Raw genomic sequence first — 130,075 nt, forward strand, 5'->3', positions numbered from 1 at the left:
CTTTCAACTTTCACTTTTTATTTTGTAACTTGTTGTAGTATAAATTTTATAATCTCAGAGAGATGTTTCTTTTAATATTACAAGCTGTTCAACGTGGGATATCAGGGCTGGGAAAATGTGAAATACTTTTTTGTTTGCGTTTTTGTACATTTCTCAAAAATAAGAACAAATATCATATTATTTTAAAAATATTATTATGAGCCAATAAAATGGATAGTGAAGATGATGTAGATCTATATTCCCTTACATCAAAAACTATTCAGGACATATTTTTTAATTAAAAAAAATAAATCAGCTGCAATACACTGTAAAATTTACATATAAATGTGTGTTTACACATGTGGCTATTGACCAGAGATGTTACAAAGATACGTATTATCAACGTACAACGTGGTTACACATTCTGCTTTACAACTATTCTGAACTGCTTTTTCTCAAATGGAAATATATCATCTTTGGACATATGGGATAAAACAAAATTTTTATAGAGCTTGACATCTACTTGATATCTGTCATGGATTGAATTGTGTCCCCCAAAAATGTGTCTCAGTTTCGCTAAGCCGTGATTCCCAGTATTGTGTGATTGTCCACCATTTTGTCATCTGATGTGATTTTTCTATGTGTTATAAATCCCACCGCTATGATGTTAATGAGATGGGATTACTGGCAGTTATGTTAATGAGACAGGACTCAATCTACAAGATTAGACTGTGGTTTTTTGGGTTTTTTTTAATGATTTTTATTGTGCTTTAAGTGAAAGTTTACAAATCAAGTCAGTCTCTCACACAAAAACATATATACACCTTGCTACATACCACCTAATGAGACAGCCCGCTCTCTCCCTCTACTCTCTCTTTTTGTGTCCATTTCGCCAGCTTCTAACCCCCTCTACCCTCTCATCTCCCCTCCAGGCAAGAGATGCCAATATAGTCTCAAGGGTCCACCTGCTCCAAGAAGCTCACCCCTCCCCAGCATCCTTCTCCAACCCACTGTCTAGTCCAATCCATGTCTGAAGAATTGGCTTTGGGAATGGTTCCTGTCTGGGTGCCATGACCACCTGGACCTTCCAGTCTCAGTCAGACAATTAACTCTGGTCTTCTTATGAGAATTTGGGGTCTGCGTCCCACTGCTCTCCTGCTCCCTCAGGGGTTCTCTGTTGTGTTCCCTGTCAGGGCAGTCATCAGTTGTGGTTGAGCACCATCTAGTTCTTCTGGTCTCAGGATGATGTAGTCTTTCGTTCATGCGGTCCTTTCTGTCTCTTGGGCTCTTAATTACCTGGCGTCCTTGGTGTTCTTTATTCTTCTTTGATCCAGGTGGGTTGAGACCAACTGATGCATCTTAGACGGCTGCTTGCTAGTGGCCAGACACCCCTCTTCAAAGTGGGATGCAGAATGTTTTCTTAATAGATTTTATTATGCCAACTGACTTTGACATCCCCTGAAACCATGGTCCCCAAACCCGCCGCCCCTGCTACACTGGCCTTCGAAGCATTCATTTTATTCAGGAAACTTCTTTGCTTTTGGTTTATTTAGTTCAGTTGTGCTGACCTACCCTGTATTGTGTGTTGTCTTTCCCTTCACCTAAAGTAGTTCTCATCTACTATCTAATTAGTGAAAACCCCTCTCCCACCCTCCCTCCCTCCCACCTCTCCTAACCACAAAAGAATGTTTTCCTCTCAGTTTAAACTATTTCTCAAGTTCTTATAATAGTGGCCTTATACAATTTTTGTCCTTTTGCAACTGACTAATTTCACTCAGCATAATGCCTTCCAGGTTCCTCCATGTTATGAAATGTTTCACAGACTCCTCACTGTTCTTTATCGATGTGTAGTATTCCATTGTGTGAATATACCATAATTTATTTATCCATTTATCCGTTGATGGGCACCTTGGTTGCTTCCAGCTTTTTGCTATTGTAAACAGTGCTGCAATAAACATGGGTGTGCATATATCTGTTCGTGTAAAGGCTCTTATTTCTCTAGGATATATTCCGAGGAGTGGGATTTCTGGGTTGTATGGTAGTTCTATTTCTAACTTTTTAAGAAAACACCAGGTAGATTTCCATCTCATTAAAGAAAGTCATTGTGATTTGAATCAGAATTGCATTAAATGTATAGATCATTTTTGGTAGAATAGACATTTTTATAATGTTAAGTCTTCCTATCCATGAGCAAGGTATGTTTTTCCACTTACGTAAGTCTCTTTTGATTTCTTGCAGAAGTGTACTGTAGTTTTCTTTGTATGAGTCTTTTACATCTCCGGTAAGATTTATTCTTAAGTATTTTATCTTCTTGGGGGCTACTTTAAATGGCATTGATTTGGGGATTTCCTCTTCGATGTTCTTTTTGTTGGTGTAGAGGAATCCAACTGATTTTTGTATGTTTATCTTGTATCCTGATACTCTGCTGAACTCTTCTATCAGTTTCAGTAGTTTTCTTGAGGATTCCTTAGGGTTTTCTGTGTATAAGATCATGTCATCTGCAAATAGAGATACTTTTACTTCTTCCTTGCCAATCTGAATGGGCTTTATTTGTTTATCTAGCCTAATTCCTCTGGCTAGGACCTCCAACACAATGTTGAATAAGAGCGGTGATAAAGGCCAATCTTGTCTGGTTCCCATTCTCAGACGGAATGCTTTCAGGCTCTCTCCATTTAGAATGATGTTGGCAGTTGGCTTTGAATAAACGCCCTTTATTATGTTGAGGAATTTTCCTTCTATTCCTATTTTGCTGAAGGTTTTCATCATAAATGGGTGCTGAACTTTGTCAAATGCCTTTTCTGCATCAATTGATAAAATCATGTGATTCTTGTCTTTTGTTTTATTTATGTGGTGGATTACATTAATTGTTTTTCTAATATTGGGCCATCCCTGATACCTGGTATGAATCCCACTTGGTCATGGTGAATTATTTTTCTGATATGTTGTTGAATTCTATTGGCTAGAATTTTGTTGAGGATTTTTGCATCTAAGTTCATGAGCAATATAGTTCTATAATTTTCTTTTCTTGTGGTGTCTTTACCTGGTTTTGGTATCAGGGATATGGTGGATTCATAGAATGAGTTTGGTAGTATTCCGTCCTTTTCTATGCTCTGAAATACCTTTAGTAGTAGTAGTGTTAACTCTTCTCTGAAAGTTTGGTAGAACTCTGCAGTGAAGCCCTCCAGACCAGGGCTTTTTTTTATTGGGAGTTTTTTGATTACCTTTTCAATCTCTTCTTTTGTTATGGGTCTATTTAGTTGTTCTACCTCTGTTTGTGTTAGTTTAGGTAGGTAGTGTGTTTCTAGGAATTCATCCATTTCTTCCAGGTTTTCAAATTTGTTAGAGTACAATTTTTCATAGTAATCTGATATGATTCTTTTAACTTCAGTTGGGTCTGTTGTAATATCACCCGTCTCATTTCTTATTCAGGTTATTTGCTTCCTCTCCTGTTTTTCTTTTGTCAGTTTGCCCAGTGGTTTATCAACTTTGTTGATTTTTTCAAAAAAACAGCTTTTGGTCTTGTTAATTCTTTCAATTGTTTTTCTGTTTTCTATTTCATTTAGTTCAGCTCTGATTTCTATTATTTGTTTTCTTCTGGTGACTGTGGGTTTCTTTTGTTGCTCTCTTTCTATTTGTTCAAGTTGTAAGGATAATTCTTTGATTTTGGCTCTTCTTTTTGTATGTGTGCATTTCTTGATATAAATTGGCCTCTGAGCACCGCTTTTGCTATGTCCTAAAGTCTCTGATAGGAAGTGTTTTCATTCTCATTGGATTCTATGGATTTCTTTATTCCATCCTTAATGTCTTCCACAATCCAGTCTTTTTTGAGCAGGGTGTTGTTCAGTTTCCAAGTGTTTGATTTCTTTTCCCTGCTTTTCCTGTTATTGATTTCCACTTTTATGGCCTTATGGTCAGAGAAGATGCTTTGTAATATTTCAATGTTTTGGATTCTGCTAAGGGTTTCTTTATGACCTAATATGTGGTCTATTCTAGAGAACGTTCCATGTGCACTAGAAAAGAAAGTATACTCGGTTGCCGTTGGGTGGAGTGTTCTGTATATGTCTATGAGATCAAGTTGGTTGATTGTGGCATTGAGATCTTCTGGGTCTCTATCGAGCTTCTTTCCGGATGTCTTGTCCTTCACCGAAAGTGGTGTGTTGAAGTCTCCTACTATTATTGTGGAGCTGTCTATCTCCCTTTTCAATGCTGATAGAGTTTGTTTTATGTATCTTGCAGCCCTGTCATGGGGTGCATAAATATTTAATATGGTTATATCTTCTTGGTGTATTGCCCCTTTAATCATTATATAGTGTCCTTCCTTATCCTTATGATGGATTTAACTTGAAAGTCTATTTTGTCAGAAATTAATACTGCCACTCCTGCTCTTTTTTGATTGCTGTTTGCTTGGTATATTTTTTTCTATCTTTTGAGTTTTAGTTTGTTTGTGTCTCTAAGTCTAAGGTGTGTCTCTTGTAGGCAGCATATAGACGGATCTTGTTTTTTAATCCATCCTGCCACTCTCTGTCTCTTTAGTGGAGCATTTAGTCCATTTACATTCAGGGTAACTACGGATAGGTACGAATTTAGTGCTATCATTTTGATGTATTTTTTTGTGTGTTGTTGAAAGTTTCTTTTTCCCACTTAATTTTATGTGCTGAATGGATTATCTTCATATATTGTCCTTTCCTCATATTTGTTGTTGTTGATTTTGTTTCTGCTGAGTCTCTATTTTTTTCTCATATTTTATTTTGATGAGTAGGATAGTTCGTCTCCTTTGTGGTTACCTTATTATTTATCCCTATTTTTCTAAATTTAAACCTAACTTTTATTTCTTTGTATCGCTGTATCTTCCTCTCCATATGGAAGGTGTATGATTACATTTCTTAGTCCCTGTTTATTATTTTAATGTTGTCTTCTTTTATATAATAACATCGCTGTTACCCTGTTTTGAGCTTTTTGGTTTTTTCAGTCTTGCTTTGTTTTTTTGGATTTCCCTGTCTGGGTTGACTTCTGGTTGCTCTGCCCAGTTCTAGTCTTGGGTTGATACCTGATATTATTGATTTTCTAACCAAAGAAATCCCTTTAGTATTTCTTGTACTTTTGGTTTAGTTTTTATAAATTCCCTAAACTTGTGTTTATCTGGAAATATCTTAATTTCACCTTTATATTTATGAGGCAGTTTTGCTGGATATATGATTTTTGGCAGGTAATTTTTTTCCTTCAATTTTTTAAATATGTCATCCCATTGCCTTCTTGCCTGCATGGTTTCTGCCGAATAGTCCGAGCTTATTCTTATTGGCTCTCCTTTGTAGGTGACTTTTTGTTTGTCCCTCGCTGCTCTTATAATTCTCTCTTTATCTTTGGTTTTGGCAAGTTTGATTATGATATGCCTTAGTGACTTTCTTTCAAGATCTACCTTATGTGAAGTTCGATGAGCATCTCAGATAGATATCTTCTCATCTTTCATGATATCAGGGAAGTTTTCTGCCAACAAATCTTCAACAATTCTCTCTGTCTTTTCTGTTATCCCTCCCTGTTCTGGTACTCCAATCACTCGTTGGTTATTTCTCTTGATAGAGTCCCACATGATTCTTAAGTTTTCTTCATTTTTTTAAAATTCTTTTATCTGATTTTTCTTCAAATATATTAGTGCCAAGTGATTTATCTTCGAGTTCAGAAATTCTAGCTTCTACTTGCTCAATTCTGGTCCTCTGACTTTCTATTGAGTGGTCTAATTCTGTAATTTTATTGTTAATCTTCTGAATTTCTGATTGCTGTCTGTTTATGGATTTTTCCACCGTATTAAACTTTTCGTTATGTTCATGAATAATCTTTCTAATTTCTTCAATTGCTTTATCTGTGTGTTCCTTGGTTTGCTCTGTGTATTGCCTCATTTCCTTCCTGATGTCTTGAAGGGTTCTGTATATTAAACTTTCGCATTCTGCATCTGGTAATTCCAGAAATGCACTTTCATCTAGAAGATCCCTGGATTCTTTGTTTTGAGAGCCTGTTGAGGTGATCATAGTCTGTTTCTTTATGTGGCTTGATATTGACTGTTGTCTCCGAGCCATCTAGAAGTTATTGTATTAGTTTATGCTTGCTTACCGTGTCATAGCTTCTTGCTTTGTTTTGTTTTGGTATACCCCTATGCATTGCTTGAGTGAGCTAGCTTGATTATTTTCACCTTTGGAACTCTGACGTACTGTCCCCAGATGGCTAGAGCTGTTGTCTGGTATATCAGTCTAGGAGTCCATTCAGTTTTCTTGTACGAACTCAGCTCAGGTTTCCAGGTATTTGATCATCAAGTGTGTCGTACAGGCTCTGTTCTACAGTCTTAGAGGGGCATGGGTGATTGGCATATATATCAGTATCTGATTGCAGCAGGGGTCACACTCTGAACAAGGCAGAGAGCTGAGAACTGACCCTTGAGTATCTCTGAGGAAAGCGCGTCACTGTTTTCTAGAGCGTGCAGGTGGGTGAGTTCTGAAGATGGACCATGGGCACCCAAAGTTTTTGGTTGTAAGGACTGGGAGGTACCAGTTATCATTGGACTCCTGTCTTGGGTGGCTGGGTGACCTGAGTGGAGCTACCAGTCCTTAGGTCCCTGATGTGGGTAGGTGAGGACCTTGTTTAATAGGCAAAACAATGTCAAACATCAAACACCCACCTCTCCACCGCACAGCTGAAACGGTTGGAGTCTGCCAACAAGAGCCTATTCTCCCAAAATAGGCCCACACAGGTCCATACAGAAGGGAAAGATTCTCAAAGTCCACAGATGGTTTATGCCTGGACAGGAGCCGCTTCTGTCCTGAGCTCCCCCAGTTAGTGGAGCCAGCAAATTATCTTTTCCCCCAGTTGCAAATTTTTTCCTTCCCCAAGGCTGCGAGGATGGCTCTAGGTGCTCAGCAGTGCCTATCTCAGGCCCAGGGAATTAGGCTGCTAAAGCTGGCTTGGGGGCGGGTGTGGGGGCGCACTAAAATATACATAAGTACTTAGCTTTTGCCAAGAGCACCACTCTTCTCTGGTTCCAGAGGTGTGAGTAGGCTGTGTGGCTGGCTGTGTCTCCGCGAGGAAACTGCGACCAAAGGCTAGCACCAGCCCACCACTGCCACCGCTGCTCTGGGAACGGTGCCTGAGGGCTGGCTCCCCGTGATTCAGTTCCAGTAACTCCTCTCTGCTTCTGAACCGTCTCTTCCTTCACCTGCCCCTCAGTTCATTTTCTAAGCTTGCCTTTGAAGCTCACGGCTCCCAACTTGTCACAAATATACTCATTTCACTTGTTTTTTCAGGTCTTTGTTGTAAAGAGGGCTCGCCGGAAGCGTCTATCCTGCCATCTTGGCTCCACCTTCTAGGTTGTGTTTTAAACCAATCTCTTTTGATATGTAAAAGAGAGAAGCAAGCAGAGGGACAGGGGACCTCATACCACCAAGAAAGTAGTGCCAGGAGAAGAGCATGTCCTTTGAACTCAGAGTCCCTGTGCTGGGTCCTAGTCCAGGAGAAGACTGATGACAAGGACCTTCCTCCAAGAGCCAACAGAGAGAGAAAGCCTTCCCCTGGAGCTGACACCCTGACTTCAGACTTCTAGCCTCCTAGACTGTAAGAGAATAAACGTCTATTTGTTAAACGCATCCATTTGTGGTATTTCTGTTATAGCAGCACTAGATGACTAAGACACTTGGCAGATTAGAAGCTGGGATGGAAGCAGAGGGAACAGATAATAAGATGATTGAAATGAAGTGATCTTAAACTGAGAGGCTACCTGCTAAAGCTGTCTAGTGGAAAAGCTTGAAGTGACCTGAAACTGAGAGATTACACCTGGAATCTAGCAGGGGAACAGAGTGTTCCTAGGACTGTGGAGAAACCTGAGCTTGCCAGCTTTAGCATAAACAAAAGTGGTTGGGTCTGCAGGCACTGACCCTGCCAAGCAATGAAAAACGAAAAAGAAAAAATCTTTTAAAGATGTATATCCACCAAGAAATTCCCATCAATGAGAGAGGGAGCCCTGTTGCTTAGAACATTTTTATTGCAAATGAACATTTCAATTCTCCATACTAAAGCAGACATGCTCTGGATAAAGCTGAAAATCTACACCATTTTAATGTGTACATATGAATGCACATAAATACACAGAAAAGAGTCCAGAGGGTTAAACACTGAACCACTGCAGAGGGGGAACCAGGTACCAGGGCAGCAAAGGCAGTAAAGGGGGCATTAGCCTTGTCTTCAGTGTTTACTTTTTTTTATAAAAGAAAAATATTTACATAATTATTCATGTATTTTTTAAATTAAAAATTAATTATTATTTTTTTAAAGAATGTAAGAATCTAAGATGCTACTACTGGTCTCTCTTCCCATCTGGAGCAAAGGAGAATGAAGGAAAACCAAAGACTCAAGGACACAGTTAGTCCACAGGACTAATGGCTCACACAAACCATAGCTTCCTCTTGCCTGAGACCAGAAGAACTAGATGATGTACCCGGGTACAATTATGGACCGCTCTGATCAGGGACACAATAGAAGGCCCCAGTTAGAACAGGAGAAAAATGTAATGTAAAACTCAAATTCATAAAAAAGACCAGGCTTACTGGACTAATAAAGACTGGAGTAACCCCTGGACTATTGTCCTGTTGTTAGGTGCCATCAAGTTGATTCTGACTCATAGCGACCCTATAGGACACAGTAGAACTGCTCCATAGGGTTCCCAAGGAGTGGCTGGTGGATTCGAACTGCTGACCTTTTGAATAGCAACCATAGCTCCTAACCTCTGCACCAAATTGTACAGCACCTTCCTTTGAGCCAGAATCGAACCAGCGACCTAAGGATCACTGTAGCTACAACCACCACAGTCCTCCACTCTCTCAGCTGAACTTTCTTCCTAAGGCATCCTTCTAACCTGGAGCTGAAGCCACTCCCGGAGGTTATCTTTCAGCCAAATAATAGATTTGGCTATAAAGTAAACAATAACACCCATGAGGAATTTGCTCCTTTGAACAATCAACTATTTGAGACCAAACAGGCAACACTTGCCCAAAAGCAAAGATGAGAAGGCAAGGAGGCAAGGAGGGGCAGGGAAACTGGAGGGGTGGAAACAGGAAGGCAGGGTGGAAATGGGGAGAGTGCTGACACATCGAGGGGGTAGCAACCAATGTCGCGGAACAATTTGTATATGAACTGTTGGATGGGAAACTAATTTGCTATGTAAGCTTTCACCTAAAACACAATAAAATGTTTAAAAAAAAATAAGAGAAGACAATTTTTTTTCTTCATTCGTAAACTGAGGATACCTGTTTATAGACAGAGGTCATGGCTCTCCTGCTCACTGCTGTATCCCCACACCCTAACATGGTACCTGGCAATCTAGTAGGCACTCAGAAAATACAGTATTCATTGGATAAATAAATGACTACATTCACCTCTCAATTTACATGGGATTAATGTATGACAGAAGGAGCCCTGGTGGTGCAATGGTTAAACACTTGGCTGTAAACGAAAGGTTGGCGATTTGAGCCCGCTCAGCAGCTACACAGGAAAGAAAACCTGGCAATCTGCTCCTGTAAAGATCACAGCCTAAGAAACCCTATGGGGCAGTTCTACTTGGTTGCATTAAGTTGCTATGAGTCGAAAATTGACTCGACAGCACTTAACAACAGCAACAACAATGTGTGACAGAGCACAGTGGTAGAATCTTCGCCTTCTGTATCGGAGACCTCGTTTCATTCCTGGCCAATGCACCTCATATGAAACCACCACCCATCTGTCAGTGGAGCCCTGTGTGTTGCTATGATGCTAAGCAGGTTTCAGTGGAGCATCCAGACTAAGACTGACTAGGAAGAAAGGCCTGGCAATCTACTTCCAAAAATCAGCCAGTGAAAACTTTACGGATCACAATGGTCTGATTCTGTTGTTCACGAGGTCACCGTGAGTCAGGGGCCAACTTGAGGGCAGCTAACAACAACAACAATGTATAACTCAGGAGGGAAAAAAATCTATGAAGAAATGTCCCCTTGAAAAATATACACACACTAAGTTTTTAAAAAGACAGTATTATTTTGGAGGTCTTGAGTAAACACCATATTTCAATACAGATAAAGAATGCTGAAAGTGAAGATGACTTGAAGCACTTACTGATGAAGGTAAAAGACTACAGCTTTCAGTAGTCTTATACCTGAATATAAAGAAAAGTTTTTACAACTGGACCAATAAAAAACATGATAAATGATGAAGAAATTGAAGTTCTCAAGGATTTTATTCTTCTTTGATCAGTGCCCATGGAAGCAACAGTCCAGAAATTAAACACATCTGGACAAATCTGCTGCAAAAGACCTCTTTAAAGTGTTAAAAAAGCAAAAGATGTTACTTTGAAGATGAAGGTGCATTTCATCCAAGCCATGGTCTTTTCAGTCACCTCATATGCATGTGAAAGCTGGCCAGTGAAAAGGAAAACTGAAGAACTGACGCATTCAAATTGTGGTATTTACAGAGAATATTGAATATACCGTGGACTGCCAGAGAATGAACAAATCTGTCTTGGAGGAAGTACAGCCAGAATGCTACTTAGAAGTGAGGATGGTGAGACTTCATCTCACTTCCTGTGGACATGCCATCAGAAGGGACCAATCACTGGAGAAAGACATCATGCTTAGAAAAGTGAGGATCAATAAAAAGGAGGGAGCTCCTCAGTGAGATGGACTGACACAGTGGCTGTACCAATAGAGGATGGCCAAGAAAACACAAGTGGTATTACTTACAGTTTTAAGGAAAGCAACTTCAGGGCCAGTAGCCATCAATCTGGGCTGCCAGGTAAGGACAAGGTACTTTCCAAGCACTCTTCCGTTATACCGCCAGAGATCCTGTATGTTTCCTGAGTATTAATTTCAGGCAGGATGGCTGATGAGGAAAATATATACAGTCACAACACTGTTGTATCCCTAAAGTCATATCACTACTTTTATGCTTGAAAGTCACTTATTAATCGGATTGTCATAAACTCTGCAACAAAAATAGGTATTTAATTTTTTTTCTAATTAGTTCATGTATCTATGGATGAATATTACTTATTGTCAGTGGCAACCATACATTACTCCTCCTCAGCTGCAGGTGATGGGGGGCATTCAACTTGTTCCCTCATCCCCTTCCCACAAACTTAAGGTGCAACAAGCTATTTCTTTCCACCCTCCCTAAGCTGAGAACTTGTCTGAAGGTCACTGAACCATAGACCTGGCAGAGACCCTGATGCTGTTGGGGTCAAGGAAGGGAGGTAGGAGATGGTGGTGCCGAGAGAGGAGCACCATGGTGGGAGCTGCCTGCATTCCCTTCCTCCTTAAATGATGCATTTAAGTTCCCCATCGTGAGTCAAGTCAAAAACACAGAAGTGGCTGAGGCTTAAGGCGTCTTGCTGGTACTCCCCCCAGAAAAGTCCCTCTGGACAAGGTCCACCCCAAACAAAAGGCTGTGTGTTAGACTGCCCATGGTAGGGAGTGGTGCCGGTGCCTGGGAATAAGAGGTTGAGCCTGAGATTTCACAGGCCAGAGAATACAGGGAAGGCCCCCCGGGAGCAAGAAGTTGCCTGCAAAAAGGGAGCTGATATCAAGCCACATGCCATACTGGGAGAATTGTTACTGAAATAGCAACAACCAGCAGAAAGAGAAGAGCCAACTCTTCATGGTCAGTCTTGCAGAGAACTTTCTTCCTCCCTCCTCCTCTTCCCTAGGTGGGAGGAGCAAGAGCCAAGAGAAGTGAAGCAGTGTGACATTACCACACCCTCAACTAAGAGCTGTTGTAGCCACAAGCCCAGTCGGCGTCGGGAAAATAAGAAGAGCTATGAATCAAATACAGTCATCCCTTGGTATCTGAGAGGGATTGGTTTTAGGACCCCCGCGGATACCAAAATCTACAGATGTTCAAGTCCCTTATATAAAACAGCGTAATATTTGCGTATAACCTATGCACATCCTTGTGCATATTCTGAATCATCTCTAGATTTTTTTTTTCTAGATTACCTATAATACTTAATACAATGTAAATGCCATGTAAATAGTTGTTCATTACAATTGAAGACTTGCTCTGGAAGGTAGCCTTTCTCTTCTATGAGTTTCTTGAGCTCTTCTGGGAATGCTGATGCTGCCTGGGCATGAGCCAAGGCTGGTTCTCTCTTGATCTTGAAGTTCTGGAGGCTATAGGGCTTTACCCAGCTAGCCAGCCATCCCTTACTACCCTTAAACTTCCTCTTGCTCTCCTCAACCTCTCACACTTAGCAATTTAGGGATTGCTTTGAGCACTTAATTGCTTTTTAGGAGGCATTTTTCACAGAAACAAAGAGTGCGTAGAACATAAGTAGCCAAGGAACGAGAGACGAGATGAACAATGCTCAGACAACGAGTGCTGGAGAGAGACTGAGGATCTATGAAATGGCAGGAGGCTACAGCAGGGTATGCTTACACATCACTTCATTCCGGTGGGTTCAGCATAGTGCTCAGTGTGCAGCAAATTCAGGTTTTGCTTTGGGGAACTTTCTTTTTTTCCCCTACTATATTTAATCTGCAGTTAGTTGAATTTACAGATCCAGAGCCCAGGGATATAGAGAGCCAACTGCATAAGATTAAAGATTTAAAATGGGCAGGCTTATGACTATTATATGACTGTACTAATTACTGAAAGTGATTGCAAAGTTACAGGACTAGATTGAGATGTTCTTAAGGGAATCTGCTATCTAGAGAATAAGAGGGTTTCTAAAGACAGTGGTAATGGCTATTGGAAAATAAATAAAACTGTTTCATATTTATAAATACCTCACAAATTGAGGCTTCTCAAACTGGTTATATGTTTATCAAAATTCAGAGGTATTTACTAGTTTATTGTTTGTCTTCCCGTTAAACTACAAGCACCTGAGGGCAGGAACCATGTCTATCTTGTTCACTATTGTATCTCTTGAGTATAGCATAGGTTCTCAACAACGATTTGCTGAATGAAGATTCCTTATCTTTTAAAGATGCAAACTGAAATGTTTACAGAATAAATGATGTAATATCTGGGATTTGCTTAAAAATAATTCAGGAAGTTGGGGGTAGGGTATAAAGTGGTGGTGTCAGACCTCATCTAATTTCAGGAGGAGGAGAGAGAATCACCATTAGTGTTATCCCAAAGCTAATTCTTATGACGTAGAGGTCAGATATACCTCCACTCTCCAGCTTCTTTACCAATTCTGACACCAACCGTCCCTCCCACAGCACTCTCTACTTCTCTGCTGGGTTTCATAATTCACTGAAATAGCCACACTGAACTCACAGAGCATATTCACGATTATGGGGTTTATTAGGGAAGTAACAGGTTATGACTTGAGATCAGGATCAACTTGGAATTAACAGGAACAGCTCAGGATATAATTCCTCACTCAGGACAGCTTCTTCTCGGCCATGCCCACAGGCAGGTCTTCGTACCAGGCTCTGCTTGGGCCTGGACTCTGCCGGTGGACTTATGCTGCTGCCATCTCATGATGCTGCCACCTCCAGTGTTACAGCTCTCCAGCTTGGAAATGAAAAGAAATCTGGTATGGCCAGAGAATGGGTGAGAGGAAGAAGACGGTGACTTCTCTGAGATGAAACTGGAGAAGCAGAGGTCAGATCATTTGAAGAACCGTGTTAGAAATTCATCTTTAAATTTGTGTATATATATATATGCTAAAAAAAAAATTTTTTTTATATATATATGCTAGCTATATATATCATATATCTATTATTTTTAAAAAACCAGTGCCTTCAAGTCAATTCCAACTCATAGCAACCCTATAGACAGAGTAGAACTGCCCGATAGAGTTTCCAAGGAGCTCCTGGCAGATTCGAACTGCCGACCCTTTGGTTAGCAGCCGTAGCACTAACCACTACACCACCAGGGTATCCATTTATCATTTACATAATTTATATACTCTCTCTCTCTATATATATTTGCCTTTATATTTAGAAGTTTCTCGTGTTTTGGGGATGACACTGAAAGGAGCAAAATCAGATTTATAAACTTCCTTAAAGGTCACTTCAACTGAATGTGGAGAAAGGAAAGAGGGAAAAAAAGGGAGGCCATATTGGAGGAACCTGCAGTAGACTGGGTCAGAGGTGATCTTAGCTTGGCTAGAATCATAGCAGCGGAGGCCAAGAGAATTGAATGGATGCAAGAGATATTTAAGAGGTAAAACAGACAGGACTTGAGGAAAAGGTAGAAATCAAGGATAATACTGAGGTGTCTCAATGGCTGGCTGGTGGTACCACTACTCACTGAGACAGGGAACACAGGAGAAGCAGGCTTTTTTGAGGGTAAGAGTGCATGGTGGTGGGGAATGGGAGAATAAGTTCGGTTTCAGACATATTGAATTTGTGATGCCTATTTTTTTTTTTTTTTTATGAGCTATATTTGAATATATACAACTGGGACTTTGAGGACAGGGCTGCGCTGGAGATAAACTTGTGGGAGACACTAGCATAAAAATGATTGCTGAACACAATACAGGGGAGGTCAGCACAATTGGACTAAACCAAAAGCAGAGAAGTTTCCTGAATAAACTGAATGCTTCAAAGGCCAGCGTAGCAGGGGCAGGGGTCTGGGGACCATGGTTTCAGGGGACATCTAAGTCAATTGGCATAATAAAATCTATTAACAAAACATTCTGCATCCCACTTTGAAGAGTGGCGTCAGCGGTCTTAAGCGCTAGCAAGCGGCCATCTAAGATGCATCAATTGGTCTCAACCCACCTGGATCAAAGGAGAATGAAGAACACCAAGGACACAAGGTGATTACAAGCCCAAGAGACAGAGAAAGGGCCACATGAGCCAGCGACTACATCATCCTGAGACCAGAAGAACTAGATGGTGCCTTGCTACAACTGATGACTGCCCTGACAGGGAACACGACAGAGAACCCCTGAGGAAGCAGGAGGGCAGTGGAATTAAAAAAAAAAAAAAAAAATTTTTTTTTTTTTTTCCAGACCCCAAATTCTCATAAGACCAGACTTAATGGCCTGAGTGAGACTGGAAGAACCCCGGTGGTCATGGCCCCCAGACCTTCTGTTGCCCCAGGATAGGAACCATTCCCGAAGCCAACTCTTCAGACAGGGATTGGACTGGACAATGGGTTGGAGAGGGATACTGGTGAGGAATGAGCTTCTTGGATCAGGTGGACACTTGAGACTATGTTGGCATCTCCTGCCTGGAGGGGAGATGAGAGGGTGGAGGGGGTTAGAAGCTGGCGAAAAGGACACAAAAAGAGAGAGTGGAGGGAGAGAGCAGGCTGGGAATGTGTAGCAAGGTGTATATGGGTTTTTGTATGAGAGACTGACTTGATTTGTAAACTTTCACTTAAAGCACAATAAAAATTATTTAAAAAAAAAAAAAAAAGATTGCTGAAGCCATGGGAATAGTTGAGATTGTTTAGGGAAAAGGTAGACTGTGTGAAGGTGACCAAAGTCAGAACTCTGAAGAACATCAAGATCTAAGGAGTGGGTCAAGGAATAGGAACAGACTAAAGGAAGTGAATGGAGCCCTGGTGGTGCAATGGTTAAGAGCTCAGCTGCTAACCAAAAGATCAGCAGTTCAAATTCACTAGCCACTCCTTAGAAACCCTGTGGGGTGGTTCTGCTCTGTCCCGCAGGGTCGCTATGAGTCAGAATCAACTTGATGGCAATGGGTTTAAAGTGACTGAATAGAAGTGGTAAGAGAAGTAGAAGGAAATGAGTACAGAGTCACAGAAGCCTAGGGAATACAGTGTGTTTCAAAGAGAAAGTTAAATAAATTAAATGTTTAGTTGCGTTAGGTGAAAACAACAAGGATGATCGCACCCTTTGGACCAGACCATCTAAAGTCTGTTAGCCATAAGCTCTCTGTGCACTAGACCAGCGGTTCTCAGACCAGCAGCATCAACTTCGTCTGGGAACATGTTTAAAAAAAAACAAAACCCAGCTGCCATCCAGTCAATTCTGATCATGGTACCCCTTATGCATCAGAGTAGAACTGTCCTCCATAGAGTTTTCAATAGAGGTTTTCAGAAGTGGATCACCAGCCCTTTCCTCCGAGGCACCTCTAGGTGGACTCAAACCTCCAATCTTCCAGGTAGCAGACTAGCATTAACCATTTACATCACCCTGGGACTGGGGAACATGTTAGGAATGCAAATTATTGGGCCCCAACTTATACCTACTGAATCAGAAACTCTGGGGTGGGGGTTAAAATCTATTTTAACAAGCCCTCTGGGTGATTCTGATACTTGTTAAAGTCTGAGAACCCCACCGCACTAGGCAGTGCTGAGATAGAGGATAACCCTTCATTTAGGAACTAACCCCACTTCTGATAGACATTTTTCTTCAGATCTGTTAATACATTTTGCCAACTTGTTAGAGCCTAAATATCCCATATTTACTGTAACACAGGTCCTATCTTTGATTTTAATGTTTCTGCCCTACAAGCAACCAACCAACAACCTACCACTTCTTCCATTCAGTATACTTTTTTTCATCTTTATAAGTTCTGTTTATTCATAATATCTAATTATTCATAGTCTCTACTAGTGCAAAGCTTCTCTTTGTGCATTTTTCAGCTTCTGATCCTGCTACCAACTGAACAACTCTGAACTTCTTGTTTAAATTCCTGAAAGACTATATTCCTGGTGAGACTGTAAATTGGTACAATTTTTTTTTAGGAGGGTAAATTTATCAAAACAACAAAATAAACGTAGCCTTTGACCAGAGGCTTAGTGAATGTAAGGAGTGCCCAGGGGCAATCTCTTAAGTCTGCACTCCCCCCACCTCCCACCCCAAGCTCCTCGATGGAGGGGGCGGGGTGATTCAACACTGGCCCTGTCTGGAGTCATGGACTTGCACCTGAGGGTAAATGATCTTCTCTAACTGGCCCCCCACCTCTGTCGTTGACCCAATAATTCCACTTACAGAAATTTATCTTACACATACACTTGCAAGATTTGGGACCTCTCTTCCCCATCAGTCAGGGCCTGGGTCAGCCACCCTCAGACGTTGGGGGCTCCTCTACTCCGTCAGAGCTACCCACCCTCGGATGTTGGAGGAGTCCTGGTCACCCACATTCCAGTGCCCCTCTGCTCCATTGGTCTGAGGCCAGGTCACTCATATTCCAGTACCCCTCTCCCCTCTCAGTCAGAGAGGCCTGGCCTGTTCACACCTCGGCCAGGACTAGGCTAGATGACACCTCACTTCACACTTCAGTCAGTTGGAAGCAGCTGGGGAAGCCCTCGCAGTCTCGCGCCCCGCCCGCCTGCCTTCCGATACCGGCCCAAGCCGACTGCAACTTGACTTTCTCTTTTTTCTTTTCCTTCCTGGGGAGGGAAGACTTCTGCTGCTGCAGAGCACAGTCAGCGACCGTGACCGCGGCCCTGACCGGCTGTTCACGGCCCACCGCCCGTAGGCGGGGCTCGGGGGGTGGGAGCGAAGGGCCTCGGGAGCCGGCCTCGGGGGCGGGGATCGGGGCGGGGATCGGGGCGGGGCCGCCGGGGTGATGGCTCGGGTTGTCTCCTCCGGCGCCACCGCCTCAGCAGCAGGAACCGAAGTCGCCACCGCTGCTGCCGCTGCCGCCTGGGTCGCCGGCTGCCAGCGCGCTGGCTCGGCCAGGGCCCGCAGCCATGGAGGAGTTCATCGTGATCTCGGACGACAGCGGCTCTGAGAGCTCCGGGGGACCCCGCTCGGGTCGGGCACGGAGGATCCGCCGAGCCCTTTCCCGGACCCCCAGCGCGCTGCCCCGCCGGACCGTGGTGAGTGAGATAGCCGCCGCTCGCCCAGCCCCCGCGGTCGGAGCGCCGTCTCCCTCGGCTGCGCTTCTTCGCGGCCGGCCCTCCGCCCCCTGGCGCCTCACAGCTGCAGCCGCGTCCCGCCTTGCCGCCTTCCCGGCCTCTCGGGCCCTGCGGAGCGCTGCAAGGCCGAGCCGGGCGGCCAGGCCTCCCGGGCTCAGCGCTCAAGCCCGAGCCGGCTGGGTCTGGCGAGCTGCGACTGAGCACATGGACAACGTCCTGCGCGCTTGGGACGAGAGGTGCCAGGGCCCGCAGCAGGCGACGGTCACAGGCCCGGCCGCGGACGTCCCCTGAGCCTGGGCAGGGGGGCCGCGGCGGGCCCGGGGCTTTGGGGGTCTGGCGGGGCAACAGCCCGGACCCAGACCGCGAGGCCGGGAAGCGGAGCGTGTCATTGTTTGGCCTGTGGTGGGTACAGATGTGTGCAGGCTGGAAGGGAGGGAGGGCGCCTTGGGTCTGGGCCAGACGGTGGCGGTGCTCCAGGGCCTGGCTGCCGAGCTTGGGGCCCGATTTTAGAGTTGTGCAGGAGAGTGATTTATTCGTCTTAGCAAACATTTACCATGTAGGAAGCACCAAGAGGATAGGGACGAAAACAGCGTGCACTATTTCCTTTTCCCTCCGGCCCCTTCAGCTTTGTCCTTCTTTCTGAGGTGGCGCATAAAACATCTATGGTTCCTGCCTTTCCAGAATACTCCACAGATGTTTACTGAACCCCCTACTATGGACCAGATGTTCTAGGGGCTGGAGGTACAATAGAAAACACAACGCTTATAATCCGTCCATGTCGTAGGTCATATGTTCAACAAATACTTATTGAGTAGCTACTTCAGGAGTGGTAGGTGTGCAGGCTTTTTCTCTATCAGGAGACTCAGAAACAGTAATCTCCCCAGCCTCCCAAAATCATGCTCCAGAAATAAAAAATAAAAGAATTATCAGACTGATTTTATTCGTATAGATTTGTAACATACAGTTTAAGTAAAACACTGTGTGTGCTTCATATGCAAACACTCCAAGACAAATTTCCTAGCTTCTGCTCTCCCTAGCCCCTTTCCAGTTGGTTTTCAGTTCCAAAGCCTCCACTTTGAGCCCCTTCTGTGTCCCAGGTACAATGCTTAGTGCTAGGTGATCGCTATAGAATGAATGGCATGCAAGACCAGTTATGTGTTGCATTGCCACGGGTCAAGCAAGAGGGAGTCTCAGTAAATCTCAGTAAAAAATGTAGTTGACTTGGCTAGACACAAGAAATTTTCAAGGTAGAAGTGACTGGACTTGATGAGTGAGTAGATGTGCCCAATGCTGAAGCAGGGTGTGTGGGACATAATAGATACACAATAAATCTTTGTTGGATGAAAGAATGATTGAAGGAGTGGGGGAAAGAGTGCAGTTCAGGCGGTTGTTTGGTAAATAAGAGCCAGTATAGGATTAGGAGCAATCCTGGAGTGGAGGGGATGCCGAATTCAGTTTTGACCTACTGGGTTTTAAGTGCTAATGGGAAGTGGAAATAGATGGAGATGGCCAGCCAGGAGGTGAATATGTGGAAGTGGAACTCTGGAGAAAAGTCAGGGTTGGAGAGATTTGGCAGTCATCTAAATAGAAAGGACGGTTTAAGCCCTAATAGTGGCTGAGATCGTGAAGGAAAAGAGTATATAGAGAAAAAAAGTGGGAAGAAAAAATTGTTGTTTGGCACCCATTTACAGCGACCTCATATATAACAAAAACCATTTGTTGAATATATCACCTTCGACTCATGGTGACCTTATGCATAACAGAACTAAATGTTGCCCCATCCTGTGCCATCCTTATAATCATTGCTATGTTTGGGCCCGTTGTTGAAGCCACTGTGTCAATCCATCTTGTTGAGGGGCTCCCTCTTTTTTGCTAACCCTCTACTTTACCAAGCATGACATCTTTTTCCAGAGATTGGCCCCTCCTGATGACATGTCTGGAAATCCTGGTGGCGTAGTGGTTAAGTGCTACAACTGCTAACCAAAAGATCAGCAGTTCAAATCTGCCAGGCACTCCTTGGAAGCTCTATGGGGCAGTTCTACTCTGTCCTATAGGGTCGCTATGAGTCAGAATCAACTTGATGGCTGTGGGTTTGGTTTTTGGTTTTGATGACATGTCCAAAGTAAGCGAGGTGAAGTTTCACCGTCCTCGGTTCTGAGGAATGTTCTGGCTGTACTCTGCAGATAGTGTTTGTTCTTCTGGCAGTCCATGGTATATTCAAAATTCTTCACTAACACTGTAATTCAAATGTGTCAGTTCTTCAATAGTGACTGGGGTCATCAAAGAAAAAAGTATAGAGTTAAAAATCACCACCTACTTTTTTCCTAGTTTCTCCTCTTTCTTATTGTCCCTTCTCTCAGTTTCCCTTTAGCTTTGTCCTTCTTCCTACCTGCTTCCTTTCCTCCCAGGTATTATCTGTCTTCCTTCATCCTGCTCCAGCTTTCTTCTTCAGTGCACAGATGCCATCTTTATCCAGTCTATGGTGTTGATTCTGGTGCTGCACACACATATGTGGGGACACCCTTTCACTGCTTTCGTCCCCCCAGCCATCTCAATCAAGCATTTTGACCTTGAGCCTTTTGAGTTGAAGAGATATGAAGGGCCAATTTAAATCTTGATTCTTCAAATATTTACTTCAGCGTTCTAAAAATGCCAAGCTTGATCTCCTCTTTCTTGCAGATGATATAAGGATGGTAGGAAAACCATGTAAAAGATCAGAGGCATTAAGGGACTTGTCAAGGTTATAAAGCCTAAAATGCCTTTGTCTATCTTTCTTGAAGGTGCTGAGGTCCAAGAGACTGCCGTTCAAATCAAGATCCCTCACACAACTGCTGTGTGAGCTTTGGGACGTTCTGTCATCTCTCTCAGCTTTTGAGCCTGAGAACATTACTCTCTACCTGGCAGGGTTATTAATGAGGTTTTTAATAAGGCAATGCAAGGAAGGTGTCCAGCGTAAGTGAAAAAGCTTTTGCTATTCTTTTTGTTGCTGCTTCTCAGCTGGGCCTAGCCTTCTCAAGTATGGCAAGTGAAGTAAAAGGAACAAGTTTTTTTTTTTTTTTTCTTTTTTCTATTTTGTAATTGTTGCCTTTGAGGTTCAGAAAGGGGGATACAACTTTTTTAAATTCAGGAAGTGAGAAAGCCATCTTCAATAGTGCAGCTGACGTTTCTGAACTTCTGATTCTTAGCTTGGGCTTTAATCTTCATTGAGTTGATGAGGTGTGTGATAATATTTATTGCTTTTTTTCCCACTTACAAAGAGTAGAACATGTTCAGATAGTTAATTTTGATTGACCTAATGACAGACAATTTAGAAATGTATAAAGAACATCAAAATTGTCCTTAATCTCACCACTCAAAGATAACCAACGTTAACATTTTGATACACGTCCATCTAAACTTTTGTCTGTTAATGTGCTTGTACTCCCGTACATACCCATGTGACCACCCACACATGTTTTTGCAAAAATGAAGTCTTGTTATACATGTGGGGTTTTTTTAGTTTACCTTTTTTTCTTAATATATTTTGGGTCTCTTTCCATACCAATAAATACATATCTTAATCAATATTTTAATGCATTTCATTGTTCAGCTGTATAGTTATTTATGATCTTCTGTTAATAGATATCATGCTATTATTTCTAAACTTTCTTGATTATAAATGACCCAGTGGGAAAGTCCCTCATAAATAATCTTTGTACCCTTGTTCACTTGTTTGTTTAGGATAAATTCCTCTTAGACTGCTGAGTCAAAAGGTATGCCCATCATTAAAGGCTTTTGAAACATATTGCCAATTTTTCCTGTACAAATTGCACATTAATTATATTCTCATCAGTAGCCTATGATCCACTACCTGGCCACCGGTAGGTATTATCAATTTATTTAGTAAATATTTATGGAATACTTAGCTATATGCCAACCCCTGGTGGTACAGTGGTTAGCTCTCAGCTGCTAATTGAAAGGTTGGCTGTTCGAACCCACCAGCCGCTCCACAAGAGAAAGATGTGGCAGTCTGCTTCTATAAAGATTTACAGCCTTGGAAACCTTGTGGGGGCAGTTCTACTCTGTCCTATAGGGTTGCTATGAGTTAGAATCAACTCAGCGGCCATGGGTTTGGTTTTTTGGTACTATACACCAGGCATTGTTCTAGGTGCTAGGAATATAGCTAAGTCCCTGCCTTCATGGAGATTTCATTTTAGTGGAGGGACTCAAACATTAAACAATGACATAAATTTAATATGTTAAGAAGAAAAAGAAGGCATTTTCATTTTTTTAATCTTTGCTAATTTGATTGTCAGATTCTGTGAGCTATCATGGTTTTAATTTGTTTTCAAATTTGGTTAAATTTGGTTAAAATTCATTCATTTAATAAATACTTATTGAATACATACTCTGACCCTAGAAAGCCAGCTATAAACAAGATAACAATGCATCTACATTCTAGATGGAAGAAATAGTGCAGTGTGATGGATGGCTTTTATATGGCCTTTCTTGCCATGATCTAAATTCTGCCAAATGATTGGGTGGGACTGTGCAAATAAGGTGCTCGTGGCCCACCAAGGGGATTGGACAGCTTGCTAATAATGCAGATAAGGTGCATGACACCCTTGTTGGAGTGGGACCATGCAAATAAGTTGTATGGAACCCTAACGAGGGTATTGGTTAGTTTTACCATCCGCTAGGCTTAAAAGAGCCAATTCCAGAGCAGGGTGGGACCTCACTACCACCAAGAAGAAGAGACAGGAGCAGAGTGCATCCTTTGGACCCAAGGTCCCTGTGCTGAGAACTTCCTAGACCTATAAGCCAGAGAGAGAGCTGTAACACCAGAGATGGTACAAGACATTGAGAAGCAGCTGCAGAGAAACGGCAGCATCAGAACCAGTAGATCAGGATGAGATGGCACAGTAGGCTTCCTGGCCCACAGAGCAAGGTGGTTACAGTGAGTGTGCCAGCTCACAGAGAGGGACAGCTGAGCGCCTTCGGACAGGAGGCTTCCTTGCAGAGTGGGGTGCCTCTGGGCACTGGTTGGTGGAGCTAGGCTTGCTGATCCGGAGCAAGAGAGCTAAGTGCCTTGGGGCCAAAGCTAACTGGCAGAGTGGGGTGCCACCAGGCACTTATTGGCGGAGCTAAAAGGATTTATAACACTTGCCTGAGGTGGGCAGAGGCCAGGCTGGCCCAAGAGACCTGTGAAGCCTGCCTGCGGGCACACCTGAGAAGCTGTCCTGACCGAAGAACGGTATCCTGAGTCATTCCTGATGCTGAATTGTAACCTGTTAACTTCCCTAATAAACCCCATAATCATAAGTATTGTCTGAGTTTTGCGTGGCCATTACAATGAGTTATTGGACCCAGCAAAGAAATAGAGTGCTGTGGGAGGGACAGCTGGTGTCAGAATTGGTAAAAAGGTTGGAGGGTGGAGGTAAGTTTGACCTTCACCTCATAGAAATCGGCCTTGGGCTATTGATCTTGATTCTCTCTTCTCCCTCTCCTGAAGTTAGAGGTCAGATGCCCCCACCACACCATTTTTACAGATAGATAATAAGCTAAAAATAAAAGAACAATATAGTAGAGTGACTTGGCTGGGGTCAAGATCATTAGATTGCGTTTTCAGGGAAGGCCTCTCTGAAGACTTATTATTTGATCTGAGACCCAAATGACAGAACAAATTTGTTATGAGAAGATCTAGGGGAATAAGGTAGCAGCCAAGAGAACAGCAAGTGCAAAGACTTGGAGGTGGACATGAACATGACTTATTGGAGGAAACAAAAGGCCAATGGGGCTGGAATGTAATAAGGAAAGGGCAGAGTTGGAAGAGATGAGAAGTAGATGGGCTAGGAAGAAAGGCCTGGTGATCTACTTCCAAAAAATCAGCCAGAGAACCCGCTATGGATCACAGCAGTCCGATTCCATTGTGCATGAAATTGCCATGAATCAGAGGCCGACTCCGTGGCAGCGAATAACAGCGAGGTCACAGTAAAGAATTTGGATTTTATTAAGAAAAAAATCTTTGGAGAGTTTTAAGCAGGGGAATGGTATGATCTGATTTACATTTTTAAAAGGTGACTTTAGCTGCTGTGAGAAGAAAAGACTGTAAGGTTGGTGACCATATAATTTACCATCCAAATGGGGATCCTTTTGCAACGAAAGGGGGCGCTAATCAGACAATGTGCCAAGCAACAGGTAGCGACTGGTTCTGTCCCAAATAAACCAGGAAGTATGGTCACCCCGCTATAACAGACTAAGAATATAATCAGGGAGATCAGTTAGGAGGCTGCTGCAGTAGTCCAGGCTGGAAATAACTGTAGCTTGCACTAGAATGGTGGTGCAGACTGGGAGAGCTGAGGGATGTGGTAGATACTTAGGAAATCAAATCAGCATGTCCCGATAATTTGAATGTAGAAAACAAGGGAAAGGAAAATATCAAGAATAATGTCCTGATTTTTGGCCTGAGCAATTGGTTGCATGTTGTTATCATTCACTGAGATGAAGAAGACTGGAGGAGGCACAGGATCAGGAAGACAGATTCAAGAGTTTGGTGTTGAAGGTGTTAAGTTTAAGATGCCAGTGGAATAGCCAACAGGAGATGCCAGCTATACAGTTTGTTCCAGGTCTGGAGACCAGAGGAAGAGTCCTGACTGGAAACAAAAGTTTGGTGTTATTAGCACATCGTTGTTGCTGTCCAGTCAGCTCTGGCTCATGGCAGCCCCATGACCTACAGAAAGAAACATTGCCTAGTCCTGCACCATCTTCCTGATCCCTAGTGTGCTCAAGTCCATTGTTGTAGCCACTGTGTACTTTCAGCACTATATCCGACAATAGTCTGCTGTGGTCCATAGGGTTTTCCTTGGCTAATTTTCAGAAGTAGATCACCAGGCCTTTCTTCTTTGTCTTAGTGTGAAAGCTCTGCTGAAAACCTGTCCACCATGGCTGACCCTGCTAATATTTGAAATAGGTGGCATAGCACCCAGCATCATAACAACACGCAAGCTACCACAGGCAGACGAGCAGTGTCATTAGCACGTTGTTGTTAGTTGTCAAGTCGACACTGACTCATGGCTACCTTATATATGTTGTTGTTGTTGTAGGCTGTTGAGTTGATTCTGACACAGAATGACCCTATATGACAGAGTAAAACTGTCCCATACAGTTTCCTAGGCTGTAATCTTTACAGGAGCAGACCACCAGGTCTTTTCCCCCTGCAGAGAGGCTGGTGGGTTAGAACCACCAATCTTTTAGTTAGCAGCCGTGCACTTAACCATTGTGCAACCAGGGCTCCTTGCCTTATGTAAATAAAATGAAGTGTTGCCAGTCTTGCACCATCTTCATGATTGTTGGTATGTTTGAGTCCATTGTTACAGCTACCGTGTCAGCCCATCTCACTGAAGGTTTCTCTTGTTTTCACTGATGCTCTACTTTACCTAACATGAAGTCCTTTTCTAGCAATTGGTCTTTCATGATGACCAAAGTAAGGAAGCCAGAGTCTTGCCATCTTTGCTTCTGTGGAGCATTCTTGTTGTATGTCTTCTAAGACTAATTCGTTCATTCTTCTGGCAGTCCCTGATCTACAGGTTTCCCCCACTATCTGAAAGTAGAGCATTCCTACGAAACGTTTCATAAGCCAAAATGGCATAAAGCAAAGAAGCAATTGCCCTTAATTTATATGAGAAAATTTTTGAGTGTTCTCAGACTCAAAAAATAACCTACCAAATCATACCAAAAAATACATAAAATCTATGATAACACTAACGTATAGTAAAAGCAAGAAAGAGATGATACACTGCCTACATAAAGTAGAAATAATGCATGTACAGTGTAGTTTCACTTACCAAAATCGGGAAGACAGCAAGCACACTGGAAGCTGAGAAGTGGTGGCGGTAATGATGGTAGCCCTGGTAGCCTAGTTGGCAATGGCACGTGGGGCTGGGTTGAAGGGCGAGGGTTTGAATCTCGCAGAAAAGTAAGGTTTATATTAACTGTGAATGCTGAGGGATGAGTCCTACAGTTAGAGAAATGCGCAGGGAACAACAGAGGATGGGATCTTGCCATGCATGGTGCATTTATGTTACCAGGCATTTGATTGAATGTGGTTATAGTAAGGGCGGAGGAGTTTGAAAGGACAAGTTTGATCAAGCTGCTGCTTAGGGTGCCCGTTGCCCCCTTGACAACTCACTGCAAAACAAAGCTGAATACTATTTCTGCTTTCCATAAAAGTGAAAATCCTCTTTGAAGGTCTTTGTAGGTCTTTTGTAAAAGTGAAGTGGCCTAAAGCAAACTTGCAAAAAGCAGGGAATACCTGTATTCAAAATTCTTAACCAACACCACAGTTCAAACACATCACTTCTTCTCCTGTCTTCCTTTTAATTGTCCAGCTTTCACGCGCATGTAAGGCAATTGAAAAACACCATGGTTTGAGTCAGACATGCCTTAGTCATTAAAGCGACATCTTTGCTTTTTGAAACTTTAAAGAGGTCTTTTGTAGGAGATTTGCCAACCCAGTACATCATTTGGGAAACCCTGGTGGCGTAGTGGTTAACCAAAGGGTCGGTAGTTCAAATCTACCAGATACTCCTTGGAGACTATATGGGGCAGTTCTACTCTGTCCTATAGGGTTGCTATGAATTGGAATCGACTCAACAGCAGCGGGGTTTTGGGTACATCATTTGATTTCTTGACTGCTGCACATACATCATCTGACCTGAGAATCTCCATAGGGAACAGCATCCAGCATTTGGGCCCTCCAACATTTAGACCAGGTCTAGGCAGAGGAGGAAGAGCAATTAGTGAGGTTGGCGATCAGAGGGTATGCTTAGCATCTAGTGGAACTGGACATCTTACATATGTTTACAGGCTGTTCATATTTCTTCTTTTGTGAATTGCCAGTTCTAATGCTTTGCTCATTTTTCTACTGAGGTGTTATTATTCTTATTAGTTTGTAATTTCTATTTATACAGTAAAGGTCCCTTTGTCATATGTCTTACAAATTTTTTCCAACTTCTTATTCTTCTTTTGGTTTTGTTTACAGAGTTTTAAGTTATTATGTAGTCAGTTCTTTTCCTTTTATGATTTTTGTCTCTGTTGTCACAATTAAAAAGGTTTTCTTCATTTGAAGATGATAAGAATAATGACCTATATTTTCTTCTTGTGCTTATATGGTTTCATTTTTTTACATTTAATTCTTTACTCCTGGAATTAGTTTCAAAAAAAGGGTATAGTGGCAGTCTGATTTTTTTCTCCCCAGATGGCCAGTTGTCCCAACATCATTTTTTGAATAATCTGTCCTTTTTACCCAGCGGTTTGAAATAATTACCTTTATCAAATAGTAAACTATTTTTTATATTCTTATGTCTACTTGTAGACTTTCTATTCTGGCATTGGTACATGCTGTTTTAATTATAAGCAGAGGAAACTAAATTTCTCTTCTTTTTAAGGATTTTTCTGGCAGTTTTACATGTGTCTTAGTTACCTAAACCAAAAAACCCACTGCTGTCAAGTCAATTCTGACTCATAGCGACCCTATATGACAGAGTAGAGCTGCCCCATAGAGTTTCCAAGGAGTGCCTGGTAGATTTGAACTGCCGACCTTTTGGTTAGCAGCTGTAGCACTTACCCACTACACCACTTAGTTATCTAGTGCTGCTATAACAGAAATACCACAAGTGGATGGTTTTAACAAACAGAAACTTACTCTTTCACGGTCTGGAAAGCTAGAAGTCCAAATTCAGGGCGCCAGCTCCCAGAGAACGCTTTCTCCCTCAGTCAGCTGTGGGAAAGGTCCTTGTCATCAATCTTCCCCTGGTCCAGGAGTTTGTCAGTGCAGGGACCCTGGGTCCAAAGGACATACTCTGCTCCTGACACATCTTTCTTGGCCATATGAGGTCCCTCTCTTCTCAGCTTGATTCTCTCTTTTAAATCTCAAAAAAGACTAACTCAATAAACAACCTAATGCTGTAGGTTGAGTTCTGCCTCATTAACACCAAAAAGGTTAGGATTTACAACACAAAAGGTAATTAATTACATCAAATATCAAAATCGTAGACAACCACAATACTGGGAATCATGGCCTGGCCAAGTTGACATTTTTGGGAGATAAAATTCAATCCATAACAGCATGTTTATGCTTTCAAATAACTTTAAAATCATTTAGTCAACTTCCACTTTAAAAATTGAGGTTACACTAAATTTAGCAATTTATGGTTTGTGCTGTTGAGGTAGTCTTGCTTATGTACGTATTTATGCATCTTTTTCTTTGCCATTTCTTTCTTTGTCTTGGTGTTTAGAAAGATCTTTTCCCATCCTAACATTATTATCCTATGTCTTATTATGGTTCTGTTACCATCTCATTCTTAACATTTAGTTCTTTAATTATCTGAAATGTTTCATGTGGCATGTAGTATGCTTACCACTTTCCGTACACTGTATTGCCTTATATCTAAGGTAGTACTAAGTCCAAGACTTGCTGACACTTTAATAACAGCTTTTCAGGAAGCACACAAAAAATCAGAACCACACGAAATATAAGATGCATTCCAATTGTAGATGTATGGGGGAAACATTTTGGCTCCTAAAATTGATAAAATATGGTGTTAATTGTCCACAAATCATTTCTTGAATAATTATCTTTTCTCCACTGATTTGAAACACATTTTTTGCACCAAGATATTTTATATACTTGGGTCTGTTTCTGTTATGTTTCACTGAATTGTCTATTCTCAACACCAGAACTTTACTGTTTTATTTTTGTGGTTTGATATTATCTTTTGTTATTTAGTCAATTATCTCTGCTTACTTTTTCTTCCCCCTAAAAAAGTTTCTTGGCTATTTGTGCCCAACGTATTCCTCCATTTGTTCAAGGATTGCTTTAGGTCAGGGTTTCTTTGGGAAGATAATTCTTCGTTATTAGGGTTGTCCTGTGCACTATAAGTTGTTTATCAGCATCTCTGGCCTCTACCCACTAGATGCCAGTAGCAGCCCCCGCATTTGTGACAGCCAAAAATGTCTTCAAACCAAACCCAAATCCACTGCCTTCAATCTGACTCATAGTCTCCCTGTACGACAAAGTAGAACTGCCCTGTAGGGTTCCCAAGGCTGTGATCTTTACGGGAGCAGACTACCACGTCTCTCTCTCACAGAGCAGCTGGAGGGCTCGAACCGCCCACATTTTTGTTAGCAGCCGAGCACTTTAATCATCGTTTCACCAGGACTCCTTCCTTTAGACATTGCTAAATGTCCCCTGGAGAGCCACTGCATTGGATTTATAAGTTAATTTAAGGAGAATTGATATCTTTACAATATTGTTTTCCTAAACAGAAGCATAGTATAACTTTGCTTTTATGAGGTTTCCTCCTTGACAATCAGTAAAACCAACCTTGGTGGCATGGTGGTTAAGATCTACAGCTGTTAACCAAAAGGTCGGCAGTTTGAATCCACCAGGTGCTCCTTGGAAACCCTATGCAGCAGTTCTACTCTGTCCTATAGGGTCGCTATGAGTCAGAATCGGCTCTATGGCAACGGGTTTGGTTATTCGTTTTATGGCCTTTGTATGGATCCTATGCCTTTCTTATCAAGGAGCTAGTGTTTTGATTCCAAATGACTGTTTGCTGTATAGGGTTGAACATGTTAATCTTGGTGAGCACCACATAATAAAAATAGCTGACATTTATGCCAGGCACATGTTAAGTGCTTTGCATGGATTAATCTTATAATCTTCACTGCAACACCATGAGGTAGGTGTTATTATTATCCCTGTTTGATAGATGAGGAAACTGAAGTAGCCTTCCAACGTTTAGTCCAGGTACAGACAGAGGAGGAGGAGCAGTTAAACATATGCCAGGTGCTTACTGGTTTACCACCCCTAGTCTCAATCTTTAAATTCCTGGGATGAAGTTGAAAAATTCTAGGAACATCCTCTGGGGATGCTAGAAATAAATGGTTAAGTGGGAAAAAAGTAAGTTGCAGGGTATAATTTCATTTTGAAAATGTGTGTATTTTAAAATATGTGTTTTTATAAGAATAGACCCAACAGATTTTTTTAATGAACACTTTTAAAAAACCTTGTCATGTAATTTATAAAATATATTTTTAAAAATCACTTTCTCTTTCTAGCCTCCTCCCCCAAATATTATCAATTCACAGCTGCATACAGCTGTATCCCCAACAGTTTGTTTAGTGCCTCGAACACAGGTGTCCCGTGACTTTTTTGTTCAAGGACAAACAGAATTCTTACTACTGGTTTTCTAAGAAAGCCTTTCCTCTTAATAGGTAAGTTACAGTTGTGTCAAAATACCCAGTGTGGTTTGATAATATCTTCATCCCCGGAGAGCCAAGGATAAATGGGGCACTTGTTTCAGGCTAATTTTTTATAAAGGTTTTTGGAACTAAAAATATGGCAGTGTCATAGGGTAGAAGGCAAAATTCACCTACATTTGTAACTTAAAACATTAGGTTTCAGGGGGACCTCATACCACCAAGAAAGCAGTGCCAGGAAAAGAGCGTGTCCTTAGAACCCGGGGCCCCTGTCCTGGGAAGTTCCTCCAGGCACTTATCTGTGAAGCTGCTGAACTTTGGAACACTTGCCCCAGCAGGGCAGATGCGGCATGAGGCACGAGGACCAAGAGGCCAACACAGGAAGCCAAGCTGCTTTAGGCTCAAAAAAGGTATGGCCACGACCTCTGGGGTTTCAAAGGCTGGAGCCATGGCCTCTGGTGTTTCTAAGGGTAGAGTCCCCACTCAGATAGACTAGGAGAATGGTGTGCCTAAAGCTGAGGGAGCAGAAGTCACCGTCCTGGTGGGCCTGGAAGGCAGAGCTGAAGCCCAGAGCCGAGGGGCCTCCACTCAGATCCCAGAGAATGTGGTCAATACCTAGAGCCTGGAAGGCAGGGCCATTGTGTAAATGGTCTCAGAGAACAGGATTATTTTCAAAGCCTTGAGGGCTAATTTAATATGTTCTGCTGACTTGCTAGGTATCTGTTATGCCTTCTTTCCCTCCAGTTTCTTCCATTTGTAATGGAAATGTCTAGCTTGTGCCTGTTCTGCCATTGTACTTTGGAAGCAGATAACGTGTATTCTAGATTTCACTGAACAGGAATTTTTGGATTTTGGACTTGGAGTTGATTTAAGATTTTTTGCTGTGATACAAGGGGATAAATATGTTTTACATGTGCCAAGGACATGAATTTTTGGCTGCCAAAGGGTGGAATATCATGGATTGCATTGTGTTCCCAAAAAATATGTGTCATCTTGATTAGGCCATGATTCCCAATACTATGTGGTTGTCCTCCATTTTGTCATCTGATGTGTTTATCATGATGTGGCTTATTGGTCCAGTTGTGAAGATTTTTATTTTCTTCACGTTGAGATGTAATCCATACTGAAGGCTGTGGTCTTTGATCTTCATCAGTAAGTGCTTCAAGTTGTCTTTGCTTTCAGCAAGCAAGGTTGTATCATCTGCATAATGCAGGTTGTTAATGAGTCTTCCTCCAATTCTGATGCCATGTTCTTCTTACTGTCCAGGTTCTCGGATTATCTTTTCACCATACAGACTGAATAGGTATGGTGAAAGGATACAACCCTGATGCATACCTTTCCTGACTTTAAACCACACAGTATCCCTAATACTGTTAGAACAACTGCCCCTTGATCTGTGTACAGGTTCCTCATGAGCACAATTAACCTTTCTGGAATTCCCATTCTTTGCAATGTTATCCATAATTTGTTATGATCCACATGGTTGAATGCCTTTGCATAGTCAGTAAATCATAGGTAAACATCTTTCTGGTATTCTCTGCCTTCAGCCAAGATCAGTCTGACATCAACAGTGATATACCTGCTTCCATGTGCTGGTCCATATCTGACTTAAATTTCCAGCAGTTGTCTGTCAGTGTACTGCTGTAACCGCTTTTGAATGATTTTCCACAGAACTTTACTTGTATGTGATATTGATGTTGTTTGATAGTTTCCACATTCTGTTGGATCATATTTCTTTGGAATGGGTACAAGTATGGATCACTTCCAGTTAGTTGGCCAAGGAGCTGTCTTCCAAATTTCTTGGCATAGACAAGTGAGCACCTCCAGCATTGCATCCCTTTGTTGAAATACCTCAATTGGTGCTCCATCAATCCCTGGACCCTTGTTTTTCACTGATACCTTCCGTGCAGCTTAGACTTCTTCCTTCAGTACCATTGGTTCTTGATCATATGCTGTCTCCTGAGATGGGTGAATGTCAACCAATTCTTTTTGGTACAGTGACTTGGTGTGTTCCTTCTGACTTCTTTTGATGCTTCCTGAGTCATTCAATGTTTTGCCCATAGATTACTTCAAAATTGCAACTCGAATTTTTTCTTCAGTTCTTTTAGCTTGAGAAACGCCGAGTGTGTTCTTCCCTTTTGGTTTTCTATCTTCCAGGTCTTTGTAGTACATCTTGTTATAAAATTTTACTTTGTCTTCTTGAGCTGCCCCTTGAAATTTTCTGTTCAACTCTTCTACTTTATCATTTCTTCCATTCGCTTTAGCTACTCTGCGTTTAAGAGCAAGTTTCAGAGTCTCTTCTGATACCTATTTTGGTCTTTCCTTTCTTTCTTGTATTTTTAATGACCTTCTACTTTCTTCACGTATGATCTCCTCAGTGTCATCCCACAGCTCATCTGGTCTTCGGTCAATAGTGTTCAGTGCATCAAATTTACTCTTGAGATGGTGTCCAAATTCAGGTGGGATATGTTCAGGGTTGTATTTTTGTTTTTGTGGACTTGTTTTAATTTTCTTCAGCTTCAACTTGCACTTGCATATGAGCAGTTGATGGCCCTGTTCTGACTGATGATATTGAGCTTTTCCATTGTCTCTTTCCAGAGATGTAGTCGATTTGATTCCTATATTTCACATCTGGTGAGATCCACATGTGTAGTCGTCGTTTATGTCATTGAAAAAAAAGGTATTTGCAATGGAAATTTCGTTGGTCTTGCAAAATTCTATCACATAATCTCCAGCAGCATTTCTATCATCAAGGCCATATCTTCCATATATGGATCCTTCTTTGTTTCCAGCTTTCACATTTCAGTCACCAGTAATTGTCGATGCATCTTGATTGCATGCTTAATCAACTTCAGACTGCAAAAGTTGGTTAAATCTTCAGTTTTTTCATTTCTGGCCTTAGTGGTTTGTACATAAATTTGAATAATGGTCATATTAACTAGCCTTGTAGATGTATGGATATTATCTTATCACTGACAGAGTTGTGCGTTGGGATAGAAGTCCATTCAAAATTATAGTTAAAAAAACAGAAGAATAAAGAAGAGGAAAACATTGGGTATTTTTCTGCACCAGTCGTTGAACCAGGCATGAAATACAGTGAAGCATTAATATAATTAATATATGAGCATTTAATTGAAATAATTTAAAACTTACACAGAAGTTGCAAGAATAGTAAGAACTCCCATTAACTCTTCATTCTAGATGCACAAATTGTTAACGTTTTGCCACATTTGCTTCACTATATTCCCCCATCTCCATGTGCGTGCATGTGTGTGTGTGTGCACGTGTGTGTTTTAACCATTTGAGAATAAGTTATGGATATCATGCCTCTTTGCCTTTAAATGCTGCATTGTATCTTCAGAAGGACATTTACTTACATGGTACAAATATAAAAATCAGGAAATTTAACCTTGGTAAAATACCATAATCCATAGGCCTTATTCAAATTTTGCCATTTGTCCCAATAATGGGCCTTTATAAAAACCAAACCTATTGCTGTTGAGTTGATACCAACTCACAGCGACCTTATAGGACAGAGTAGAACTGCCCCTAGGGTTTTCAAGGAGCAGCGGGTAGATTTGAACTGCCAACCTTTTGGTTAGCAGCCATAGCTCTTAACCACTGTGCCACCAGAGCTCCAATGTCCTTTATAACAGTCATTTTTTCCTGGTTTAGGATCCAATCTAGGAATATGCATTACATTTAGTTTTCTTGTCATTTAGCCTCTCTAATGTGGAACATTTCTTCAGTATTTTTCTTTCATGACTTTGACTTTTTTTTAAGAGTTCGGTCATTTATTTTGTTGTTGTTGTTAGGGGCTGTCAAGTGGGTTCTGATTCATAGCAACCATATGTTCAACAGAACAAAACACTGCCAGGTACTGCGCCATCCTCACAGTCATTGCTATGTTTGAGCCCATTGTAGCCACTGTGTCAGTCTATCTTGTTGAGGGCTTTCCTCTTTTTTGCTGACCCTCTACTTTACCAAGCATGATGTCCTTTTCCAGGGACCAGTCCCTCCCGATAACATGTTCAAAGTACGTGAGACAAAATCTCAGCATACTCATTCTGGCTGTACTTCTAGCTGTAGAACCCACTGGCTGTAGAACCCATTGCCATCGAGTGAAATTCTGACTCATAGTGACCCTATAGGACAGAATAGAACTGCCGCATAGGGTTTCCAAGGCTGTAAATCTTTATGGATGCAGACTGCCACATCTTTCTCCTGCAGAGCGGCTGGTGGATTCGAACCGCCAACCTTTCGGTTAGCAGCCAAGTGCTTAATCACTGTGCCGCTGGGGCTCCTCCTCTGTCTGTAGAGTATTTCTTAATTTGGGTTTGTTTAATGTTTCCTCATACTTGAATTCAGGATATGCATTTTTGGCAAGAATATTACGTAAATGTATTGTTCTTCTCAGTGTGTCTCACCAGGAGTAACATGATGCCAGTTTGTTTCATTATTGGTGATGCTAATTTTGATCAGTTCATTAAGGTGGAATTAGCCAAGTTTCTCCACTGTAAAGATACTGTTTTCTCTTTATGATTAACGAGAAGTTTGTAGGGAAGTACTTTGGCACTGTGAAATATCCTGATCCTCATCAAAATGCCACATATTAGCATCCATTGATGATTCTTGCCTGAATCAATTGCTATGATGGATGCAAAACAATGATTCTCCTAATTATATTATTTTATATCCTTCAACAATAATCATGTGACATTCTACTGTAAATAACTTTTCTTTCTCTTGTCCATCTGTCTGTGTATCTGTCATTAGTATGGTCTCATGGACTTCTATTTTATTCAGTGGATTAAGCCCATTTTTTATTACTTTTTTTTTTTAATGAGAGACTTATATGCAGTTGTAAGAAATAATACAGAGAGAGCCCTTGTACACTTTGCCTAGTTTTCCCTAATGGTAACAATTTGCAAAACTGGTACATCATGACCTAGATATTGATGTTGATGCCATCTGCCTGTCTTACTCAGATGTCCCCAGTTTTTCTTGTACTCATTCGTGTGTGTGTGTGTGTGTGTGTGTGCGTGTATTTAAGTTCTGTACCATTTTATTACCTGTGTAGGTTTGTGTATCTACCACTAAAATCAAGATACTGAACAGTTCCAACAACATAAGGATTCCTTGTGTTGCCCTTTACTAACCACATCCCACCTTCCTACAGACACCATCTTCCCCCCCGCCATCATAAGACCAATTTAAGACATATACAGTTTGCTGCCTCAGCATCTATTAATTCCTCCTAGTTGCCTTTTTACTCTGTTTCTGACAGAGCCGTTCTATCTTATCACTCAGTCTCTCAGTAGGTGTAGTCTCTAACAGACCGTCCTGGCCATGCCCTGTATGGGTTCCCATGATAAATACCCCTTTGCTATCATGTAGCCCGGTCTCTCAACAATGATACTCTTTGCCCCTCCTGTCCAGGCTTCATGTGGTTCACTGTGATAAAGTTACCCTTTTGACTCATGCTAATACCCTTTTTAATACCCTAGAAACTTTCAAACTGACCAACCCCACGTTAGCCTATCTGTTGATGGACATTTGGGTTGTTTCTACCTTTTGGCTGTTGTGAATAGTGCTACAGTGAACACTGCTATAAAAAGTATCTGTTTACATCTCTGCTTTCAAGTGTTTTAGGAATGGAATTGCTGGGTCATGTGGTGATTTTATGTTTAACTTTTCAAGGAACCGCCAAACCGTCTTCCAGGGCTGTTGCACCACTTTACAATTGCATCAGCAACAGATGAGGGTTCCAGTTTCTCCACATCTTTGCCAACATTTTTTGTTTTTTGTTTTCTGATTTTAGCCATCCTAGTGAGGATAAAGACGCCCTGGTGGCATAGTGTTTAAGAGCTACGTCTGCTAACCGAAAGGTCAGCAGTCCAAATCTACCAGGTGCTCCTTGGAAACTCTATGGGGCAGTTATACTGTGTCCTATAGGGTCACTATGAGTTGGAATCAACTCGATGGCAGTGAGTTTGGTTTTTTGGTTAGTGTGGGTAAAGTGGTATCTCATTTTATTTGCGTTTCCCTGGTGAGTAATGACGTTTAGCATCTTTTCATGTGCTTGTTGACCGTTTGTATTTCTTCTTTGGCTAAATGTCTATTCAAGTCCTTTGTCCATGTTTTTATTTGTATTGTTGAGTTGTAGAAGTTCTTTATAAATTTTGGATGTTAAACTCTTATCAGATATATGGTTCCCAAATATTTTCTCCCATTCTGTAGATTGCCTCTTTACTTTATTGATAAAGCTCTTTGATCAACAAAAAATGTTTATTTTAATGACGTCCAGTTTATCTATTTTATCTCTTTGTTGCTTATGTTTTTGGTGTCATATCTAGGAATCCATTATCAAAAACTAGGTCCAGAAGCATTACCCCTGTGTTTTGTTCTAATATTTTTATGGTTTTAGTTTTGACATTTAAGTCTTTAATCCCTTTTGAGTAAATTTTTGTATATGGTGTGAGGTGTGGGTCAAGCTTAATCCTTTTGCATGTGGCAATCCAGTTGTCCCAGTACCATTTATTGAAGAGACTGTTCATTCCTCATTGAATGAATTTAAGCACCCTTCTTGAAAATCAGTTGGCCACAGATGTATAGGTGTATGTCTGGATTCTCAATTTTGTTCCATTGGACTATATGTCTTATCATTATACCAGTCTACTTTGATTACTGTAGCTTTTTTTTTTTTTTTATAGTACATTGTGAAATTGGGAAGGGTGAGTCCTCCTACTTTGTCCTTCTTTTTCAAGATTACTTTGGTTATTCAGGGCCCCTTGCAGTTCCATATAAATAAGAGGATTGGCTTTTCCATTTCTGCAAAGAAGGCTGTTGGAATTTTGGTGAGTATAGCATTGAATCTATAGATTGTTTTAGGTAGTATTGACATTTTAACAATTTTAAGTCTTCCAATCCATGAGTACAGAATGCCCTTCCATTTATTTAGGTCTTGTTTAATTTTTTTCAAGCATTTTATTAGGTGAAAGTTTACACAGAAAATTAATTTCCAATTCAACCATTTTGTATACAAATTGTTCCGTGACATTGGTTGTTATCCCTACAATGTGTCAGCACTCTCCCCATTTATACCCTGCCTTTCCCATTTCCATCAATCCAGTTTCTCTGCCCCAGCTTGCCTTCTTGTCTTTGCTTTTGGGAAAATGTCACCTGTTTGGTCTTGTATAGTTGATTTTCAGCAATATTCTATAGTTTTCAGTATACAAGTCTTTCACCTCCCTGGTTAAATTTATTCTTAGGTACTTTATTCTTTTAAATGTTCTGATCGTTAAGGTGTGTGTCAATTTGGCTAGGCCATGATTCTCAGTGGTTTGGTGGTTATATGATGGTGTAGTTTGGCAGTTATGTAACGATGCATTTTGGCAGTGATGTAATATTGTAGTCATCCCCCATGATGTGATCTGATGTAGTCAGCCAGTCAGTTGGAAGTGAAGCTTCCTTAGGGGTGTGGCCTGCATCTGATATCTATTTGGATGCTCTGGCAAAGCTCACTCGCTTGCTTGCTCTCGATCCTGCCATCTAGCTTGTCATTATCTGATCATCTTGGGACTAGAACCAGCTGCCTGCATATTGCCTGCAGGTCTTGGAGTTTGTCAGCCTCCTCAGCCTGTGAACCAGTGGCCTGCCATCTTACCGGCCAATCTTGGGATTCATTGGCCTCTGCAGCCTCTGAGCCAGCAGCCTGCTGTCTTACCTGCCAGTCTTGGGTTTGTCAGCCCCTGCAGCTATGTGAGTCAGGAAAAACCTCCATCATGATGCCTGACCCACAAATGTGGGACTTGCCAGCCTCTACAACCATGTGAGCCATTTCCTTGGTAGAAACCTCTCTCTGTGTCTCTCTTTCTCTCTCTCTGTGTGTGTGTGTGTGTGTGTGTGTGTGTGGTGTGTGTATGTGTATATACTTCACTGCTTTTGCTTCTCTAGAGAACCCACCCTAAGACGTTTAGTTCCCAGAGTGGTTCTAGAGAAACAAAATTGTAGGGATGTGTTTTTTTTTTAATTTGTTCTCAAGTCTGACTAGTCTTAAAGTCACTGATGACTCTGCCTCCAATAGTAAAGAGGGTACTGCTAATCCATGGCATGGGGTGCCAATACTAATATGCAAAATATTACCACCAATAGATCAAGCATTGGTAAGAACCAAGGGCTCTGGGTAAGCACATGTTTGATACTTTCCTACAGTTTTGTCAGAATGAGAAGTATAAGGAAGTTGATTGGTTGGTCCTACTTTTGCCAGACAAAGTGGTGAAAGAATGAGATGGGCTCAGGGCTTCAGAGTCACAGTTTAAGCACCACATAAAGACCTCAAAGTTGCCATTTGTGCCCTGAAAGAAAGCCTGATTTTCTTGTAGTAACAGAGCTGATAATGCCAAAAACCAAACCCAGGTTTTTATCATAAGAGTGGCTGAATTACAACACCAATAGAGTTCTCAACCTCGAATGTGTCTGAAGATAAAGTGAGGGCATTGACTGGGAAGAAATGGGGTACTGAATTGGGATGGGGATATATGGGTAGATAATCTTTTTTTTTTTAATCAGGAAGCTGAGGACATTGAGTCTTATCTGTTGAATCACTCCTGCCAACAGAAACCAGCCCTCTTACTCCCATCTGAAGAAATCACTCCATCTTTGCCTGTTAAGCTACTCTGTCTAGTAAAACCATTATCCTTTCCATGCCCACCTCATGAGATTAACCCAGCTGTGCCTGAAGAATCTTTGTCTGAGCTATCACCTAGGTTGGTGCCTGGAGCATTGCTTGGGCATCACCTGACATAGATACCTTGCAAGATATTGCTGAATATTCTCAGGATCCACCCCCACCACCCATTTTTGCTTCTAGTCTTATAACTAGACTTAAGTCCCAGTGAGCCCCAAAAGCTGAAGTACAAAGTGTGACCGAGGAAGAGGTACACTACACGCCAAAAGAACTCCTTGAGTTTTTTAATATATACAAACAGAAACCTGGGGAATATGTGTGCGAATGGCTATTAAGTGCTTAAGATAATGATGCAAGGAATATATAGTTGGATCAGTGTGGGTTTATAGATATGGGGCCACTAAGCACAGATTCTTCATTCAGTGTTTCAGTTTCAGAGGTTAGGAAGGGATCTAATAGTTTATTTGATTGGTTCACTGAAGCATGGATTATGTGGTGGCCTACAAATCTAGTAAAAGTACCAGACCTGTCTTGGTATACTGTAGAAGAAGGTACCCAAAGGCTTAGGGAAATTGGCATGTTAGAGTGGATTTATCAGTTTAGACCCACAGATGGAGTATCCAGAGAACACAACTTTTACCATAGTGGTGGGGAACAAATTTGTGAAGGGAGCTCCAGCATCCTTGAAGACTGCTGTGATTGCTGTTTTATGTAAGTCAGACTTGTAAGTGGAAACTGTCCTAGCTAATTAAGACATCTAGCTACAGTGGGGCTGATGGGACCCCATGGTGGTAGGGGCCAAGTGGCAGCACTCAATCAACAAAGACAAGGTAGGAATGGTTACTGTAATGGACAGTGGCGTCAAAGCAGTAATCAGGATAGTCTGACTCAGAGGGACTTAGGTCATTGGCTACTTAGTCATGGTGTCTATAGGAATGAAATAGATGGGAAATATACTAAATATTTACTTGATCTGCACAAGTGGAAGAATTCTAGATCAAGGGAACTGCAGTCTAACTTGAATCACCAGAATAGAGTCAGTCACAGCCCTTCAATCAATTCCCAGACCTGAGTCAGTTTACAGACCCACAATCCTTTGAGTGAAAGGGAAGCTGGATCCTCTTGAGGAAGGACCCTACTACACTGCCAAAAATTTATACTGTTAATCTTTCTCCTAGCATTCCCCAAAGGGATCTATGGCCTTTTACTAGAGTGGCTGTTCTCTGGAGAAAAGGAAGTAATCAGACTTTTTTGCAGATTACTGGATACTGGCTCTGAACTGACACTAATCCAATGTGGCCCACTGTGGCCCACCAGTCAGAGTGTGGGTGTATGGAGGCCAGGTTATTAATGGAGTCTTAGGTTTGTCTCACAGTGGCTCCAGTGGTTCCCCAAACTCACACTGTAGTGATTTCCCCAGCTCCAAAATGCATAATTGGAATAGATATACTCAGTAACTAGCAAAACCTCCGCACTGAGTCTCCAACACGTGGTAGGAAAAGCCAAGAGGAAGCCATTAGAACTACCCCTACCTAGGAAAATAGTACACCAAAAGTAATACCTGTGAGCCAGCAGCCTGTCATCTTACCTGCCTGTCTTGGATTTGTCAGCCTCTGCAGCCTGTGAGCCAATGCCATACCGTCTGACCTGCCAATCTTGGGTTCATTAACCCATGCAGCTACATGAGTCAGGAGAACCCTCCAACATAATGCCTGACCCATGGACTTGGGACTTGTCAGCCTTTACAACCTCATGAGCCATTTCCTTGAGATAAATCTCTCTCTCTTCACACACACACACATATATATATAGATATATATACGCAAAAAACAAAACCATTGCTCTTGAGTCGACTTTGACTCATAGCGACCCTACAGGACAGAGTAGAACTGGCCCATAGAGTTTCCAAGGAGTGCCTGGTGTATTCGAACTGCCGACTTTTTGGTTAGCAGCCATAGCACTTAACCACTACACCACCAGGGTTTCCATATATATATGTATATATATATATACACACACACACACACATACATACATACATATATATGTGCTTTGCTGGTTTTGCTTTTTTAGAGAACCCAGCCTAAGACAGATGCTTTTATAAGTAGAATTGTTTCCTTAATTTCCTTTATAGATTGTTCATTACTGGTACATAGAAATCCAACTAATTTTTGTGTGTTGATTTGCTGAATTCATTTATTATCACCAGTAATTTTCTTGTGGAGACTTTGAGTTTTCTATATATAGGATTATGTCATCTGTGAAAAGGGATAGTTTTGCATCTTCCTTTTTTATTTGGGTACCTTCTATTTCTTTTTCTTGCTAATTGCTTTCCTAGAATTTCTAGTACAACATTGAATAGCAGTGGTGAGAGCAGGCATCCTTGTCATGTTCCTTATCTTAAGTGTAAAGTTCTCACTAAAGATCTGGATCTGACAGACATTGAAAAGATCATAAGGGACTACTGAAAATAACTCTAAGGACATAACTTTACAATTTAATTGAAATGAACCAATTTTCTGAAAACTCCAAACTTAACAAAACCCACCCAGGATTAAATAGATAATTTGAATAGTCCTAAAACTACCATGGAAATTGTATTAGTAATTTAGAACCTTCTAAAAAAATAAATCTCTAGGCTCCACATTTCAATGGCAGATTTTGCCAAACATTTAGAGAAGAAATAACACCAATTCTACACTACTTCTAGAAAATGCATGAAAATCAAACATTTCCCACATCATTTTATGTGCCCAGCTTTATTTTGATGCCAAAATCAGACAAAGACAGTACTAAAAAGAAAACTGTAGATCAATATCCCTCATGAACATATGCATAAAAATCTTCAACAAAATATTAACAAATAAAAGTAATCAATATGTGTATAAATAATACACCACAACCCAGTGAAATGTATTCCAGAAATGCAAGACTGGCTCAATATTTGAAAAATAATATAATCTGTCATAATAATGGAAACCCTGGTGGCATAGTGGTCATGAGCTGTGGCTGCTAACCAAAAGGTCAGAAGCAATGGGTTTGTTTGGTTTTTGGGTTTTTTTAATATTAACAGCCTTAATAAAAACCACATGATCATATCAGTTGTTGCACAAAAGACATTTGATAAGATTCAGTACCTATTAATGGTGAAAAACTCACAACAAACTAAAAATAGAAGGGACCCTCCCCAGCCTAACAGAGCATATACAAGAAAACTAGGGTAATCATCCTACTTAATGGTACAAGACTGAGCACTTTCCTTCTGAGATCTAGAACAAGGCAAGGATGTATGCTCTTACCATTCCTATTCAATATAATACTAGAATTCATAACTGATACAATAAAGCAAGAAAAGAAAAAAAAAGACATACAGATTGGAAAGGAGGAAATAAGAAATACAGCTTGGAAACCCTGGTAGCGTAGTGGTTAAGAGCTACGGCTGCTAACCAAAATGTTGGCAGTTTGAATCTACCAGGCACTTCTTGGAAATTCTATGGGGCAGTTCCACTCTGTCCTTTAGGTTCACTATGAGTTGGAATCAACTTGACGGTAACAGGTTTGGGTTTTTTGGTTTTATTTGCAGATTACATTATTGTCTACATAGAAAATCCCAAGGAATCTACTAAAAAAAAAAAATCCAATACAAAAGAACAAAATCTCTTAGAATTAATAAGTGATTTTATTAAGGTCACTTTGTATGAGGTTATCATGCAAAAATCAGATTTCTATATGTTGTCAATAAGCAATTGGAAATCTAAATTAAAAACTGTCATTTATAATCACACCCCCACAAAGGAAATACTTAGTATAAATCTAACAAAATATGCTATTGAGAAAAATCAAAGAAGATCTAAAGAAGTGGAAAGACATACCACATTCATGGACTGAAGGACTCAGCAGACTAATTATGTCATTTCTCTCCAAATTGATGTGTAAATTTAATTCAGTTCCTATAAAAATCTCTGCATAATTCTTTATAAAGATAGATAAACTGCTTTTGAATTTATGTGAAAAGGCAATGGAGCTAGATTAGCTAGAACAATTTTGAAAAAGAATACATTGGAGAACTTGAACTATTCCCTTTTAAGATTTACTAAATAGCTATAATAATCACAACCGTGTTGTATTGGTGGAGGGATTGACACATAGATCAATGGAACAGAATACACAGTCTTGAAATAGACCCACACAAGTATAGCAAACTGATTTTTGACAAAGGTGAATAAGCAATGCAATGGAAGGAAGATAGTGTTTTCAACAAATGGTATTGAACAATTGAGCATTCATAGGCAAAAACCATGAACATCAACATAAACTCACTGTATACCAAAATTAGCTCAAAATAGATTACAGATGTAAATGTAAAATGTAAATTATAAAAACTTTTAGAAGAAATCACAGGCAAAAAATATTTATTACCTGAGTTTAGGCAGATTTCTTAGATATTACACCAAAGGCACAATCTGTAAAAAAAAAAAAAAAAAAAAAACTGGTAAATTAGACTTCATCAAAATAAAAAAATTTGTTTTGCAAAAAAAAAAAAAACTGCTGAGAAACTGAAAAGACAAGCTACAGATTGGAAAAAAAAATTTTCAGATAACATATCTGACAAAAGACTTGTACCCAGACTATATAAAGGACACTCTAACTTTTTTTTTCTTTTGTTGCTGTTGTCAAGAGTATACACAGCAAAACATACACCAATACAACAGTTTCTACATGTACAATTCAGTGATGTTGATTACATTCTTCAACTTGAGTAACCCTTCTCACCTGCCTTTTCTGAGTTGTACCTCCCCCATTAACATAAATTTACTGCCCCTAAGGTTCCTATCTAATCTTTCAAGTTGCTGTTGTCAATTTGATTCCATATAGATAGTTCTTAGAAGAGCATAATGGTCAAGGCAGATATTTCTACTCGTTAAACTAAACTATTGTTGGGTTTTAAGAAGACTTCATGGAATATTTTTGGTTTAAGGTTTAAAGATTATCTCAGGGAAATAGTTTCAGTGTTCCATCCAACCTTCATGGCTCCAGGATGTCTGGAGTCCATGAGAACTTAAAACTCTGCTCTGCATTTTCCCACTTTTGATCAGGATTCTTCTAAGGAATCTTTAATTAAAATGTTCAGTAATGGTAGCCGGGCACCATCCAGTTCTTCTGTCTTGTAGCAGAGGAAGCAATTGTTCATGGAGGCATTAGCCACATATTCTATATCCTCCTCCTATTCCTGACTCTCCTTCTGTTTTTCCAGGTGAATAGAGACCAATCATTGTGCCTTGAATGGCCACTTGCAAGTTTTTAAGACCCCAAGCATTACACATCGAACTAGGAGGTAGAACGGAAGCACTAAACATGTTATTAAGCCAGTTAACTGGGCTGTCCCATGAAATGATGGCCCTAAAGTTCCAAACCAAGAAACCAAATCCCATGAGGTTTTTGGTTGCACGTAAACAGCAGCAGCAGCTACTAATTTTTTTTTTTTGTCATTGTCATAAACATATCTATCACACAACTTTTACCAATTCAACTTTTTACAGGTGTACAACTTTTTGACAGCAATTACAGTAATCAACTGTGCAACCATACTCTTTATCAACACAGTATTTCTATCACCATTAACATCCCCACCCCCTTCCTCCCACCCCTGGTAGCCACTAATGAACTTTTGTCTCTACATGTTTGCTTTCTTGCCTTTTTTATATAAGTGAGATCATATAGTATTTGTTCTTTTGTGATTAACTTACTTCACTCAGCATTATATCCTCCAGCTCCATCCATATTGCAGCATGTATCAAGACTTCATTTCTCTTACTGGTTGAGTAGTATTCCATTGTATGTATATAACACAATCTGTTTATCCATTCATCTGTTGATGAGTATTTAGGTTGTTTCCACTTTTTGACTATTGTCAATAGTGCTACAATGAACATTGGTTTACAAGTCTCTGTTTGAGTCTCTGCTTTCAGTCTTTTGGGTATATTGGGATATATTGGGAATGGAATTGCTTGGTCATGTGATAGTTCTATTTTTAGTTTTTTGAAGAACCACCACACTGTTTTTGTCAATGGCTCTACCATTTTGCATTACCACCAGCAATGGGTAAGAGTTCCAATTTCCCTACGCCCTCGCCAACATTTGTTATTTTGTTTTTTTGCTTTTTTTTTTTTTAATCTCAGCCATCCTAGTGGGAGTGAAATGGTATCTCGTTGTGGTTTTGATTTGCATCTCTCTGATGGCTAATGATGCTGAGCATCTTTTCATGTGTTTGGTGGCTATTTGAATGCCCTCTTTGGTGAAATGTCTCTTCAAGTCCTTTGCCTACTTTATGATTGGGTTATTTGTCTTTTCATTGTTGTCAAAGTTTTGTATATATTTTGCTTATTAGATTCTTGTAGAATATGTGGTTTCTGAAAATATTCTCCCAGTTGTTAGCTTAGCTTTTCACTTTTTTGGTGAAGACTTTTGATAAACGAAAGTTTTTAATTTTTATGAGGTACCATTTATTTTGTCTTTTGCTGTTAATGCTTTTGTTATTATTTTAGATAATCAGGACATTCTAACTTTAATAGTAAGAAAACAAGAATTTCAGTTAGGAAATGACGAAAGGCTTGAACAGACATGTCACCAGAGGAGAGATATGCACAGAAAATTAGCTCATGGAAAGATGTTCAATAGCCGTTAGGGAAATGCAAATTAAAGCTACAGTGAGATATGGTATGCTGTTATAAGAATGGCTAAAATAAAAAAAAGTACGGGTAATACCAAGTGCTGATGAGAATGTGGAGCAATTAGATCTCTCATACATTACTGATGGAAACGTAAAATGGTACAGCCATTCTGGAAAACAGTTGGTAGTTTCTTATAAAGTTAAATTTAAACTTACCATAAGATCCAGTATTACACTCCTAGGCATATACTCAAGAGAGCTGAAAACATATGTTCACATTAAAACTCATACACAAATGTTAATGGCTGTATTATTCATGATAGCCAATATGTGGAAGCAACTCAAGTGTCCATCAATAAATGAACAGATAAACAAAAGTGGTATATACAATACAATGGAATATCATTTGGCCATAAGAAGGAATGCAGTACTGGCACATGCTACAATGTGGGTGAACCTGGAAAACACTGTTTAAGTGAAAGAAAAGGCAGGCACAAAATACCACATATTGTATTACTCTGTTTATATGAAATGTCCAGAATCAGTAAATCCATAGAGACAGAAACAGGATATACAAATCAGGTTGATAGAGATCAATATAACAGCTATATTGCTGGTAATTCCTAGTTAGGATAAGATTTATAGATCTACAGTCTTTTTTTTTTTTTTTATTGTGCTTTAAGTGAAAGTTTAAAAATCAAGTCAGTCTCTCACACAAAAACTTACATACATCTTGCTACCTACTCCCAGTTGCTCTCCCCCAATGAAATAGCCCGCTCCCTGCCTCCACTCTCTCTTTTGTGTCCATTCTGCCAGCTTCTAACCCCCTCTACCCTCTCATCTCCCCTCCAGGCAGGAGATGCCAACATAGTCTTAAGCAGTCACCTGACCCAAGAAGCTCATTCCTCACCAGCATCCCTCTCCAACTCATTGTCCAGTCCAATCCCTGTCTAAAGAGTTGGCTTTGGGAATGGTTCCTGTCCTGGGCCAACAGAAGGTCTGGGGGCCATGACCACCAGGGTCCTTCTAGTCTCAGTCAGACCATTAAGTCTGGTCTTTTTATGAGAATTTGGGGTCTGCATTTCCACTGCTCTTCTGTTCCCTCAGGAGTTCTCTGTTGTGTTCCCTGTCAGGACAGTCATTGGTTGTAGCCAGGCACCATTTAGTTCTTCTGGTCTCAGGCTGATGTGGTCTCTGGTTTATGTGGCCCTTTCTGTCTCTTGGGCTTGTAATTACCTTATGTCCTTGGTGTTCTTCATTCTCCTTTGGTCCAGGTGGGTTGAGACCAATTGATGCATCTTAGATGGCTGCTTGCTAGCGTTTGAGACCACAGACGCTACTCTCTAAAGTGGGATGCTGGATCTACAGTCTTTTTTTGAGCTCCCTGTACTCCCTTGTCCTCTACCCCTGTGTCAAACTTTAAGGGTAGAGCCTGCATGGTAAACTTACCGAAAGAAAAAGCAGATACAGTGTCCTGGATTTCAAACTGAGAAAGGGGGTTGAGCCACTCCTGTTTTAGTCCTTAATTCTAGTTTCACCAAATATAGAAGTCATTTCTTTTCCCTTGTGGAAAAGAGTCAGTGATAGGTGGGAGAGGCCTGAAGTATCTGTTATTTTCAGTCTCCGTGAATGCCAAGTTCCATGTTTGAGATGTGGAGAGTCAGCTTTCCCTGTTCTCACTTATTTTCTTTCAATTTAGCTGATATTTCTTGAGCACTTTACTATGTTTCAGATGCTATGCCAGGCACTGTGGCATTCTACTGGACCCTAGTAGAAAAGATGAGCAGCTAATTTGGATATTGTAAAGAAGCCTGGACCAGGAACTTCTGCTTTCAGTAGTATGGCAGATTTTGAAGAACTCTTTTGCTTTAAAAAAAAAAAAAAATTAGATCCTGAATGAAACTAATTTTACCTGCCTTGCTGGGCTGGCCAGAATTAACATAAATCTCCAAGGACAGCAATAAAATTAAAAACCATGAGCTGAAACTGGAGTGATAAGCAGCAAATTCCATTATCAGCACCACAGTTGGACGATAAGCCTTGGTCCAACACCTTGATGGTATCAATGAATCTGAGACTTCCAATTAAAACAAGTTCAGAACCCCAGAAAAAAAAGTTATCTGCTTTCTGAGCTTCAGTTTTCTTATCTATAAAATGCAAATAATAGTATCCACCTCACAGGGTTCTTGTAAGGTACCTTGGTCTAAAAATAGAGTTAATGGGGAGAACAAGGGCCTGAGAGACTTTTTGCCTAGTTTCATTCTTCAGATGCCAAGTGTTGGAGAGCGCTAGTCATCTGTTTTTCTCCTCCCTCTGGCAACTATTAAAATTAGAAAGATAATTTGTTATCTGGGAAAGCTTAATTAGAATAATATGTGATAGAAATGCAAATTACTTAATTAGAATTTAGGAGGACTATGAAAGGACAATAAAAGGACAAATACACAAATATTATTAGATTAAATTTACTCATTTAACATTTGTTGAGCCCTAGGTACTATGGATACAGGAATGAATAAATACTAAATGACATTGTTTGCTAATGGGGGAAGGGGAGATCTGTAAAATGCTCTGACATATGCAGTAAAGTAATATTAGTGTCTACAGTGTGCTATGAAATCATCAAAGAAGAGAGCAACTAACTTTCTCCCAGATGGGGTAGTAATGGAGTTGGATTTTACTTCCAATCCATGAAACTCCCTCCAATATCTGTGAAAAACACTTCCTTAAGGCTCAGTGAAAAATCACAGCAGATACTGGAGAGGTATCTACTCTTGACATATAGCTTCATGGAGTGATATCTGTAAGTTTGCTGCTCTTTTAACTGAGTATATTTCCCATTTATTCACAAGTTGAGTGGCAGAAAGGTGAAATTGTATGGGCTTGAAATGGCAGGGGACAGAGCTCAAGGCTTGCATTACAGCAAGGAATTATGTAGAAATCCTTAGAAGCAGTCGAATTCCAGGAAAGGTAAGCCCCCGAATTAGAGTATAATCTTTGCCCAAATCCTTGACCGATAGTCAAATTATGCAGACAGAAAGGACCCACCTCCACAAGGGTTCAGATTAAAACAGCAGCAGCTAGAAACCAGGAGAACAGATATCAGCAGCACCTATATTATGCAAAGGAGACAATGTTTACTGTTTGCAAATCAATTATATGTTAGAACTAAAAGTGACAATTCTTAGAACACAATAAAATCTAGTGATGTTACACTGTACTACCTACAATGTTCAGTTTTCAACTGAAAATTACTGGACTTGCAAAGAAACAAGGAAGTGTGACCCATACTCAGGGGTTGGGGGAGGCAGTCATTAGAAACATTGAGTGAGTCCAAGTGCCGGATTTCATGAAGACTTCAAAACAATTATTAAATTTGTTCAAAGTATTAAAGAAAATACAGTATCAATAAGTCAATAGGAAATCTGAAATTAGAAATGAAAGTTATAAAATTGAAAATAACAGTAACTGAACTTACCAAAAAAATAACTAAATGGGCTTAAATGCAGATTGGAAGTGGCAGAAGAATCAGTGAAGTTGAAGATAGATCAGTAGGAATCACCCAATTTGAAGTATAGAGAGGAAAAAAACAAACTGAATAAAATCGAACATCTCAAAAGTCTGTAGGGCAATACCAAGCAGTACAAGATATCTGAAGGGAGAAGGGAATTATAGAAAATTTTTGAAGAAATAATGGCTGAGTTTCCTCAGATTTCGTGGGGAAATTTATGTATTCAAGAAGCACCACAGACCAAAAACAAGATAAACACAAAGAAAACCATTCTTTGATAGTCAGGAAAAAAAATATGTTACACATAGGGAACAACAATGCAATAATTAACAGCTGCCTTATTATCAGAAACTGTGAAGGCCAGAAAACATTTCAATGACATACTCAAATGATGGAAAAAAAGAAACCTCTGGCAAGTTATTGTTTAAAAAATGCAGGCAAAAAAAAGACCTTTTCAGATAAACAGAAACTGAGATAATTTGTTTCTAGCAGACCTGCATTATAAGAAGTTTAAATAAACGGAAATGACACCAGCTGAAACTTGGATCAACACCAGAAATTTTCAATATGTGGGTAAAGAGAAGATAACAGTTTTCATTCTTAATTTCTTTAAAAGGTAAATAACTATTGAAAATAAAAATTGTAATACTGTATTGATGGGTTCAAAATGTATATAGATGTAATGTATTTGACAAGAAAAATACTAAGAGTGGGATGCAGAATAAATAGAAGTATAATTTTACAAGAGTTTTATATTTTTACCTAAATTTAAGATTTTTACTAAGTTAACTGGAATAAGTTGAATTTGCATACCGCGATCCCAAAAGCAACCACTAAAAATACAATACAAACAGAAATACCACAAGAGAAGTTTATTCTCTCACAGTCCAGTAGGCTAGAAGTTTGAATTCAGGGCACTGGCTCCAGGGGAAGCCTTTCTCTCTCTGTCGGCTCTGGAGGAAGGTCCTTGTCGTCAGTCTTCCCTTGGTCCAGGAGCATCTCAGTGCAGGAACCTTGGGTCCAAAGGATGCACTCTGATCCCGGTGCTACTTTCTTGGTGGTATGGGGTCCCTCTGTCTCTCTGTTCACTTCTCTCTCTTATATCTCAAAGAGATTGGCTTAAGACACTATCTAATCTTGTATATCTCATCAATATAACTGCCACTAACCCATCTTATTACATCATAGTGGTAGGATTTATAACACATGGGGAAATCACATCAGTTGATAAAATGGTAGACAGTCATACAATTATACAAGGGAATCATGACCTAGCCAAGTTGACAGATATTTGGGCGGGGGGGGCACAATTCAATCCATGACACTGGTCAAAGATGTCAAATCATCTGTTTTAAATATACTCAGTGAGTTAAAGGAAACTATGGACAAAAACAAAAAGAACTCAGGAAAATAATGTATGAACAAAATGAGAATATCAATAAAGAGAGAAATTTTAAAAAGCCCAACAGAAATTCTGGAGCTGATAAAAAAAAAAAAAATTCACTAGAGAGGTTCAACAGCATATTTGAGCAAATAACAAACTTGAAGATAAGGGAATTGAAATTATTCAGTCTGAAGAACAGGAAGAAAAAGGAATGAAGAAAAGTGAACAGCACCTTAGGGACCTGTGAGATGCCATCAATTGTACCAATATATGTACCATAGGAGTCCCAGAAGAAAAACAAAGAGAAAGGGGCAGAAAAAAATTTTTTGAAAAAGTAATGGCCAAAAACTTCCTAAATCTGATGAATACACACATCCATGAAGCTCCATGAACTCCAAGCAGGATACACTCAAAGTGATCCGTGCCAAGACACATTATGCTGAAATTGTCAAAACCCAAAGACAAAGAAAGCAGGAAGAGATGACAACTCCTCACATACAAAGGATCCTCAGTAAGATTAACTCTGATTTCTCACTAGAAACCGGGGAGGCCAGAAGGCAATGAGATGACATATTTAAAGTTCTGAAAGGAAAAAAAAAAAAAAAAAAAACCTGTCAACCAAGAACTCTATATCTAGCAAAACTATCTTTCAAAAATGAAGGAGAAATTAAGGCAATTCCAAATAAAGAAAAGCTGCGAGAGTTCATTGCCGATAAACCTGCCCAACAAAAAATGCTACAGAAAGTCCTTTAGGTAAAACAAAAGGATACTAGGCAGTAACTCGAAGTCATAAAAAGAAATAAAGAACACTAAGAGTTCTACTTTGTAACACAGGGGGTCACCATGAGTCAGAACCTACTCTAGGGCGACAGGTGTGGTTTTGGGTTTTGGTTTGGTGAAGATAACTATATAACCAGTAAACCAGTTGCTATCGGACTAATTCTAAGTCAGGGATGGCACAATTGGTTATGTGTTCAACTCCTAACCAAAATATTGGCAGTTTGAACCCACCCCAGAGGTACCTCAGAAGAAAGGCTCGGCGATCTGCTTCTGAAAGGTCACAGCACTTGAAAACTTGCAGTGTAGTTCTACTCTGCACATATAGGGTCGCTGTGAGTACTGTGGGTAACTACATAGGTAAATGTAAAAGCCGGTTTTATTGTGCTTTTGGCTTCTAGCTCTCCTTTTTTTCGTATATGATTTAAAAGGCTAATGAATAAAACAGTAGTTATAAATCTATGTTAATGGGCACACAGTGTATAAAGATGTAATCTTTGTCAGCAACAATATAAAGGGAAAGACAGAGATGTATAGAAGCAGAGTGTTTTTATACTATTGAACTATAAGTTGGTGTTATTCAAACTAGGTTTTATAAGTTTAAGATGTTAATTATAATCCACAATGTAACCACTAAGAAAATAACTTTAAAAATACAGCAAAGGAATGAAGAAGTGATTCAAAATGGCACACTACAAAAAATCAAGTAAATACCAAAGAGGGGGGTGGTAATGGAGGAATTGAGGGACAAAAAAAAAAAAAAAGACGCAAAAATCAAATAGCCAAATTCCAAAAATAAACCCTTATTAATAATGACTTTAAATGTAAATGGATTAAAGTCTTCAATTAAAAAAGCAGAGGTTGACAGAATAGATTTAAAAATTGTAATCCGTATACATGAGACTTACTTTAGATACAAAGACACATAAAGGTTGAATATAAAAAGATTTAAAAAGATATTTCATGCCAATAGTGAACAGAACAGCTAGGATGGCTGCATTATTGTCAGACAAAATAGACTAAGTCAAAAAAAGTCACAGGAGATAAAGAAGGACAGAATAATCTGATAAAAAATTTCAATCCATCAATAATATATAACAATTGTAAACATTTATGCATCTAACAACAAAGCCACAAAATACATGAAGCAAAAATTGACAGAATAGAAGGTAAGAATAGACAGTTTTACAATAATAGTTTGAAACATCAGTACTACCTTTCAGTAATGGATAGAACAACTGGACAGGACATTTATAAGTTAATAGAAGACTTGAACGACACTATAAATTAATTAGACCTAAATGATACAGAACGCTCCACCCAAAACAGCAGAATACACATTCTTCTCAGGTGCACATAAAACATCCTACAGGATAGACCATATTTTAGGCCACAAAACATGTCTTAGTGTTGCCGAGTGAAAACCGCAAGTTTTGCTCAGCATGACTTGTTACAGCCAATAGAGGCCGAGGTGGAAGGTCAGAAAGATGCCTTTATTTCATTGTACAAGGAAAGGAGCAATCAGGGCTGCTGCCTCCAAGACTGCTCATAGGCAGCTTGGGGAGGGGGCTTTTACAGAGAGCAGACAAGGAAATGCAAGTTCATCACGAATATTCAAGATTGATCTTCATGCAGACACTCAGAGCTTGGCGATGATTATGCATTTTCTTTAGACAAAGGTTTGATCCCCCAGGATGGAGGAAGGGATGGATTTTTCTTCATTAGGATGTTAAGTCTCCACCCAGAGGTGGGTTGAGGCCATCTATGGTCAGTTCTGTGGTTATCTTGTCCAGGATAATTTCAGAAGAAAGGGTAGCTTATTTTGCTCAGTGTAGGAGGATAAGTCAGAGCAGATGTCTCTCAGAAGGGTTGGGCTCTGAGGCTGTCTGCCTCATTAGTAAATTTAAAAAGATGGAATTCATGGAACATACATTTTCTGATCACAGTGGAACAAAACTAGAAATCAGTAACAAAAAGAAAATCCACAAATTCACAACACACTCTTACCAACAATTAATGGGTCAAAGAAAAAAATATAAGGAAATTAGAAAATACTTCGAGCCTGATGAAAACCAAAATACAACATACTAAAACTTATGGGATACACAAAAGCAGTGCTAAAAGGGTGCTTTACGCCTGTAAACAGTTATATATACATTTTTTCAGATCAATAACCTAATTGTACACCTTAAGGAACTAGAAAAAGGGGAGCAAACATAACCTAAAGCTAGCAGAGCCAAACCCAAACCAAACCCATTGCCGTCGAGTCGATTCCGACTCATAGCAACCCTATAGGACAGAGTAGAACTGCCCTATAGAGTTTCCAAGGAGCGCCTGGTGGATTTGAACTGCTGACCTCTTGGTTAGCAGCTGTAGCACTTAACCACTAAGCCACCAGGGTTTCCAAAGCACAGACGCTGTGAGCAGGACAGAACAGAGAGTAGAAAAACAACAGAAAAAAAATCCACAAAACCAAAAGGTGATTCTTTGAAAAGACCAACAAAATTGCCAAACCTTTAGTTACATTCACTAAGAAAAAAGAGAGAACACTTAAATTACTAAAGTCAGAAATGAAAGTGGAGAATTTCTTTGATTTTACACAAGTGAAAAGGGTTATAAGAGAGTACTATGAATACCCGTATACCACCAAAATGGTTAATGTAGATGAAGTAGACAAATTCCTAGAAACACACAAACTACTAAAACTGGATCAAGAAAAGATAGAAAATCTGAGTAGACCTGTAACAAGTAAGGAGATTGAATCAGTAATCCAAAAGCTCCCAGCAAGAAAATCCCAGATGGCTTTTTTGTATGTGTGAATTTTACCAAACATTTAAAGAAGAATTAACACCAGTCCTTCTCAAACTCTTCCAAAAAACAGAAGAGGAGGGAATGCATAAAATTTATTTTATGGACCAGTATTACCCTGATACCAAAGACACTGCAAGAAAAGAAAATCACAGGCCAGTATCACTTATGAATATGGATGCAAATATCCTCAATAAAATACTAGCAGACTGAATCCAGCAGCATATTAAGATTACAGACTATGAGCAAGTGGAATTTATCTCTAGAATACAAGGGTGGTTCAACATATGAAAATTAGTCATTGTAACACACAACATTAATAGAATGAGGAGCCCTGGTGGTTAAGCATGCAGCTACTAACCAAAAGTTTGGCAGTTCAAATCCACCAGCCGCTCCTTAGTAACCCTATGGGGCAATTCTACTCTGATCTATAAAGTCACTAATAGAATGACGGAAAAAACCACATGATCATCTCAGTTGATGCAGAAAAAGCATCTGACAAAAATCCAACATGCTTTCACGTAAGACAATAAACTAGGAATAAAAGGGAACTTGGTCAAAGGCATTGATGAAAAGCATTTATGAAAAACCCAAAGCTAACGTGTGTTCTTGTTCCTGTTAGGTGCCGTCGAGTCAGTTCCGACTCATAGCGACCCTATGCACAACAAAACGAAAACACTGCCCCGTCCTGAGCCATCCTTACAATCGTTGTTACGCTTGAGCTCATTGTTGCAGCCACTGCATCAATCCACCTCGTTGAGGGTCTTCCTCTTTTCTGCTGACCCTGTACTCTGCCAAGCATGATGTCCTTCTCCAGGGACTCATCCCTCCTGACAACATGTCCAAATATGTAAGACCCAGTCTCGCCATCCTTCCCTCTAAGGAGCATTCTGGCCGCACTTCTTCCAAGACAGATTTATTCATTCTTTTGTCAGTCCATGGTGTAGTCAATATTCTTTGCCAACACCACAATTCAAAGGCGTCAACTCTTCGGTCTTCCTTATTCATTGTCCAGCTTTCACATGCATATGATGCAATTGAAAATACCATGGCTTGGGTCAGGCACACCTTAGTCTTCAGGGTGACATCTTTGCTCTTCAACACTTTGAAGAGGTCCTTTGCAGCAGATTTGCCCAATGCAATGCTTCTTTTGATTTCTTGACTGCTGTTTCCATGGCTGTTGATTGTGGATCCAAGTAAAATGAAATCCTTGACAACTTCAATCTTTTCTCTGTTTATCATGATGTTGCTTATTGGTCCACTTGTGAGGATTTTTGTTTTCTTTATGTTGAGGTGTAATCCATACTGAAGGCTCTGGTCTTTATCAGTAAGTGCTTCAAGTCCTCTTCACTTTCAGCAAGGAAGGTTATGTCGATAGTCAGCCATTTCAAGAGGTGGCATATGATCAAGAACCAGTGGTACTGAAGGAAGAAGTCCAAGCCGCTCTGAAGGCACTGGCAAAAAAACAAGGCTCCAGGAATTGATGGAATATCAATTGAGATGTTTGAACAAACAGATGCAGCACTGGTGGTGCTCACTTGTCCATGCCAAGAAATATGGAAGACAGCTTCCTGACCAACTGACTGGAAGAGATCCATATTTATGCCTATTCCCAAGAAAGATGATCCAACTGAATGTGGAAATTTTAGAACAATATCATTAATATCACACGCAAGCAAAAGCACAGATAACGAAAGAAAAAGAGATGAATTAGACTTCATCAAAATTAAAACTTTTGTGCATCAAAGGACATTATCGAGAGATTGAAAAGACAACCACAGAATAGAAGAAAATATTGGCAAATTATATATCTTGTAAGAGATTAATATCCAGCTGTATAAAGAACAAAAGACAATACAACCCAATTTAAAAATGGACAAAAGACTTGAATAGACATTCTTCCAAAAAAGATATACAAATGGCCAATAAGCACATGAAAAGATGTTCAAGATCGTTATTCATTAGTAAAATGCAAGTCAAAACCACAATTGAATACTACTTCACACCCAGCAATGGAGCCCTGGTGGTGCAATGTTAAGTGCTTGGCTGCTAACTGAAAGACTAGCAGTTTGAATCCACCAGACTCTCCGAAGGAGAAAGATGAGGCAGTCTGCTTCCATAAAGATTACAGCCTTGGAAACCCTATGGGACAGTTCTACTCTGTCCTGTAGGGTCACTATGAGTCAAAATCAACTCAACTGCAAAGGGTTTTCACATCCAGTTAGGATGGTTATTATTTTAAAAAGGAGGGGAAATAACAGATATTGACAAGGATGTGGAGAAAATTGGAACCCTCATGTATTGTTGGTAGGATGTAAAATGGTACGGCTGCTGTGGAAAACAGCTTGGTGATCCTTAAAAATGTTAAACATAGAATTATCATATGCCCAGTAATTTCACTCTTAGATATACACACAAAAATATTGAAACAGAGATTCTAACAGATACTGTACACCAATGTTCATAGATGCATTATTTCCAATAGATAAAGGGTGGAAGCAACTCATGTCCACCAACAAATGAACGGATAAACAAAATGTGGTATATACAAACAGTGGACTATTAATCAGCCATAAAAAGGAAGGAAGTGCTGATAATACTAGCATATGAATGAGCCTTGAAAACATTATGCTAAGTGAAATAAACCAGACGCAAAGCAACAAATGTTAGATTCTACTTGTTTATGGTGTCTAAAATAGACAAATTTATAGAGACAATGTAGAATAGAGGTTACCAGGGGCTGGAGGGAAGAGAGAGTGGGGAGTTACTGCTTAGTGGGTACAGAATTTCTGATGAAAAAGTTATAGAAATAAATAATGATGATGTTTATACAACATTGTGAATATACTTAATGCCACTGAATTGTACACTTAAAATGGTTAAGATGGTAAATTTTTTTTTTAATAATTTTTATTGTGCTTTAAGTGAAAGTTTACAAATCAAGTCAGTCTCTCACATATAAACTTATATACACCTTACTACATACTCCCATTTACTCTCCCCCTGATGAGTCAGCCTGCTCCCTCCTTCCGGTTTTTCCTTTCGTGACCATTTTGCCAGTTTCTAACCCTCTCTACCCTCCCATCTCCCCTCTAGACAGGAAATGCCAACACAGTCTCAAGTGTCCACCTGATAAAAGTAGCTCACTCCTCATCAGCATCTCTCTCCAACCCATTGTCCAGTCCAATCCACGTCTGATGAGTTGTCTTCGGGAATGGTTCCTGTCCTGGGCCAACAGAAGGTTTGGGGACCACAACCGCCAGTATTCTTCTAATCTCAGTCAGACCATTAAGTCTGGTCCTTTTATGAGAATTTGGGGTCTGCATCCCACTGTTCTCCTGTTCCCTCAGGGGTTCTCTGTTGTGCTCCCTGTCAGGGCAGTCATCGGTTGTGGTGGGGCACCATCTAGTTCTTCTGGTCTCAGGATGATGTAAGTCTCTAGTTCGTGAGGCCCTTTCTGTCTCTTGGGCTCATAATTATCTTGTGACCTTGGTGTTCTTCCTTCTCCTTTGATCCAGGTGGGTTGAGACCAATTGATGCATCTTAGATGGCCACTTGTTATCATTTAAGACCCCAGATGCCACAGTTCAAAATGGGATGCAGAATGTTTTCTTAATAGAATTTCTTTTGCCAATTGACTTAGAAGTCCCTTTAAGCCATAGTTCCCAAACCCCCGCCCTTGCTCCGCTGACCTTTGAAGCATTCAGTTTATCCCGGAAACTTCTTTGCTTTTGCTCCAGTCCAGTTGAGCTGACCTTCCCTATACTGAGTGTTGTCCTTACCTTCACCTAAAGCAGTTCATAGCTACTATCTAATCAGTAAATAACCCTCTCCTACCCCTCCTCCCTCCCCCCTCTCGTAACCACAAAAGAATGTGTTCTTCTCAATTTAAACTATTTCTCAAGATCTTATAATAGTGGTCTTATACAATATTTGTCCTTCTGCATCTGACTGATTTCACTCAGCATAATGCCTTCCAGTTTCCTCCATGTTATGAAATGTTTCACAGATTCATTACTGTTCTTTATTGATGCGTAGTATTCCATTGTGTGAATATACCATAATTTATTTATCCATTCATCCATTGATGGACACCTTGGTTGCTTCCAGCTTTTTGCTATTGTAAACAGTGCTGCAATAAACATGGGTGTGCATATATCTGTTCGTGTAAAGGCTCTTATTTCTCTAGGATATATTCCGAGGAGTGGGATTTCTGGGTTGTATGGTAGTTCTATTTCTAACTTTTTAAGGAAGCACCAGATAGATTTCCAAAGTGGTTGTACCATTTTACATTCCCACCAGCAGTGTATAAGAGTTAAGACGGTATATTTTATGTTATACATTTTACCAAAATTTTTAAAAATTGGATTGGCTATATTAATTCAAGAAAAAAATATACATCAACAGAAGGAGAATTGCTGGAGACTAAGAAGTATTCCTCATAATAACAAATGGGTCAGTACATGAGGAGGGTATAACAATTAATAATGTAATCGAACAGAGTTTCCAAATACATGCAGCAAAAACTGATAGAACTAAAGGGAGAAATAGTCAAGGTCATAGTCATTGTTAGAGACTTTAGTATACCTCTCAGTCATCAATGTTATTGTTAGCTGCTGTCAGGTTGGTTCCAACTCATAGCCACCCTATGTACAACAGAATGAAACGCTGCCCGGTCCTGCACCATCCTCAAACTCATTGTTATGCCTGAGCCCATTGTTGAAGCCACTGTGTCAGTCCGTCTCATTGAGAGTCTTCCTCTTTTTCACTGACCCTCTACTTTACCCAGCATGATGTCCTTCTCCAGGGACTAGTCCCTCTGATAACATGTCCAAAGTATGTGAGACATAGTCTCAATATCCTTGCTTCTAAGAAGTATTCTGCTTGTACTTCTTCCAAGACAGATTTGTTCGTTCTCTTGGCAGTCCGTGATATATTCAATGTTCTTCACCAACACCAAAATTCAAAGGCATCAATTTTTCTTTGGTCTTCCTTGTTCATCATCCAACTTTCAAGTGCATATGAGGTGATTCAAAAAACCATGGCTTGGGTCAGGCGCACCTTAGTCTTCAAGGTGACATCTTTGTTTTTCAACACTTTAAAGAGGTCTTTTGCAGCAGATTTGCCCAGTGCAATGTGTCTTTTGATTTCTTGACAGCTGCTTCTATGGGTGTTGATTGTGGATCCGAGTAAAATGAAATCCTTGACAACTTCAGTCTTTTCTCCGTTTGTCTTGATGTAGCTTATTGGTCCAGTCATGAGGATTTTTGTTTTCTTTATGTTGAGGTGTAATCCGCACTGAAGGTAGTCTGTGGTCTTCCTCAGTAAGTGTTTCAAGTCCTCTTCACTTTCAGCAAGCAAGGTTGTATCATCTACATAACACAGGTTGTTGATGAGTCTTCCTCCAATCCTGATGCTTCTCAGATTATTTGCTAAGCATACAGATTGAATAAGTATGGTGAAAGGATACAACCCTGATGCATACCTTTCCTGACTTTAAACCACAGAGTATCCCCTTATTTTGTTTGAATGACTGCCTCTTGATTCAGGTACAGTTTCCTCATAAGCACAATTAAGTGTTCTGGAATCCCCATTCTCCACTATATTGTCCATAATTTGTTATGATCCACACAGTCGAATGCCTTTGCATAGTCAATGAAACACAAATAAACATCTTTCTAGTATTCTCTGCTTTCAGCCAGGATCCATCTGACATCAGCAATGATAGCGCAGGTTTCATGTCCTCTTCTGAATCCGGCTTGAATTTCTGGGAGTCCCCTGTCAATGTACTAATGCAACTGCTTTTTAATGATCTTCAGCAAAATTTTAGTTGCATGTGAAATTAATGATAAAAAAACAAAACCAAAAAATTTCCAAAAAACCAAAAAATTTCTGCATACTGATAATTTCTGCATTCAGTTGGATCACTTTCTTGGGAATAGGCATAAATATGGATCTCTTCCAGTCGGTTGGCCAGGTAGCTGTCTTCCAAATTTCTTGGCATAGATAAGCGAGTTCTTCCAGAACTGCATCTGTTTGTTGAAAAATCTCAACTGGTATTCCATCAATTCCCAGAGCCTTGTTTTTCGCCATTGCCTTAAGTGCAGCCTGGACTTCTTCCTCCAGTACCATCCGTTCCTGATCATTGTGCTACCTCCTGAAATGGTTGGACATCAACCACTTCTTTTTGGTATAGGACTCTGTGTTCCTTCCATCTTTCTTTTCATGCTTCTTGTGTTATTTAGTATTTTCCCCATAGAATCCTTCAATATTGCAACTTTAGGCTTGAATTTTTTCTTCAGTTCTTGCAGCTTGAGAAATGCCATGCGTGTTCTTCCCTTTTGGTTTTCTGTCTCCAGCTCTTCGCACATGTCATTTTAATACTTTACTTTGTCTTCTCGAGCCGCCCTTTGAAATCTTCTGTTCAGCTCTTTTACTTCATCATTTCTTCCTTTCGCTTTAGTTACTTGCCATTCAAGAGCAAGTTTCAGAGTCTCTTCTTACATCCATTTTGGTCTTTTCTTTCCTGTCTTTTTAATGACCTCTTGCTTTCACGTATGATGTCCTTCATGTAATTCCACATCTCATCTTGTGTCAGGTCATTAGCATTCAATGCATCAAATCTGTTCTTGAGATGGTCTCTAAATTCAGGTGGGATATACTCATGGTCATGCTTTGGCTCTTATGGACTTGTTCTAATTTTCTTCAGTTTCGACTTGAACTTGCATATGAGCAATTGATGGTCTGTTCTGCAGTCGGCCCCTGGCCTTGTTCTGACTAATGATATTGAGCTTTTCCATCATCTCTTTCCACAGATGTAGTCGCTTTGATTCCTGCGTATTCTATCTGGCAAGGTCCATGTGTGTCATGGATTGAATTGTGTCCCCAAAAAAGGTGTCAATTTGGTTAGACCATGATTCCCAGTATTGCGCGGTTGTCCTCCATTTTGTGAGTGTAAGTTTATGTTAGAGACGATTAGGGTGGGACTGTAACACCCTTCCAGAGGTTCCAGGGAGTTTCCCTGGAGTATGGCCTGCACCACCTTTTATCTTACAGGAGATAAAAGGAAAGGGAAACAAGCAGAGAGGGGGGACCTCACACCACCAAGAAAGCAGTACCGGGAACAGAGCGCAATCCCTTGGACTCAGGGTCCCCGGGCAGGGAAGCTTCCTAGTCGGGGGGAAGATTGATGAGAAGGCTGACAGAAAGAGAAAGCCTTCCCCTGGAGCTGATGCCCTGAATTTGACTTTTAGCCTACTTTACTGTGAAAAAATTAATTTCTCTTTGTTAAAGCCACCCACTTGTGGTATTTCTGTTAGAGCAGCACTAGATGACGAAGATAATATGTATGGTCACCGTTTATGTTGTTGAAAAAAGGTATTTGCAAAGAAGAATTCGTTGGTCTTGCAAAATTCTATTATGTAATCTCCAGCATCGTTTCTACCACCAAGGGCATGTTTTCCAACTACTCACCCTTCTTTGTTTCCAATTTTCATGTTCCAGTCACCAATAATTATCAATGCATTCTGATTACATGTTTGATCAATTTCAGATTGCAGAAGCTGGTAAAAGTCTTCAGTTTCTTCATCTTTCGCCTTAGTGGTTGGTGCATAAATTTGAATAATAGTTGTATTAACTGGACTTCTTTGTAGGCATATGGATATTATTCTATCACTGACAATGTTGTAATTCAGTATAGATCTTGAAGTGTTCCTTCTGACAAATGCAATGCCATTCCTCTTCAAGTTGTCATTCCCCACATAGTAGACCATATGATTGTCCAAATGAAATTAGCCAATACCAGTCCATTTCAGCTCACTAATGCCTAGAATATTGATGTTTACGCATCCCATTTCATTTTTGACAATTTCCAATTTTCCTAGATTCTTTGTACATTCCACATTCTGATTATTAGTGGATGTTTACAGCTGTTTCTTCTCATTTTTGAGTCGTGCCACATCAGCAAATGAAGGTCCCAAAAGCTTGACTCCATCCACATCATTAAGGTCGACTCTACTCTGAGGAGGCAACTCTTCCCCAGTTGTCTTTTAAGTGCCTTCCAGCCTGAGGGGTTCATCTTCCGACACTGTATCAGACAATGTTCTGCTGCTATTCATAAGGTTTTCACTGGCTAATTCTTTTCGGAAGTAGACTGCCGAGTCCTTCTTTCTAGTCTGTCTTAGTCTGGAAGCGCAGCTGAAACCTGTCCGCCACGGGTGACACTGCTGGTATTTGAATACCTGTGGCACAGCTTCCAGCATCATAGCAATACATAAGCCGCCGCAGTACAACAAGCTGACAGATGCATAGGGGCAGTCATTGATAGCACAAGTACATTCCACCCAAAAGTAAGGACACCAAAGGTCTGAAAGACACTAACAATTACCATGACCTAACTGATATTTGGAAACCCTGGTGACGTAGTGTTTAAGTGCTCTGTCTGCTAACCAAGAGGTCAGCAGTTTGAATCTGCCAGGTGCTCCGTGGAACCTCTATGGGGCAGTTCTGCTCTTTCTTACAGGGTCGCTATGAGCCAGAATAAACTCGACAGCAGTGGGTTTAGATTTTTTTTTTTTAATGATATTTAGGAGACCTGGTTGCCCAGTGGTTAAGGAGCTTGGCTGCTAACCAAAAGGTCGGCATTTCAAACTCAGCAGCCACTCCTTGGAAACCCTATGGGGCAGTTCTGCTCTGTCCTGTAGGGTCACCATGAGTAAGAATCAATTCAACAGCAGTGGTTTTTTGGTTTTTTTTAATTGACATTTATAGAACTATGTCCAACACTTAAGAATACACTTTTTTTTCCCCAAATGCACAGGAAATATTCACCAAGCTGTGCCATATGTTAGGCCATAAAACAAGATTTAAAATATTTTATAAGATTCAAATCTTACAGAGTATGTTTTCTGACCATAATGAACAGAAATTAGACATCAGCAACAATAGAATAATTATTATAACTCCAAGTTTCAGGAAATGCAAAACTCACTTATAAACAACCCATGGATCAAAGAAGAATTCACAAAGGAAATTAGAAAATATTTTAAACTACATGATAATAAAATTGCTACATATTAAATTTTGTGAGATGAAGCCAAAGCAGCACTTACAGGGAAGTTTATAGTTTTAATGCTTATATTAGAAAAGAAAGTCTAAAATCAATTATCTGCACTTCCACCCTCAGAAGCAAAAAAAAAGAAGTGCAAATTAAATCCAAAGGAAATAATAAAGATAACAACAAATAAATGAAATAGAAAGCAAATGAAAAACTGATTTGGAAATACTAACAGCATTGATAAAGTTCTAGCTAGACTGATCAAGGATAAAAAATACAGAAGACACAAGTTACCAATATTGGAATAAAAAAAGAGAATAAATAATTCTATATAAAGCATAGAATTAAAAGAATGATAAGGGACTATTTTGAACAAATTTATGACAGTTTAACAACTTAGATGAAATGGGCAAATTTCTCAAAATGTAAATTACTGAACTGACATAAGAAATTGAAAATTTTAATAGCCCTATAGCATCTAAGAAAACCCTGATGGTGTAGTGGTTAGGAGCTACAGCTGCTAACCAAAAGGTCAGCAGTTTGAATTCAACCCACTCTATGGGGCAGTTCTACTCTGTCCTATAGGGTTGCTATGAGTCAGAATCGACTTGATGGCAATGGCAATGGGTTTTTTGGTTTTGGTATAGCTACTAAAGAAATTGAACTTAAAATTTAAAACCTTCCTACAAAACTAATTTCAGGCTCAAATAGCTTAACTGATGAATTCTATCGAACATACAAGAAAGATAAGTTACCAATCCTATACAGCCTAAATAGAGGGAGAGAGAATAGTTCCCAAATCACTTTATGTTGTTGTTGTTAGGTGCCGTCGAGTCACTTCCGACTCATAGTGACCCCATGCACAACAGATGCACACTGCCCAGTCGTGTGTCATCCTTACAGTCTTTGTTATGCTTGAGCCCATTGTTGCAGCCACTGCATCAAGCCATGTCGTTGAGGGTCTTCCTCTTTTCCGCTGACCCTGTACTCTGCCAAGCATGATGTCTTTCTCCAGGGACTGATCCCTCCTGACAACATGTCCAAAGTATGTAAGACACAGTCTCGCCATCCTTGCTTCCAAGGAGCATTCTGGTTGTACTTCTTCCAAGACAGGTTTGTTTGTTCTTTTGGCAGTCCATGGTATATTCAATATTCTTCACCAATGCCATAATTCAAAGGCGTCAAGTCTTCTTCAATCTTCCTTATTCATTGTCCAGCTTTCACATGCGTATGAGGCGATTAAAAATTCCACAGCTTCATCAGACACACCTTAGTCTTCAAGGTGACATCTTTGCTTTTCAACACTTTAAAGAGGTCCTTTGCAGCAGATTTGCCCAGTGCACTGCGTCTTTTGATCTCTTGACTGGTGCTTCCATGGATGTTGATTGTGGATCCAAGTAAAATGAAATCCTTGACAACTTCAGTCTCTTTTCTGTTTATCATGACGTTGCTCATTAGTCCAGTCATGAGGATTTTTGTTTTCTTTATGTTGAGGTGTTAATCCATACTGAAGGCTCTGGTCTTTGTCAGTAAGTGCTTCAAGTCCTCTTCACTTTCAGCAAGGAGGGTTATGTCATCTGCATAATGCAGTTTGTTAATGAGTTTTCCTCCAATCCTGATGCCCCATTCTTCTTCATATAGCCTAACTTCTCCGATTATTTGCTTAGCATACGCTTTATGAATCACTTTATGAAGCTAGTTTTATTCTGATATCAAAACCAGAAAAAGAAATTACAAGAATAGGAAAGTACAAATTAATATTCCCGCATGACTCTGTAAAAATTTTTAGCAAAATACTGATAAATTAAACCCAACAATATATAAAATGGATAATACATCATAACCAAGTGGAGTTTGTCGCAGGATTGCACGGTTAGTTTAACATTTAACATGTAATCTCTGTATTAATGAAGTGAAGGAGGAAATCATCTCATCATCTCAATAGATGCAGGAAAAGCATTTGACAAAATATAATACCTATTCCCAATTAAAACTCTTAGTAAAGTAGGAAAAGAAAGGAACTTCCTTAACTTGATAAAGGGAATCTATGAAAAACCCACAGCTAACACTATACTTAGTGATGAAGGACTGAAATTCTGTCCTCTAAGTTCAGAAACAGGGCAAGAATGTCTCTTCTCACCTGTTCTGTTCATAATTATACTGGATGTCTTAGATATGGCAGGAAGACAAGAAAAAGAAAAAGCATACATATTGGAAAGGAAGAAGTAAAACTTTGTTCACAGTATGATTGTTTATATAGAACTGTAAAAAAATCTACAAAAAAGTTACTCAAACTCGTAAGTGAAGTTAGGTCTCAGGATGTTGTTGTTGGCTGCCATCAAGTCAGCCACTGACTCATGGGAACCACATGCACAATGGGACTGGACCATTGTGATCCATAGAGGAATGGATCACACCTTTGGCTGATTTTTTTTTTTTTGGAAGTAGATTGCCATGCCTTTCGTCATGGTCTCAGGATACAGGATTAGTATATATTAAATGAATAGTATTTCTCTATACTAGCAATGAAGAATTAGGAAATGAAATTAAAAATAGATTTCATTTTCAATGTTGTTGAATACTCTAAGACCTACAAAACATAGTTGAAAGAGATCTAAATAAACAAATAGTTATATCCCATTCATAAACTGGAAGGCTAAATATTTTTGAGATGCCCCTCCTTTCTAAATTTATATATATATATATGATGAATACGTTCAATACTATCTCAATCAAAATTTCAGCAGGATTTTTTGCAGAAATTGACAAGCTGATTCTAAAAAAGCAAACTAAAATAGACAGAACAATTTTAGAAAAGAAAAACAAAGTTGGAGGGCTTACTAGTTCAAGCTATGGTAATCAAGGTAGTGTGGTACTGGTTATATGAAAGACATATCATCACACAGCCTACAGCTGACTTCCTTCAGATGTCCACTCTCTTCCCCAGCAAGCAATCAGTAGAGCAGAATAGAGAGTTCAGAAATGGACACACATAGTTATGGTCAATTAATTTTCAGCAAAGATGCTAGGTAATTCAATTCATTTTCAGCAGATGGTGCTGTAAAAACTGGATAGCTGTATGAAAAAAAAAAGAAAAAAAGACCATCGACCTTTACCTCACACTGTATTAGCTCAGAGATTAACTCAAAGACCTGAGTATAGAAGTTAAAACTATAGAAGTCACAGGAGAAAATCTTTGCCACCTTAGAGAATGCAAAGATTTCTTAAGACATAAAAAGCATGAACTGTAAAAAAAATTTTTTTTTAATAATTTGGACTTAAAACTCTTGCTTTTCAGAAGACACCATTAAGAAAATAAAAAAAGCAAGCTACAGAGTCAAGAAAATATTACCAGTATGTATACCTGAAGAAGGGCTTGTATTCAGTATATAGAAAGGAAGGCAAACAACCTAATATCAAAATGTGCAAATTATTTGAAAAGATACTTCACAAAAAAAGATAAATGAGTGGCCAATGAGCACAAGAGAGAATGCTCAGAATTATTAGTCATCAGGGAAATGTAAATGAAAACCACAATGAAATGATACTTCCTACCTATTGAAATGGTTAAAATGAAAAAGATCGATAATACTGTTCACTGGAGAGAATGTAGAGCCAACTGGAACTCTTGTATACTGCTGATAACAATCTAAAATAATTTAACTACTTTGGAAACTTTTTGGCAGTTTTCTACAAAATTAAATATACCCCTCTGTTACACAGCAGTTTCACTCCTAGATATTTACCCAAGAAAAGAATATGTTTACACAAAGACTTGTACATGGTGTTCATAGCAGATTTATTCCTAAAAGTCCCAAGCTGGAAGCAACCCAGACACTCATCAACGTGAATGTGGTACATCCATGCAATGAAATACTATGTATGCTTGTACAGTGAAGTCTGTGAGAGACAGAACTCGATGGGACTGGCTTGTTTTTCTGGTTTTCGCAACTTTTCTGCCTTTGACAGGGTGCAGTCTCACCACTTTTCTGTCGCTCCTTTTAGTGGAAAATATTTGAGTTTTCCTTCTCTAACAGGTTTCTGCCTTACACAGGTTCCAGGTTTTGCTGTATAGTTCTTGGGTAGATAACCTTGTTGTTAGTTGCCATCCAGTCCGCCTGAACTTCAGTTTCCTCATCTGTATAATGGAGATGATAATGCCTACCTTATAAGATTTTTATGAAAATTAAAGATATTGTGTGAGAACACTCAACATGTTCTTAGCACATAGTAGATTTTTTGTATTAGTCCCTTCTTGTTTAGCTTTTGTTGTACTTATCCTATGTATTTGCTTTTCCAAACAAAGGTTGCTTATTACTTTGTAACTTAAGGTTGAAATCTCCCCTACCTCTCCCCTGTCCCTGAAAAAAATTCCCACTATGCTCCCAGTTATGTGCATATGACATTTGGATAATTTAAGAAGGTATAGAGGTTGACAGCTTTGATGGTATCTAAATGTTAACCATAGAAAGCAGTGTTTATGTTATAGAAGATGTGTAAATTATCAGTGAAGTGAAAAGGTAAAATAATGCTCAAGACTTAAGTCTTCTCGTAAAACTGAGAATCCCTACTTGACCTCTTATCTTCTCACAATCCTTCAACAGGACTTTATCGACTTAACTAGAGAAACCAGACCAAGGGCAAAGGATCGTAATGGACTCTGTGTGATCGACCTGACAGGAACTGAGGAAGAAGATAGCCCAATTGCCACTCTTGACTTGACTCAAGAATCTGTTGCTCCCTCTCAGAAGGAGCCAACCAGTCTGCAGACATGTGCCAACCTCTCCAACAAAGAGGTAATGGAAGGGCGGGTGGACCGAAGCTCTAGGCCTGGCACACAGAGAGTCGTTAACAACGATCCTGTGGATTTGGACCTGTTGGAAGAGACTACATTTGAATGTCCCCAGCACCTTACATCCATCAGTCAGGACTCTGTTTATCCAGCAGAGCCCAATTGTAGCTCAACAGCATTCAAAGGTGACTTTGGCTTCTTGGCAAGCCTACAGCTAACTTCAGATGTTCACTTCCCATCCCCAACAAGCAATAATGGTAGCAGCAGCAATCAAAGGGCACCCTTGCCATGCCCACTGCAAGCCTCGCCATGCCCACTACAAGCCTCACCATGTCCTCCACGAGCTTCCTCATGCCCACCACGAGCCTTGTCATGCCCTCCGCAAACCATGCAGTGCCAACCACAAGCCTTGCCTCACCCACCTCAAGAAGTTCCATGCCCTTCTCAAGATGTGCCCTGCCCTCAGAATGAGCCATGCCCTCAGCAGGATATGCCAGGCCCACCTCAAGACTCATTGTGGCCTCCTCAGCTCTCACCAAGCCCACCTCAAGACTCATTGTGGCCTCCTCAGCACTCACCGAGCCTGCCTCAGGACTCATCGTGGCCTCCTCAGCTCTCACCAAACCCACCTCAAGACTCACTCTGCCCACCTCAAGACTCTCTAGGCCTACCTCAAGAGGTACCAGGCCCACCTCAAAACATATCATATCCACTAAATGTGGCACACTTGCAAGACATGCCACAGTCACTGCAAGATGCACCACAGTCACCAGCAGACATGCCACAGACACCAACAGACATGCGACATTCACCTGGAGACATGCCACTGTCACCTGAAGATGTTCCACATTTACCTGGAGCCATGCCACCGTCACCAGAAGACATGCCACGTTCACCTGGAGATGTACCCCTGTCAGCAGATGTGTCACAGTCACCAGGAAATACACCACACTCACCAAGAGATGGGCCACACTTAACGGGAGATGTGCCACACTTACCAGAAGATGTGCTGCATACCTCTGGAGATACGCCACGCCCACTTAGAGACTTGCCTGACTTACCACAAGATAAGCCTGACTTACCCCAGAATGATGTACAGAACCATGACACTCCTATGGATATCTCAGCTTCATCCTCTAGGAGCTGCTCTCCCAGTCCACAGTCTCCCTTAGAGAAAGTTCCTTGGCTTTCTGTCCTGGAAACCCCAGCCAGAAAAGAGATATCACTGTCAGAGCCTGCCAAGCCTGGGTCTGCCCAGGTACAAGTACGAACACCACAAGGCAGGCTGCTCAACAGACCATGCCTGCATAGACTGAAGTACTTTTTACGCCCTCCGGTGCATCATCTCTTCTTCCAGACGCTAATACCAGATAAAGACACAAGAGAGGTGAGCTAACATAACTTGTTCTAAGGATTGGGGTTCTTTTGTATAGGCCTAGGATAAAGCTACTGTGACTGGAGTCCACGCATGAGAGGACAGGCCCAGTATAGACTCAACATTGTTATCGTTCCATCGCTATGGAGACCAGGCAGTTTAGAGTCAGATCAGGGTCCAAATTTCAGCTGCACACTTAAATACTGGCATCATACAAGTCACTTTACCTTTCTAAGCCTCAGCTTTCCTATCTGTAAAATGAAGATGAAAACATACCTCACAAGGCCATTAAATGAGATGACATGTAAAGTGCCTCTTAGAGTGTCTGGCTCATCACAGGACTTCATCAGATGCTTGTCTTCGACTCTGGGTCTTACTCTTTCTAATGCCCTTATCACAGCTCCCATATCACAGAGATAATCTCTTGACACTTCAGTGCCTCCAAAATTATTACTCCCTGCCCTTCAGGGAGGAAATTCAATTTTAAGACTTTAGTGAGGACTTTAGTGAGAATGCAGCTTCCCATTGGTCCTCGATCTATGAGGACTAAACCAGATGTGTAAGGGAAAAATGTGTGGCTAAGTCCCACAACATGAAGCTATTTTTTCATTACCCACAACCCCGTTCCCAACATTAAGAAGACTGGCTTGAGTACAAAAAGTCAAAGGATGCTTTCTCCTCCTTGTTGGGGCAATCAGTGGTCCAGCTTAGCAGGTATCAGGTGGTCACATTGAATTGGCTTTGGAGGGTGATTTTTCTTCTCTTTTTTGTTTTTATTTTTCTCTTGTCTTCTGCTTCTGAGTGACTCCACTCAACCATTAGCTCATTATTTTTTCCCAGTGGGTTCACCTCAAGTTGGTGATACTTAATGGATAATCTGTCCGTCATTAAGAACACTTGCGGGACTAGAGAGAGTTTATCAGATTCCCTAGTGAAGACTGTGGGGCTTTTTGTAGGCACAGTATGACTACACAAAGCCACCAGTAGATGCCTATGGGAGACCACGTCACCCTTCTCTGTATACACATAGCTCAGATTTTTAGTTGACAGTTAAGCTGGACAGAGTGGATTTTTCTACTTCGTCTTTGTTTCTTACCTTCTTAAAGAACCTCAGCCATCTAGAACACATCTGTGAATCTTTTCTGCCCCTCCTATAATTTATTTTGTGCCTTCAATAAATACTTATTCACTAGGCCCATTTTCCCCCAGAACTTCTTCAGCCATTCCCTACACTGCCACTTACCAGCCATTCACCTTAACTCCCTGAGTCTTTTTTTGTTTAACTCTAAAATAGGGTCATACTACTCATATCATAGAGTTGTTTGACTTCAAGATGAACATCTAAAGCACATAGCCATCTTTCAGGACTTATAGAAATGTTCTATAAGTATTAATTCCCTTTAAGGGTATGGGCATCAAAACAATTTGTAAACATTTATCTGTTTGTAGATTTCCCCTTTTGTAGACAAGAAATGAATAATAAGGGCCCAAGGTTGTAAAGTGGAGCCCTGGTGGCACAGTGTTTAAGAGCTCAGCTGCTAACCAAAAGGCCGGCAGTTCAAATCCAGCAGGTGTTCCTTGGAAACCCTATGGGGCAGTTCTGCTCTGTCCTATACGGTCACTATGAGTTGGAATCAACTTTATGGCAATGGATTTGGTTTGGTTTTTTGATAATGTTGTAAAGTGCATCAAGTATAAAACCTGTCACCAAAGCAAGATGTTTGTTCTTCTCTTGTCTTCTCTTGCTCTTAATTCTCATTACATGCCACATACAGCCATGGCCCCTCATCAGAGAGCTCAGAAGGACCCTGGGGTGATTTGAGACATGAGGAGAGCTAACTGGTCATCTCTCCTCCAGAAGATTTTCTGGAAGGGAAAGTCCAGTCATCACTGTATACCCTGTTCTACATAAGCTGTCAGATCTTTGGTTGGCTATTTTAAAGTTAGAATTTATTTTCTGAGTTTAAAAATCATACTTATTATTATAAAACATTTTTAAAATATAAGAAATATCAGCTACAGTGCTATCACTCAGAATTTATTATTGTTAATTTGGTATATTTCCTTATTTGTATTTTTTATGCATATGCATAAAATTATCAAATTTTCAATAATTGGGATTTTATATATATACACATGTGTATGCATTTTTTATTTTTCTTTGTAGAGAGCAAGGGTTAAGAGGGGGGCTCTGGAGTTACACCATCTATATTTGAAACCAGCGTCTGCCATTTGCTGCATGACAAATGCTTAATCTCTCTAAATCTTAGTTTCCTTGTCTATAAAATGGGAATAATAATAACATGTATTTCTTAGGGCTGTAAAAATTAAGTGAGGATAAGTTAAGTGTTCAAAATCATTATTATTATATTCCCATATCAGTAAAAATTGAATATTTTAAAAAGTAGTAAGTGCCTATTGTGAAAAAAGTTGAAAAATACAACAAAGCATAAAGAGGAAGTCATCACTCACAATTCTACCATCCAGATAACGGAAACCACATTTTACATATTGCCTCCCAGGCTTTATGTATATATATGTTTTTTGAAAAGCAATTTAATATTTACTGTTGTCTCAAAAACAACAAAATACTATTCTCCTCCTAACAACAAAACTTAGTTAAAATTTCTCTCCATCTGTTTTAGTATCTGACATAGCACTGCAATTTACCCTATTATCTCATCACCCTCACCCCAAACTCAACTTAGACTAGCTCTTGACTCTTTTGCACTTCCTTTTCTATCCTGTACTTTCACACAGATGAAATCACGTTGTACATAGAATTTTGAATTCTGACTTTTTAAACTTAATATAAGCATTTTCATATATCATTAAAAGTTTTTTAGATAAGGCTTTCCTGTAGTTTTTAAATTATTATTATTATTATGAAAAATAATAAATGCATAAAAAATTTTACTGTCTTCAACCTGTTTCAGAACCCTTCATTTTTATGTGCTATGGAAACCCATCCTGATTCATTTATTTTTATCTCTACAGAGCAAGTGTCGAAAAGCAGAAGTTATCCCGCATCGAAGACTAAGAATGGTGACAAATACAATTGAAGAAAATTTTCCCCTGGGGACTATGCAGTTTTTGATGGACTTTGTGTCACCTCAGCATTACCCACCCAGAGAAATTGTGGCTCACATCATCCAGAAAATCCTACTGAGTGACTCAGAGACCCTGGATGTCCTAAAGGAGGCCTACATGCTCCTCATGAAAATTCAACAGTATGAACCTTCCCAGCCAGCTGTTGGCAAACCTGCCAGGGAACCTAGACTCGGTCACTGCTTTGCCTTACCTAAGCTTTATTCAGCTAACCATTAGGGAAGCTGATTTAGTATATTAGTGTAATCTGGGTCACAAGTGATAGGAAACTCAATCTAGACCAGCTCCCCAACTGGTAAACGAGAATTTAATGGCTCGTGTTACTAGCAACCTAGGGGTACGATGTGACTTGACTCTGTATTCAAAAGTGGTTACTAAGACCCATTTTTCAGCTCTGCTTTGGCTCTATTTTCAGGTTCCACATGGTAGCCCCCGAGTTTCAGGCTTTTATGACACTCCTAGTGGGAGAGAGAGCCTACTTCCCTGATAGTTACACAAGAGTCCTGAAATTGAGTCCTATAGGCTTTGATTGGCCTAACATCAGATATGTGCCCATCTTTCAGCCAGTCACTATGAACTGAGGGGTAGAATAGCATCCAGGGTACTAGTAGGTAAAGCCAGCTGCTTATGGGCTAAAAGTGTTAAAGAGTTGGTTTCTTGAAGCAAAATTGGGGTATTAATGCCTCTAAAAATAGGAGCATATACTAGGTAGCAGAAAGCAATGAAGTTCTACTATACCCAGATTGAGATGGTATGGTACAAGAGGGTGGGCAGGAACACTGAGGATAAAAGAAGGATTCTTCCTTTTATCATCTTCCGGACCCCAGCCCTTCTTCCACCAAACTCTCCAGAAATGTAATTGATGTCACTTGACTTTCAGGCTACATCCAGCCAATGCCAAGACAGTGGAGTGGGACTGGAAGCTGCTCTCCTATATCATGGAGGAAGAGGTAATATAACAATCATAAGGGGTATCTTTTACAGAGGAATTTTAACTAGGAACAAAAGTAACAGCAAATCTGGTAGTAAAGTCTTCATCGTTAGTCCCTCCTTATATTCCTGCTGCTGCAAAAAAATTTCCTAGTGAAGTGCTATGTGCTGTCTTCCAATTCAAGATCAGATTCGTTGACTTATCCCCTCTCCCTTTTAATGGGATCGTAAGATCCCATAAAATGTAATAATAAATGAATAGAGATGTTATAAATCCATGGCAATGAAAGTGAGGAGAAGGACAATAAATTTGAACAAAGATTTGGAAGGCCTCGAAGACAGGTAAGAGCGATGACCAATGAACCCGGACAGAGAAAGCCACAGGCCAGAATACATGGAGAAGGGGCTGCAGCCAAGAGGGGAGGAAATCTGCCCTTCAGAACACACAGATAGGCTTTGGACTCAGAAACAGAATATATAGTAGAGGGTGGAGTGAGATATGGCAGTAAACGGATTTGCTAAAAGACTGTAGATGGGACAGTCAGCCTCTCCCTTCCTGAGGACAGCAAGTCCAGTAGCCAGGTTACCTATGTAAAAGGGCAGTAGCGGTAGAGTCGTCAATACCTGTCTAACTTCAGGGAGGATAATGCAAATCAAAACCAGCCCAAGGCTGATCCCTAGGAGGTGGAGGTCAGACATACTTCCACTCTCCAGCATTTTTACCAATTCTGACACAGCCATCCCTCCCACAGCACTCCCTACTTCTCTACTGGGTTCAATAATCTGTTGCAATGGCCACACAAAAGACAGACCATACTTACAGCTAAGTGGTTTGTTAAGGAAGCAACAAGGTATGACTGGGGATCAGTTGGGCTTTATTAGTTAGGATCATTTCACCTGTAACAGAAAACCCAACTCAGACTTGCTTAAAACAATAAGGGTACGTGTAAGCTCACATTACTGTAAGTTCAACAGTGGGGTAGACATCATGGTTGCTTGATCTAGCAGCTCAGCAGTGACATTAAGGATCCAGTTTCCTTCTGTCTCTCTGTTCTGCTGTCCACAGATCTGTGGCTATCCTAAGACTGATAAGTTCAGTGTGAGAAAGAGACTGACTTCCCATGGCCACCTCTTAAGATCACTATACTCCTGGAGACTCCAGCAGACCTCTGGGTGCAACTTAGCTATTAAATCTGCAGATGCCTATATATTTTGAATAAACAGATTATTTTGGGCTTCTACTGTCTTAATGTGGAGAGCTTATTGTCTAGGCAGTATACTTATGACTGGGCCCCCTGCTCACTGGTAAAGACATAACACAGGTGAGAGAATAGGGAAAAGAAAATGGCTTCTGAAACCTTAGCTAAACCAGTTGCCACCAAGATGACTCTAACTCATGGCCGCCCCATGTGTCAGAGGAACTGTGCTCCACAGGGTTTTCAATGACTAATTTTTTGATAGATCGCCCAGGCCTTTCTTCCAAGGTGCCACTGGGTAGACTCGAACCTCCAACCTTTTGGTTGGTAACTGAGCACATTAACCATTTGCACCATCCAGGGACTCCTCTGGAACCTTACAGGGTATGATTCTTTTAGCAGTTGCCCTGTTTGTCCTCATTTGTAATGCCCCAGCCTGTCTGCACTCTCCCAGAGCCTCTCTTTCAGGTACAGCCACACTTGCTGACTTGTAGCCCTCCCTTAGACTCAGCATTTATGAGAGCCAATACTCACTGTCATCCAGGGAGGAAATTCGGACTTCTCATTCTTTCTCCCCACAGGGACAAAATCTGCCCGGCCGAGTGCTTTTTCTGCGTTATGTAGTACAGACCCTGGAAGATGACTTCCAGCAGATGCTGAGGAGGCAGCGCCAGCATTTACAGCAATCCATTGCAAGCACTGTGCTGTCCTGTGACAAGCAGCCCCACAATGTCAGGTAACCAGCCTCCTGAACCCTGGAATTGCAAGAGGGTCAGGGTTACATGTAGGCAGCTACTGAATGGAATCTGCATCTCCAGTTCCTCTTCTGTGGGCCAGAGAGTATCAGATAGGTGAGATTTTCAGGTCATTATATAGCATAAAAGGATAATCATTAAAACTGCAGACAATCATAAAAGAAACCCTTTTTCTGCACCAGCTATGAGTCAGACACCATAGCTTGAATAATTTTTCTGTCAAGACCGTCAGGCTTCCTCTGGTTTATTTCAGTATTGTCCAAACAGCCTGGTACAATCCACATGGGAAACTTCAACCTGTGTGAAACTTTTTATTTATAGCTTTTATAAGCCTAGGTTTCTTTCTAGCCCCCTGAGTAACTCAAGATAAATCTCTTGATTTAGGGTCTCATTTGTCACTATTAGTTTCTGATAAGTAATGTTATGGTAATAGGCCATGTGGCTAACCAAATAAGCAATAAGGAAGCAAGCGTGCATTCTTTTTATAAAATCAGGGTCAGAACTTCTGGAAAGTCCACACAGTGGAACTATTATATCCTTGTACCAGGAGGAAAAGATGTAATTTCTAGGGTGAGGATCTCAGGCTGGAATTTTCCTCTTGGAACCATACCCCTTGCTTTTTTAGAAATGAGTCTCACCAGCATAGTGTACCAGCATCCTTTCTTAAGAGCAGCACTGAAATTCTTCTACTAAAATTTACATGCCCATGTGTTCTTACATATTTATTAAGAATAGTTTTCAGAGGCCATATGGGATATTAATTATTATAACTCCTCTAACAAAAAAGGAGGATGTTTCATTGTATTTTGGGCATTGGTCAGCTTCTTAGTTTGCATGCCTGTGTCTATTTCTCTGTGTATGGCATTTTCTGTAAAATTTAAATGTCCCAATGGAACAGAATTGAGAACTCAGATGTAAATCCATCCACCTCTGATCAACTAATCTTTGACAAAGGACCAAAGTTTATTAAATGGGGGAAAGACAATCTTTTTAAAAAATAGAGCTGGCAAAACTGGATGTCAGTCTATAAAAACAATGGAACAGGACCCATACCTCACACCGTACACAAAAGCTAACTTAAAAAGAATCAAAGACCAGGAAAACTGGGTGAATGGACACGGGGAACCTGGAGTGTAAAGGGAAAGGGGCAGAGTGTGACATGTGGCGGGGACTGCAACCAATGTCACAAAACAATCTATGTAAATTTTTGAATGAGAAACTAATTTGCACTGTAAACGCAATAAAAAATTATTTTAAATAATATAAGTCCTATTATGAGAAAAGCAGATCATGGTGAAAGAGGATTAAGGGAGGAGAGAAGGGAAGATCTTTCAACATATGGTAGTAAGAGAAGGACTCTGAAAAGGTGACATTTAAGCTGAGGTCTGCAGAATAATAAAGATCCAGGCAAGCAAAGAGCCAGTGGAAGCCTGTTCCAAGAAAATGGAAGAACAGAGGCAAAGGCTGCAAGATGAGAAAGTAGACGGTAAAACTGAAAGAAGCCTACCGTAGGTGGGTGAGGGAAGACTAGCATGAAATGAGGGTGGGGAGAGGTAGGGCCAGACCGCTCAGAGCCTTGAGAGCCTTGGTGATTTCATTTAAATTTTTTCTCTCAGAATAAAGTGAGGCTACTAACTGCTTTTAAGCAGGGATGTGATTGATACAATAAAAATTTTAAAAATTGCTGCTACATGGGAAACGGATTGTACTAGAGCAAGAATAGAAGCAAGGAGGCCAGTTGGAAGACAATGGGTCCAGGCAAGACATATCAGAGGCTTGAACTGGGGCAGTGGTAGTGGAATAGAAAGAAAGGATCAAGAGTAAGATGCTTAGGAGGTAAGTTCAAGAGGACACACTAATAGACTGGATATAGAAGATGAGGGAAAGAGATTCATGGCCAGAATCCAGGCATCAAATCTAGTGATTTTCCCTTGTCTAGGCTACTCCTGGAAACCCTGGTGGCATAGTGGTAAAGTGCTGTGGCTCCTAACCAAAGGGTCGGCAGTTCGAATCTACCAAGCGCTCCTTGGAAACTCTATGGGGCAGTTCTACTCTGTCCTATAGGGTCCCTATGAGTAGGAATCAACTTGACGGCACTAGGTTTGGTTTTGGTTTTGGTTAGGCTGCCCCTGCTCAGCTCTGTGGTATTGGAGTTTGCATCTTTGGAACTGAGTGAGAACCAAACAGTCTCTATGAGATTAGAAATGGGAAACCTTCTGGGAAAAAAACATTTATTCTATGGTATGTAGCACCCTGGCCCTTGAGACATGTAGGCAGACTAAATGAAGGAGGAAAAGAACTGGCTACCATGTTGTTGTTGTTGTTAGGTGCCGTCAAGTTGCTTCTGGTGCATAGCGACCCCATGTACAACAGAACAAAACACTGCCTGGTCCTGTGCCATCTTCACAATCATTGCTATGTTTGAGCCTATTGTTGCAGCCACTGTCTTATTCTATCTCCTTGAGGGTCTTCCTCTTTTTCACTGGCCCTCTACTTTACCAAGCCATAGAATACAGGAAATAGACTCCATTATTTTTTAATGCTTTAAATAAAAAAATAGATAAGGTGGGTTAAAAAATTTTTTAAAGTAGGAAAGCAGAAAGCAGCTTCATAGATACAACTTTCAAATGATTCTGGGGCAGAGAGGGGGTGGGTGGAAGCATGTATATAGACGGAAAGAAGGAGGGAAAGAGAGAGAACGCCAGTAGGGCCAAAGGCATATGAAAGGGTGTGTGGGTGTTCTTAGCACCATCCTCGTAAATTTTCTGTAAGTTTGATATTATTTCCAAATTAAAAAAAAAAAAAAAGTAGGGATAGAAAATCAGTAGAAAATTTAGAAACAGCACAGGACAATGGAGTTGCATTTTAAATTGAAAAATAACAATTTAAATATCAAGAGCAACTCTGCCCACCATTATGCTTGTGAGCCTAGGCATTAGAGTGACCTCTCTGTTGCTCTCATTTCCATGTCTCATGGTGTGAGCTTCTCACTATATTGAATATGATTCTCAGGTTTAGAGATAGGCATTTTTTGGTATTTGTGACTTCTAAATGCAAATCAGGACCCTCATTTCGTGCTCCATCAGTGAAAAAAAAATCTGTTCCAGCTGTTCATTAAGAGATAGATGTTAGATTGACCTCACAACTCATCAAACAAAAAAACTGTACAGTTTATTGTATGTAAATTATACCTCAAAGGTGATTTTTTTAATTTTATTTGATTTTGTTGTTGTTGAGAATATACACAGCAAAACATACCCTAATTCAACAGTTTCTACTGTACCACTTAGTGACATTGATTACATTTTCACCCTCCTTTTCTGAGTTGTTCCTCTCCCATTAATATAAATTTTCTGCCCCCTAAGGTTTCTATTTCATCTTTCAAGTTGCTATTTTCAGTTTGATCCCATATAGATAGTTCGTAAAAGAGCATAATGGTCAAGGCTGACATTTAAAGATGATTTTTTTAAAAAGAGAAAGAGAGAGCAAGTCAATCTCCATGTGGTACCTTCTTAAGGGATTTTCTTTTCTTTCTTTTTTAAACTATACATACAAAGACTCAATGCTTAGGGGACAGTGAGCTTCTATGAGAATGATGATAAAATTTGGGAATGGATAAGGGTGACGGTTGCACAACATGATGAGCATAATTAATGTACATGTGAAGATTGTTGAAATGGCAAATTTTGTAACATAGGTATTTGTTAATGTTGTTGGCGGCCATCAGTTTGGTACCTGACACATCACCAAATGTTATAGAATAGAACTACATGAGGTTTTCTTGGCTGTAATCTTTATAGAAGCAGATTGCCAGGCCTTTCTTCCATAGAGCCACTGGGTGGGTTTGAACCACGAACCTTTGGGTTAAGAGTCAGTCACAAACTGCTTGTGCCACCCAGGCTCCCGCCAAAGCCGGAACCTGTATAAGGCAGAAACCTGTCAGAGAAGGAAAACTCAAGTATTTTCCACTAATAGAGAGTGATAGATTAAATACACCCCGTCAAACGTGGAAAATTTGCAAGGCTCAGAAAAACAAGGCAGTCCTGGTGAGTTCCAGCTCTCACAGGTTTTACTATATATATTTACCACAATTTAAAAAAAAAGAGTAAACTCTTTGAACAAGATTTAAGAAATACACTAAGCCTCCAGGTTCCCTCCCCTATGTTTTCCTTTTCCTCAGGGGTAACTACTTTCAACTCTTATTTGATTCTTTTGAAATTTACCACCGTATGGCTAAACAGTAAGCCTTCTTGTTTTTTCACTGTTAGCCATTATCTACTGACTTCCCACATGGCAGATGAAGAGTTAGCTCTTTTTTCTCCCTACTGTCCCCCTCACACACACACATTTCGCAGTCCCCATCCCATTAATACAATTATATCATAATTTTGTTTAGATCAGTATTCAGTGTTTCTGTTACTATAATTGTGTGTGTTAGTCAGAGTTGAGTCAAATTATAAACTATGATTACTTTTCTTTCCCCTAGAGTTAATAATTGTCTGACTTTGTTTCCTAGCTTTCTTCGTGCATATCAGAAACCAACCTCAAATTCTCTGTTTTGGTCTCAGTCTCCTCTCAATGTTTATTTGCACTAGGTTCCCACTAGGTATTCCATTAATTTCGTCCTCTCAAGGAAATCTGTCACAGAGTGTTTTGATCGTCAAGCTGGATTGGTTGTCCTCTTTGCCAGCCTTCTTCACCATAAATGTGAAGATTCCCTTCACTTCTTTCCAGTATCAAATCTCTTGAATTTGTTTTTTGCCTTACATCTTTCTTGATTTACTCCCTCATTTTGATGGATCAGTCTCCAATAGCTTCCTAAGAAAGGTATGTGGGGAGTAAAGTTTTTGAGATCTTGAATGTCTGAAAATATCTTTTTCTTCCCATACAATGATTGATAATTTAGCTGAGAATAGAAATTTAAGTTAGAAATAACTTTTCTATAGCACCTTGAAGGAACTCTTCCATTGTCTTCTAGCTTCCAGAATTGCTGTTAAAAAGTTATTTTCATTAATGATGTTTTTATACGTGCCCTGCTTGTTTCCTCTAGAAGTCTGTAGAATCCTGTTTTGGCCCAGTATGTTTGTTGTAGGTCTGTATTTATCCACGGTGCTGGACATTCAGTGGACCGTTTCAGTCCTGGAAAATATGGTTTTTCATTTCTGTTATCATGTTTTTAATTTTCAACAGCTCTTTTTTTTCCTCTCTCTCTCTCTCTAAAGGCACCATCTTAAAAAAAATAGTATTCTTGTTTTCTTCTTTCATGGATCCATATCTTCTCTTATATCTTTGATAGATTTTTTTGTTTTGTTTTTCTCTGCATAATGTCTGTTTTGCCCAAGGTTTTTTTTTTTTTTTTTTAATTTGGTTTTGGTTATTTTGATCTCTCTCATGTTAGAAGCTTTCCTTAGATGTCTAGTAAACCTTAGTAGTTTACTCATGTTTAAGGATAAAAGACTCAAAAGCTAATGGAGGTTCTGAGCACATGGCAGGACTTATCATTTTTGAACTTCCCTGCAGGTAGAACTGTAGGTAGAGCCCTGGTGGCATAGTGGTTAAGAGCTTGGCTGCTAACCAAAAGGTTGACAGTTTGAATCCATCAGAATCTCCTTGAAAACCCTATGGGGCAGTTCTACTCTGTCCTATAGGGTCACTATGAGTCAGAACTGACTCAATGGCAGTGGGTTTCGTTTGATTTTTTGGTAGGTAGAACTGGCTCCCTATTTCTTGGAAAAACCCCCCATGTCAGTGTCTTTAGGCCTTTTCTCTTGGGCTGATTGGGTCTTCCATTCAATCTCTTATGTGAAGGATGGGTTTCTACCTATACAAAGGTTGGGTTTCTAGAAGCGAAGTGTAGGACAGCCAAGCGTCCTTGCATTTGCAGGTATGTGTTCATTTAGTACCCATTTTTGCTGCAATGCCTTTGCCTCCCAACTGTGCCTGATATCCCACAGTCCAGAGAATTCTTTGTTTTACCTCTCCACAAAATTAACCCGTAGTCTGCCGGATTGGGGAAGAAGATCTAGGAATCAAAAAATTTCTTAAACAGCTTTCCAACCATCCTACTTATTTTAACTAACCCCCTGTCATCCCACTTCAGAGAAATCTGATGCTGCCATTGCAGAACTTATTAAAGATTCTTTTTCTTTCCTCTCTCCCTCCCTTCCTCCCTCCCTCTCTCTTTCTCTCTCATTGGTAAATACAGTTGGTCTTCTCACTTTTCTCCAATGCTGGCTTAGGATTCAGCTTTCTCAATTCTGCTAAGTCATTTACATTTATCTCTTTGTCAAGGCCATGTCATTGTTGTTGCCAGGTGCCATCAAGTTGATTTTCAACTCATAGCGACTCCATGCGACAGAGTAGAGCTGCCCTATAGGGTTTTCTTGGCTCTAATCTTTATGGAAACAGATCACCAAGTCCACCTGCTGACTGGGTAAGTTTCAACTGCCAACCTTTTGGTTAGCAGCTGAGCACTTAGCCATTGTACCACCAGGGCTCCTTTGCAAAGACTTTAGACTTAGATTAAACATCATTCCTAAAACATGACACACTTGCTTAGCTAGTTAATTGGTTACGTTTACTTTTGTAATCAGCATCTCCTAACCCACTACCGAAACCAAAGGCCGGGTCCTTGACATTACTGACATCTAACCACACCCCTCCATCCGCCATCCTTTTGCCTCCCTCCATCTGAGGTAATCATCATCCTGAAAGTTCATCATTTTCTTTCTTTCCTTCTTATATAGTTTTATTGTGTCTGTGTGTATCCCTAGTTCCTTTGAGCTTTATAAAAATGGTATCATGCTCTATATGATCTACTGGGACTTATATTTTTCACTTAATATTATATATTTCTAAGATTCATCTATATTGATGCCTGTCGCTGTGGCTTATTTGTTTTGACTACCATGTAATTCCCCATTTTGTGAGTATACTTCATTTGCCTGCCAGCTTCAAAAATGTCACTGCCTTTGTCTCCTCTCATCCCCTCTTCCTTATGGATTTATGCCTTTAAAAAAAAATCCATTTACTATGATATTAATGGGGTTTTAGGAGGGAAGAAAATTAGATGTGTGTATTCAATCCACAATTTTTACCTGGGTTACGTAAGTGATTTTTAAAAGTAATTTTTGACCGTATTTTTACCTCTCTAACTTTTAGGACCTAAGCCTCATATAAAGTGTAACTCCACTGCCCATGCTCTAAAACCTTGCTTGTTAGTATTAATAGATGAAATCTAGTAATAGAGACCTGGCAAGGACATCTGTAGCCACCCTGTCCAACTTTCTACCTAGTCAAGGAATGTTCCCGGTCAGGAAGCCACACATAATGCTCCTTGACCACAGAGGTACCTTTCAATTATTATAACTGAAAGAACAATCTTGAAATCTTGATATTTTAGTTAGCCTTTGTAGCCTCATTGCAATTATATGTGGGATTTCCATTAGACATTTTTAAATATTGAAAATAGCCCCTCCTGGGGACATCGTAAAAAAAAAACCAAACCCATTGCCATCAAGTCGATTGCAACTCATAGAGGAAACCTAGGGGTCTAGAAGTCCAGGTTAAGGCTGCAGTTGCAAGCACCCTACAACACAACAGAAGTTTAAACACTTTCTTACTTGTTTTCTCCCCTCCGCCCCCCCCCCCCCCCCCCCCCGTTGCAGAGATGTGATCAAGTGGCTGGTCAAAGTAGTAACTGAAGATGAATTGACTGAACCCCCAAATGAAAATCAAACCTCTTCGGAAACAAGAATCTTGAAAGCCAGCAGCAGCCACCCTTCTCCCCAACCCAACTTGACAAAGAACACCAATCAGCTGTAAGGAGCAGACAAAAGTTGTCTCCCCCAGGGACTATTGGGATTTTGAGTTTTAGAGAACAGCACTACTTCCCCAAAATTAGCAAGCCCTTACAGCATAAAACTGATTCTTATTAAAGGCTATAGTAGTTTGATTAAAGACTAAATTTCTTAATTCCAAGTGTAGAACAAAAATGGATGCTTTCTTCCCTAAATAAATAGGACTTCACTAAGTGAATACATGTTCAAAAACAGGAGTGAAACAAAAGCTAGAGGCCACTGCCCTCCCTTTCCTGGAGTCTAGAAAACAGCAAAGGGTGACAGCTCCTTATCACTTCAGATGTCCACTGACAGCAGAAAAGAATGGTGCATAGTGGGTGTTCTGGCAGCCTCTAGTCCTCAAGGACCTGGGTCTATCCCTTCCAGTCTGGGTAGAAAAACAGCAGTTCAACCTGTAGGCACCAAGAGGTTATAACAGCAATGGTTCAGACCAGGGCTAGCCCAGGCTGCCCTGGGAAGAGGCTCATGGCATTTCTTTTACGAGGTTAAGAGTGTTCTTGGCATTATTTTGAGAGATGCCAGGGTTTTAGGGGCTTCAGCTGTCCTTGCATAAGTAACCTACTATCCCATGTCAATCATATTCTTAAAATATGATATGTGAAATGTTATGTTTCAAATACAACATTTGTGCCTAAAATTTAGAATGCTGTATTATAATCTATTTGCACCAACCTGATTTTCATATCAGGCCTATGGGCTTCACCTATTTTAGGAAACTGCCTGCAGATTTCCTGAAAATGGAGCCCTTTCTTCCATCACAAATAATACATGTTAGAAAAGGCTGGCATCAATAAGACCACAGGCCAACAGCTATTTTAAAGATAGATGAGAAGGTTGAGGAGCAAAAAGTTTAAGTAAATGGAAGTAAGAGAAAGAAAAGGCTGACATCAGGCCAGACTCACCTTCCTGAAGAAAGGTGAGATTCCTTGGGGGTTGCCCAAATTCCTTTGCCACACCAGCCTGGCTGTCTCCCACAGTTAGATCTGATGGGAGAGCATCAGCTTCTACCAGTCAGAGTTCTCAGACTGAACGTAGTAAGAAATTGCTGTAAAGGAACCAAATAACAGGAGAAAACTATCTGGCAAGTATGTATTTTCTCCTGATTCAAAGAAACTCAAGTAATTTTCATTCATTCTGAACCTCAGTTTCTTCATCTATAAAATAGGGAAGTTATAGATTAGCTGATCCTTAAAGCTCTCTCAGTCTTTAAGACTGTATGGTTCTGCTTTATGAATTTAAGAGCAGCTTTCTTTTGTAGTTCAACCCTGGGTTCTGAGAGGTTCAGATAGTATGATCTGGCAAAAGGGCTTCAAGTCAATTCCAACTCATAGGTGCCCTATAGGACAGAGCAGAACTGCCCCTTAGAGTTTCCAAGGAGCGCTTGGTGGATTCAAACTGCCAACCTTTTGGTTAGCAGCCATAGCACTTAACCACTACACTACCAGGGTTTCCAAAAAGGCTTCAGATAGATGGAATTGATAATAAAGTGTGCTGATGGCTTCAGTAGTTCTCCATGTGTGTTTTACAAGTTCTTCCTTTAGGAGGCTTTATCCTGATGTACACCAGTAGGGGCCCCCTCCCAGCTCCCAGCTCCCAGGGTGGCGACTTGCCAGTCCCCCCACTCACCTGTGTTCTGTGTTCTGGACTCAGGATCGTCTGCCAGCTGCAGAGGATGCTGTCTATAGCCGTGGAGGTGGACAGGACCCCCACCTGCAGCTCTAATAAGATTGCTGAGATGATGTTTGGGTTTGTGCTAGACATTCCTGAGAGGAGTCAGAGGTGAGTCTTGGTTTTATTTTTGTTTTTTAATATAAGTAGTTTTTCTTAAGACAAGTTCTCTATCTATCCCAGCTGCTGAGAAACAGAATTTCAAAGAGAAAAATTCCAAATACTAGTTAAATTGGGAAGAAAGAGGTGGATTATTCCTGTCTCTTTAACCTTTTGAGAGAAGGTTCTCAACTAATTGTTATTATTTGCAACTAAGGCATGATTTCTTGGGAAGAAGCAGGATACCCTAAATACAGCCTAAATTTTTCTACCTTATCCATTTGACTAACAACCTTATTTATCCTTCAATATTCAGCTGTTAAGTACCAGTGCAGTGCAATGGATTGCTTTTATATGGCCTTTCTAGCCATGATCTTGTAACTCCCACCAAAGGATTGGATGGGACTATGCAAATAAGGTGCTTATGACTCACCAGTGTGATTGAACAGCTTGTGAATGATGCAAATAAGGTGCATGGCACCCTTATGGGGGTAGGACCAGGCAAATAAGGTGTATGGAACCCTAACGAGGGGCTTGGTCAGTTTTGCCATCCCACTAGGCATAAAATGAGCCAACTCAGAGGTGGAAAGAGGGGACTTCACTACCACCAAGAAGAAGAGACAGGAGCAGAACATGCCTTTGGACTTGGGGTCCCTGCACCAAGAACCTCCTAGACCCAGGAGACAGAAAGAGAGACCTGTACCACTGGAGACAGCATGAGATGGCGAGAAGTGGCAGCAGAGAAACGACAGTAGCAGAACGAGGAGACTGGCATGAGACAACACGGTCGGCTTCCCGGCCCATGGAGGAAGGTGGCTACAGTGGGTGTGTCAACCCACAGACTGAGAGAGCTGAGTGACTGGGCAGGAGACTTCCTGGTGGAGTGGGGTGCCTCCAGGCACTTGTCAGCAGAGCTAGGCTCAGCGACCCATGGAATGAGAGGGCTGAGCACCTTCAGGCCAAGGCTTCCTATGGGAGTGGGGTATCCCCAGGCACTTATTGGTGGAGCTGAAGAGCTTTGTAACACTTTCCCGAGCAGGGCAGAGTCCCAAGGGGTCGAGGGACAGAGAGAGGCCTGCCTGCAGGCATAGCTGAGAAGAGGCTGTCCTGATCGAAAATCCATATCCTGAGTTGTTCCTGATCCTGAGTTGTAACCTGTTATTTCCCTAATAAACCCCATAACTGTGAGTATGGTCTGTTGAGTTCTGTGTGGCCATTGCAATGAATTATTGAACCCAGCAGAGAAGTAGAGAATGCCATGGGAGGGACGGCTAGTGTCAGAATTGGTAAAAAGTTTGGAGAGTGGAGGTATGTTTGACCTCCACCTGATAGGAATCAGCTTTGGACTGATGCTTATTTTGATCTCCTCCCCCTTGTGAAGTAAACAAGGAGATTGGGTGCCACCACACCACCATTTTGCAACCAGTTTCTCCCCTGACCCTCAGCCATGGGGCTTGGCATAAGTAAAGTGTTCACTTAAAAGCTTGGTGGGTAAATAAAATAGGAATGTCCAATATTAGGTGGAGGAGAGGTTACCCAAGAATGAACCTGTAGAATGAACCCAGATAGTAAGGATAAAGAATTCAGTTTCTCCAAGCATGAATTAGTGAAGGATTTCATTAGGAAGAGATAAAGAGTCCTTCGCAAGGACCAGTAACTCCTTCCTTAAACCAGTAACTTTGGAATCCAGAAGAATAAAAATAAACTGGAATGAATATGAATTCATGAGCAGGTGCTGGTACAGAAAATAACTATGAGAGAGCCACTGTGCAGTGATGACCCTTGGGGAATTATGTATGTTTGTCTGCAGTGCATCTCCACCAGCTCCACGTCTGCTTCCCATCCCATTCCCTAAGCTCTCAGCTAGCAGTCAAGACTGCTCTTGAGCAGCTCCGGTTTCTTCCGTAATAGATAAATATTCTAAATAGTAGAAAAAAATTTAATACCAAATAGTATTTTAATAAGGGCTTAATTAAAATATCCTGCTAAGATTAAAACGAACATTTTTGAGTTCCTACAACTACTCCTATATTAATTATCTCAATTATGTTCATGAAATATCCCTATTTAACAAATGAGAAAAAGAGGCTCAAAAAGGTGAGTTAACTAACACAAGGTTATACAGCTAATCAGATTTAGAACCCAAATTTAAACAAAGCTCTGCTTAATCCCAAATTCAGTGTTCAAAGGAGACAATATATTGTAGCGGTCAGACAGAAGGAAGTGTGTAAAAATGCCATGCATGTCTACCACTCTGTCGGGAGTACTGCATTTGTGTCTAACTCCCATATCATTCATTCATTCATTCCAGCCTCTGGGGAGAGATGGGAATTCAAGAAATAGGTAGCTACAAACAAATTTAGACTTAAAATAGACAAAAATAATTTCTAAAACCTAGCCCTACTTTAGAACTCTCTCAGAGAGGCAAATTGGCAACCCACCAAGTTATACTAGAAGACACTTTCATTTGGCCTTTACATTTGTTTATTTTAATTTTTTAAACTTTAGGTATAATTTACATGCAATTAAATTATACAAACTAATTTACCTAAGTATCATTTGATAAGGTTTGGCAAATGCATGTATCCACATGACCCACGCTCCTATCACTTTCCAATAACTCATTTATGGAAATCCTGCAACCGTGCTAAATTTACTTATTCTAATAGGGTTTTTTTGTGTGTGTGTGATTTCCTTAGGATTTTCTGCATACACAATCATGTCATCTGCAAATAAAGACAGTTTAACATCATCTTTCCCAATCTGCATGCCTTTTGCTTCTTTTTCTTGCCTTATTTCATGGGCTAGTATCTCCACTTGAATGTTAGAGAAGTAATGAGAGCAGATATCCTTGCCTCATTCCTGATCTTAGAGGAAGAAACATTCAATCTTTGACCATTAAGTGTGGTATTAGCTGTAGATGTTCATAAGTGTCCTTTGTCAGATTGTAGATATTTCCTTCTACTTCTAGCTTATTGTTTTTTATTCAGAATGGGTATAGAGTTTTGTCAGACATGTTTTATGCATCTATTGAGATAATCATATGACTTTTCTTCTTTATTCTGCTGGTGTAGTGAATTACACTGATTAATTTCCTAATGTTAAACAAACCTTGTTGTTGTCATGTGCATCGAATTGGTTCCGATTTATAGCGGCCCTACATTCAACAGAATGAAACACTGCAGCATCCTCAAAATCGTTGCTATGTTTGAACCCATTGTTGCAGCAACTGTATCAGCCTATCTCGTTGAGGTTCTTATTTTTCGTTGACCTTCTACTTTACCAAGCATGATGTCCTTCTCCAAGGACTGGTCCTTCCTGATAACATATACAAAGTACATGAGATGAAATCTTGCTAGCCACCCTTCTAAGGAGATTTCTGGCTGTACTTCCAAGAGAGATTTGTTTGTTCTTCTGGCAGTCCAAGGTATATTCAGTATTCTTCACCAACACCATAATTCAAAGGCATCAATTCTTCTTCGGTCTTTCTTATTCATTATCCAGCTTCCTCATGCATATGAGATGATTGAAAATACCGTGGCTTTGGTCAGGCACACCTTAGTCCTCAAGGTGACATCTTTGCTTTTTAACACTTTAAAGAGGTCTTTTGCCGCAGATTTGCCCAGTGCAGTACATCTTTTGATTTCTTAACTGCTGCTTCCATGGAAGTCGATTGTGAATCCAAGTTAAATGAAATTATTTACACCTTCAGTCTTTTCTCTGTTTATCACGATGTTGCTTATTGGTGCAGTTGTGAGGATTTTTGTTTTCTTTATGTTGAGATGTAATCCATACTGAAGGCTGTACTCTTTGATCTTTGTCAGTTAATGCTTCAAGTCCTCTTCACTTTCAGCAAGCAAGGCTGTGTCATCTGCATATTGCAGGCTGTTAATGGGCCTTCCTCCAATCCTGATGCCACATCTTCTTCATATAGTCCAGCTTCTTGGATTATTTGCTAAACATACAGATTGAATAAGTATGGTGAAAGGATAAGACCCTGACACACACTTTCCTGACTTTAAACCATGTAGTATCCCCTTGTTCTGTTCGAACAACCACCTCTTTTTTTATGTACAGGTTCCTTATGAACACAATTAAGGGTTCTGGAATTCCCATTATTCGCAGTGTCATCCATAATTTGTTATGATCCACACAGTCAAATGCCTTTGCATAATCAATAAAACACAGGTAAACATCTTTCTGGCATTGTATGCTTTCAGCCAAGATCCATCTGACATCAGCAATGATATTCCTCATTCCATGCCCTCTTCTGAATCTGGCTTAAATTTCTGGCAGTTCCCTGTCAATGTACGTATTCATTAATTACAAAGAGAAAAATATTATCTTTAAAGTAGAGATACCATACTAATTAAGTGATCAAAGTTAATAACACCAATCATGAGACAAACTGGCATCATGCGTCTCTTGATATGATACTCTGAGAATGACAAAACATCATTTCTGCAGTACTTCTGTCCTCTCCTTTTTATCTCCAGAACATCAATCGCACCTCAAATACACGTACACTTTCCCTGCACTCAGCTTCCTGTTGCATATCCCTGTTCAATTATCAGCTTTTTGAGAGCAATACTCTCCTTTATTTATCTTAATATTCCTTGTCGTGCCAAACTGTATCTGGTACATTATGCTGTTGTTGTTAAGCTCCTGTTGAGTTGGTCACCGACTCGTGGCAACCCCATTTACAATGGGATCAGATCGTTGTAATCCATAAGGTTTTCACTGGCTGTTTGGAAAGTCTTCAAGATTACTGACCTTTTCTTTTGCAGTGCCCAATCTACTGTTAAGCCTATCCAATGATCTTTTTTTCTACTTCAGATACCGTATATTTTAGATTAAGAGTTGCCATTTGGTTCATTTATATAGTTTCTATATCTTTTTGCTATGAGTTCCCATCTAGTCACTCATTATATATCTCTTGTTAAAAAAAAAAAAAAAAAAAAACCTTGAACTTAATAAATAACTGTTTTAAATTCCTTGTCTGCTGATTCCAACATCTGTGTCACTTCTTGGTCTGTTTTTATGGCTGTTTTGCTCCTGGTTATGGATCACATTCTCCTGATTTTTCCCATCTAGTAATTTTTATTGTGTGTTGACCATTGTAGATGCTACATTGTCGAGAGTTGGGATTTTGTTGTCTTTTTTTTAAGAGTATTGAGTTTCGTTCTGGCAGGCAGTTCATTTCCTGGAAGCTTAGCTTTCTCCTGTTGAACTTTTTTAGGATTTGTTAGGGTGGTCTAAAGCAGCTCTTACAGGGCTAGAGTATGGAGGTTTAGTCTTTATGGAGTCTCAAGATGTTTCAATGACATCTCTGCACTCTGCACTCTGGCTCATTGTAACTCCATTGTCTCTCAGCACCGGGCAATCCCCAGAATCTCCATTTAGCTCACAGTCCCACGGTAGCTGTTCCCTAACAGGCTTTTGGACATTTTCCCTGCACATGTGCTTAGGGGTACCCTTTACACATTTCTTGAGTTCCGTCTTCTATGATACAAATTTCAGCCCCTTCAGCTGTCCTGAACCCCAATTTCTGTTTGCTCTGCCCAACAAGCCTGCTGCTTTCTGTTTGGGTACCACTTTCCTTTGTCTTATTTAGAAAGTGGCCCCAGAAAGAAAGCTGGAGTAAATATGGAGGTAACCACCTTTGTTTCTTTTCTCTCAAGAATCATGGTCCTATGTAGTATGTTGTCCAATGCCTGAAAAAAAGTTGTTTCATATATTTTGCCCAGATTTGTAGTTGTTTGTAGTAGAGTAAGTCTAATACCAGCTACTCTCCTAAGGCTGAAACTAGAAACTGACCTTTCCCTGTCCCTTGTTTTTAAAATCAGAATTTGAATTGCTATAAGCAGTTCTACCCTCAGCTCCTACTATGTCCAATACATTGAATTACCTCCTTGTTCTATGTAGGTCTCTTGAGTTTGCCATTTGTGAAATTATAAAGCCAGGATAAATGAAAACCACGGAATATAAATTAGAAGCAAAAATACAGTTTGAAATAAAAGGTTACTGAATAGGAAAACTGTCTTGTGAAAGTAATAGGCCAAATGCAGAGTAGAAATTAGAATGAAAAAGAGTCTGAGGACTATCTTGCAAATATAGGAATTTGGAGTTCTTTGCATTAAAGAAGAAAATCTGTCAGAAAATATAGCAAAGGATGCACATTTAAGAGATGAAATGGATTTTTATAAATATTTTAGACTGAAAGCTTTTGAATAGTCAGAAACAAAAGGAAAATATTTGTTCTGCTTTTTTAACTTTGTTTTTACTCTAATAATATATGTGTCCAGTGAAAACGTAAAGATAATGAGAAAAAAAAATAATAAATGGGCACTTGTGTTGTTATTGTTTGCCATCGAGTGGCTTCTGACTCATAGCAACCCTATATGACAGAGTAGAACTGTCCCATAGGGCTTCCAAGGAACAGCTGGTAGATTTGAACCACTGACCTTTTGGTTAGCAACCTGGACTCTTAACCACTACACAAGCAGGAGCTCCAAATAGGTACTTATTTATCTTTTTTTAATAAATGGCAGAGGCACAGGGGAATCTCTTGTTGCAAAGAGGATGTTGCAAAACTCCAGAGGGGCAGGATGTTGTCAAAGAACCCCTGGGTCTGCGCCAGCTCTGTTACTTGTTCACTAGGCATATCATGCCGTTCTTCCCTGCCCCTTGTCCTTTGTGGGTCTCTGAGTTTGCCATTTGTGGGTCATAAAACCAGAATAAACACAAGCCCTGGAATAAAAACTGGAAGCAGAAATACAGTTTGAGATAAAAGATTCGTGAAAGTAATAGGCCAAACGCAGAGTAGAAATGAGACTTAAGAAGAATCTGAGGACAATTGTGTCTGCTCACAAGCTGTCTGCTTCCCAGAATTTCTGTGCCTAGTAAACCTGGCAAGGATAAGCAAACAAACAAAAACCATCAGGCCATCCAGAGATGCCCCCATGCGTCTGAGACCAACCACCTTTTTCTAGAAGTTGACATTGCTTTTTGAACAGTGAGTTTGACTCACTGTCCTCAAGTGCAGCTCCAGTTTTGCCACTCCCCTGCTTAAAAGCCTCTGAAGGTGCTCCAGCCCACCCTTGCTGGTCAAGTCCTGTATTGGGTAGCGTGACAAAGTCAAGGGCAAGAGAACACTCAAGGCCCAGACTGGAATTTAAGAAGTCACAGCTGTGTATTTTTTACTTTTTTGTTTTTGCCCATTTTTCCCTCCAGTTGAAAGGCCATCTGCCTTCAGTCTTCTTTGCTCCTCCTAGCCCACTGCCCCCCATGCCTCCTCTTCCATAAGAAGGCCTCTTCCCATCCCTAACCGGATGAACCCTCTCTGCTTTGTATCTCCAGAGCACCGCTGGCACCTTGCATATGTGTACACTTGCCCTGCACTTCACTTAGGTTCCTGTTGCATACCCCTTACCCCTGTTCAGTTATCAGCTTTTTGAAAGCAGTACTCTCTTTTATTTATCCTAATATTCCTTTTTGTGCCAAACTGTATCTGGTACATTATGTAGTTGTTGTTAGTTGCTGTCGATCCATGCACAGCAGGATCTGACCGTTGTGATCTGTAGGGTTTTCATTGGCTGATTTTCAGAAGCAGATCTCCAGGCCTTTCCTCCTAGTCTGTCTTGGTCTGGAAGCTCCTCTGAAACCTGTTCGGCATCACAGCAACACACAAGCTTCTACTGGCAGACAGGTGGCAGCTGCAGGCATATTATAGGCACTCAGAAAGATACGTTCTCGTGATTAATTCTCATACGTACAGTATGAAGACATTCTCTGTAACATGTCCTCAACTTGTCTTTTTCAAACATCATAGACTTCTCTCTCCTGACAGTTTTTAATTCTTGAACAAATCTATTCCTGTCCACAGACTTTGTGATTTCATAGCCGTCCATCTCTTAATCCTTCTTGGCTGCCTTTTTTTAAGGCAAATGTAAGGACATCCAGGAGAAAAGTATGGAACATGTTCCTTGAAATAACATTTGAAGTAGTTAACTCCCGTTTCCTCTTGTCCACACAGAGAGATGTTCTTTACCACCATGGAGAGCCACCTTCTGCGCTGCAAAGTGTTGGAAATCATCTTCCTCCACAGCTGTGAGACGCCCACCCGCCTGCCCTTGTCTCTGGCCCAGGCCCTCTACTTTCTGAACAATTCCACCTCACTGCTCAAATGTCAGGTACATTTTTTTTCCTGCTTTGATTTCGGTTCAAGAACAGCTTTTCCCTAGACCTACTCACAGGTTTTTTTGTTGACACGCTACTGTTGGAACATTATATAAAAGCAACTTAAAAATTGTCTAAAACCTCTAACTGGGGAAAGTATTTGTCATCAATTGCTTTTACGCTCTCCACAGTCAGATAAAACCCAGTGGCAGACTTGGGATGAGCTGGTTGAGCATCTGCAGTTTCTGTTGTCCAGTTACCAGCACGTTTTAAGAGGTAAGGAGCATTTGTTCACAAGACGTTGTGGGAGGCCTCTCAGTGGACATTATTATGAATTCTATTTATACAGGGGATTCTAGTTTGTTAGCTTGAGTAAAGCATTGCTCCTTGGTTTTGTAGCTTACCAAGAACATAGAAATGACATAGCTGGAGTCCCTGCTATGAAACAGAGGAATTCAAGTATTTTTGGTTGGGCTAGAAATACAGGGGTCCTCAGAGTTATACACTTGTCTAGATAAGCAGGAAGCATCATAGCAGAAAGAGTATTCAGTGAAGGCCTGGATAGTCCTCATCAACTCGCCCTGGCACCTCTCCCTGCCCAGCACTGCATCGTCTTTGTTGGTCAATTGCTCACTGACTGTGGACACTGGAAGTGTCTGGTGACACAAAGCAAACACAGAGCAAATCAGTTGCGACGTAAAAGTGTACATCTTGCAAAAGATGTAAGATTCCCCAAAGTCTGTGATAGTGGCTCTTCAGAACTGCTCATCACATGCACAGCCAGTGAACAATGAAGATCTGGGAGAGTTAGACCAGTTCACACTGAGGAGGCGAATACTGACAAGGGTAATGATGGGACAGCTGCTTCAGAGGAGAGTGATTGTGTTAGCCATGGGTTCACTGAGGCCCTTGGGAAAACCGAAGAACCAATGTGCTTCTTAACGACAAGAGGAAAAATAGCCACTTCACGTGAGAGAAACCTGGTGTCCCCCTGACGTGATAGACTGAGAGGGCCTCACCACTGCCCATATGGTGGTCTTTTTTTTTTTATTATTATTGTTATTCTACTATGTTTTTGGTGAAAGTTTACACAGCAAATTAGGTTCATTTGACAGTTTCACACATGATTTATTTAGTGACATTACTTTTTTTGTGTTTGTGTGCTTTAGGTGAAAGTTTACAGCTCAGGTTAATATCTCATAAAAAAAATTTATATACATATTGTTATGCAACACTAGTTGCAACCCCTGTAATGTGACAGCCCATCACATTAGTTACACTTTTCACAGTGTATCAGCATTTTCTTTAATTGCATTCTGGTTGTTCCATTTCCAGTACTCTAGTTACCCTGCCCCCTTATCTTCTCATCTTTGCTTTAGAGTAATTGTTGACCTTTTGGTCTCATACATATGGTTTTTAATGGACCACTGTAGTCAGTAGTAAAATCCTTTATTTTGTGTGCTAATCTGTTATTTCGCTAAAAGGTTAACCTCAGGGGATAGTTTCAGTTCAAGATTTAAAGAGTATCTCAGGGCAATAGACTCAGGGATTCCGCTAGTCTCACCTGGTCCAGTAAATCTGGACTTCTTAAGAATTTGAATTCTGTGTTTTTCTCCCATAATGTCCATGTATTGTGGCCCTGACCATGTGGTGTTCTTGCCAAAAATACATAACTAAATCTAATCACAGGGAACAGACAAGCTCAGACTGAGGGACTATCTACAAAGGAACCTGCTTGTCCTTTCCCAAGTGCCAATGTCATAAAAACAAAGAAAGGCTGAGCTACTGTTCCAGATGAAAACAGACATGAATTAAAAGGCATTAAAAGCACATGAATTCTAAATGTAATACTTGAGCCTAGATTATATCCTGAACCAGGAAAAAAGAAGCTATAAAGTACATGATTAGGACTGTTCATGAAATTTGAAGAGATTAAAAACCAAAAACCCCCCCCAAAAAAAAAAAAACCCAAACTCACTGCCATCGAGTTGGTTCCAACTCATAGGTGACAGTATTATGGCTCTATTAAATTTGCTGTATTTGATAATTACATAGGCTTAAGAAAGTAAACATCCTTGATCTTCCAAACCTGTTGCCATCAAGTTGATTCTGACTCATAGCAACCCTATAGGACAGAGTAGAACTGTCCCGTAGGATTTCCAAGGGGCAGCTAGTGGATTCAAACTGCCAGCCTTTTAGTTAGCAGCCATAGGTCTTAACCACTGCGTCACCAGGGCTCTATCCTTGGTCTTAAGAAATCCATATTGAAGTATGAACAGGCAAAGGAGCACAGTGTCTACAACTTATTCTCAAGTAGAAAAAAAGTGTACATATAAAATTTACCTGCCTTTAAAAGTTAGCCTGTCACGGTTGATTTTAGCTCAGTAGTGACACCTGGGAAGGTACCATAGCCCTTATATCCTCTCAGGCCGGGAACTGAGGAGCTGTTGTGGAAATATGAACAAAGCATTGAATTTAAGGACAGAAGGCCCGGGTTCAAATCCCAGCCTCATCACTTACTCTGCCTTGGGCAGCAAACTTCACGTCTCTAGGCCTCAGTTTTTTGCTCCTGTAGAATGGGGATGGTAACATATAACTTGCCAGACTGATTGCTAATAAGTGTGAGAAAAAAGTAGTAAGTGCTCGATCAATGTTAGTTGAATCTCAGTGAGAGGCCTGTTTGCCTGGCCATGGGTAGGCTGCAAGGGTCTTTTTGTGTTTGAGGCTCTTGAAACTTAAACTCAAAGGAGTGCGTTGTCAAGACCACGTGTGTGGTTTATGCATTTGTAGCACCCTCACAGAAAGGTACCTGTCATTCTTAAAACAGTGCCCCAAAGGCAAATTCCATGTGCAGTTAGCCTCACTGACGTTTACGTAATTGTTTCTTTTGGAGATCTAGCAGAAAGTTTAATATTAAAGCAGCTCATTTTTGTTTCAAGTTCACCTTCAATACTGCTTGTTCATTTCTGTTTTGATTCCAAAAGAATACGCCTAATAAGTGGTTATAGGCAAGAGGGACTTAAGGTGGACATGGATCCACTCTTAGTACAGAATATATTTTTATGCTTCAGCTAATAGATGGGAAGGCTTCAGACCAGTGTTTATAGGCCAAGAATAAACAGAGGGCGTTCTAGTGCACTTTTATCCTTAACAGCTTCTCCAGCTTCTTTGGACTTCAAAAGTTAAGAAGGAGAAAAAAATATTCAGGACTAAGCACCAGCCCAAAAACCCATGTGTTTGAAAACATTGTCCCACAAAAATCACAGCTGAGTGGTACCCTGAAATGGTCAGTGTCCTTGTCAGGCAGCAAGCACTCTACCGGGAGGGCACCGTAGTCATCTCTGCCCTCTTCTGAAGTGGCGAGAGCCTTGTTGAAGGAATTCTGAGATCATCTTGAGTTGCCCAGCTCCAAGGATGGAGAAAGCAGAGAACAAGTCAGAGAGTCTAGGCTTGCTCTTGGTTCAGGGGAATCTTTTAGCATGAAGAAAGAGAGGCAGAAAGATAGGTAAATTCACATACGCTAGCTTATATAATCCATACCTTATGAAGGTCGGTGTCATCCCCATTCTACAGATGGGAAAACAAAGACTCTCTTAGAGCAGTAAATGCAGAACCAGAGTTCAAACTGAGGTCTGTTGCCAGAGTCTGTGTGCAATGAAAACAGGAATTACTTTTCTGTGAAATTACTGAGTGAGATTGGAAGGTGAGAGTCTAAGGAGTTGGCTACTTCTCTATGTTCTAAACACTCCGTACATTGCTAAATTATTTTTGTACAACATACCCTTGACATTGAGAAGTATACCCTGAACCCCATGTATTGAAAACATTTCCAGAAGGGCAGGGTGGCCCCACTGAGATGTGGACGCTGGACTGTCAGTTAAGCTCATGTTCTCTGACTAAGAATCAGTCTCCCATACCCCAGTTTCATGTGACTCAAGTTCAAGCCCCGTGAAATTACAGATTGCTATATGTTTTCCTGATGCTCACATTTTGAAACCGTTAACCTGCTGTCATTTAATACTTAATAATTAAATAATTAATACTTAAAAGAACAAAACAGAAATCAGGCACCAGTCATACGGTCATACACACAGCCTTCCTGCAAAGACCCCTGTCAAAGGAGAGGAGACAGGCAAAAGCAGTAACTGTTCAATCCATACATTCTTCCAGGCAACAAATATTTACCAAGGGCCTTCTCTATGCCTGGATCATGAGGAAAACCTCAGTGAATAAGAACATGGCCCCTGCCCTCACTGAGCTTACTATCTAATGGGAGATTGACCCAAAACAATCATATAAGTAATATATAATTACAATAGAAATGAATGATATAAAGGAAAGTACACATGCATACAACAGGAAGACCTAATCTATATTTGAAGGAATTAGGGAAGGACCTCCCTAAAGAAGGGATATTTCAGCAGAGATAGGAAGTATTGGTATGAGCCAGGCAAATAGGAAGGGAAAAGTTTTCCTGGAAGAAGGAACAGCATGTTGCCCTGAGGCAAGAAGTTGCTTAGTGAGGTCAAGGAGCATAGAAGAAGCTGTTAGGACTGGGAGTAGTGAGCAAGGGGAGAAGAGCCCGAGATGAGACTAGATAGATGGGGCAAGACATGAAGGGCCGTCTGGACCAGGTGAAGGAATTTCAACTTGATTCCAAGAGTGAGGGGAGCCCATCACAGTGGTTTTGAGTAAGGGAATGACATGATCAGATCTGCACATTTACAAGGTCACTCTGCCTGATGTGAGGTGAAGAGTTTGGTGGAGGACCAGAGGGGCCAAGGTAATGGTGACGTGGGTGTGAGGAGTGCAGTGGAGAAGGCAAGAGATAGAACAGAGGCACTTCAAAGGACTGAGTCGGGAGGATGACTGCCAGGGCTCTGCCATTACTGAGTGGAGAAAGAAGAGATCTGCCAGGAAGGTGAAGAGATCTGCCAGGAAGGTGAAGAGATCTGCCAGGAAGGTGAAGAGCTCAGAATGACAGGTTGGAGATTCCTATAGTGTTGGTGATGATAAAATAATAATAGCTAACCTAAGTATTGATCCAGAAACTAATAGTAAGAGTAATTTGAGCCAAAATATCTTGAGCCAGGCATTGTACTAAACAAACGCTTTACATAAATTGCTTCATACAATAACCACAACAACCTCTGATGTAAGAACTTGCATCCCTACTGAAGCATAAAATTCCAGGCCTGGCCAACTGGATCCAAATGACTGAAATCCACTGGCCAAGATTTCCTCCCCTTGGTCAATGCTTAGATGAGCATTGCCAATATTTGCAGCCTTGAATTTCCTGCAGTATTTTAATAAACTCCAAAGTCCTCTTCCCAACCCCCTCCCAAGTCTTCCCTATCCTACCCTATTCAGCCAGCCTTTCTTTCCATTTTTTTAAAGTCATGTATTATTTTTCAGTGTTCACGCATGCATTGTTTAAGAAAATCAAGTTCTACTAAAAGGTTCTTATTCCCTTAGGACCATTCTCCTCCAGTAGCCGAGTAAAATAGATCACAGTTCCCTGCTTAAAACCCTCCAGTGACTACACTTTGCTCACAAAGGCCAAAGTAATTGTTATGGGTCCCAGCCTGCCTGCCACTCTCATCTTACTATCCTGAGTTAATCTCTGGTTCTCAAAGCAAACTTCCCTATCTCAGGGCCTTTTGCATGGTTGCCTCCTTCCCATCCTTCAGGACTCAGCTCAGAGGCCTTTTTTGACTGGAATGGGCTGCTTCCCTCATTCCCCCCACTTTTACTGTGTTTATCACAGCATCGACTACTTGTGCTCACCACAAGCTCTAATTATTTTGTTGGTTTATTTACCATTGATCTTCCTGCCACTGCAATATCATCTCCATGAGGGCTGGACCCAAGTCTCTGATTCTCTACTCTCTCCCCAAAGTCTTGCTCAGTTCCAGACATATAGTAGGTCCTCATTGTAAATTTTTACTAAAGACCCTGAAATTACATCTCAAGGCATCCTTCTCCCCTATGTTTCCAGATGTATTAGACACTCTGTAGTTATTTATTGTACTTTGGGGTGTGTGTGTGTGTGTGTGTGTGTGATTACAGCTGTGGCCATTGCTGTAAATTTAGAGGGGCTTTCCCTGAAAAGATACCTGAAGGTTGAGGAAAAATGTATTGAGTATATTATTCGAGAATGTACCGCATATACTGTTTCCTGAATTTTTGGACACCCTATAATCCAATCATTTTAATAACCATGTCAGTGAAGGTGCCATTATACCCATTTTATGAATGAGAAGACTGAGAAAATGATGCTATAGACTACTTTTGTGCATTTCGGGAATCATACAGTCCTCAGCTTCTCAGTACCTGTGCCTTGTAGTGACCTTGTGCTCCTTCTCCTCAATTCCACAGGCTTCCAGAACGCTACTGGAGCTGGCCTATGGATTTGGGATGAGATACCTTTATAGCACCTTTTTCTTTCCCCCAGCTCTTTATTTTCAGACCTACAGAGAAGTTGAAAAAATGAACACCCACATGCGCTTTACCTTGACTCGCCAGCTGTTAACATTTTGCCATGTTTGATCCATCTTTGTAATTCTTTTCCTGAACTAGTTGAGATTGAGTTGCATCATCGTGACCCTCGTGCATAATTACTTCAGCATTTATCTCCTAATTAGGATATTCTCCTACATACCACTGTTTATTATCACACTCAAATTCCCCATTGTGAATCTGTGAAACATCTCACAACATAGATGAACCTGGAGAGCATTATGCTGAGTGAACTAAGTCAATCACAAAAGGACAAATATTGTATGAGACCACTATTAAAAAACTCATGAAAAGGTTTACACACAAGAAGAAACAATCATTGACGGTTACGAGGAAGGGGACGGGTGGGGAGGGAAAAACACTAAAGACAACAGATAAGTGGTAACTTTGGTGAAGAGTAGGATGGTACACAATACTCTGGAAGCCAGCACAGCTTGACCAAGGCAAGGTCATGGAAGCTCCATAGACACATCCAGACTCCCCGAGGGACCAAGTTACTGGGGACCAAGGTCTTGGAAGACATTTAGTTCAAACGGCATAACATAGTTTATCAAGAAAATGTTCTATATCCTACTTTGGTGAGCAGCATCTGAGATCTTAAAAGCTTGTGAGCAGCCATCTAAGATACTCTACTGGTCCCACCCTGTCTGGAGCAACAGAGAATGAAAAAAAAAAAACACAAGGGAAAGATTAGTCCAAAGGACTGATGGGCCACAAGGAGCACAGCCTCCACCAGACTGACTCCAGCACTAGATGGTACCCGGCTACCACCACTGACTGCTCTAACAGGGATCACAATAGAGGGTCCCAGACAGAGCTGGAGAAAAATGTAGACCAAAATTCTAACTCACAAAATAAGACCAGACTTACTGGCCTGACAGATACTGGCGAAAACCCAAGAATATGGCCACCGACCACCCTTTTAGCTCAGTAATTCATTCCCGAGGTTCACCCTTCAGCCAAAGATTAGACAGACCCATAAAACAAAACAAGACTAAATGGGCACACCATCCCAGGGGCAACAACTAGAAGGCAGGAGGGGATAGGAAAGCTGGTAATAGGGAACCCAAGGTCAAGAAGGGGAGTGTTGACATGTCATGGGGTTGGTAACCAATGTCACGAAACAATATGCTTACTGATTGTTTAATGAGAAGCTAGTTTGTTCTGTAAACCTTCATCTAAAGTACAATAATATTTAAAAAAAAAAAATCATCTATTGAATTACCTAATAATGTCCCAATGAATATCCTTTATGGGGGGTGGTTTTTTTTTGAGCAAGGATCCAAATATCAACTATTATTTTTAGTTGTCATACTCTTTGGTCTCCTTTAATCTAGAATAGATCCAGCCTTTACTTCTCTTTCATGACACCGATATTTTTGAAGAGTCCAGGCATTTGTAGAATGTTCCATAATTTGAATTGTCTATTTCTTCACGATCAGATCTGTGTTAAATACTGTTGGCAAGAACACTACACACATGATGTGCCCTCCTTCCCAGTGCATGACAATCAAGAGGCAATACAGGCAGTCCCCGGGTTACAACATACAACCTGTAGTTACGAACCCAACCCCCTTAAAGCCTATCGTATTAAAAATTCAAGGTACATACAATGGTTCGTAATAACCGGTGCTACTTTGTGACATGCATCAAAACGTTATTATTATTATGTTAAAGATGTTTTAGTGTATCTGGAAGCATTTTTTATGCATAGAAAGCTACACTATACACTACGTACGAAGACAAACATTTGACTGATGTTAGAGCCAAACCATACCTAACTGGTTCCAATTTATGTACAAATTCTATTTAAAAAGATATTTATGAACAGAGCTCGTTCGTAATCCGGGGACTGCCTGTAATGTCATTTTGGTGTCATTATTGGTGATGTTAAGTTTGATCATTTCTCCAAACTTAACAGATTTCTCCACTGCCAAGTTACCTGTTCCCTTTGTAGTAGTAAATAATCCAGAGGGTGAAACTTTGAGACCATGAATATCCTATTCAGCCTTTCACACTGGTTTTAGCTTCTACTGATGGTTCTTACTAAATCATTTATTGTATTAGTAGGTTGCAAAATGTGAATTTCTAGTTATACATCTTTTCTACATTTATTAACTGGCCACCTTCTGGAAAACAACCTTTTCTTTCTTCCATGTGTACCCACACCTCACCCCTTAGGACTGTTTTTTTAATTCAGTGTTATAATCCATTCTTGTCATTATTTTTAATGATCAAACTGTCCAAACTGTGGCCAACAGGAGCCCCTTCAAGGTGGCTCCTATGACCTTTTGACATGTTACCATCAGTTTTTAAGCATTCCCTTTCTTATACAAGATAATCAAGGTTTACCTTATAATTTACTTGCCTCAGTCCTAGAATCAGCCTCTTCTCTAAAAAATTCTGTTTCCTTTTAGTGGGGAGTGGGAAATGGTATATAGAAACCAAAATCTGGGTGCTAAGTATGCTGACTGTTACTGGGTTGTCTCTGCTTCTAGGCCCTTTCAGACAATAGAGCTAGGAAATTACATACTTTTTAAAAAAAATACAAGTTCATACTGATTCCTCAGTTTCCACTCTAGTACTGTAGGATTCTTCCTCTCGTCCATTCCACACCTGAATCCCTTTTCTCTCACAGTGAGAATCCTCGTTACCTAGAATATGAATGTACTTATTCATTTGGTCTGTCTCACAATACAAAGTGGTTCCAGAATTATAACAATAGATCAATACCACAAAAAACTTACTAAATTCAATATTGCTCTGTAGTTCTTTTTATACATGGGATAAATCCCCATGAAGATATTCAAAATTCAATTTAATTTTTTCCTCAGTGATTATACTAACTTGAAATATAGTCTCATTGTTTAAAACATCAAAGGGGAAAACACTAAAAGAGATTATAATTTTATTTTTTTAATATGTAAAACTTGAGGACCAGAGAGAACAAGAACCAAGCACCATTTGGAAATGGAGTTACCATAGGCACTCACACAGCCTTAGACTTGTATTCCAGTAGCTAGTCAGTAAGTCTTTGCCAAGACCCTGCATACTAAAAATGGGTTTCATCTTCTTAAATCTTAAAAACAATAGAAAGCAGTTCAGATCAATCCAATTGACTTTTTCCCTCTTGCAGAGCACTTACGGAGTTCAGTGATCGATCGAAAAGACTTAATAATCAAAAGGATTAAGCCTAAGCCCCAGCAAGGAGATGACATCACAGCAGTGGACGTGGAGAAGCAGATCGAGGCCTTCCGCGGCCGCCTGATCCAGATGCTGGGGGAGCCCCTGGTCCCACAGCTCCAAGACAAAGTGCATTTGTTGAAGCTCCTCCTCTTCTATGCCGCAGACTTGAACCCTGACGACGAGCCTGCTCCAAAGACCTAGAGAGGTCTCTAATGTCCCTCTCAGCACTGAACACCAAGAATACCTCCTGAACTCTAGCACTGCTTGGAAGTTCTAAAAGTATGACAAAAGTAGTTAAAAATCTTACAGGACCAAACCTGTCTTATTTATCTTTTGGTTTTAATAACTTTCTAACTTTAGAAAATATCTTCTTTTGATAATCCTACCCTACCCTGTTCTCAGATATGGCTTAAATATACAAGGTGTATATGTGTTTTTTAATAAATTATTTATACGCTTTTTGAAACAGGTAATACTATATGCACTATATGTTAAACATTTCCATTCAAGATGTGAAAAGAATCCCTCTGCTGAACAAATTCTAGACATCTATGCTCTGTCATTCAGGGTACTGGCAACCTGTCTCTGGAGAGGCCATGTTACTATTCATTTTTCCTCAATGGAATGCACGTGTCATACTGCCTATGCATTTGACTTTGTGGTCAGTGTATGAAGATCTAATGTAATGAAGGGGGGGTAGAAACAAAGGATTGAGTTCGTTACAAATAATTTGATGTTAAAAGGATATAATAAAAAGGCAATGGTTTTTCAAAATACTAAGTTTACCATCCTTAGGCTCCATGACTGTGAGTAGGCAGAATGTAAAGCTCTTAACTGGACAAAAACACCCAGCTGTCCACATTTGCGAAAGTAGTAAGGATTTTTATTGTCAAAACAAGTAAGAGATACAAACATAACAGAAGACACAAATAAATTAGGTGTTCTGATAATTCTAGACTCCAGGGTCTCTCTATGGAAAGGTCAGCTCCTTATGTAGACAATATCCAAACCAAAAACAGCAGGTATTTGAGACAGCGCTTAAGACAATGACTGAACGAACATGTACCCAGAGGGAAGCAGTAAAAACGCAGCTTCCCTATTTCCTTTCCTCAGTGAGTTATGTATGAGGCTCATTTTGGGGGAAGGTGCTTTCTCATAGGAAATGTTAATTTCCTCTGTACCCCCAGGAATAAAAGGTTTCGAGCCCTGGGCTGAACAAGGAAATAAAATAAGGTGATAGTAGGTTCATATGAACTTTAAGACTATGATCTAGGTATAGTCACCATTTGCTGTACTTTAAAAAAAAATTTAACATCCATATCAAACCAATATGGAAACCCTGGTGGCGTAGTGGTTAAGAGTTTGGCTGCTAACCAAAAGGTTGGCAGTTTGAATCCACCGGGTACTCCCTGGAAACCAAATGAGTCAGTTCTACTCTGTCCTATAGGGTTATTATGAGTCAGAATTGACTTGACAGCAATGGGTTTGTTTTTTTCTTTTTTTTTTTGGTTATCAAACCAATACACTGAATTTTCTCCCTTATGAAGTTTTCAACCAAATTGGAATTAAATTAATCTCAAAGTGCATGAAAGGATTTGCAAGACTAGTGTTTGCTATGTGTGACACGTAAAAGAGGAGCATCCCTCCAACATCACTGGCCCAACAGGGACTGCATTAAAAATCAGCTGCAGGCCACAGTGATCTACTAGGTCTACCAAGAAGGCAAGGAGAGGCCAGTTTCAGCAGTCTGCTCTTAATTATACCCAGATATCAAGCAGATCTTAGAGCCCCCTAACCAGCCAACCCAGAGCACAGTTCCAGCCCAGTGTCCAAAGGTCAGAAAGGTCAAAGTTGTCTAAACTAGTCAGTGAACACCTCTACTCCACGATTTGTCAATGTTCACGTTGACAGTGGTAAAGGAACAGCACAAACATCATTTACCTAGGAAGCCACAATCAAATCTCCTGTCTAGGGGAGAGGACAAAAATAGGTCATGAGGTCTCCCATACATCATTGCCGAGATTTAGTCTAACTTTCAATTAAAGCAGTACAAAATGGTTTCTTCCACACAATAAGGACAAGCTTTGCACTAATGTTTCTCAAAAGCCAATTATGTCTCTAGCTCTAGCCTCAGTTTAACAGATTTTTAAAAAATATACCTTTCCTATGTCAGAGCCAAGGTAAAAGGGGCATGGAGGAGAAGACATCCTCAATCCAGAGTCCTTAGAACAGAAAGAGCTCTAGAAACCAGTGGGCGTGAGCACATTCAAGTCGCGGGGTTTGAGGTTATGGGCCCGGGGCACTTGTTTCTTCCCTTCTACTACTGGTATGTCCATCTTGGGCGGCTTGAAGGCTGCTGGATCCTCAGCCACACGGGTGGCCTGCACACGGATCAGTTCCATTGGAGAGGGCTTTTGGGCTCCTCTGTAGGCCTGGGTGGCAAAGCCTCCTACAGAAATAAACCAGAGAGCAAATTTCAGAATTGGCAGGCAGGTCCCAACATACAACATACAACGTGATGAGATGCCTGCCACATTGCCTTCTCTTTTGAAGGAGCTGCCTTACCCGAATCAGACTTCTGGAGGGATCTCGGTCCAAAGAGACTCCATTTATCTGATGGGTTTCTGTCTTTATCCCCACTTCCAGAATCCATGGAGCTAGAACTAGGGGCGGGTAAGGCTGTGGAAGAACCAGAAGTAAACCAGCCTCTGGAAGAGAGAAGGAATAAAACATATCCAAATATATCCTCTTCCTACGCCTCCAGAAATGTCTCGCACCAAAAGAACAGGAACTGTCAACCGTCCCTTCTCATTCTCAAACCGTAGGCTCAAACCCCAAGTTCGCGTGCAGCACTGGCTTTCCTGATGCACCACGATGCTCAGAGGGGGCTCACCTGGATTTCTGCTTAGGCGAAGAGTGGGGGGTGCTGCTTGGGGTGGACTGGGGTGAAGCAAGCTGCTTCTCTTCCTTTATGATCTCTCCACTCTGCAGCTTTAGTTTCTATTCAGATGGATAAAGAGAGAGACTTTTTAAACATTAGAACCAAGTCCAAAACAGATAAGCTTGGGCACAAACAATTTCATTCACGTTCTAACTTCAGAAAAAAGGAAAAATGTTCATAAGGTAGAATCATTTTGGATTATAGACTAGGTAATACCTTGTTTTTGCCATACTAGGTAGAATTCCATCTTTTAAACGTATTCATTCTACAACATACCCCAAACGTTTTTGTATTTAAATACTACGTTAGAGCTTATACTTTCAGGAAAGTGATTTTCCCACATTCCCCCGGCCAATACGTGGAAGAGCCAGAACTCAAGCATCCAGGCCTTTCAAGCAGGACCTTGACTGCTTTCACAGCCTCTCCTACCATGTACAATCCCTGCCATTCCCACAGTCTCTCAGAGCCAAGACTCAGGCGTGCTCTTCCTCTCCAATTAAATGCTTCTTCTGTGGGGCCTGCCCCATTCTCTCCCAATTACAGTCACTCTTGGTTCACCCAGCAGTGTGAACATACCTCTAACCAAGCAGTAGTCTAATAGGGGAGAGAGAAATCTACTCAGTTCTAGATCAAGGCTCCCATACTGTCTCTATCCTTAATTTCTCTCTAGTATGCCACTGCTTAGCCCAAGCTGTATTCCAAAGGATCACGTTTGAATTTTCTCAATCATCTAACGTGTCAATTTATGTAAGTTGACAATTTGTTACAAGACAGGATTAGTTACTTACAACAAGCATTTCAACTATCCTCATGCTCTACTCCTGTGGTCAAGTCTCAGAAAGTGAGCCAACCAAGATCAATGTTACCGTTAAATAGGTTGCATCGCTCAACTAGAATTCTACTAATCTCTGGAAAGTTGTCAGTGAAGTGTCAAAGGCTGGCAGTGCCACTGTCCAGAAACATCTGTCTTGTGTGAGAGCTAGCCCAGCCCTGATCCCCCGCAGCAATGGTTTTTAACTTCACTGTGCAAAAGAATCATCTGGGATGCTCATTACGAAATACAAACAGTCCAGTGTCCTGAATCCCTATCCCCAGGTCAGCAGACCCAGTGCTCCTTCTCCCATACGCTGTAATTCACGATCCTTTCCTGGCCATTTGTGCTCTTCTCCCCACATCCTAAAGGCCCCCACCACCCCCTAGTCAGAACTTAGAGCTGATTATGACCTACCCTGGCCTACAGAAAGCAGACCAAGCTTCCTGGTGGCTATCTGTGACCTTTCACCATCTGCCTCTGCCCTCCCGTATAAGTCCCTTCAGAAGCCAATTCTGACAACTCTGGAATACAGGGAAAAAACGAACAGGAAACAGGGCATCAGGGGACTTGCTTAGTCTAGGTATTGCGACTGGCTATATCATGTGGCCTTGGGCCTCAATCTCATCTACCTCAAAGGGTTAATGCAAAGATTAAGTGAATGCAAGTACTTCATAAATCGTGAAGCACTATTCAATACGAAGTGGTATTCCCTGACAGGAAGTCATTTCAAACTATTTTACTGATTCAAGTATTTAGTCATTAACCCAGAAGTAGTTCTTCATTCCAATTTTAGAAATTAAAGAGCAAAAACACTGTAATTCCACATTAGATTTAGATTTTTTTTTTTTTTTTTAATTAAATATAGGGCATGCTGTGCCTTTTCAGCAAAGCTGTTAATCTCTGTTGAGGTTGCCTGAGTCTCCTCTCTCCCTCAAAGTCAATCCCTGGTACACAAAATCACCCACATTCGCTTTATGGTTCATAAAGTGCTCCCACATATCACATATGTGACCTCCAAATCTCATTTGACCCTAACCAGAAGCAAGCAAAACAGATACCCCTACTTATAGATGAAGAAGCAGAGCTAGGAGGCGAGAGCTCCAGAGCCTTCAGCCAGGAAGTGCCACCACAGGTGGGCCTAAACCAGTTCTAAATTCCTCACCCAATTCTCTTCCCACCACTTTCCACAGCCCCCAAGTGGTTGAGCTGGTAACTTCTAAACCACAGCTATATCCCAGGCCATGAATGATGAAGGGTTTGTTCTGCCCTTTTGTTTTTAAGTTCCTTAGAAACAAGCTTACGTGGAGTGCTTCTGCCACTCGAAGGTACTTGGTCTCCTCGGTGGTAAGGCCCTTGTGGGGTGTATAGCCAGCATCTCTCAGGCCTGCCTGTTGCTCAAAACGCTGAATGCTCTCCTGGGTCTGTTCTGAGATCAAAGGAGATAACATTCATGCCCGTTCCCTTCTCCCATCACAAAGAGGATGACAACACACCCAGATATCCACTGTTCTCCCCACAAGCAAGAGATCATGCTGACCACCCATCCAAGGAGGAGGGTTCCTGAGAAAGGCATCTTAGTAGTAATTCTAAACTTCACACAGAGGTTCTCTAACTAGAAGGAAGTCTTCCTTCACACCAAGCTAAAGAATAGGTTACTCATAAAGGAACAGCTGAATAACCTCCAGCTGAACACCCTTTACCTTCCTCTTATTTAGACATGGTGACATTCTCTTTGTATTTATATAAATGCAACACGAAGAAGGCAGCTGATGTTCAGAAACACTGAAAGTTCTTCGAATATAAAGCTTCCTGAGAGAGATTAATCACCCTCGTCACCCACACAAAAACCTTTGCCAAAAAGAAACAAGCTACATTTAGACTAGATGGCACCAAGGAACCAGTCGGATTCAAACCACAGGGAACCACCCCTGAACTAGCCACGGCTGACTAATCCAACATTTCTCCTGTGTGAAACTGCCTCTCACGGTGCACAGCGGACAGACTCCACTCAGGGTCGGTTCAGTCTGCCTCTCACGGTGCACAGCGGACAGACTCCACTCAGGGTCGGTTCAGTCTGCCTCTCACGGTGCACAGCGGACAGACTCCACTCAGGGTCGGTTCAGTCTGCCTCTCACGGTGCACAGCGGACAGACTCCACTCAGGGTCGGTTCAGTCTGCCTCTCACGGTGCACAGCGGACAGACTCCACTCAGGGTCGGTTCAGTCTGCCTCTCACGGTGCACAGCGGACAGACTCCACTCAGGGTCGGTTCAGTCTGCCCTGATTTCTCATCATTAGCAAGGCAGTTATAACACAGAATGAATGATGGTTGCATTTTTGCTTACTCTGTACACACACTACATACTACACCCCTCCACAGAGGAAGTCACAGCTGCAAACCAAAAGTCTAGACATCGGGTGTCCTTTACAACTTAGCCATTCCCCTTCTGAGGAAGTATTTCCATCAGAAATAGAAGCTAAAAAAAAAGCCATACGTATGTAGATATTCTCCAGTCTTACCAGGTAATCTCACCTCAAAGTCTAAAAAAGTAGGAAGGAATTTAATTAATTACATTACACCAATACCAGGATTTTACATGCAGCCATTTTTAAAAATGTAAAGACTACAGCAATACCAAAAAGTGTGTGGCTGTATTAATTGAAAGAAATAGAAGGGTATGTCTACTATACCTGCAATCATATAAAAATCTGTATATGTAGCAGCGAATAAGCCAAATAAGTACCTGAGTAACTGAGTGACTAGCATATTTGCAGTGTTCTATACTGTTGGCAAATGAACTTCAATAAAGAACTTATATTCTGCTAAAAGAACAATAGTTAATCTTTCTAACACTGCTACAACACATTCTTAAGCTTGCAAAATACAATTAGTAGTTGCATTTAAATGTGAACAAGAGAAGTCATGGTTTAGACTTTTGGTTCTTGGATGAATTCTCAAGGAATTGCGCAAGACAAACCAATGCCGTCAGGGAAGATGAACAAGGGCCTCTGACTTCACAAATGAGCCAGCCAGGGAGAACCTCCACGTACCTTACCCCTGGCAGAGGCACTGCTGTTGACAAGCAGAGCTAAGAATCTTCTAATTGTTAACTTCCCACAGCAACCAGGAGGGCCCTCCAGAACCAAGGTTAGTTAACTTGTTATGAGGTTTTGTTTTTTTTTTTTTAAAGTAAGGTCTTATGTGTCAGGTATCATTAAGACTACAAATCACACATTCTTAAGACTAAAGGTGGTTGAGGCATCAAACTTGGTCCTCTTCCTGAAGGACCAATTTTGAGCTGTTTAAAAAAAAAAAACAAGGCAGTTGACAGTTGCCTCAGTGTGTCGCCTGCCCCAGCAGACCTTGAGATAGTCACGGCAGCAGCTCCCAGATGCTGACACTGGGCCAGACTCCTGACACAGACTCCCATTCAATCCTCACCTCAACCTGCCAGCTAGGTACTGTTATCCCCACTTTATAAGGTGGGAACAGTGACAGCAGTTAAGCAACTTGCCCAAGGCCACAGTGACAGATGTGGGAAAACAAGATGGCATCAACAAGGCAGCCAGAACACACCAGTTACCTCAGATGCTTACTGTTTGGCAAATCTTCCACCTAAATGGAGCCTCAACATGGAGTAGCCAAACTGACATGAGATTCATTTATCGAATCTTAATTTGACAGACAGGACTGAGTGCTAAGGACTGAGTACTGATTACAGAATCATCTACATTCAGCTGTAGGAAGCCTGAACTGTTCCCCATCCAACTTCACTCTATTCAGAGGGTGAAGAGTGCTTACTTGTGATCAGAGAATTCATGATGACATGGGTGGCTTTAGCCTTCACCACTGGGACCTTGTCCATACTGTCAGTGGTGGATACACTGGCCTCTCCTTCCTCCGCCTGTTCAAGAGAGGTTAAAGAGGCACTTGAGCAGGGCAGGGAGTCACACACCTAAATGCATTCCCTTGGGGAAGAAGTTACTGAAATAGCTTCAATGTGGTAAGTGAAGAAATACTCCAAAGGGTTTGCTCCTCCCCACTCAGTTAAGCAGGTATTTTACCAGGGGCGGATTATCCAATAAGCAAGGTAAACACTACAGGATTAGTAAGTAAGCACGTGCTTACCTTGCTTACTAGGTCATCCGCCCCTGTGAGGGCTTGTACATTTTAAAAGAGACTTTGATTCTGCAGGAAGGTACTGTGGGGTTGGGACAGGGACAGATGCCAGCCATACCTAGAAGCAGAATCTTTGATGTGATAAAAAAATGTGATCTGGTAAGCAAGGTAAGCACCATGCTTACTTTGCTACTGGATACTCTACCCCTGTATTTTACCCATATTCTGCAAGTAACAACAGATGAAGACATTCTAGAGCACCTTGAATTTATAAAAGTAGGAAAGACAGAATCTGAAGCTGAGATCTGATACCTTCCCAGCCTGTGTTCTGTCCATTATACTACCTTGCCCATAAGGACGCAGAAGAAACTCTTCTATTACTAAGCATGGGCCACGTACCAGGCACTGTGCTAGATTTTATTTGATCACAGCATACGTTAAGTGCTTCTCAAACTCTGACAGGCATCAGAATCACCTGGAGGGCTTGTTAAACACACACTGCCGGCTCCGCCCCAGAATTTCTGATTCAGTGTGTCTAAGGTGGGGCTCAAAAATTTATATTTCCAACCAATTCCTAGGTGATGCTGATGCTGCTGGCCCCAACCACAACTGAAGGACCACTGGTCTTTTAATACAAACAAAAGCCATTTAGCGCCTCATCTTTAACGTGAGAGAGCTGGCAGCAGACACCTGACACCATGCTCAGGGCTGGCAGGAAGGAGAGAACTGGGTTTGTTCTCTGTTCTCCAAAGGAACTGCGAAGAAAGTAAGATGGTCGGGAAGGAAGGGAGCAGAAAGAAGTTTTGAAATGTCATATTCCCTATTACAAAATAGAATTTATACTTTCCAGCTGTGAACTTAGTAAAATTACCTTGAACCTGTTTCCTCATTTGGAAGATGGTTGGTTCCTAACTCGTGGGTAGTTAGGGCAAATAAGAGAATGCATGTAATGAGTCAGGTTGTGCTTTCTTTTCAAAGAGCAGTTGTTCCCGATTGGCAGCTGTTCCAGCTGGGGCATGGCAGGCAGGCAACTGAAGCTGGTTCTCTGCCTTGTGAGATAATCAGCAGCCTTTATAAGATGGTGCTGCTCTCAGAGGCCGTGTCAAGAGCCCTGCTTGTTTGCTGCTCTCATCCCTTGAGACCCCTGCTTTTGGCACCACAGAGATTGCTGGGTCCTCTTCTTCTAGTACTTCTAGTGCTTGTACATGGTATGTTTTCTCCCCAACAACTGAGTGGGTCAGATTTCAGTAGATACTTGACATAGGTAATTTCCCCCAGAGCTATAAGGGACACTTGCCTAGAAATGAGCTCCCGGCTCCGTGAGCTAAATGGAAGGGGGGAGAAAAAGCTCATTTGAAAGAAAAGACCAAGTGCAGCTCTATCAAGGGACAGTTAAGATGGGAGCCAGGAGTCATAATATCAGCTACTCACCTAATATGTGCCAAGCCTTCAAATCCTCTTATTTAACCCCCACAATATCTCTATGAGGCAAATTATTTCCATCTCTCAGATGGGGACACTTTGACTCAGGATAAAGTCATGTGCCCAAGGTCACAGCTGGTACACAGACCATTTGGAATTCAAACCCAGGTCTGTTTCAGCAGAAGCTTGCGGCATACTTCCTGTCAGGCCCTGAGCTACCACACAGCACAAGGTTCAGTGAAACCATAGCTGCAGGTTACACGGCCTTATCTGAACTTGGCAACAGTATAACCCTTGCATTCTTGGTGGTTGGAGAGTCGGAGGTGAGAGAGACAAAGTCCCTGCAGTTAGAAGGCTCAGGTTGCAAGATCGGAACTGCAACAAGCAGGCAAGCATCTGACGACCCAAACCACACAAGAGGTCCAGGTGCAGTCAGGCAGGCATGTGTGTGTGTCAGAAAGGGGCTAGAAACAAGGTGGCTATTACAGAGAACAAATGGAAAAAGGTGTGTGAGGCAGGATGCACAGCCTCAGGAAAAGCACAAGTGTTTGGGAAACGGCCAATTTTTACCCAAACATTCAAGGAACTTTTCTTTTTTTTTGGAATCTACTTTATACCAGGCCCTTTGCTAGATGCTGTAGATAGAAAATGGAATTAGACATGGTCCCAGCCCCCAAGAAGCTCACAAAGGGCAATAAAGTGTGCAGGGATATGGCAGGGGTCCACGGAACACTGGAGAGGGCAAAGGGAGAGGTGGTGGTCTTAGTGGGAGGATGGAGGCAATGACAGGAAAATCTTCACAGAAGAGATGCCTGAGCTAAGGCTTAAAGGGTACCATTTGCCAGGCGGATGGAGTGGAGAGGAGCGGGTGGAAGAACAGGATGGGGATGGTAAAAACATTCCTGGCAGTCAGAGCACTGTGAAGCAAAGACAAGAGGCAGAAAATACCATGATGGGTATGAGAAACCTTAGGCACCCTGCATGGCTGGATCACTGGGCAGGGTTTGGGGAGAGGCTAAAAGGGTCTGGATCATGCAGAATTTATGAGCCAGGCTAAGGAGCTTGGATTTAACACAGTGGGAAATGGGGAGCTATGGAAGAGTCTCATGCCCATTCCAGTCTTGAGTTAAAAAGAAAAAGACACACCAACTTTAACTGAGGCACAGAAAACATACACAGGGTATGGGCGCTGCCGATTCCCTGGGCACAGGGAGCCATTGAAGGCTTTGGAGCAGAGGAAGGAGGACAAAGGGGTTAGATTTGCCAGAGGCAGTCAGAGGGGTCAGGTACCTTGGCAAGGTGTTGATACTTGCGCTCTGGAATCACTGGCTTCCAGGGGATGCTGCCCATGTCTGATGGAGGAGGAGTCATGGGTGTAGGGTCCTCAAGGGCATCGTCATAGCTGAATGCCCGGCGGTACATCCCGATGGGCAGGGACATCTTGCCTAGAGGCCCACTAGGCTCAAGCGCTAAGAACAGAGATAGCTGTCAGGATGGGTTCGGCAATTTCAGACTACTAGCCTCAAATTCATCTGCAGGGAGGAAAGCTCCGAAACACTCTTGTTCTGAGACAGATAATCGGCAAGGAGAGGTTCTAGCACTCATCCCTTCCTCTGGGTCAGCCACTCTGCATTCTCCCCTTAGCCCACATAACAGCCCTAATCCATTTTTATGGATTAGGAAACTGTTTAACTTCAAGGTTCAAGTTTAACTTCAATTTTCGTATGCAAGTTCATACAATGTCAAAGTGCAGTTTGGAGTCCAAACCCAAACCTATCTGATTTCAAAGCTCGATTTCTTTATGCCACAGAAGCTGCCCCCCATTACAATGCCAAGGCTCTCAGTTCACGCAAGGCTGAGGATATGAACTGATTGGCTCATGATTCACTGGGCTGAAAGGCAAGTGAAGTTCTTGTTCCCATTTTATAGATGAGTAAACTATGCCCTAGAAGTGAAGTGATGTGCCCAAGTTCACACAGCAAATGCCTAGCTGGGGCTCAGACAAGGTCTGACTGCAAATCCTCTGCCCTTCCTACCTCACCAAAGAAAAAAGAGTGCTCTAACAAGAAATATTTAAAACAACGCATAGTCCAGCATCACCTCTAGTTTCAAGTGTTCTGTATGATTTAAACAGCCAAGCCAATTTCCATCACAGAAATTGCTGACAACCACTCTCACAAAACACAGGCCAGCAGATCCTGCCCGGCCTGACTGGGGGGATGTCCTGCTGTTGACACGGGCAGCTGATTCCAAGGGCACTCTCAGCTACGTCAGACCAGGTAGCAAGGTTCATTTTGTTTGGTTTACTAATTCTTTCATATCAGAACTAATATCCAGATCTTGCCTTCAGGGTGACATTTTCCTGTTGCTAAAATTCTATAATCACACTCTCCAGGACATCAACCTGTCTGGAAATAAGTCCAAAACCACCAAAGACACTTTATCTGCCTGCTAGTGGGTTTAGTTAAACAGCAAGGAGACCAAGCAGCCACTACGGTTGGTAATAATTACTAACAAATTCAGAGACAGAAAGTAGATCAGTATTTGCCAGGGTCTGGGAATGACTGCTGATTGGCATGAGGTTTCTTTTGGGAGGGAAGAAAATGTTCTCAGATCGGACAGCGGTGATGGTTGTACAACACTGTGAATACAGACAGTCCCCAGATTTCGAACCGGTTCTGTTTTTAAATCTGTGTTTAAGCTGAATTTGTACATAAATCAAAACAAGTTAGGTACGGTTTGTATCTATGTCAGTTAGTCAAATGTTTGTCTTAGTATACAGTGTACTTTTCTATGCACACAAAACATTAAAGAAACACTTCCAAATACACTAAAACATCTTTAACATAGTAATACAGTAATAATAATAATGTTTTGATGTGCATGGCAAAGTAGCACCTGTTTGTTATCAGGAACCATTGTATGTACCTTGAATCTTTAATAATAACTACAGGTTGTACATAGTTCAGGCATTGGTAACCCAGGGAGTGCCTATACATTAAAACTACTGAATTGTGCAATGAAAGGGTGAAGTTTATGGTATGTGAATTATATCTCAACTAGAACAAATCAACAAACAAACAATAGTTACTAAGTACCCCTCCTTGCCAAGCCCTTTATGCCCTTCATCTTATCTAATCCTCATTAAGCAAGGCTTCTGCCCATTTACCAGCTCAGGAAACTGAGGCACAGATCTTAAGTGACTTACCCAGTATTACGCAGCTAGCAAATGTGGGGCAGGGACTGGAAGGCAGGTCTAATGCCAGTGCTCAAGCCCTACAGGCAACACTCCATGTCCCCCACATGACAAAACATTCAGCTAGGTCAGTGCAACTCTAGGATGGTTACAAGAAGTTTATGGTAATCACAACAATGAAAGACAAACTAAAACACAAGCTGGTATGGGAGAGAGGGATCCATATTAGGGGACGCAGAGAGATTTCTATTAAACCACCTCTCAACACATCCACTAATTTGGGAGCAATACTCAAAAACATCTTAAAGATGCTGGAGGGCTGCTCCAGCAGCCATTCCAATAACCCATTGCTGTCAAGTCCATTCCAACTGCTCCAAAGGGTTTGCAAAGAGCATTTGGTGGATTCAAATGCTTAACCACTGTGCCACCAGGGCTACTTAAATGTTGCTGTGAGCATTTTCATGACTGTCTGCATTCAACTGCCATTAAATCAGGTGGTGCCTTTTTACCCAACCCTCCAACCTCACCACTCCCCGCCACAAAAAATGCTTAGTTTCATCATTTTGACACATACTGTTACAAAAACCACACAACTCATTCTGATTTCTTATTTGATACTTGTGGGAAAGTGATAGATTTGTCATACCCTTAAAGGAAATGACTGTTTTAAGTTAGGTTTTGGGTTCATACCCCAGCTGGATAGTTAATTAAGTAGTATTTAAATTATCTGTGAAGTCTGGTGGCAAAGAATAACCAGTGGTTTCTGTCTAGCTGAAAACGTTGAGGGCAAAACAAGATTTTACCAAAAAGAATTAAGTTTACCAGGCACTTCTGGTTGTCTCGAAGCCATTGAAAAGACTGGGATCCAGGTGCTTATTCTATACAGAATTCCAGAGCTGAGTCCCTGCCACCTAATAAAAATAACAAAGGGCATTTTCTTACAGTGAACACCAAAGAAATAGTTCCAATGTTGTTCTTCTGACAGGCACAAGGGGTTTTACGGGTTGTTTACAAAGTTGAAACACACACACAAGAATCAATGGGTGACAAACATACCAAGAGACCAAAAAAAAAGGATAAAGTCAAAGGTCTCATCATACCTATGGCTGGCCTTAGCACATGTGAGATAACAAAGCCAAGACACTATACATGGTTGAAGTCACCTTACCACAGTGAAATGATGTGACGATTATGCTGACAGACAGATATTAATGTGGAACATGGTCCAGCTGCTGCAAGTTAGCAAAGCTTCCCAGGAAGAGTCCATCCAGAGGTTCTAATAACAACAAACAACCAGCATTTGTACAGCCCTCAGAGTTTGCCAAACACTTTCCCGGACATTCATTCATTCATTCTGCTATAACAACCTTGCAGAAGAGATATTATACCCATTTCATTTTAAAATAAAGGCTCAGGGTCCAAATAATTTGAGTAACAGCAAAGGGCTGGGTACCAAATTAGTAAATTTATTTGATACTGCTGATACTGGACAATATTTATAGGGTTTTACACAAAAATTATCTTGTGTTTTAACCCTGCAAAGCAAGTGTTACTTATCCCCAATTTTAAAAGAAGGAAATTAAAAATCAGAGCAGGCAAGTATTTTGTCCATGGTCACATATAAGCAGACCTTGTACGACAGAGATAGTTTCATCCTCATTTTACAGGGAAGTTAAAACAAAGCCAGGAGAGAGCCAAGTTACTTTTCAACTTGCTACACTGCCCCTCTATCCTGAGTCCAGCTCAAACTGCAAACCCATTAGTTCTTCACTAGACAGGATCACATAAACCACGTTCGGCCATCCTCCCGGTCCAGGACGATTCCCCACCCAGACACCCACCATCCGCCGCCATGTCGGCGCCCCAAAGCTCGCAGCCCTTCAGGCCTCTCCTTCACAAGATATAAAACAATAGCACCAGGATCTGAAAACCCAGGTTTGACTCAACCCCTGTCCCCATCCCGCGATGGCTGAGATTAGGGCCGGGGCCTGGCATAGGCCAGAGCCTCTCGGATGGCAAAGGGCGAGGAGAGAAGTGGCGGGGGGGGGGGGGGGCGGGGGTGGAGGCCTGGGCTGCGCTGGTCTCGCGAGGTGGAGAGGAAGCCCCGGGGTTCCAGGAGCATCTTCTTAGAGAAGCAACGCCGGGGGTACCAGAGCCAGAGGGGCGAGAGGGGCAAGGGGCAGTCCGATCGAGCTCTGGGCCGGGGCAAGGGATGAGAGCAGAGATAGGGAAAGGTCCCGGGCTTTGGCTGAGGCGCAGCAGCGGGTCCCCGGGAAGGGCGGTGATCGAAGCCCAGGGAGGGCCCCGGCCCGGCTGGTCACCTGTTCCTCTGTCGCCGCCGCCGCCGGGCTCCCTGCGGCCCGAGCTCCGGAACTAAAGAGGCTCCGAGGACCCACGTCTCCCTAGACGCTGCGGCGCAGTCCAGACCCAAGCCATGGCGCGGACGATGCTGAGTCGGCGTTGACCCGCTAGTACTGGCTGCCGGGTCGCCGCCGACAGCCTTCGAGATAAAGCGACTGGAGACTGCGGCACTTCGCGCGAGATCTGGCCCGGAAGGCTCTCGGGACATACTGGGAGTTGTAGTTCACAGTCGGGAGGCCTCCTGAGCTGTCCCAAGGGTTTGCAGGCCGGGGGGCTGGGTCAAACACATCTCCAAGAGTCGAACTTGCCTGCACCGAGAGGAAAAGCCATCCTTTACCACCACTCACTTCCAAAGCTTGGGTCTGTGACAGGTTGAGGGAAAATGATGATGGCAATTGGCACAGTAAAATGACACCCTCAAACCCAAGCTCACAAGGCGCAGAAAAGGGCTGCACAGGTGCGAACACTTTTCCTCCTATTTTTCCGGTTTCACGGAGGAGAAACTGTAGCTCAGAGACATGAAGTCACTTTGACTAATAAGAGGTGCAGAAAGGACTCTGTTCCAGGAGCAGCTGGGTTAAGCAGGGTCACCGTACTAATAAAAATAAGTAAAACCAAACCAGTTGCTGTCCAATTGATTCCGACTCGTAGCGACGCTATTGTTGTTGTGGTTGTTAGGTGGCCTAGAGTAGGTTCCGACCCATAGTGACCCTATGCACAACAGAACGAAACACTACCGGATCCTGTGCCATCCTTGCAATTATTGCTATGCTCGAGCCCATTGTTGTAGCCACTGTGTCAATCCATATCGTTGAGGGTCTTCCTCTTTTTCACTGATCCTGTACTTTACCAAGCCTGATGTCCTTCCCCAGGGACTGATCCCTCCTGATAACATGTCCAAAGTGTGTGAGACGTGGTCTCGCCATACTTGCTTCTAAGGACCATTCTGGCTGTACATCTTCCAAGACAGATTTGTTCATCCTTGTGGCAGTCCATGGTATATCCAATATTCTTCACCAAAACCACAATTCAAAGGTGTCCATTCTTCTTAGTTCTTCCTTATTCATCGTCGAGCTTTTGCATGCATACAAGGCCATTGACAACACCATAGCTTGGGTCAGGTGCATCTTAGTCCTCAAGGTGACATCTTTGCTTTTCGACAATTTGAAGAGGTCTTTTGCAGTTGATTTGCCCAGTGCAATGTGTTTTTGATTTCTTGACTGCTGCTTCTATGCATGTTGATTGCGGATGCAAGTACAATGAAATCCTTGACAACTTCAATCTTTTCTCCGCTAACCACGATGCTGCTTATTGGTCCAGTTGTGAGGGTTTTTGTTTTCTTTATCTTGAGATGTTATCCATACTGAAGGCTGTAGTCTTTGATCTTCATCAGTAAGTGCTTCAAATCCTCTTCACTTTGAGCAAGCAAGCATAATGCAGGTTGTCAATGAGTCTTCCTCCAATCCTGATCCCATTCTTCATATAGTCCCACTTCTCAGCATACAGACTGAATAGGTGTCTTGGTCATCTAGTGCTGCTGTAACAGAAATACCACAAGTGGATGGCTTTAACAAAGAGAAGTTTATTCTCTCACAGTCAAGTAGGCTACAAGTTCAAATTCAGGGTGCTGGCTCCAGGGGAAGGCTTTCTGTCTCTGTCGGCTTTGGAGGAAGGCCCTTGTCATCAGCCTTCCATTGTTCTGGGAGCATCTCAGGTGCAGGGACCCCGGGTCCAAAGGACATGCTCTGCTCCTGGTGCTGCGAGGTCCCCCACTCTTTGCTTGCTTCCCTTTCATTTTATCTCTTGAGAGATAAAAGGTGGTGCAGGCCACACTCCAGGGAAACTCCCTTTACACTGGATCAGGGAGGTGACCTGAGTAAGGGTGGTGGTACAATTCCACCCTAATCCTCTTAACATAAAATTACAATCACAAAATGAAGGACAACCACACAATACTGGGAATCATGGCCTAACCAAGTTGATACACATATTTTGGGGGGGACATAATTCAATCCATTAGAATAGGTATGGTGAAAGGATACAACCCTGATGCACGCCTTTCCTAACTTTAAACCATGCAGTTCTGTTCAGACGACTGCCTCTTGATCCATGTACAGATTCCTCATGAGCACAATTAAGGGTTCTGGAATTCCCATTCTCCACAATGTTATCCATAATTTACTATGATCCACACAGTCAGATGCCTTTGCATAGTCAATAAAACACAGGTAAACACCCTTCTGGTATTCTCTGCTTTCAGCCAGGATCCATCTGACATCAGCCATGATATCTCTGGCTCCACATACTCTTCTAAATTCGGTTTGAATTTCTGGTAGTTCCCTGTTGATATACTGCCACCACCGCTTTTGAATGATCTTCAGCAAAATTTTGCTAGCATGGGATATTAATGATATTGTTCGATAATTTCCGCATTCAGTGGGATCACCTTTCTTGGGAATAGGCATAAATGTGGATCTCTTCTAGTTTGTTGGCCAGGTGGCTGTCTTCCAAACTTCTTGGCATAGATGAGTGAGCACTCATAGATGAGTGAGAGGTTGAAACATCTCAAATCGTATTCCATCAATTCCCAGAGCCTTGTTTTTTGTCAGTGCCTTCAGGGAAGCTTGGGCTTCTTACTTCAGTACTATTGGTTCCTGATCATATCTTACCTCCTGAAATGGTTGAACATCGCCCAATTCTTTTTGGTATTGTGACTCTGTGTATTCCTTCCACCTTCTTTTGATGCTTCCAAGTCATTTAATATTTTCCTTATAGAATCCTTCAATATTGCAACACAAGGCTTGAATTTTTTCTTCAGTTCTTTCAGCTTGAGAAATGCTGAGAGTGTTCTTCCCTTTTGGTTTTCTATCCAGGTCTTTGCACAAGTCACCATAATACTTTGTCTTCTCTAGCTGCCCTTTGAAATCTTCTGTTCAGCTCTTGTACTTCACCATCTTTTCCTTTTGCTTTAGCTACTTGACGTTCAAGAGCAAGTTTCAGAGTCTCTTCTGACATCCGTTTTGGTTTTTTCTTTCTTTCTTGTTTTTTTAATGACCTCTTGCTTTCTTCATGGATGATGTCCTTGATGTCATTTCACAATTTGTCTGGTCTTCGGTCATGAGTGTTCAATGTGTCAAATCTATTCTTGAGATGGTCTCTAAATTCAGGTGGGATATACTCAAGGTTGTACTTTGGCTCTCATCGACTCGTTCTAATTTTCTTTAGTTTCAACTTGAACTTGCATATGAGTAACTGATGGTCTGTTCCACAGTCGGCACCTGGCCTTGTTCTGACTGATGATATTGAACTTTTGCCTAGTCTCTTTCCATAGATGTACTCAATTTGATTCCTGTGTATTCCATCTGGTGAGGTCAAGGTGTATAGTCAACGTTTATGTTTGTGAAAAAAGGTATTTGCAATGAAGAAGTCGTTGGTCTTGCAAAATTCAGTCATGAGATCTCCCGCATCATTTCTATCACCAAGGCTGTATTTTCCAATTACCAATCTTTCTTCTTTGTTTCCAACTTTCACATCCCAATCACCAGTAATTATCAGTGCATCCTGATTGCGTGTTCCATCAATTTCAGACTGCAGAAGCTAGTAAAAATCTTCAACGTCTTCATCTTTGGCCTTAGTGTTTGGTGCATAAATTTGAATAATAGTCATATTAACTGGTCTTCTTTGTAGGCATGCAGATATTATCCTATAACTGACAGTGTTGTACTTTAGGATAGATCTTAAAATGTTCTTTTTGATGATGAATGCAATGCCATTCCTCTTCATGTTGTCATTCCCGGCATAGTAGACCATATGATTGCCTGATTCAAAATAGCCAATACCAGCCCATTTCAGCTCACTAATGCCTAGGATATTGATATCCCTGTGTTCCATTTCATTTTTGACGATTTCTAATTTTCCTAGATTCTTACTTCGCACATTCCAGGTTCTGATTATTATTGAATGTTTGCAGCTGTTTCTTCTCATTTTGAGTCGTGCCACATCAGCAAATGAAGGTCCCAAAAGCTTGACTCCATCCACATCATTAAGGTCGACTCTACTTTGAGGAGGCAGCTCTTCCCCAGTCGTCTTTTGAGTGCCTTCCAACCTGAGGGGCCCATCTTCCGGCACTATTTCAGACAATGTTCTGCTGCTGTTCATAAGGTTTTCACTGGCTAATTCTTTTCAGAAGTAGACTGCCGGGTCTTTCTTCCTAGTCTTAGTCTGGAAGCTCAGCTGAAACCATTCTGCCATGGGTGACTCTGTTGGTATTTGAATACTGGTGGCATAACTTCCAGCATCACAGCAATACGCAAGCCCCCAAAGTACAACAAATTGACAGACACATGGGGAGCGACCCTATAGCTCAGCCAAAAAAGAGAACAAACTGTACTTGTTACCCTAGGTAACACACAAGCCCACACAGTATGACAAACTGCCAGACAGCTCAAATACAACATTCTAAAGGAAGACTTCTCTTTTCTCTGAGGGGTTTACAGATGTGACAAAGCAACAAATTTGAAGAAATGAAAGAATTTGAAAAAAAAAATCTACCTAATTTCTGAAGCTTGCCATCAATCTCAGTCTCAGAAGGGAGTACTTGGGGGGAGGTCTCACGTTTAGATTACAGCATTTGACCTTTGCCAGGCATACAGGCACAACTGAGAGAAGGCTTTGCTTCCACAACTTTAAAATTGAGTGCCATTCCTAGACCACAACACTAGGGTGCACCAGGAATTAAAGTGTGTTATAAATTCTATTCGTTTATGAATAGCACAATTATAATGCTGTGTGATTCTTTTGTGTATTAGAAGAGTTACTTTGTTAATTTTAAACTTTTTAAATATGCCATAGTTTGATCTCTGTGGAAGCAAAGCTGGCACCTCACCCTGCCTCCATGGTGGGGGGAGGGGAGAGGAACAGCATTTTGCTTCCACAGAGGTTTGCTTCCCTATATAAATAAAAAGGTAGGATCACCTTGTTACTCCCATACAAATGAAAACTTAAGCCTTTCCTGAAAGTTACTGGCTCTGACAAAAACAGCTTTATCCCTGGCTTTTGAAGTATGTACTAACGTCTGAAGATGTGTCAACCTTGGCAGATGGTAATCATGTGAGAAAATTGCTGTTTTCCACAAAGATAAGACTAACTGTAAACTTATTAACCTTGGAAATCTTGTGAATTTTCCCCCCTCTAAATGGGCACTGTTGTTGTTGTTGGGGGGGGGGGGCGGGCAGAGAAGAGCCAGTCCTTCTAAAGCCTGCTGCTGCCGTCTAATTGATTCCAACTCATAGCGACCCTATAGCAACCCTATAGGACAAAGTAGAACTGCCGTATAGAGTTTCCACGGAGCACCTGGCGGATTAGAACTGCCTACTCTTTGGTTAGCAGCCATAGCACTTAACCACTATGCCACCAGGGTTTCTAAAGCCTAGATTTCCCTTATTGTTGTATGCTGTCCAGTCAATTCTGACTCATAGTGACCCTTTATGACAGAGTAGAGCTGTGCCGTAGGGTTTCCTAGACTGTAATCTTTACAGGAGCAGGTCACCGTCTTTTCTTCCACAGAGGGGCTGGTGGGTTCGAACTGCCAACCTTTCAATTAGCAGCTGTCTTAGTTATCTAACACTGCTGTAACAAATACCACAAGTGGATGGTTTTAACAAAGAGAAATTTATTCTCTCACAGTCTAGGAGGCTGGAAGTCCGAATTCAGGGTGCCAGCTCCAGGGGAAGGCTTTCTCTCTCTGTCGGCTCTCAGGGAAGGTCCTTCTCATCAATCATCCCCTGGTCTAGGAACTTTTCAGCACAGGGACCCCCAGTCCGAAGGATGCGCATCCCTGCTCTTCTTTCTTTCTCAGCTTGTTTCTCTCTTTTATATTTAAAAGAGATTAATTTAAGATACAACCTACTCTTTTAGATTGAGTCCTGCCCCATTAACATAACTGCCGTGAATCCCACCTCATTAATATCGTAGAATTTACATCACATCAGATGACAAAATGGTAGACAATCACACAATACTGGGAATTGTGGCCTGGTCAAGTTTACACACTTTTCGGGAGATACAATTCAATCCATAACAGCAGCCAAGCACTTGACCATTGCACCACCAGGGTTCCCCTACAAACCTTCTTTGCAAGTAAACTACTTAATGTTTTGGTTGTAGAGGCTTCCTGCCCCCAGCTGGAGAGGAGCCCAGGTGGACTCAAGTCTGAATCATGAGGCCCAAGAAGGGCACCTCCTGGGCAGTTTATTCTCAGTCTATCTTTCTTGGCTCCTGGGGTAGAGCTCTTGTGGCAGTAGAGCTTTTTCCTCCCACCACGCCCTCCACCCTTGCCCTTTTTCTCTGTGATTTTTTCTGGCTCTGGACCAAGCCTGATTCCATTTTGTGTACAACTGCTTTATTTCCCCAAGGATGGCAGCATGGTTGACCTGGTTTTTGAGGTCTTACTGTATGGTTCTTGTCTGGTGGCAAACAATAGTCAAAGGTCCCTGTGTGTGGCTGAGCAGGGAATTTGGATGCCTTTTTATGAGATTTCCAACATAATTTACTAGAAAACTTATTTTCTAAATCCTTTTGTCTCTGAATAGTCTTTTTGTACCTCCTAAGGTCCCTGGGTAATCCATCAGGTGCTCCTTGGAACTCCTATGGGGCAGTTCTACTCTGTCCTGTAGGTCACTATGAGTTGGAATTGGCTTGATGGCAATGGGTTTGGTTTTTTGGTTTTAAGGCACCCAGGTGGAACAGTTTACACTCAACTACTAGCTCAGGCTAGCGGTGGTACAGTTTACACTCAACCACTAGCTTAGGAAAAAAGGCCTGGTGATCTGCCTTTGTAAAGATTACAACCAAGAAAACATTCTGGGGCAATTCTACTCTATAATACATGGGGTCACAATGAGTTGGACTCAATTCGATGGCAATAGTTTTTTTTTTTTTAAGGCAATTCATACTCTAATAAACTTGGAGCCTCAAAAATTGGAGTTGGCGAGGGTGTTTCTCGTGTACTCAGCTATGATCCTCCATTCTGGAAGCCTCAAATGATCCTGCCTTCCTACTTCATGGACAGAATTCTGCCCACCTGCCCTCCTCTAAAAGAAGCCCTTGTGGCACAGTGGTTAAGCTCTTGGCTGCTAACCAAAAGGTTGGCAGTTTAAACCCACCAGCCACTCCACGAGAGAAAGATGTGGCAATCAGCTTCCATAAAGATTTCAGCCTTGGAAACCCATAGGGTCTCTATGAGGTGGAATCATCTCCATGGCAACGGGCCTTCCTCTAGACCTCTGTCCTCTCTGACCAATCCAAGTTCTCAGAAAGGTCCACTCTCCAGGCAGATCTGCAAACACCCTCATCAGCAGTCAGGAACTTGGTCACTGGAGTGGTCGAAAGTGGGGTATTTGCATTTCTGGGGTCTTTAGTCTGTGCTCTATCTGGAAGCCTCCCCACTCCTTGGTCGCACAGGTGAGCCACTCCATACAGCAGTGCTCGGTAGTTGTTCATTTCCATTGCCTATTCAGCTGCAGAGGAAACTAAGGCTCTCAGGGGTGCCATGGCAAAGATACTTCAGCCAGAAAGTGGCAGAGTTGAAATTCAAACCCAGGGCTCAGTGCCTAGCTGATAGCTTAGCTGCTGGGCACTGTGACCAAGCTACCAGCTGACTTTTGGCTGCTAGCTGTCCTTGGCCTCAGTTTCTCCAACTCTTCCTGAGGCAAGAGGGTTGAAGGCGCGCACATTCCCAGGGAAGGAACAACAGAAGTAACACCTCCATCTAGTGGGGAAAGACTTCCCTGAAGAAATTAACTTTAGAATACTCGACTAGAGGGAAAACGTGAGACTGTTCTTAGAGACCAACTTCCCCAGCCTGGTATTACAGATGGTACAACTAAGGTGCAGAAGGCAGAAGGAATTGGCCCAATGTCACCCAAATAGTTCGGGGCAGGGTTAGGCCTAGTTGGTTAGACAGAAAATATGTTCTGTGTCTTACCTTGTGTCAAGCATTGTGCTTCGTGCTTGGGATGCACTGGGATACACTGAGGAAGCAGACACAGTCCCTGACTCAGAGATCCTACTGTTTCCTCTCAGACACTGAATGAATGATTGTGAATAATTACAATGTGTCACGTGTCAGAAAGTGATAGCACCAGGTGCTGTGTAATAGAGAAGCATCAGGGAGAAATGTGAGTTACAGAGGTGGAGAAGTGGGTGTGAGAGGGTGGAACACTAAGGCAAGAGCAAAGGTGCAAAAGCAGAAGACAGTTCGTGTCTGAGGAACTAAAAGAAAGTAATGTGGTAGGGCGGGGAGTGGGTAGCAGTGTCTGAGAGGTTGGCAGAGCCCAGGCTGGGTTGGGCCTTATAGCCCAAGGATGGAATTTGGTCTTTTCCCATGAGCCATGGGGGTGAGAGGTCGTCTGGAAGTTGGCCCAGTGTAGACAACTCTGCAGTCTGCCTTTGGTGGGGAGGAGTGGAGAGAAGCAGGAAGGGTGAGAAAACTAGCTGGAATGGGCCCTGGGCTAGAGGTAGGGGTTTTATTAGGCTACATTGGGGCTTATCTGGATGGCAGAAATGAGCATATTTAAGTGCAGGTGGGAAGAAGCAAGTGGAGAGGGAAGTGTGGAAGGTGCAGATGAGTGAGGGGATAACATTCTTGAGGAGCAGGAGAGGACAGCTAGTATTTGGTCAATTATCTAGGGTCTGAGGGCTTTTCAAGGAGCCATGGTAACACAGTGGTTAAGCACTTAGCTGTTAACCACAAGGTCAGTAGTTCGAACCCACCAGCCACTCCGGGGGAAGCAGTCTGCTTCCATAAAGATTACAGCCTTGGAAACCTAAACTGGCAGCCTTCCATGTCACCTGGCATATGGGTGAGACCAGTATTAGTAGATATGGAATGTGTGTTGCCTCCAGAACCCACAGAGGCCTACCAGGCACTTATTGAAGTGAGCATGAAGTGTGAAGATCTTTGGATTATACATTAACACCTACCAGAAACCATTTACCCCAGAAGAAGCGCTGAAAAACCAATTAGACATGACTTGGCCAATTTATATAAGACAGCATTTGTCATCAACCACATCAGAATTGGCACACTGGGCACATGAACAAAGTAGCCACGATGACAGAAATGGAGGCTATGCATATGCCCAACAGCTTGGACTCCCACTACCAAGGAAGATCTAGTCACCGTTGCCTCTCAATGTCCAAACTACGAGCAACAGAGATCAATGGTAAAACTCTAATATGGCATTATTCCATTCTTCAAGGAGACCAACTAGTGGCACATTAACTACATCAGACCGCTTCCATTCTGGAAGGGCCGGTGGTTGTCCTCACAGTGATAGATGTCCATTCCAAGGGTGGATTTGCCTTTCCTACCTTCAGATCCTCAGCCAGCACCACTATCTAAGGGCTTACACAGTGTCTGGTTCCCAGGCATGAAATCTCACACAGTATAGCATCTGATGAGAGGACCTGCTTTACAGCAAAGGAAGTGACACCCAGAGTCTGGAGGGCAGGGCCATTGCCCAGATGGCCCCAAAGACAGAGAATTATTTCCAAGCCTCGAGAGCTAATGTAAATTGTTTTGCTGGGTTTTGGACTTACTTGGTGCCCGTTATCCCTTCTTTTCCTCCAGTTTCTCACATTTGTAATGGAAATGTCTACTTTGTGCCTGTTCCACCATTGTACTTCGGAAATAGATAACTTGTAGTCTAGATTTCACAGGCTGACAGATGAAGAGGAATTTTGCCCCAGGATGGAATCCATCTAAAGTCTCACCCATATTTGATTCAGATGATTCAGATGAGATTTTGGGCTTGGAGTTGATTTAACACTTTTGGGAGTGTTTTGGAGGGACCAAAGGATGGAATGTTATGGACTGAATTATGTACCCCCCCCAAAAAAAAACACCGGTAGCTGTGGAGTCAATTTCAACTCATAGCCTCCCTATAGGACAGAGCAGAACTGCTCTACAGGGTTTCCAAGGAGTGGCTGGTGGATTCAAACAGCTGACTTTTTGGTTAGTAGTTGAGCTCTTAACCACCGCACCATCAGGGCTCCCTGCCAAAAAATATGTGTTGTAAATCCTAACCTCTATGCCTGTGATTATAACTCCATTTGGGAATGGATTGCCTTTGTTATGTTAATCATGCAGGATTAGTATAGGCTGTGTCTTGAGTCAATCTCTTTTGAGATATAAAAGAGATCAAACAACAAGTGAGCAAAGCAGAGATAGGGTGAAATAGATGCCAAGACACATGGAGATCATCCCGGAGCAGAAGCTCAAAAGAGACAAAGACCTTCCTCCAGAGCCCACAGAGATAAAAAGTCTTCCCCTAGAGCCAACACCCTGAATTTGGACTTCTATCCTCCTAAACTATGTTGTTGTTGTTGTTGTTAGGTGCTGTAGAGTCAGTTCCAACTCACAGCGACAGTATATATAACAGAACAAAACACTGCTTGGTCCTGTGCCATCCTCACAATCTTTGTGCTTGAGCCCATTGTTGCAACCATTGTATCAATCCATCTCATCGAGGGTCTTCCTCTTTTTCGATGATCCTCTTCTTTACCAAGCATGATGTCCTTCTCCAGGGACTGATCCTTCCTGATAACATGTCCAAAATATGAGAAAATAAATTTCTGTTTGTTAAAGCCACCCATTTGTGGTGTTTCTGTTACAAAAAAAAAAAAAAAACCCATTGCCATCGAGTCAATTCCGACTCATAGCAACCCTATAGGACAGAGCAGAACTGCCCACAAGGTTTCCAAGAAGCGGGTGGTGGATTCGAACTGCTGACCTTCTGGTTAGTGGCCAAGCCCTTAATCATTGAGCCATAAGGACTTCATTTCTTTTATAACATCAGTATATAACTAAGACAACCTATTTGATTAAAATTTATATCTAGGTATTTTATTATTTTAGATACTGTTGTAAATGGAATTGTTTTCATAATTTCCTTTTCAGATTTTTCATTGTTGCGTATAGAAACACAACTGATTTTTGTGTGTTCATCTTGTATTTACAACTTTGCTGAATTCATTTATTAGCTATAGTAGCTTTATTATGGAAATCTGGGGTTTTCTATATATAAAATCATGTCATCTGCAAATAGTGATAGTTTTACTTCTTCCTTTTCTACTTGGATTTTTTTTTTCTTTTTTCTCTGATTGCTCTAGCTAAAATGTCTAGTAGAATGTTTAACAGCAGTGATGAAAGTGGGTATCCTTGTCTTGTTCTTGATGTTAGGGGGAAAGCTTTTGTCTTTTATCATTGAGTATGATGTTAACTATGGGTTTTTTGTAAATGCCCTTTATCATGTTGAGAAATTTCCCTTCTGTCATGGATTGAATTGTGTCCCCCAAAATATGTATATCAGTTTGGCTAGGCCATGATTCCCAGTATTGTGTGATTGTCTACCATTTTGTCATCTGATATGATTTTCCTATGTGTTGTAAATCCTACTTTTATGATGTTAATAAGGTGGGATAGGCAGCAGTTATGTTTTTTATGAGGCAAGACTCAATCTACAAGATTGGATTGTGTCTTGAGCCAATATCTTTTGAGATCTAAAAGACAGAAGTGAGCAGCAAGTCCTTCGGACCCAGGGTTCCTGCTCAGAGAAGCTCTTATTCCAGGGGAAGATTGAGGAGAAGGACCTTCCTCCAGAGCCGACAGAGAAAGCCTTCGCCTAGAGCTGATGCCCTGAATTTGAGCTTCTAGCCTACTAGATTGTGAGAAAATAAATTTCTCTTTGTTAAAGCCATTCACTGTGGTATTTCTGTTACAGCAGCACTAGATGACCAAGACACCTTCTATTCCTAGTTTGTTGAGTGTTTTTATTATGAAAGGTGTTGGATTTTATCAAATGCCTTTTCTATTGATATGATCATGTGGTTCTTTTCCTTTTGTTCTATTCATGTGGCGCATTACATTGACTGATTTTCTTATGTTGAACCACCCTTGCATTCCAAGGATAAGTCCCACTTAGTCATGGCATATAATCATTTTAATAGGTGTTGGATTTGGTTTTATGCTGGGTAAGGGAATTAAAGGAAAAAAAAAACCAAAAAACTGAGGTACCTGATAAGATCTGAAAGGCCGGTTTGAGGATCGGGTGCGATTCCTTGTTTTCTGGTTCCATTTTCACCCTAGCAGCAGCCATCTTCTGTACTGTTTCAAAGAGAGGAATGTCTGGTAATGATGATATAAGTGCACTGTGACCCCTCCCTGTCATATACCCATGTAATTGCCACACTGTAACGAATATAAGAAACTTATAATCTTTTAAGCCAATCGCCTTACAGAGCTTGCCACAGGAAGTCCTGCCTTAAAATGATTTACTACCAATCGAGTAATGTCTTTCGATGATCTAAGCCTGTAATTAACAATCAAATAATGTCTTTCAATGATCTAAGTTTGTAAATACCAACCAAGTAACATGTTTCATATACATTATTCCCCTCCTATAAAACATCACTCACTGCTGAGTTGCCATTTTGGATTACTGGATTCTACCGCATGGAGCTCAGTCAATTCCCAACACAAGCTACCTCTTTTCTTTCAATAAATCTCTCAGTTTTACATTAATCAGAGTATGGATGGTTACTCTAGGACAATAATTTTTGCATCTGTATTCATAAAGAATATTGGGC

At 41.1% G+C, this 130,075-nt stretch overlaps 2 protein-coding genes across 5 annotated transcripts; one reads left to right on the forward strand and one right to left on the reverse strand.

The window, feature by feature from the left end:
• The first annotated feature begins 17,525 nt into the window (after positions 1-17,525).
• SIMC1 (SUMO interacting motifs containing 1) lies at positions 17,526-103,348 on the forward strand. Of its 3 annotated transcripts, XM_064279168.1 has the most exons (11): positions 17,526-17,736; positions 67,514-69,088; positions 72,074-72,306; positions 73,065-73,134; positions 74,892-75,046; positions 81,379-81,498; positions 82,733-82,885; positions 84,575-84,703; positions 92,727-92,883; positions 93,061-93,145; positions 102,525-103,348. In XM_064279168.1, the coding sequence occupies exons 1-11, from the start codon at positions 17,608-17,610 to the stop codon at positions 102,773-102,775; spliced, it is 3,057 nt and encodes a 1,018-aa protein (XP_064135238.1). In that variant the 5' UTR covers positions 17,526-17,607; the 3' UTR covers positions 102,776-103,348. The 3 variants fall into 3 exon arrangements, with proteins under 3 accessions (XP_064135238.1, XP_010592533.2, XP_064135240.1); XM_010594231.3 differs by lacking the exon at positions 81,379-81,498; XM_064279170.1 differs by lacking the exons at positions 92,727-92,883; positions 93,061-93,145; positions 102,525-103,348 and adding an exon at positions 85,234-92,720.
• An 87-nt stretch (positions 103,349-103,435) lies between these two features.
• KIAA1191 (KIAA1191 ortholog) lies at positions 103,436-117,579 on the reverse strand. Of its 2 annotated transcripts, XM_003404674.4 has the most exons (9): positions 117,388-117,579; positions 116,235-116,342; positions 115,889-115,977; positions 113,161-113,339; positions 110,131-110,233; positions 107,631-107,755; positions 105,468-105,574; positions 105,140-105,282; positions 103,436-105,023 (listed from the first exon to the last, which is right to left on the reverse strand). In XM_003404674.4, exons 3-9 carry the CDS (start codon positions 115,914-115,916, stop codon positions 104,815-104,817), a joined length of 894 nt encoding a protein of 297 aa, XP_003404722.1. In that variant the 5' UTR covers positions 115,917-115,977; positions 116,235-116,342; positions 117,388-117,579; the 3' UTR covers positions 103,436-104,814. The 2 variants fall into 2 exon arrangements, with proteins under 2 accessions (XP_003404722.1, XP_023407415.1); XM_023551647.2 differs by lacking the exon at positions 115,889-115,977.
• Positions 117,580-130,075: the final 12,496 nt, after the last annotated feature.

The sequence above is a fragment of the Loxodonta africana genome, chromosome 2 (genome assembly GCF_030014295.1).
Source record: "Loxodonta africana isolate mLoxAfr1 chromosome 2, mLoxAfr1.hap2, whole genome shotgun sequence".
Classification (NCBI taxonomy): Eukaryota; Metazoa; Chordata; class Mammalia; order Proboscidea; family Elephantidae; genus Loxodonta; species Loxodonta africana.

Coding starts and splice junctions, on each gene's coding strand:
- KIAA1191 (XM_003404674.4), bottom strand. CDS start 115,916: ATGGCTTCGAGACAACCAGAAGTGCCTG. Junction 113,340..115,888: donor GAGACAACCAGAAGTGCCTG/GTAAACTTAATT, acceptor CTCTGTTCTTAG/CGCTTGAGCCTAGTGGGCCT. Junction 107,756..110,130: donor CATGAATTCTCTGATCACAA/GTAAGCACTCTT, acceptor CTTTGATCTCAG/AACAGACCCAGGAGAGCATT.
- SIMC1 (XM_064279168.1), top strand. CDS start 17,608: ATGGAGGAGTTCATCGTGATCTCGGACGACAGCGGCTCTGAGAGCTCC. Junction 73,135..74,891: donor CCTATATCATGGAGGAAGAG/GTAATATAACAA, acceptor TTCTCCCCACAG/GGACAAAATCTGCCCGGCCG. Junction 81,499..82,732: donor CAAGTCCACCTGCTGACTGG/GTAAGTTTCAAC, acceptor CCCCCGTTGCAG/AGATGTGATCAAGTGGCTGG.